Genomic DNA, 144,179 nt, shown 5'->3' with positions numbered 1-144,179 from the left:
TACCCACTTGCCTTTTGGACTGAATGTTCTTAAACCTGCCCCTCTTCTGAACTTCCTTTTTTCTGTTGAGGGCACCAGCATTCTATTAGTCTCTAAGGTTTCCTATAATGCCATTAACTTAGACTCTTCACAACACATATGCAACAAATCTATCACCAAATCTTGCCATTTCTACCTATGCCATATCTCTTACATTTGACCTCTTCTCTCCACTCAGCCACCATTCTAGTTCTGGTTCTTATTACCTCTTACCTGGATTATTGAAATGGACTACTGCTTAGTCTTTGTGCCTCAGATCTATCTTTACTTCAATCCATTCTACACATAGCTGCCAAAGTAATTCTCCTTCGAGGCAGATATGACAGTGCCGATCTCCTACTTAATAAATGCCCTATGGCCGACAGATAAAAGGCAAATTTCTCTGACTTCTCAGGCTGGCCACAACCTCAGCCAAACTGACCTTTTTGCCTTCTTCCTCATATCCCCACCTTCATCTCATCACTTATCTCATGCCTGGAAAGTACTCCTTCCTCACCTCCAAGCATCCAGAATCCTTCACTTTAGGATGCTATTCAAGTACTACCTTCTCCACAGTGCCTTTCCTGAGACCCTGAACTGCTACTACCCTTACTCACTTCCCATATTGTATTCAACTGCTTTTTATTTATTCTGCACCTTGAGAGTAGACACCGTTTGTATTTGTATCTCCAGAACCTACCATAGTTCCTAGCAAGCTCAAAAATGCTTGTTGATGGATTGCCTAAATGGTTTTGTAATCTTATCAATACAGGTATTCTTTCCAGTAAGGCAGATTGGAACTCATTCATGCCTTCTCTCTTTGTGTGACTCTTTTTCATATCCTTCCATGAATTCTCTACAGGGGATTCACCAAGTATTCTTATTCTGGGACTCTTCCTATGGGAATTTGTTATTATTATTATTATTATTTTGAGGCCCATTTCAACCTGTGACCTTCTCTTTGAAGGACATACAAAACCCTAATTGTTTTTCTCTCTGAATCCCATGCTTCTACTATATATCTGTTGGCCTTTTCTTATTTAGATGTTTGCCTAGGTTTCTGACCTATCTATCCTTTGCTCTCAATACATGGCTAGATCATCTTTTTCTGGTCTCTTTCTTTTTTTTTTTTTTTAAACCCTTGTACTTCGGGGTATTGTCTCATAGGTGGAAGATTGGCAAGGGTGGGCAATGGGGGTCAAGTGACTTGCCCAGGGTCACACAGCTGGGAAGTGGCTGAGACCGGGTTTGAACCTAGGACCTTCCGTCTCTAGGCCTGACTCTCACTCCACTGAGCTACCCAGCTGCCCTCTGGTCTATTTCTTTGATGAGCTCTCCTACATTACTTTAAACTTGGAGAATATATATTGAATTATACTTATTAGTAAAAGGGAGAGAAAGCAAGAGGCCTCTAATTAAAAGTCTCTAAGGTGCACCATGCCTCTTTCCCTCCAGGTTCCATACTCCATGGTCCCAGTCGTGTACCCATCTGGGCTATAAGTGGCTGCTTTTTAGAGATAGGCTAAATAAAGTCAGAGACCACTGAGAGGAGAGAGGAGTGCTGGTCCCAGAAGAGAAGCTAGATAGAAAGGGACCGAAAGAGAGAAAAATATCACCTGGTCAGTCTAACTACAGAAAGTCTCCAAACTGCATTGCATTTCTCCAGTTTTTGATTCCCATTTTAAGCATGGCAAGGGCCAGTGCAGTCAGCAACAAGCAATGTGGCCTAAATAAAGTCAGAGACTGCTCAGAGAGAGAGGGGAAAGCTCTGGTCTTGCAATAAAGAAAAAAAGAAGAGAGAGAGCCAAGCTGTTCCCGCTGGTTTTTTAAGGTCATCTCAAACCTCCTACTCCCAGTTTCTAATATTCTAGGGTTTCCTTCAGTCCCTGCCTTAGCAGACACATCACCTTGCAGAATTTCCACTGGTCAGGCACTTGATTGCCATGTGGCAATGGTCTTCTACCTTAACTTATAAGTGCGGGTAAGAGGCTATACTTTTATGTTAACTTCACACAATATGATTCTTTATTGGTCATATGAAGCACCCAATGTCTTCCCACTTGGATGACCTTCAATTTTATTATTTGGAGATGATATGCCATGATTTGCAATCACAGGCCAACAAACTAGAAGAATACTGGTATTCAAAAGATGGATTTTTGTTTTAGAAGAAAATTCCAGATTGTTTACAATACTGCACAATCTCTCAAATGCAGTCTAGTGCACTCTCTTGCATCCTTTAAATTACGGATCTAGTTCATTTCCATCTGTTGTATCTGCCCAATATATATATATATGTATTGATAGACCTTTGTGGGCTGTCTTTCCTAATTCCTATTATGGTTTATATAATATACTATTGTCCTGTTGGTTTTTCCAGAGTAAATTGTTATTCCAAACTCTTTTGAGTAATTATGAGTCTCATCTAGAAGCTTCTCTTTTCTTGGGCTTGATGCAATCAGTACAATGACTTTCATAAATAAGAGTTCCTTTACAGGAAATTTTTTCTTCAATTTGGACTCCACACTGGACATTTTTTGTGACTGGTAAAAAAAGGCAAAAAATCTTTGGACAAGAATACATTTTCCTGTTTTGTTTCAGATGATTTTAGAAACCAGAGGATTATTGAACAAAATTATCTCTATTGTGGTGTCTGACAAGGAATCTTGAATGATTTGGGCATAAATGAGAGACACCTTGTTGAAGGAGTGCATTCAAGGCTGCATTTTACTCTCCTTAATGAAATGCTGTTTTATGGTTAAAAAAAAACCCCAAAAAGAATTGTTTGTTCTCTATGCCATTAATCAATTTTGTGACTGTAAAAATCTTATGGGCTATAGAATAGTGTGAAAACAGTTTGTACCCATCTCATATTTTCTTCAAGTATTCTTTTACTATATAGATTATATAAAGATTTTATGATTAATCAAATGCATGTGTTCCTTCATCCCTGTCTCAGATGATGAAACAGCTTTACTATTTACTTACCAAAGCTAACCTCTCTACCTGTTTAGGTGATCCCATCCTATTTTCTCTCTTCCAACAAATTGTTTCCACTTTCATTCTTACTCTTTCACTTAATTTCAATCTCTCCCCCTCTACTAGCTCATTCCCTACTGCCTATAAAAAATGTTCATGTCTCCCCATCTTGAAAAATCTCTCACTTGGCTGTTCCATCACTTCAGACTATTATCCTGTTATCTTTTCTACGCTTTGAAGTTAAACTCTTCAAGTCTACAGTAGGTGCCTCCATTTCATCTTCTCTTACTCTCTTCTTAACCCTTGACAATCTGGCTTCTGGCCTCATCATTCCCCCTAAAATTGTCCTTTCCAAAGTTACCAAATCCATGGCCTTTTCTCAAGCTTCATTCTCTTTTACTACTTTGCAGCCTTAGACACTGTGGATCACTCTCCCTTTGATACTCTCTTCTCTACTCTCTCCTGGTTCTCCTTTTCTCTATATGACTACTTCTCCTCCAGATTAAAACTTCTAAGCATAGGTGTCCCTCAGGGGTCTGTCCTGGTCCCTCTTTTCTTCTCCTTCTGTACCAGTGGTTCCCAAACTTTTTTGGCCTACCGCCCCCTTTCCAGAAAAATATTACTTAGCACCCCCTGGAAATTATGAAACTATTTATTGAACTCAGAATAGAATGTAATACAAAAAAAGTATGGCCATCACGGCTCCCCTGGATCGCTGCAGCACCCACCAGGGGACGGTAGTGCCCATTTTGGGAATCACTGCTCTATACTGTTTACTTGGTGATCTCATTAGGTCCCATGGATTTAATTCCCAATCTCTAGGCTAATGATTCTCAAACCTACCTTCCCCATCCTCGCCAATCTCTCCACTGATCTCAAATCTCATATCTTCAACTACCTTTTAGACATCTTCAACTCTCTATGACCAAAACAAGACTCATTATGTTTACCCAGAACCCTTGCCCCCTCCCCCCTTCTTCCAGTACCTTCCTAAATAATGTAGAGGGCAGGACTATCCCCCCAGCCCCTCAAGTGACAACCGAAGAATTACCCCAGCTCTTCACTACCTCTTACCCCCCCATGTCTAAGCTGTTACCAAGGCCTCTAGATTTTACCTTTTAAGCATCTCTCAAGCCTGCCTTCTCTCCTGGTCATGCCCAGCCTCTTGCAATATTAGTATTGGTAGGTCTACTTGCCTTAAGCCTCTCCCTACTCCAATTCAGTTTCCATTCAGGCACAAAAGTGATTTTTCTAAAACCCAGATCCAACTATGCTGCCCCTTCTTCCCTCTAGTAAATGCCAGTGGCTCCTTATTGATTCCAGGAGCCAAATACAAAATGCTCTGTTTGACATTCAGAGCTCTTTCTAGTCTTCTTACTCCAACAGGTCCACTTCAATCCAGTGACACCAGACTCCTAGCTGTGTTAAGAACATGGCATTCCATCTCTTGGCTCCTGGTGATCTCTCTGGCTTGTACCTAGCTTGCTTTGTATATATTTGTGTGGTTTTCCCCATTAGATTGTGAGCTCCCTGAGGGCAAGGACTCTCTTTTGCCTCTTTTTGCATCCCTAACACAGCATGTGGAACATAGTACAAGCTTAATTAATATTTACTGATTGGTTGACCAGGCATAAAATACTCATCATCTATGAAGCAGTGAGGATACCCATACAGGAGTGATTTAATCCTTGATCTTAAGAACTTATATTCTTCTAGAGAGATATAATATGTCTTCAGAGAAGTAGATTACATTTACACATACAAAATAAATACATGGTAAGAGGCCTCTTTAAGGAGGTAACACAAGAGCTCAGTCTTGAAGGGCAGGAGGGGTTTTCAGTGGCAGAGAGAAGGAAGGAAAGCATGCCAAGAATGGGGGACAACCTGTGCCATACAGAAAGGCTGGAGATGCAATGTCTTGTACAGATAACAGCAAGGAGTCCAGTAGTGTAGAGTATGTGAAATGAAGTTAAAAAAAATTAGAAAATTATATTAAAATTAATGAAAATGACTAACATTTCTATAGTGCTTACTGTGTGCCAGACACTGCGCAAAGTGCTTATATGAGGATTATCTCATTTTATCCTCATAACAGTCAGCCTGGAAGTGGCAGGAGCAGGACCCAAACACAATCTATGCAAGGCACGAATCCAAGGAGCAGGAGAATGGAATTATCCTCTGTTGGAGAAGTCTCTACTGACTCTCATGCGGACCCAACCTGATCACTTAGAGGAGAAATCCTATGGAGTTGCTGGAGACTTGTTCTTCCTTCAAAAACTAGTGAATTAAGAGACAGGAATTAAGCCCATTGTTGTTCATAAAAGCCCTGAGCATCCTTATTCCAACTCCCAGTCTCTGGGATGAATCCTGGGTCCTGAAGAAAGGCCAAATATCCCCCTGGGGCTCTAGGTCTACCCAGGAGGAGCAGGGGCTCTAATACAACTGCCTGAACCCCTCCAAGGGTGCTTTTCCCCCTCCCAGGATTATCAGCTGAAAATCAGGAGCATTTACTAAAACTCTATAAAGTGATAAATGGTACATAACACCCCCTCCTTCCTCCTGTTCCCCAGATCTTAACCCATTCTCCCACAAGTACCCATAGTCGTGTACTATCAGGTAAATATTTAACAAGCAGCTCTGGAAAAAACCAAACTGTATGCACAACACATTTCACATTTATTCTGCAGTATTAATAGTTTCTCCATCATTTTCCTCAGTTTAGAAACTCAACAAAACATTCAAGGCATGGTTTGTAGCCCATTTCTAAAATTGAAAATTACACCACAGGCTCTCCAGAGTGCTCGGGGACATTGGGCTGTCCCCCTCCCCCTCCCCCACCTTTATTACACTCAACAGAAATTTGTGGAACGCTTAATGAACAGGATGGGGTTTGGGCATATTGGGCCTATCAAGGCTTCATTCTGGGTTTGGGGCTTGGTTTAGGCCAGAAGAGGGGGAAACAAAGAACACTGACCCTACAGGAAGTTCACAGGCCCCAAGATGACGTCATGGCAGGAACGCAGAAGACAAGGGGGAGAAACTCCTTTGGGAGAAGAGCACTGCAGAAGCTGTTGACTTAAAGCCTCACCTGCCAAGTCCTGGCAAGAAAACCACCTTGTAAATATTGGACCAGTTGCTGACCCATCTCTGCCTTAGGGAGGGGAGGAGGGGAAAAGCATTGAGAGAGCAGCACAGAGGCACACCTGCTGGGTGGACTGTACGTTTGGAAGACCTGAGTTCGAATCTGCCCACAGACACTTACTAGCTGTGTAACCCCGAGCAAGTCACTTACTCTCCGTCTGCTTCAGTTTCCCGATCTATAAAATGAGCTAGGGAAGGAGGTGGCAAACTGCTCCAGTATCTTTAGCAGAAAAGCCCAAATGGGGTCAGAGAGAGTCATGCCCGACTGAACGACACAACATCCACCCATATCCTGATTTATGTGTGCCCATACGCATGCATGTACAATACACGGTAAGCTTTAGCTTCCACGTTTGTAATGGGGGAAGGAAACGGATATTTGTCAAGAGCAGACACCCGGCTAAGCACTTTACAAATATCTCATTTGATCCTTACAACAACCCTGGGAGGTAGGTGCTGATACGATTCCCATTTTACAACTGAGGAAAATGAAGCCTACAGAGGTTAAATGACTTACCCAGGGTCGCCTCGCAAGCGTCTGAGGGCGGCTTGGAATTCAGGTTTACGTGCCCGCAACACCTAACTGCCTCAAAGATTGGACTGACTAGCAAGGACTCTTCAAGGATTTGCAAGCCACAGGCCTGCACAAACAGGCTGGGGGACGGGAACCGGGGGGCCTAGGAGGGCGTGCGCCCCACCCTACTGTGGACCTGCGCGTGCGCACCAATGTGTGCCTAGGGGTGGGGAGAGGGCGTGGCTGGAGGCGCTGCGGCCGGCGTGCGGAAGCACGTGCGTGGGCCGGGAAGAGGAGGAGCTAGGAGATTGGGGAGGGGTCGAGGGTAGAGTGGGCGGGACGGTAGGAGGGGAAAGGTAGGAGGTGAGAGGTGAATGGGAGGAGAGCGGAGTGGAGCCTGGGAGCTGCTTTTGGAGCCAAGCGAGTCTCTCTCATCCCTCCCTCGTCACCCGGAGCTGGGTCGAGGAGCCTACGGACTGGCGGGAGCGAACAGAGGCCAGGCCTTCACGCGGCTCCGCGAGGAGCCGCAGCTGCCGCAGGTAACGTCGCTCGCGCCGCCGCGCTCCGTCCTCTAGGCCGCGCGTGTCCTGGTTTCGCCTTCTGGGCTCTGCTGGTCCAGGTTCCCGACTCTGCAGCCGCGCGCCGCTAATCCTCGGCACCCCGGCCTTTTTGCTTTTCCCTCGCCCAGTTTCTGGGGCTCTCGGCCGTCGCTCCTGCACCTCCTTTTCTGAGGGGAGTCACCTGTGGCGCCGGCCCTTCGCCCCCGCTGCCACCTGCCTGTTCCTGGACCCGTTTCGCCGGCCGCTCTCGCCCGGTCTTGGCCCGACGGCCGGCGGAGAAGACAGCGGGGGCGCTCCTCAACTTCTCTCCAGTGACTGTCCCCCACTCTGCGCTTCCGGGACATTGAGGCGGGGGACGCGACTGCGTCTTGTCTCCGTGGGAGTCTTGGAGCAAAACTTATGCTGGTGCGTGAGTGTGCGCACGCGCGCGTTTGCCCCTGTGTCTCTCTCTCGCGCGCGCGCGCGCGCGCGTGTGTGTGTGTGTGTGTGTACGTATGTACCTGTTTTCTGCGCCCGTGTATGCGCCTATGATCGTATGTGTGTTGTGTGTGACAGGAAGCGCTTTGGGAGTCTGTTATCGGCAATCCTCTTTTCGGCCTTCCTACCCCCCAGCCCCCCATCCTGTTTTGGGTAGGGGTGCCAGAAGCTCTTAGCTAGCTGACTCTGCCAACTCTCGTGTTTTAGGCATTTGGTCTTTACCAACTAGTGTTTATTGTATTACTAGAACTCTTAATCCAGAAAGTTGTCTAAGTTAGTCAACAGGAATTTATGAAATCCCTTTGTGCCAGGCAAAGGAAGGAAAAGTACCGAGTGGAGGGCTCGGAGGTATTTTTTGTTAGGTCATTTTGATGGACTCCATGGACCAAAACTTCATCTCATCATATACCTGTTAAAAGCTGCTTACTATGTGCTAAGCTGGCACTGGAGATAGAAAGACTATTTTTGTTCCTGCCCTGAAGGAGTTCACTGGCAAATGGGGAAACTAAAGGCAAATGAATAGGTGCATATATGCATACACACACACACACACACACACACACACACACACACACACACACACACACAAAACTAAATTGGAGGTGATTTCAGAGAGAAAGAGTTCTTGCAGAAGGCAGAATTCTAGCTGGGACATGAAGGAATCAAGGAAGCAGCAAGGAAGAGAAAGAGCATTTCAGGCATGGGGATAGGCAGTGAAAATGCAGAAAGAGTGGGAGATGGAGGGAGTGTCTGGTTCAAGGAACTAGGCGGCCAACGTCATTGCCTCATGGAGAATGTGGAAGAGAGTCAAGAGTGAGAATACTGGAAAGGTTGGAAGGGGCTGGGTTATGAAAGGCTTTAGAAGCCACTTTTGGATTTTATATTTAATTCTTATTTAGGTGATGAAGGTTACACCATTTAGCTTTCATTGTTAATATAGAACTTGAATTCAAGTTAACCTTAAAAACTTAGACCATTTGAGCTAAGAATTTTGAAAAATGTGTAATTTTAGGTTGCCCTGGGTAATTCAGACATTTTTATTTACATTTACTTTTCCATAGCCAAGATCTTGTTTCATTAAATCTTTTTTCATGATTTTTTTCTTCACTGGAAACATGTTTTTGTAGCAGGGACTACAGTATTATGTGTATGTTTTAGGTTAATGTTAAAATAGAAAACTATATATTTTTAATCCTTTTAAGGTATAACCTTTCCTTAAATAATAGCTCATGTTTATGTAAGGATTTTAAAGTTTGCAAAGGACTTCCCATTTTACAGATGAGGAAATTTGAGGTTGATAGGTTAAACAACTTGCCCAGTCATGGAACTAATGATTATCTGAGGTGAAATTTGAACTTGTGTCTTCCTGATTCTTAGTGTCTTCCTGTTAATCCCTTTTCCTGTGCATAGAGCAGCTCATGTACATAGAGTAACATTTTTATGTATTATCCTGTTAATTACCTGGAGATTTCAAAGTACTTAACTTTTTTTTAACTTTAATTTTTTTTTAAACCCTTACCTTTCATCTTGGACTTAATACTAAGTATTGGTTCCAAGGCAGAAGAGTGTTAAAGCTTAGGGCCTAAGCCTTAGGCAATTGTGATAAAGTGACTTGCTCAGGGTCACACATTCAGGAAGTTTCAGGGACCAGATTTGGGCCCAGGACCTCCTGTCTCTAGGCCTGTCTTTCTATTTAGTGATAGCTGCCCCTCAAATATACTAATTTATGACTCATCCCTCCTTAAATAATTTTACCTATGTGAGGTAAAATAAGAAAGTAATCCTAGTTTATTGATTGGGAAAACTGAGGGATAGGGACTATTACTTGTCTGAGGATATAAAGTAAGTTGTAGAAATGGGAGTTAAACCAATCCCTAGTATACTTCAGGCATTAATAAGTGAGCATTTCTTAATGTTTAGTAAAAACCTAGAAAATCCAGGTAGTAATTCCTTGTGTATTCATATTACATTTTATATCATATAATTTAATAGTAAAATATACTTCAACAAGTATATTTATCACAGCAATTTGCAACAAGAAAATTTATTCTCAGGATGTCTGTCTTAAATTTATGTAGTATTTGATTGTTTTGCCATCTCTAGAAGATTCCTGCTTTAATGTTTCATTTGCTGATTGGCTTTGTCAATTTATTTTTTAATCCCTCGGTCATAGAGTTTGGAATTGGGAGTGATGTTAGAAATTATCTAGTCTAACTCTATTTCATATATAAAGAAACAGATCCACAAGGGCTAAGGAATTTTCTCAAGAATCCACAGATAGTGACAGAAGCAACATTTGAACCTAGGTCTTCTGACTCTAAAGTCCACTGTGTCTTTCTACTACATACACCTTGTTGCTTCAAGGCATTCTTTTCTCTTTGTATTTTTCTATTTTATCCTTTTTTTTATAGAAGACAAGAATTTAAGAGTAAAACAAAAATGATTAAATTCACACAATTTGCATATTTTTAGCACCTTAACTGTTTTATTGTCAAATTAGGTGGTAGTGGAAGAAACAAGTTGGTAGAATAGGAAAACAGTGAAAAAAAGATGAGTCAGAAGTGATGAAACTTGAAGAAGAAAAAGGCAAATAAAATATCTGGTCTGTCTATGCTGTAAGAATTTTTTTTTAATCCATGTATTTAGAAATTGTGGAAAAATATATTGCAGCTTGGTTTTATCTTCTCGCCTCTAAACTTTGACATTTGCCTGTGCTACTCATTGAGTTCTTGGACTTGTAATTTTTTCATGTTCAGTCTCACCAAATAGCCAGTAAGCTTCTTGAGGACAAGGATTATGTTTTATCATTCATTAAACAAGCATGTATTAAATGTCTACTATGTGCTATGTGTAGGTTCTGGGAATACTAATGAAAACCCAAACTAGTCCTCAAGGAGAATATATTCTGTCAAGAGACAGTTTATACATAAGCATATGCAGAATTACATACAAAATAATTACAAGGTAATTTTGGGAGGGCAGGACACTGCTGAGATGAGGGGATTAGAAAAGGCTTCATGAGCAGAATTTTAATGAAACATTGTATTTAAGATATGGAGATGAGGAAGGAGTGAATTCCAAATTTGAGGAATAGTGGCTTAAACGGTATGGAGAGTAAGTGCTATTTGAAGAATAACATAAAGGTCAATTTAGCCTTATTGTAGATTGTGGAAAGGTAGTAACACATAATAGTATTGGAAAGGTAGGTTTGGGCCAGGTTAAGGCAACTCTTTCGAAGTTTCATTGTATTGTATCCTACTCCTTGTAGTCATCAGATTAGGAATAATATCACTCAGCTGGATAGAACATTTCAGGCCTCCCCCCCTCCCCGCCCCACATCTGGCCTGCAGGCCGTAGTTTGCCCATCACTGGTTTAAGTGCTCCAGATGGATCAAGAAGAATGTGGACTCATGTAAAACCCAGTGGAATTGCTTGTTGGCTATGGAAGGGTGGTGGGAGGAGGGGAGGGAAAGAACATGAATCATGTAATCATGGGAAAGTTTTCTTAATTAACAAATTAAAAAATAAAAAAAATGTGGACTGAGAAAAGGACATCATATTTGGCAATTAAGAATGATTAGTAATTTTGGAGATAGAAGTTTCAGTTGGGTGGTGAGATAGGAAGCCAGGTTGCAAAGTTTTGAAAATTGAAATGAGAGGAGTAGGTGTGTGTGTGTGTGTGTGTGTGTGTGTGTGTGTGTGTGTTTGTGTGTGTGTTAATTATTTTAAACAAATGCTTATTTTTACAGAATCTGAGTTAGAAGGAACTTCAGAGGTCATTTAAAACACAATGCATAACTGAATGAGAATCTTCTTCAGAACAAGCCTTAGGAGAAGTCATTCAGACTGCTTTAAGACTTCTAGTGAAGGGGAACTTGCTGTTTCTCAAAAGGAAGCTGCCAATTCCACTTCTGAATAGTTCTAAATTTTAGATAGAACATATATTAAGAGTGTACCCTGTACCAGATATTACCTTTTTATAAAGCTAAAATCAGCCTCTCTGCAACTTCTACCCATTGTTTCCATTTCTGACCTGTAGAGCCATAATAGGTCTAATTCTTCTTCATTATGTGACAGCCTTCAGATACTTTAAGAAGGTGATTATGCCTTACCTAAGGTGATCTTTTTGCAGGCTAAGAATGCCTAGTTCCTTTAGCTCCTCTTTATTTAAAATGATCTCTAGTCCCCTAGTCATTCTTACTGCTTTTTTGGAACATACTTATGCTCCTGTCAGTGACCTTAAAATTTGGTACTTATAAGTGAACATAAAAGATAAGGTAAGTACAGGGAAACTTACCCATCCCTAAAGCACCTTCCCCTAAAAGCATTCATTTTAGTTTCTGACCTGCAACAGAGTGATATGATAATCCGTATCAATTTTCGTTCTCTTCTGCATCTTTTTAATCTTAAAACAGGCAACACTAATGTACAAAGAATAATAGCATGCCATAATAGATAATAGAATGAAGTAATGAAAAACTGCATAGGTGGACAGGATTAAGTTATTATGTTAACATAGATTTAAAGGTTTAAATAACATTTTGGGACAGTGAAGGAGAAGGTAAAAAAGAGATGTTGGTATTTCTGGAGTTGTTGAAGTGGGTGAAGAGAAATTTGTCAGCCTGGGATGAAGATAGTACTGGCATTGAGTATATCTTGAAAGGAGACTTGACTAGTATATGGGTCTCTGAAGCAAGTTTACCTGTTAGAACTAATGAGCTAGGGCACAAGAAAAGAGAAGATATATAGACTGGGGTGTAGTGAGATAGGAGTTTACATATGGTGACTTTAAAATTGATCCATAGGTTGATACTAGATCTTCCCCATCTTGTTTCTACTGGCAAGCACATATTTTTTGTGTTAAATAATAAAGGACATAAATCCTTTTTTCTAAGGACCTCATAGCACATTACAGACTAAAAGTAAAACTCAAAATCAATAGCCATACATAGGGGCAGGCCAAGTGAGGTCATTATTACCATCTTGATCACAACTCCCCTCAGACCCTGATAGAGACAGCCCAGGGCCTTGAACTCAAGAGCCTTGGCAATAGTAGGATCCTTGAACTCACTTAATTTGCTTCCATTCCAGCCATCATTGAAGGGAAAAATCTTTGTGGAGTAGGGGTTCATCTTCTGCATCCCTACAAGCAACAAATGACTATTAATTGCCACAAAGGGGCAGATAATCACATCACTCCCTATTCTTCTGGTTCTGCTTTCAGTCCAACTTGAATAACCATCATCCCAGGAGGTAGCTTTTGTGGAAAAGGGGCCAGTTATTCCCATTACCTGTCAACCAACTGCTCCCACAGGGGAGGCTGGCCAACCCAGCTACCATTTCCCCATAGGCCCTGGATGGCAACAAATCAGGACCCTAAACCCAAGAGCCTTGGAAATGGCAGTGCTTGAAGCTCCTTGTCTGAACCTGTCCTCTTAGGAAACAGCCCTGTAACCTCCTTGTTACAGCCTAACTCTTCTTATAAGGGCAACAACCACTAAAGTTCTTGACTCTGTTAAAGGGTTTAGCTTCGGAGATGAATATGATTTATTGGATGCTCTAAGGACCATAGGAACATTTTATCTATATCTAACTTGCAGATGAAACTTTCCATGTGTGTCATCTCCCACAGTTAGAATGTGAGTTTTTTGGGACCAGGGCTTGTCTTTCCTGTTTATATTTCAAGTGTTTAATTTTCACATAGGGATTATTTCACTACTGTGACTTGACAGTGGAGTTATCAGGAAAGGAATATACTAAAGCTTGTGCCAATTCAATGGATTTCTATTTTGTAGAATCTAGATTACCTAAATTAGAGTTTAATCTTACCATATATATGCTTTGGTTTGATTTCTTTTTCTCCAAGTCTGTGGGCTTGTGATTTTATAGGAGTAAAGAACTTCCATTGAAAATATTAACTACACACCAGCATTCCCTGAGCAACTTTGAGACAGTTGGCTGGGCAGTGACAGGATAAATTACTTGCCCTGAATCACACAGTAAGTTTGTGCTAGTGTTGGTACTTGATCACAAGTTTTCCTCACCTCTAGTGATAGTCCTCTATTATAACATGCTGCTTTTCAAAAATAACCTTAGATATTTAGTGATTAGAATTGTTAAGACTAATGTCCGAACTCTTGAAAATATTTTTTCCCTATACACAATGATTATTATGCCCTATCAGTTGAGTTGCTAGAGAAAACCTGAATTTTGGTTCTGTTTTTTTTTTACCTGTTTCTTGACATTTATCTTCAAAGATAAATGAAATCCTCTTGGAGGAGCATTTTGGAGCTCTTAGGAAATATATTTAAGTTCAGAATAGTATTTGTCATACTGTCATAAAAGGCTATGGCAAGTTAGTGACTTTTTTCTTTCTTTTGTTCATTTTATTCTATTCTTTAAAAAATTTATCATTTATTTTTTAGACATTTTTTTTCTTTTTAAATTTTGAATTTTCTCTATCCACTGAGAGGGCAAACAATATATCAGTTATACTTGCCAAACATTTCTATATTATTTATATTGTAAAAAATAAAGCAAGAAAATTATACTTTAATTTGCACTCAGAATACATCAGTTATCTCTCTGGAGGTAGATGGCTTTTTTTCATCATGAGTCCTTTGGAATTGTCTTGGATCACTATATATTGATCTGAGTAGCCAAGAATTTCATTATTGATCATCATGACAACACTGATGTTATTGTACATAATGATCCTCCAGTTCTCACTTCATTTTTCATCAATTCATATAGATCTTGCATGTTTCTTCTGAAACCATTCCTCTCATCACTTCTTTTTTTTTTTTTAAACCTTTACCTTCCATCTTAGAATCAATAATGTATATTGATTCTAAGGCAGAAGAATGGTAAGGGCTAGGTAATGGGGGTTAAGTGACTTGCCCAGAGTCACACAACTAGGAAGTGTCTGAGGCCAGATTTGAATCTAGGACCTCCCATCCCTAGGCCTGGCTCTCAATCCACTGAGCTACCCAGCTATTCCCTCCCTCATCACCTCTTATAGCACAATAATACTTCATCACAATCAGATGCCACAAGTTCAGTTTCCCATTTCAGTTCTTTTCCTGTAAACCCCACCCCCCACCTCCCCAATATCTCCTCTCCCCTTCCCCTCATATCTATGCTAAGTATGATAGATTTCTATATTCCAACTTAATGGGTATATATATTCTTCCTTCTTTGTACCAATTCTGATGAGAGTGAGGATGAAGCATTACTTGCTATCCCCATTTCCCCCTCTACTATAAAAGCTCTTTCTTGCACACCTCCTTTAAGTTAGAAAATTTTCCCTATTTTACCTTTCTCTCCCCAGTTCTCTTTCTTACCCTTGCATTCTTTTTTTGAGATAATCCCAACATAATCAACTCGCACCCATACTCTCTATCTAGGTATACTCTTTTTAACTTCCCTAATAATGATAAAGTTCTTAGAAATTATATGTATCATCTTCCCATTTAAGAATGTAAACAGTTTCACTTCATTGAGTCTCTTATGATTACTTTATCATGCCTACCCTTTTGTGCTTCTCTTGAGTCTTCTGTTTGAATGTCATATTTTTTATTCAGCTCTGGTTTTTTCATCCAGAATGCTTGGAAGTCCTCAGTTTCATTAAATATCCGTCCTGTATCTCCCCTTTACCCCAATGGTTACACTTGGCTGAGTAGGTGACTTTTGGTGGTCATCTTAGCTCCTTTGCCTTTTAGAATATCATATTTCAAGCTCCTTTAAACTGGAAGCTACTAAATCTTGGGTGATGTTGACTATAGCTCACAATATTTGAATTGTTTTTTTTCTGGCTACTTATGATATTTTATCCTTGGCTTGGGAGTTCTGGAATTTGGCTATAATATTCCAGGGAGTTTACATTTTGTATCTCTTTAAGGAAGCGATTGGTGGGATTCTTTCAATTTCTATTTTACCTTTTGGATTGGATTTAAGATATAAGGGAGTTTTTCTTGGTAATTTCTTGAAATATGATGTCTTGGCTCCTTTTTTAAAATAACACTTACTTTCTTTCTTAGGATTGATACTAAATATTGGTTCCAAGACAGAAGAGTGGTAAGGGGCAAAGTGAAGTTTAGTGACTTGCCTAGGGTTGCACAGCTAGGAAGTGTCTGAGGCCACATATGAACCCAGGACCTCTTGTTTCCAGGCCTGGATCTCTGTCCACTGAGCCACCTAGTTTCTCCCATAGTAGCTTTTTATGGTCAGTTCCTTTTTCTATAGTTTGCTCATTGTTCTTAACCTCTTTCTTGTCTTTCAACTTAATGTTAAAGTTGGGTTCTGCTCATCTGAGTGTCAGGAGGGAGACACTGTTTTCAGAGCTAATTATAGAAGTCTCCAAATTTTTGGCGCTTCCAAGGTGATACTATCTTAGGAGAAGTATAGTCACAACTCTTTTTTGTGCTCTGATCTTTAACTAGGAAGGGCCCCTATTCCCCTGCACCTGCAAGTACTAGTGCTTCTCTTGGCCCTGGAACTGTGACTAGGGCCCCTGCTCCCTTATGACTAGTCATAAATGCCCTTCTCCATTCTGGAACTACAACCCAGAACTGTTTATGGGCAACAGTTGTCGATAAGCACCAGTTGCACCCAGTGCCAACAAAAGATCCCCCCATATTCTCTTTTTAACTATATGTCAAATCCCCTTACTGTTGATAGGTTGAGAGCTCCCAAAGCTGTTACTCTTGTTATTGCAGCTGTCTCCAAGGCTTACTGCCTGTACTCTTGCCCCTCTCTAGGTCTGGGACCACCCTGGTTTTAAATAGACTTTTTGTGTGTATCTCCTTAATTGTCTCAGGCTAGAAAAATCACTCCTTCTGACCTTTTTTTTTTGTTGTCTGTGCTGCCAAAATCCGATTTTAGGCATTATTTAAAGTTGTTTGTAGGGAAATGTTGGTAGAGTTCATCTGGGTCCTGGCCTGTACTCCTGCCATCTTCCATGTTAATGACTCAAGGGTGCTATCTGGTACTAGGATATAAATTACATGGTGGAAACAACCAGAAATAATGATATCCTGAGTTCATCTTCTATTTGGCCAGTGAAAGGACATTATTGTGGTTTCAACAAAATAGTTGTAGTTAATGAGCACCAGGTAAATGTGTACCCAGTAGTCTTCCTATAGAGTGCTTATTTATTGTTTTTTAATTATTCAGACACTCCAAAGTAGAGAAGAGGAGCCAAAACAAAACATAGTATGTAGTTTTCTGTCTATAAGCATGTGTGGCAGTATGGTGTAGAACATGGACATTAAACATTAAGAAATGATTATTGAATTGAGTTGTCCCATTTGTGAGCTGTACTAAACAGTATGACAGGATCACTTATTGAAAGAAGAAATTTAGGGGTATTTAAATTTCTTTCCCTTTGCCCTGTTTTTTTTTTTTTTTTTTTAAATTAAAGACAGAAACACTTGCACTATATTCTCTTTGGTAAGTCTTCAGAAACTTGAATTCCTCCATTGTACTGCTTAAAGTTACTCTGGGAAAATCTTTTCATCTTTATGTTCAGTACCTTGTGCTTAAAATATAACTGCTTGTTTAAAATATTACTTATAATTGAAACTCTTTAAGGTAATAATGGAATAGTAGATATCCCTATAAACCAGTTTTTGGAATTCAGAAACTCTGAATTCTGTTAACTAGTAATATATGCCAGGGTCTTTGTGCTCTCTTGGTTTCTTAACAGTATTGACTCTTCTGCAGAGGAAATAGAATAGGGAATGTGAATAGGGAATGCTCATGGTTCTGGCTTCCCAGGAGGCAGAGTATAATAGGACATTCATCTGAAATTTGACTGGAGTTCTAGAGCTTGCTCTTCTGATTTTTATGACATTGGTTTTAATTCCTTTATTTTTGCAACTTCTTTAGAGGCTGACTTTTTTTTTTTTTAAGTTGTTTCCTGCATGGTTTGTCTCCTCAGTCACAGTCCAAAGACTCTGAGAAGGTTTAGGAATATGCAGGTGCAGACACAAGGCCCAGCTTGATATCCAACGTTGTGGAATGGGACTGTACCTCACATGGCAAGGCCCTAAGCTCCCTTTCGCCACTAGGACAGGAGCCTGAGGAGTGACCTCAGGATATCCTCGTTGGAAGAGGCTGACTTTTAAAGGTTACGGCTGGTTCCCTTTTTATAGTTGATGCTGCTTTTGGTCAAAAGGGGATAAAAAGTTAAGAGAGCTGTTTTGCTTTTTAATTTAGCTACTAGTTCATAGTATATAGGAAATATTGTCCAAGAAGGTGTAAGCCAGAGGTGTCAAATTCCAGGTGTTGTTGGCTGGCAAAACTCCTCAGTGCTGCCTTAAACAGATTGAGATGTAATTGGGAAATATATATACACACACATATATATATATTTTAAATTTTTATGTAGAATATTTTTCCATGGTTACATGATTCACAATCCCCTCTCCCCCACATTCTCCTTCTCCCTCCCAAAGCCAACAAGCAGTTCCACTGGGTTATACATTTATCATTGTTCAAAACCTATTTCCATGTTATTCATATTTGCAGTAGAATGATTCTTTAACATCAAAACCCTAATCACATCAATTGGGAAATATTTAACAAAATAAATAACAATAATGAAACATTGATAATTTTGTGTGTGTGTGTGTGTGTGTGTGTGTTTGTGTGTGTGTGTGTGTGTGTGTGTGTGTGTGTTTAAGTCAATATTTGGTCTTTAGTGATCCATTTCTAATTGAATTTGCTCCACTGGTGTAGGCTTTTGTTGTGCTCAGTTGGAATGGGTTAGAAAGTTGGACAGATTAACTGGAGAGCTTGTAGTACTTATGTCACTGACTACTTCAGATAATTACTATACAAGTAATTTTTATTTTGAGATTTTAGGGACTTAGGTCAGTCTAAGTCCTGCAAAATACATGGTTAAAATTGGTTTTCTAAAAAAAGTGACAAAAATAATGCTGATATGATTTCTTTAATGTAAAAATCTTAAAGTTTCTGAATTAAAATCTTTAAATGTTTTTAGCCCTCTGAACGTTCAGCTCAGACATATTTTGATGATCAGAAGTTTCTGTTTATGGTTGTGGCTTTGTTGTGTAAGTCAGGACTCAAAAAATGTGTTTTTCTCTTAATGCTGGGGCTTTGGCATCACATTTTTATTTTGGGCATTGAATCAAGGATAGATTTACTTCATAGTAAGGCCAGAAAAAATAAAGTCTAATATTGTTTATGATAGATATACTGAAGAAGTACAACTATATAAAATCAGATTGTATGCATTTAATGGATTCTGTTAGTATTTCTGAAAATATTTATTCCTTGAAAATCTTATTTGAGAATAATTACTTATATTAGTTTTTTAAACCAAGATGTTGAATTTATTTTTTATTTCATTAAGAAAATTAAATTTTGTTGTATTTTTCAGCTCTGAATTCTCTCCCTATCTCTGTCCTTTGAGAAAGGAAGAAGAAACAAAACCCATGACAGTATATATAGTCAAACAAAACAAATGCCTGCATTATTAGTTGCATTAAAAAATACAGCATGCCTGAATTTTCACTGAGTCCATCATCTTTCTCTCTGGAGGTGGATTGTATCAATCATGAGTTCTCTGGAGTTATAGTTAGACAATATGTTGATGAGAATTGTCTTTTGAAGTTGTCTTTATGATAGTATTGTTTAAAATTTCCTCCCAATTCATACATATTTCCCCAGATTTCTTCCCTTTATCACTTCTCACAGCACAATAGATTCATATGGAACCACTTGTTTAGTCATTCCCTAATTGATCAACACTCCCCTTAGTTTCCAATTCTTTGCCACCATAAAAGAACTGCTATCAATATTTTTTATATATATGGGTTTTCCCCTCTTTGGTCTCTTTGGGAAATAGATCTAGTAGCAATACTGCCAGGGTTAAAGATATACATAGTTTAGAAGCTTTTTTGGGTATAATTTCAAACTGCCTCCTTGAATGGCTATACTAGTGATGGCGAACCTTTTAGAGGGGTGGTTGATGTGAGAAATGTCCTCAGGAACATGTGTAGAGATGGAGGGGAGCAACACTGCACCAAGTCCCTCTGACTTTCTAGTAATGAACTCTGGCGAACTCTGTGCTGGGGTGATAGTGCGCATGCCCACAGAGAGGGCTCTGACACACATGCCATAGATTCACCACCATGGGATTATACCATTTCACAGCTTTACCAAGAGTATATTGAAGCCCCTTCAGCTTTTGTCATTTTTTTTTGGTCACCTTTGCCAGTCTGGTGGGTATAAACTGGTACAAAGTTGTTTCTAGTTATTAGTGATTTAGAACATTTTATAATCTTGATTTCTTCTGAAAACTGCCTGTTCATATCCTTTGATGATTTGTCAGTTGAGTCTTAATCTTAACATTTTTAATCAATTTTTTATATATTTTATAAACAAGACTGTTTATCAAAGAAACTAGTTGCACAGAACCTCCCCTTCTCTTCTAATTTTGTTGTGGTGTTTATTTTTGCAAAACCTTTTAAATTTCGTCATCCACTTTATCTTCTTTGCACTCTTTCTCGCTTGCTTGGTTATGAACTGCTTCCCTTGTCCATAGATCTAGTTGGTAATTTCTGTTATGTTCCACTCATTTTATGTATCTTTTGCATCATATTTGGAGTTCATTTTCCTATAAGTCTTGAGTTGTTGGTTTCAATCTGATATCTTTTGTACTGCTGCCCAATTTTCCTTACAATTTTTGTTGAAATGTGAATCCTTTTTCCTATATCTTGGATCTTTTGAGTTTCTCAAACAGTAGACTTACTATGCTTGTTTGTTTCTGTGCTTTGTGTACCTAATCTTTTTTACTGATCTGCTTCTCTATTTCTTACCCATTACGAAATTGTTTAGATGATTATGGCTGTGTGCTATTTTGAAGTACTATACTATCCCTTTTCTTTTCCACTTTAAAAAATTAATTCACTTGATATTTGCCCATATGAATTTTGCTACTATTTTTCTGACTCTATAAAGTAATTCTTATAAAGGCATGAGATGCTCCATTCGTCCATCTTAGTGTATTCTTCTTGTTCCTATTTATATGAAATAGTTTCTCCCCATTTCCCTTATTTCTGATTGACTGTATTCATTTCCCCTCCTTTTTCTTTCTTCTCTTACAAATCAATAAAACAGAATAAAATGACAAAAAAGTAATCCTTTAAAAGTGTGATTGGTATGGTACTGATTAAATAGATTAATTCACTTAATATTATCATCTTATTATATTGGCTTAGCCCTACCCATGAGCAATTAATTTTTTCTAATTAGTTAGATCTCTCTTTGTGTAAAAGTTTTTTTGTAATTATGTTCATAAAGTTAGTTAGTGGTGTATCTGTTTTATTGATTAAAAACCTAACTCCTAGTTTTATATTATCATTATTATAATCATAATTTAGTTACTCTCTAATTTGATTTTTAGGATTTCTATTCTAATGATCCAATGAAACTAAATAGTACTATTACTCAACACAGAAGTGATAGTATCAAATATGTACATTTAACAAAAATACTGCAGGCTCTTTGTCTTAATGGTTTTCCCTTCCAGCTTTGTATATCTCCTAGATCCTCTGCTTCTATGGATGGTTAGAGAAAAAAGAGTGATTGGGCCATTTACCACTTCATTTTATTAAACTTAACTTTAACTAGGCTTCCAAGGCTAGTCAGTAATCTTTTTTATTCACCTGGTAGGCCAGCAGGCATTCACTCCATAACTATTCAAAACTTTTTTCCATACTTGAATCTCAGTCTCACTCACCCCATACTTTCAGCAGATGACCTCATCTCTTCATTTATTAACAGTACTCTTGGGGGTTTCCTGCCTCTTAACCTCAAAATTTCTTTCATCCTTTACTCATTCAACAAATATTGGTTGAATATCCAACAGTGTAATACATTGTGGGGGAATATAAAGACAACACTGTTCTTTGTCCTTGTGGAACATAGTCGATGATGTAAGACATATACATAAATAACTTACATACAAGGTTGGTTGTGAAAGGGCAGGAGGGCTGTCAAAGGAAGAGATAGGATCATAAAATTCTAAGGAAGAATATGTAAAATCTTAAAAAGAAACTAATACACTTTGACTGGTGTAGTACTTAGGAAAATGAACATTATCCAAGTTTAGGAAGGAGCATGTTTATTCCCCAGAAATCATGGAGCAACAAGAAACGACAGGAGTGTTCAAAAGGTAAATAAAATTCTTGAATACGTTTGTCAAATCAGGTCTCTCAGCACAATTAAAGAACAGTGAGGGAGGCAGCTGGGTAGCTCAGTGGATTGAGAGCCAGGCCTAGAGACAGGAGGTCCTAGGTTCAAATCTGGCCTCAGATACTTTCCAGCTGTGTGACCCTGGGCAAGTCACTTGACCCCCATTGCCTACCCTTACCACTCTTCTGCCTTGGAGTCAATACACAGTATTGTGTCACAGATAGAAGGTAAGGGTTAAAAAAAAAAAAAAGAACAGTGAGGAAAATGGAATAGATGATGGAGAATCTAAAGTGATACAAGTATGACCTCAGACTTAAAGTTCAAAGAGAAAATAATAGATTTGGAACAAAAATAATTAAGTGATGGTAAGTTTGGCAGTGAAGAAAAAGCAACAATGTAAATGTAACACAAAAATTCTATATAAACTAGTCAGCTGAACTTGATGACAGTATGAAAAGAGATAACATAAAGATCACTGCATTCCCAGAATATGACACATCCAGAAAAACATCAAAACCTTAATAGAGGTAGTAGTAATGTAAGAAAATTTTTTAGAACTTCTAAGTGCAGAAAACAAAGCAGTGATTGAGAAAATTCACATATTGTTATCAGAACAAAAAACAATACCCCCCCAATCCAAAACACTTCAAACTCCAACACATAGAGGCAATTAAATTTAACAGTTTCAATAATGAATTTTAGAAGCAGCCATAAGACAAAACATAAATATGAAAGACAGTTAATAACTTAGACTTATTCTGCATTCATGAAAATTTGCAGAAGAGAATGGTATAGCAAATTCCCAAATAAAAAGGACAGTCTTTATTTAAAATTTTTTTTATTAGAAAATTATTTTTTAAAGTTTTTTTAAAAGAGAGAAAATATGGAAGACGAGAAAATCAAATACTGAAAAACTGGCCAACATATTGAAAAAACACCTGTTATTTGTAATGTTTGACATGGACCTTGTTCTCCAAACTTGTTCTTTATATTTTTTGCAACATTCAGTTTTGATTGTTTCATATTGTTTTATCGATGGACTTTGTTTTCAGTGTGTTGCAACTACAAAGAGTTCCACTATAAATATTTTGGTGTAATTTTCTTTTTGTCAATGGTCTTCTTGGTGTTTATGTGAAGCAGCGGTGTCTCTGGGTCAAAAGTGAACATTGAGTCAGTGTATTTGCATATTTCTAAATGACTTTCCAGAAAGGCAGTAATTAATTTACAGCTCCACCAAAGATACATTAATATGCTTGTCTTTAATACAAACTATCTAACACTGACTTCCTATCTTTGTCAGAAATTTTATTTCTGGATAGTAAACCAGACTAAATTTTGGAGTGTGCCTGAAAAATTAGTGGTTTTTCACTGTGAATTATTTTATTCCAATAAGGGCCAAAATAATCAACAAACATGTATTAGGAATACAGAGTCAGAAATGAAATTGTTTCTGCCTTCAAGGAGATTGCTCATATAGAATGTATCTGAAATAGGTAAATTTTTGTGGAGGATACTAGTGGGAGAGAGAAAGATGTGAAAGGCTTTATGTAGAAGGAGGTGCTTGAGCTGTGTTTCAAAAGGAATGTGAAATTCTTAGTGGTAGAGATGTGGTATGAATCCATTCCAAGAATAAGGAATGAAGGCCAGAGATAGTATTGATTAGCAATGCGGTGAATAAAGCTATGCTTTAGAGTATAAGGAGGGTAACATATAATAAACCTGGAAAAAATAATTGTAGAAACCAAGGCACAAAAAGTTAAATAACTTTTTCAAGACCACACAGAACACATCAATTGATGTTACAACTATGTTATTGTTTCTGAGTATTATATGAACCTGCAATGATATCTTATGTAGCATTCCCAAACTAAAGTGTATCTCAAAGATGAAGAATATAGTCGTGATAAGTTTAACAGTATCACCTAGAGGAAAGCCCAGCAATGCATATATTCATGTTGAAAACTTGGAAAACCTGGCCAAATATGCTGCTGTGTTTATCCCTTTTAGACTAGATTCCTAGGGCTCTTTGAGGTTAAATGTTTTCTGTAGTCCTGATTCTTCAAATAGAGAGAAGTCTCTTGTTTAATTGTGGAGCAAAGTAGTACTGGCAGATATTATAGAATATTTTTCTGTGTTACCCAAGGTGTTGGTTTAAAGTTTTTTTGAGAGAACTTTTTCAATTCTATGGGAAACATTTGGTGTGTGCAATAGAGACACTTAAAAGAAGAGATCAAGTTGCTGTATTATATTTAGGTTGAAGTATATATTGGAGAAACAAATCAAAGGAAACAATTCCTTAAAAAAAAGTCTAAAGTCTTGAGAGTATTGCTAAACAAAGGACATAGCTGTCATCTTTGAAGACCACTGACAATTGTTAAAGCAAATCAAACATGTTAAAAAAAAAAAAGAGCCTAGAAATTACATTTGAGGACCAGGGAATAAATAGCAAGGGCTAGGAGAGGAGCCATGGGGTTTTCTTGGCAAAGATACTGGAGTGGTTTGCCATTTCCTTCTCCAGAGCAAGGAAGGCTATGGCAAATCTGGATAGCATACTAAAAAGCAGAGACATCACCTTGCCAACACAAGCCCTTATAATCAAAAGTATGGTTTTTCCAGTAGTAATGTATGGCTGTGAAAGTTGTACTATAAGAAAGGCTGAGTACTGCACAACCAGTGCTTTCAAATTGTTCAGGAGAAGACTTGAGAGGACAAGGGCAGCAAGAAGATCAGATTATTTCAATCTTTAAAGAAATTAATTCATACTATGCACTTGAAAGTCAAATATTGAAGCAGGAGCTTTAAATACTATGGCCACATAAGAAGACAGGACTCATTGAAAAGGACTCTGATACTGAGAAAGATTGAAAGCCAAAAGGAGAAGGGGATGTCAGAGGATGAATTGATAGATGAATGTAAACTTGGACAGTCTCTGAGGAGATAGTGGATAGAAAGGCCTGTTAAGCTATAATAGATGAGTTCATGAAGAGTCATACATGACTGAATATCACCACCAACAAAGGAGTGAAGCCAACCTTGAATGATTTGAGAGAGAAAGAGAGGTGGGGGAGGGGGTTGTTTTTACATATTGTAATTGAGTGAATCTCAATCAAAATCAGATCTGAGAATTGGGACCTAATGATTTGTTTCACATATAATTGGCCTACTTTAATAAAGTCTGGTATACAATGTTGTTTCATTGTGGCATGGAGGTGATTCTCCAAGGATCTACTAATGTAATTCAATCTCTGAAAAAGATATATTCAAGTTGGAAACACAGTAAGTAATGTCCTAATTCAACATCTGTCATTTGAGGAACAGGCTAAAAAAATTCAAATGGTGAATTTTTTTTTGTGGGTGGTGCTGCAGTAACTTTTGAGTATGGAAGTGGAGTGTGTGGCATTCTGTCTGAGGAGTCACACATACCAGTGAAGTAATGGATAATTGAAGTACTGAAAAAGAAAATGGCCAAGTAGCTTCACTTTTCTATTTTCTGCTTTCCCCATCTGAAAAAGGGAAACACTTAACTGCATGGATTTTTAAACTATCATTTTCTAATGTCAAATAATCAAGGACAGAGAGGATTGTAAAGGAGGAAAATTTAGTCAACAACTCTCACCAGAAAGAATACGTAATAAATTATATTTGCAAAGTTAAAGTAGAAAATTTATACTTTTTAAAAGACAGCATCTCCCTATAGAGAACACATTTTTTCTTTCTTTTTTAAACCCTTACCGTTCATCTTAGAATCACTACTGTGAATTGTGTATTGGTTCTAAGGCAGAAGAGGGGTAAAGAGTAGGCAGTGGAGGTTAAGTAACCCAGGGTTACACAGCTAGAAGTGTCTGAGGCTAGATTTGAACCTAGGACCTTCCATCTCTAGGACTGGCTCTTAATCCAGTTGCCCCTCACATTTTTGTATATTCTTGACTGAATAGGTTTAGCACATTTCAAGAGGTAACAGCAACAAATAAAGCTTTAAGAGATCATTAAGATAACGCTCGAGACTTTGAAATTCTTTTGAGCTCATAAGTCTATAAAAGAACAACATTTTTTTTTTGTAAAGGACTTAATTTGCAGTACTTTAAAAAATTTTTTTTTAATTTTGAAGATTTTCCCATAGTGACATGTTTCATTTGCAGCACTATTGATGACTCCTTAACACACTATTTGTCTAGTAGCTGAATTTTTTTTTTATTGTTTTGTCTTTAAGAGATCAAAACCTACATGCTTTTTTTTCCCTCCTAAGTCAACGAGCATTTATTAAGTTCCTACTGTGTGCTAGGCACTGTTCGTGTACTGAGGATACAAAGAAAGGTTAAACAAAATGAAAAGCTGAAAGCCCTAAACACCAGAATTAAATATACAGTGGGGGCAGATAATACTCTTAAAAATTTTCTTTAAATTTTATTTTCAGTTCCAAATTCTCTCCTTTCTATCCCCTCCCTGACCCATTGAGAAGGCAAGAAATAACTTTATATATACAAAGCCATACAAAACCCATTCTATATTATCTGTATTCCAGGGGAAAACAAGAAAAATATGTTTCATTTTATACTCTTGAGTTAATTTCCTTCTTTGGAGGAGTTAACTTTGGATTTAACTGCCTTCTTTGGAAGGCATGATTTTTTTTTTTACATCACAATTCCTTTGGAGTTATGGTAGATTATCATATTGATGAGTTGGCAAGCAAGTCTTTCACAATTGGTTATCTTTATAATATTGCTATTATTATGTAGATTATTTTCTGGTTCATCTTATTTCTCTTTGTATCAGCTCATATACACCTTCCATGTTTTTTTTCTGAAACCATCCTCTTCATCATTTCTTGTAGCGCAATAGAAAATTCCATCAAATTCATATTTTATAACTTGTTCAGTCATTCCTCAATTGATGGGTTCCAATTCCTTGACACCTCAAAAAGAACTGCTATAAATTCTTAAATTATCTCAATTTTCTTGCATTGCTTTAATTTCTTTCTCCAATTTTTCCTCTTCTCCTTTATTCTTAAAATTTCTTTTTTTTCTTAAAAACAATCTTTTTAGGTCTTATAGGGGTTCTTGTTGGGCCTGTGTCTCATCTGTACTTTTCTTTTTCTTTGAGGCTTTGCTTGTAGATGTTTTCAAAACATAGTCTTCTCAGTTTGTGTCTTGAGTTTCCCTGCCATCATAATAGCTTTTTATTGCCAAGTTTTTGTTGTTGTTTGCTTATTTTTCCTTCCTATTTATTTTCTTTCTAAATCTTTCCTCTGGAACCATTATAGTTTTCTGTTGTTTAATTTCTTCTAAGTATTTGTGTAGGTCTTGAGGAAAATTCATTTTTTCTTTGAATTTTTGCTTAGAATTCTTGGGATTATTCTCTTTTTCTTTTGAGGATCACTAAATTTACAACAATAAAAAAAAATTCCTTATCTTCTGTCTGTGTATTGATTCACTTGCCCAGGATCACATAACTGTTTTTTGCCTTTCTTCTTATCCTCAGGACTTAGCACAGTTCCTGGCAAACATTTGATAATAGCTTGTTAACTGGCTGATTTTTCTGATAACAAAACTATTAAAACAGAGTGCAGCCACGAATAGAATCTGTGTCAACTTGGAAGGGCTAGTGACCAGACTTATGATCCTATCTTGCTGGTAAGGCTATGTTATCATAAATCATAATAAAATTAAATTATGACATGGATCATAGGATCATAGCTCTACCACTGGTAGGGACCTTAAAGGCTACAGGTAAAGAAACTAGGGGTGCAGAGGTTACATGATATAACAACTTAGTGTCTGAGGTAGGATCTGTAAGGGGGAAAATTATGAAACTGCCCATAAATTTAATGATTTTATTATTATTTTATTGATAAGATAGGGGAAGGGAAGGAAGATGAGAGAGAGAGAGATTATTTAGAGAAGTTATTATCCTAATCTAGCTTCCTTGCTGTTCTGCAGCAGCCATGTGGGCTCCCCAGTTCACCCCAAGATGGAAGTCCTTACTCCCCAAATCCACTCTTGCCTCGGTTTATCAAACTTTTTCTCTGCCCACTGATTTTCACATGTCATTCCTCAGGAGCCTTCTATGCCTTTTCTGACTGACTACAGGGGGCACCAAAGCTTCCACTTCATCCTTGTGTTCAATATCCCCTCAACAATTTCCTTCATACAGATCTGAACCCAGGTTTTTCTGATTCTAAGACAAAGATTGTTTTTATTTATTGTCTCCTTTTTTAAGTATTCATAAACCATGTGTTTAGAAATCTGTTGTAAAACTTTATCAGGAATTAATGTGAAATTTACAGTCTCTCTGTAGCCCCTAAATCATAGCAAAACAAAAGATTAGAAAGGTCATTTACCATACATAGACACATATATTACTTGCATGCAGATGCTGGTTTATCTCTCTTCCCTCTGTACATTACCAGTTTTGTGCAGGCAGATACTTAGAAACAAGTTGGGTTAAGTGGGTAGAGTTTGGAAAGTAGAGAATGGAAAGGCAGAGTCTGTGGTGCCATGTTGCCCTATCTACTAGAGGAAACAGTGCTCTAGGATTCAGAAGGCAAGCTACAGCAGGGTCTTAATTCACTCTCAGAGGTGCTGCTGCATCACTAGGAAGTTAATGTGTTATGGTGAACTTTCCCATAGCAAATTTTTCTTTTCTTTCTTTGTCCAGCAGTAGTCCCTGAAAAAGACAAAGTCCACTTTCTCTGTGAATGCCAGCTGGGATTGGGAACAATGTTTCTGAACTGGTAGTGTACAGAGCCAGCTACTGAAGGGAGATTACTACCTCAAGTACATTCTTCATTTGCATGTATACTTTAGTGTAATAACCCTAATTATTTCCTTTTTTGCATTGTAACTCCAGGGTACAGTGAGAGAAAGGTTTGGCAAGAAAGAGTACATATTTAGTCTGGTTTTTTTCTTGTTTCTGTCCCTAAACCCAATGGGTACATTGTTTATGCTGCCATCAGAGTATTCCTTTCAGGCCAGGAGCAAGAGGCCCTTTATTTAAAAAGGTTAGAAGCTATTTCTGTTCTAAAGACTGGTCTTGGGAAAGGGCAAAGAACTTGTTGGTGTAGGGCCTTTCCTGAAACTTCCATACTTGAGCAATCTTGGCCTTCTTATATTGCTCCCAAAGGGAGTGGTTGTTATAGAATGAGTAATCAAGAATTCACATGTACGACATGTCCACCTTGCCAGAACACAATGAATGTTCATTGGTCCTGGGTTATCTGTACTTACTCTGTTCTTATTTTCACCTTTGTATGCTTTGAGTCTCTAGCTCTTTGGAATCAATGACTAAAAAATGTTCTTTAATGCAGGAAAAGCTTGATGCTCCTATAATCACTGGATAAATTACCTAAATTTCTGCTTAGTAAATATATAGAACATAATGACTCAAGTTGCCTTCTCAATTTGTTCATTACTTTGACTGAGCACAAATATTTTGTTGCTGTTTGAGATGTGGTCAGTAATAAATAAAAGTTTTATTTTTAACTAAATGCTTCCTTTCCATAATAATTAGGTTTTGTTAAATTCTTCTATGGACGTTTTCTTAGAAAACTAAGGAGAAATAGTTCTGTGGTTTGAATACCAATAATTCAGTACAAAGTTTTTTAACCTGTTGGGAGGTGGGATGGGTGGAAATTTCCTGGTTGATTAGCATTTAATTTCATAGGAATTCTTTGTCATATTTATAGCAGCCATTTCAAACCTTGAAAATCTACTTTTATGTAGCCCTCTCCCCTCATATGACTTTATTTCTCCTCAGACACTGTAAACTTATTCTTCCCTACTTTGAATTACTTCTCCAACTCATCCTTCTCTTTCACTACCAGACTTTTTAGAGTTAGTAGTTTGTATGAATTGCTTCTGTTTCCTTCTCACTAACAATCTCTTGAAAATTGGCTTTTGCCTCTACTATTTCATTGAAACTGCTTTTTGAGATCATCATCCAACAAATTCTTTATTATCAATCCCATTTCAATAAAACAGTCTCTCTCCTCTACATGTAGGCTTTGTCTTCTGCTTAATATTTCCTTTATATATTTTCTTGATGATTTCATCTATTCTCATGACTGGTTGATTCTCACATTTAGTTTTTCCTATGTTGTCCCATTCAGTCAACAAATACTCTCAAGCTGGGTATTATTGGGTGTTGGGGCATGTGGGAAGAACTAATATTGGTAAAGTTGTCTCAGCAAATGGGTTTAACTTGTTTTAATGTAACAGATAGGCCTTAAACCCTTCAATGACTTAGGGGGATGCTTCCCTGGCGCCTATGGGAAAAGGGCGGGTGAGAACAATGTGTTCTAATAACCATGAAGGTGACCGAAATGAGGTACAGTAGAGTACTTGAATTTGGTCAGACATTTCTTCAAAATTACTTATGCTCTTTTAAGGGGATCTTTAGTGACACCTTTCTTCTTGACCTTTCTCTGTAGCTTTGGGCATCAGTCTGTTTCTTGGCTAATAATAATTATTATTAATTAACATCAATAATTAATAATAATAATATTATTTGTTCATTTTTCTCATACTCATCTGACTGCTTCTTCTAAGTTGCCTTTGCAGCATCATTATAACTCCATCCACCCAAGTGCAAGTTGCCCACCAAACCCTTATCTGAGATGCTTTAAATTTTCTCCTTTGGTTTAATTAGCACCCATGGTTTTAATTATACTTATATGAATGTCCCTTAGAATGATATCTTCAGTCCTAACCTCTTTCTTGTATTATAATCATACTTAACTGTTAAAAGGGCATTTCTACTTTTGATGGCCCATCAGCAATTTCAAATTAAAAACCTTATAAAGAATAAAACAGGGGGCAGCTGGGTAGCTCAGTGGATTGAGAGCCAGGCCTAGAGACGGGAGGTCCTAGGTTCAAATTCGGCCTCAGACACTTCCCAGCTGTGTGACCCTGGGCAAGTCACTTGACCCCCATTGCCCACCCTTATCACTCTTCCACCTAGGAGCCAATACACCGAAGTTAAGGATTAAAAAAAAAAAAAGAATAAAACATTTGTTACCTCTAGACCAGGGATTCTTAACCTGAGCGTCCATGAGCTTGTTTTAAAAAAATATATTTTAATAACTATTTAAATGCAACTCATTTTCCTTGCAATCCTGTGTATTTTATGTGTTTAAAAGTTTTATTCAAGGAAGGGTTCCATAGACTTTACCAGGCTGCCAAAGGAACCCATTTTCTGTTAAGGGATTTAGGATCCTTTTCCTTATCTCAGTTTGTAAGCTCAGTATCATTCTTTATTTTTCTTCTCTTCTCACTCTCCATATCCATTCATTTGCCAAGTCTTATATATCTTGCATATATTTCCTTCTCTTTACACATATGGCCCCTACCCAAATTTAGTTCCTGAACATCTGTTATCTGGACTAGTGTAATCTGATTGCTCTTACTGTTTTCACTGTCTTCTCTCTTCTACAAAGTTACCCAAATCTTCCTAAAGGCATGGGTTTAACTATGTCAGATCTTGCTTGCTTAAAAACATTATTGCTTCTATGATAAGATATAGATGTTTCAACATGGCATTTACAGTCCTATACAGGGTGACTCCTAATTATGTAGCTGGTCACATTTCACATGACTTCATGCTCTCTTTGTTTCAGCCAAAGGACTGCTAGTTGTTTGCTAAAGTCAGTTTTTTTGACTCCTGCTTTTGTGCATTTGTAGAACCTATCTATCCCCAGATTCCTGGGATTTAATTCTTCCTTATCTCTGCTTCCCAGAATTTATATCTGTGTTTAAGACTTCCCTCAAGACTTCCTCTCAGAATTCTTCCTTGATCTACTTCTCTTCCACTAGTTCATATTCTTTTCTTCATATTATCCTGGTTTTGTTTTGGTGTATATGTTGTATTACCCCACCTCTACCTTCACCCCCAAGTAGAGGCTGTAAACTCCTTTGTCAGACTTTGAATCTAGGCCAGGTATCTTGTTCATGTTGGACTGTGGTTCATTAGAAGGTATTTGAGCTAGAGAAAAATATTTATTTCCACCATTTCTTACTGATGGATGTACCAAGTTTGATGAAAAAAGCATTAATGTTGGCATCTAAAGACCTGGATTTAAGTTCTGTCTCTCACTCTTAATTGTGATTGTTAAGCAAATTTCTTAATTGTTTTGATCTGCAGTTTTCCCCATTTATAAAGTAGGATTAATTTTTGTACTATGTACTTCTTTGTTCATGAGTTGCACGTAGGATATCATAGAGGAAATGCATCATCAGAAAAGGAGATGGGCTAGTTTTTTTTGGTTTTGTTTTTTTGGCAAGAGCAGGGAATGATGTCAGATGAATAACCTGAATCCTTCAGTAGTACCTCTAAAATGTAGAAAGACCTAATGAAAGCAAAGCCTCTGATTTCTTTGAATAAACTGGGAAGGTGACTAAGAACTTTATAAGAACTATTAACTCTGGTATAGTAATTTGATTGATTAATCTTTCCAAATTCTTAGATACTAAATCAATAGACCAGTTTCAGTGGTATTATATAACTGCCAGCCTACTTAAAATTAGTCCTGATCTGTAGCCAGTCATTTTAGCTCTAGTCAGTTTGCTGACTATTCTGTGCTAATTGGGTTGTTTCTCTCTTCCTCTTTGTCCCATCTAGATTCCTTTTCTGCAGATGGTATTTAACATCAGTGCCAACCACAGTGTACCTGGCTAACCTGTTAAATTCCGTGATGGCAACAAGGTGACATGAGCTGAGGATGACCCTGACTGAAAGGCTTCGTGACAAAATATCTCGGGCATTTTATAGCCACGGGCTTTTTTGTGCATCCTACCCTATTCCTATCATTCTCTTCACTGGCTTTTGTATCTTAGCCTGTTGGTAAGTAAAAAATAAGGGTTTATTTAAAAGGAATAGAAAACAATTAAAAAAACCCTTGCTTTACTGCAGGGGTCGGCAACCTTTTTGGCCGTGAGAGCCATAAACGCCACATTTTTTAAAATGTAATTTCATGAGAGCTGTACAGTGCTCACAGTGTGGCTCCTGTAACAGTGCCTGAAAAAAAATTGACTTTATGGTTCCTGCAGAAAGAGCCATATCTGGCCCTCAAAAGAGCTAGATATGGTTTGAGAGCCATACGTTGCTGACCCCTGCTCTACTGTATGACATGGGCATTTGGAAATTGGATAATAGTGAGAAGACCAGTTTCAGAAAAATAAAATGGCTGCAAAACATTGTAGTGAAAAAAATAGACTTTTGAGGATGAAACAATATAAAGATTGGAAAATCTCACTTATGTATTTAAGACAATACCAAACAGTTGTCAGGTGTCCAATTTAGCCTATGAAATAGGTATCACCATCATCATCATCATCTTCACTCTGTAAAACATCTATCCCATAACATCCTCCCTCTTCCCCTCCTCCGTATTTCTGAAGTTTTTTACTTCTAGTGGACCAAGAAATTTTGACTTCATTAAGAGAATGACAAATTCTGATAAATATATTGTTATACTGAAGAATTAAATTCATGTTGGAATTCAGAGATTCCAGAATGATATGGAGCATTGCAGATGGTCTTGCATCATGCCATACATCAGTGATTCCCAAAGTGGGTGCCACTGCCCCCTGGTGGGTGCTGCAGTGATCCAGGGGAACAGTGATGGCCACAGGTGTATTTGGGGGCAGTGAATAATTGTAAGGGCGCAGTGATAGGGGGCACTAAGTAATATTTTTTCTGGAAAGGGGGTGGTAGGCCAAAAAAGTTTGGGAACCACTGCCATACATCATGAAAAGTTAAGAAATTTATCTGATAGTTGGAAACACCTATGCTTCATTAGTCTGGGAGCTTGCCCTGAGGTAAGCCCTGTTGTGTGCTGAAATCAAGGCTAGAGTTGGAAAAATTGTTTGTCAAAAATGTGCTTAGTATCCAATGTGATAAAAGTGATAAAAAAAATTAAAGAGTAGGGGAAGCTGGGTGGCTTGGCGGATTGAGAACCAGGACTATAGAGGAGAGGTCCTGGGTTCAAATCTGACTGCAGACACTTCTTAGCTGTGTGAACTTGGGCAAGTCACTTAACCCCTATTGCCTAACCCTTCTTGATCTTCTATCTTGGAACCAGTACATAAGATTGAATCTATGACAGAAATTAAGGGTTTAAAAAAAGTAGCATGTCAAAAATCTTGTGAATTCAGTACCTAATTGTATAAAGCAAATTATTATGGCATTATTAGGTTTTTAAAAGATGAAAGAAATGTTTATGTGTTATTACATTTTTGTAAATTGATCACTTGAATTATTTTGCTTTTTCCCATGTAATTTAGATACACATTACTTTCTCCTAGAAACATTATAGTGCAACCAAAGTGGCCTCATTTTTTCTTATCGATGATGATCTATCTTCATCTCTGTGCCTTTGCTGTCTCCTACATGGCAAGAACTAATCTTTAATTTTGCATCACCTTGATTTCCGAATACATTCTTCACTCTTCTCTACCCAGTGAGCCATTCCTTGTAATGAATAAAAAAGAAGAGGGGAGAGGGAAGCAGTATAAAAAAAACTAAGCAATGCATAAACTGAATCTGATAGTTATAAGGAATTAAAATTAAGGATTTGACTAAAATATATGAAAATTATAAATAATATGGTGGTCGCCGATTTAAAATATTATAGCTTAAGTCCAAATGACTTTCAATAGTTTTTTATTTGCAAAATAGGTGGAGAGAGTGAAAGTTGAGAAATACAAAAAGAAGGTAGAGAAGATATTTAGCCTATCACACTAAATATTGCTCTGGTGCTCGACTCAGCCCAGCATGACTTATTTACAACTTATCTCTCTCCAGAAGTCAGGAAAGGAAAGTTCCCTCCAAGAGGCAGTTCTAGTTGAAGATGACTCCTGAAGCCAACCTCTAACCCTAGAAATTCAGGGCTTTTATAGTGACTTCTTGTCCCTTCCCCTCTTTACAGGGGCTAATCACAGCTTTCAAATTGTCTAGCACTGCCCAGGGGGCAGTGTCTTGTGGGATCCACTTCTCATCCTTTGGAGGTATAAACTCTTATCAAAAGGATACACAATTTCCTGACTGATTGAATTGTTACTTAGCAAATGACTTGGGAACACTCTTACTTAGTGTCTGGGGAGGTATTAAGTAGGAGTACTTAAGTTAGTGTTAACCAAGTGTTAACTCAAAATAGACAAAGAGAATAAAGAATTCCCTTTCACACAGTGATGTGCCCCACCTCTGCATGTAGGGAAAAGAGTGTGTTTTTTCATCTGTAGAAGACTTCTAAAACCTTTTTGGGGATCTTAAGAATAATTAAAAAGAAAAGTCATTAAGAAACAATTTTCTCTATAATTTTGCAGAAACTATCATAGACTAATACCATAACATATTCCACAATAAATTTACAATGTATGTACATCCTGAATACTAATGATCACACCATAAAAAATTAAAGGGGAATGCCAGTACTATCAGTGAAAGCGCAGCATGAGGGGATTTCAATGATTATGGTGGCGGGATGGCTGGTAGCTGTATGTCGGGGCTTCACCACTGCCCTGAAGGGGCCCGGAAGCTTAGCGGGCTCTCTAGCTCCTGCCGCCAGCCCAGGGTTTACTTTCAGTTTGTTAAACAAAATTAGAACTAACATCAATCCCCTCCATCAATATAAATTAATTCATACTACTTTGTCAAGAAAAGGACTAGAAGAATTTTTTTGATGATCCAAAAAATTGGGGAGCAGAAACAGTCAAATCAGGTGCTGCATGGACCCATGAACAGTGAAGGTGCAAGAGTAATGAAGATTTGCATAAGCTTTGGTATGTCCTACTGAAAGAAAGAAACATGCTTCTCACATTAGAGCAGGAGGCCAAAAAACAGAGATTGCCAATGCCGAGTCCTGAGCGATTAGAAAAGGTGACAGAGTCCATAGATGCTTTAGATAAAGTTGTTCAGGAAAGAGATGATGCTTTGAGACTTCTTCAGACAGGTCAAGAAAAACCAAGACCAGGTGACTGGAGGAAAGACATTTTTGGACATATCATCTGGTACAAGTACAAGCAGTGGCCTATACCCTGGTATCTCAATAAAAGCTACAACAAAAAGAAGTACTACACAATGCCTTTTGTGGATCAGTTTGTCAGACTGAGGCTTGAAAAGTACTTACGTAGTGAAGCCAAGAAGAAAAGTTTAAAGAGAAGGAAAGAGAAGATACTTCAAAGAAAATTTCCACACATGTCTGCTGAAGCCCCAAACTGAAATCTAACCATGGATACATTGAACTCCTACTTTTCCTAGTTCTATTTCACCCTTTAAAATTAAACTTTTTCACTTAATTTAAGACTGGCTGTTAACTCCAAGTAAGTGGTTAATTTAAAAAATTATCTCGATCTTAAAAAAAAAATTTAAAGAGAAGATGATCTTATACCTTACACAGTTATGATTAAGCAATGTGTTTTTTAAAAACCCTTATCTTCCTTCTATCTTAGAATCAATAGTGAATATTGGTTCCAAGACAGAAGAGTGGTAAGGGGTAGGCAATTGAGGTTAAGTGACTACCCCAGGGTCATATTGCTAGGAAGTATCAGAGGCTGTATTTGAACTCAGGACCTCGTGTCTCCAGGTTTGGTTCTCAATCTACTGAGCTATCAAGATGACCCAAGTAGATATATTCTTAGTTAAACAAAGGATAGAGGCATTTATGAAGCAAAATAGACACCTTTAATTACATGAAACTGAAAAGCTTCCACACAGAATTAATGCATCTAGGATAAGAAGAAAGAAAGTATTCAAATGGGAATTTTTTTTTTGGTCATTTTTTTTGGATGTGGTTTTGATAGTATCCAAAATACATAGACAACTAACAAAAACATTTAAGACCAAAAGCTGCCCTCCTGTCCCCCATAAGTGAGCAAAGAATATGAATAAATTGTTCTAAAAAATGTTGGAAACTGCTAACATACATAAGAAAGAATGTTCCAAATCTCTAATAATAGAAATTTAAAAATCAGAACACTCCTCATACTCTGCAGATTGACATAGATAAAAAATTATGAGAATAATTAATGTTTTAGGAGTTGTAGCTAAGAACATTAATACATTGTTGGTGGAGCTTGAATTAATAAAGTCACTCTGGAAAATGGAAAATAAAGTAGGAAAAATGCCTATACTTTTTGACCCAGGCATATAGTCCAAGGAGGTTATTGATAAAAAGTGTAACATTTATAGCAACACTTTTTTTTAAACCCTTACCTTCCACCTTAAAATCAATACTTCCAAGGCAGAAGAGCAGTAAGGGCTAATGCAATGGGAGTTAAGTGACTTGCCCAGGATCACATAGCTAGGAAGTGTCCAAGGCCAGATTTGAATCTAGGACCTCCTGGCTCTAGCCTGGCTCTCAATCTACTGAGCCACTCAGCTGCTCCCAACACTTTTTATGGTATCAAAAACTGGAAATAGGGGGCAGCTGGGTAGCTCAGTGCATTGAGAACCAGGCCTACAGATGGGAGGTCCTAGGTTCAGATCTGGCCTCAGGCACTTCCCAGCTGTATGACCCTGGGCAAGTCACTTGACCCCCATTGCCTACCCTTACCATTCTTCTGCCTTGGAGCCAATACACAGTATTGACTCCAAGATGGAAGGTAAGGGTTTAAAAAAAAACCAAAAAAACAGGAAATAAAATGATGTCCATTGATTGGGGAATGGCTAAAATAAGTAATAGATATGAATGTAATTCCGTATTATTGTTGTAAGAAATGATGAATAGGAATTTCGAGAATTATAAAAAGACTTACTTGAACTTATGTAAAGTGAAAGTAAACAGAGCTAGGAGAATAGTACATAATGATTAAAATAATGGAAAAATAACTACAAAACAATTACAAGTTAATATTGCAAAATTATAATTCCAAAGTAGAAATGTTAAAAGGTGCCTTCTCCCACTCCTTTGCGAGGTCCATAGATAGTAGATTTCCAGACATTTTTTGAAATATTTATTGATTTTGCTATGCTTCTTTTTCATTTAAAAAAAGTCTTTGTTTTATGAAGATGGCTAAGAACAGGAAGAAAAAGAGATGTGAAGGAAATTTAGATGATATAAAAGATCAAAATACTTAAAAATATTTTTATTAATACATTTTTTATCAATAAAATATTTTACTTTATTACATAAAGTGACTTTTTGTAGGGAGGAGGGACACTTTTCAGTAATGGCAAATGTCTTTAACAACATGGTCAAAGAAGAGTGACTTCTAGTGTTATTCAGTTGCAACCAACTCTTTTCGATCTAATTTGGGGTTTTCTTGTGTGGAGATTAAAATTAATATTTTAAATACTAAAATTACTAATACTAAACATTATATTTATAAATATTTTATTAATAATAAACTAACAAAAGAGACTAAGAGGTACTAACCAGCTTGCTCCCAGGAACCAAAGAGAGAGAGGGAGGAGTTACAGCCAACTATAAAACAATAACGTGACCACTTAAACGTGAAGGCGCAGGAGAGATTAAAGGGAATTTTGGAAAAACTAAGGGGATGAAGTCCAAGGTTCAAAATCTCCATTTATACACAACCCCCTGTGATCCTTTGGGAGACCAGTCTCCCCAATGGATCACAAAAACATAATCAACATATAAATTGCAATAATTTGTGGATAAAAGGGGGAAAAAAGAACAAAATCAATGATTGCTACATTAACAAAAAGCCAATTTTGGGGCAGTCCCCTTTGGCATAAAAGTATACATTCAAAACAAATGTTTTCAACCCCCCCCCCCAAAGTTCAAATTCACACCCCAAAGTTCAATTCTGGATCTTCTTGATGCAGTGTGTAGCCTCTGCAGGCATCTTCATGGTGCCTTCTTCAAACAGGTTTATTGTTGGGATTCTGGGAGGTAGCAAGTTCCTTATCCTAAAATTACTCAAATTCAAAACAAAACTCGCAACAATAACAATGTCCCCCCTGAGGAAAATAATAACACAGGGATCACTCAGGGATACATGGCTGAGTTGTAAGGTCTATGAATCAATTGCAAAAGAAATCAAAAACATTTTTAAAAATCCACATAAAAGAGAAAAAGTAACTTGTGGATGAAATATAAAATATCAGTCTTATGTCTAAAAAAATCTTAAGTAAAGGAAAAATAAAACTATAACAGATCCTTGAATCAGGACCCAAATAAAGTGATTTAAGTAATTATGCACTTACCCAATCAATAGCCAGGACTACAGAAAGTTTGCCACACTTATAAAAGACAGAAAAAGGGACTAGATTATAGGAGCCAGAATGGTAGCCAGGATGAGGTGCTTGGATAGAATGTGGTTCAGAGGAAGTCCTGCGTCTTAACATATGTTAAACACTGCAACCTCGAACCCCAAACAAGTTCAAGTCCTCTTGCCTTGGCTCAAAATTACATAAATTCCACTGGGATTGGTTGGTCTCTTTGACCTTGTGCTTGATTTGCACTATGCAGGTTGGCCTTGTGCTTCTTTGGCACTGTGTAGTGGTTCTTTTAAATACTCTTCTGGAATCAGACAGAATCATTAAGCAAAGTCCCATAATTATTTAAACAAACAATGGCATTATTCTATAGTTTAAAGCCTTTTGGGTATGCATTAATATTAGAACAAATGTATTTTAAACTTATATTACTGTAAATTTTAAAAAGATTAATATTGATAATGTACTCAGGTACAAAAATGAGAGAAAAAAGAAACTCAAAACTGTATTGCACATACAAGAGGAAAAAAATGTTTTAAAAATCAAAAATATATAGCTTAGAATCAGTGAAAGGTTTCTCACCCAAAAAACGAGATCCAGTTTCCTTTTTAAACTCGGCCATGAACTACTGTGAATGCAAATTATTTTTATAGAATAACAGATTTATAAAAACAATAATATAGTAGATAATGTACATTCAAATAAAGTACCAAATTCCCAAAATTCACAATAGACCAGTTATTAACAGTAGCAAACAAACCCATTATTGTGTAGGATTCACATGAGTTTATAGATAGCCACTTGCTGTGTGATGTTTAAAAAAATCTATACTTGTCACAAATTCTACAGGTATAGCAAATCTTTCAACCTTGGCAATTACTGATGAAAACCTATTTGGGTCTAAAACATCACCAAGAATTTTAGATCCTTCTGGTGGAAAAGTAAATTAAACTAAAAAGTTAAAATACCATGCATGCAGGATCTCTTTTTGGCTTCCTGCTTTATATATATGAAAACCTATCTTCCATCCAGAAGGTATAAAGTCATTTTTAAAGACCTCTTATAAAATTACAATTTAAATTTTTAAGTCATTATATTCTCCAAGGTTGTATAAGCAGCATGTGACCTCAGTAGTTAAGATGACAAATCCAGGATACATAAGACTTACGGGCTTTTTACAACTTAAAAAAAAATTGAGATGTTTATGGGCTTTTTACAATATGTTGTTCAGTAAAACCACAGGTGAATGGTACAGATAAAGAATCACAACAGAATAGATTCCTGAGGAGGCTGAATGGGGTTTTGTTTATAGAGTAAATAAAAAGCAAGCAAAATTTCTAGAGGGAGAACAGTAGTGCATTTTGCATATGAGAGAGCAGGCCAAAAGATAGAGACAAAATCCCCAAAACTTCTACTTCAAATCTACTGATTTAGTCTCTCTGCTCTCAAAAGAAAAGGCAGAGGAGTCCCCTTCCTGGGGGAGTGGGGAGGGAAGAATCCTGAATTGCAAGTCTCTCTCATCCAGGAGTCCAGGATCAGTTTAAGACCGGCTTAAAAAATGGTAGTGCAGGCTGAAAAACTCACGTGGGGTGGGGCAAGGGATTGGGATCTCACCCTTCCACTGGAAAAAAGCAGTTTGGATTGGCAGTCTGCAGGCTGGGCAGATAGTGGTGAGGAACACTGGCTGGAGCAGATGGGTGTGAAAAGGCAGCAGCAGTGAAAGCAAGTGGCTGGCAGGCTGGTGGGTGGAGTCTGCAGTGGCTGAGATGGGGTGAAAGCAGGCAGGCTGGGTGGCAGGTGAAGAAAAAAAAAGCTGCAGGAGCATAGGGCAAGAGAGGGAAACCCAGCTGTCAGCTCTTAGGCAAACGTACTAACTATACTGAAAATCTATTTTTTAAAAAAAATTGAGGATTCTATCTCATTGTGGTTAGCCATAATGTGGAGATTAAAATTAACATGCAAAATGTTAAATATTATATTTTTAAATATTTTATTAATAATAAACTAGCAAAATAGACTAAGATACTAACCATCTTGTTCCCATGAACCAAAGAGAGAGAGGGAGGAGTTACAGTCAACTATAAAATAATAATGTGACCATGCAAATGTGGAGGCGCAGGAGAGATTTAAGGGAATTTTGGGAAAATTAAGGGACTTATAGGGGATGAAGTCCATGATTCAAAATCTCCATTTATACACTTGGTAAAGATATTGGAGTGGTTTGCCATTTCCTTCTCCAGTTCTCATTTACAGATGAGGAAACAAACAGGATTAAATGACTTGCTGAAAGTCACACAGCTAGGGATGTCTGAATTCAAATTTGAACTGAGGTCCTCCTGACTCCCCAGAGCACATACTCTATCCACTATACCACCTAGCTGCTTTTTGTAAATCTCCTTTCTCTTAAGTTAGTTGCTTCTTTGCTGTCTCCAGATGGTCTTTGCTTGCTGGCATTCTTATAAATTGCAGCTGTCAAATGACCCATGTCACTTATCTTGGAAGTTCATAAAAAAGCCCAAGTGCTTTAATGTCGAAGGATACGACAGTTAATTGTCTTTCAGAAATGACTTCTCCCTCTCTGGTCATGATAGGTTTCTGATTATTACTGAGAATATTTCCTTATCTTAGTCATTTGTGTAATTTTTAGTTAGGTTTTCTTTTAAGCTTATCTTTGGTTAATCTGTAAGAGGTATTGAATTTTTCTGCATATCCAGACACTGTACAGATTTATGTTGGAACTTTGTGTATTTGTTTGGATGATCAGTGTTTAAGCTTCAGAAATTTCGTGTTGTACAAGATAAGATTGATTTCACAACATTGTGTAATGTTATAAATTAATCCCAGTCCTCACTTCTGGAAAGTTTAACTTCTCTGCCAATGGAAATGATATCTATTCTTCAAAGATTAGCTTAAAATGTTACTTCTATTAAGCCTTCACTAATCTTTACCTTTTTTGCCCTCCAAAATGATCTTTACCATCTCCCAACTCAACACTATTTATACCATATTTCGTGGTACTTACTTTATACAATCTTATTTTACACATATAAATTATCTTCCCCACATATGATATGTTGCTTGAAGGAAAGAATTCTTTTGCATCTCTTAGAGGATTTGACAAGATCCTCCAAATTAAGTCAGCACATAGTCTGATATTTGGGAAAGTGGTTATAGGAGAGGATGAAGAAAGTGGAGTTGGAAAATATGGTGTGACATAAAGAGATAAGAGTATAGAACCTTACAGACAGTTCAGAAACCTTTGGGGGGTAAAAAGAATCCTACCATCATAAGGCGCTCCAGCTCAATTTTCAAAAATAACCTTCAAATTCTGAAAAAAATTAACTTAAATAAAAATTTTAACTCTTATCAGTTCTTCCTAGATAGATGTAACCAATGTAACATTTGTTACAATGGTAGGTGAAATAGCCTACAAATAGCTAGGAGACCCACTCTTGCTTAGTACTGTAAAAAGGAAAAAATTATGGTTGGATTAAATATTAAAGGTTTTGGTCACTAGGAATTGATTGCTCAATTCCAAAATGAAAAAAAACTCAAGTCAGAATGACTTTAATGGTGGTTTATTTACAATTAGGAAGGGAGAGTGAAAGTAAGAAAATCAGAGAGAGAATAGAGTAAGATATCTAACTTATCACACTAAGTAATTTGTTTGGGCCCCTGGCTCAACCCAGGCAGGGCTAATTAGTCCTCAGCCAGAGAAACCTCAGCCTTGAGCTGAGGGCTGAGGGCCTGGGGATGAATAAAGCAAAGGCTTCAGTCACAAAGCCTCTTTCCATAGGAAAGTCCTTTTAGGAAAAATCCAGGAAGAGTCAGTCCTTTTCCCTCACCACGTTGTAGTTCAAAAGGACTTACTATATTTGGCTTTCCTTCCCAAATCACATAGTGGATGGACTTAGACTGTCCCACTCTTTTCTACATGGCATTCCCACCTATGAGGCTTGGAACAAGATATCACTCATGCCTCTGTCCATGCCTGTCTATTCTGTCTCCTCCAAGCCTCACCTTGTTGCAGAGGTCTGCTTAGGTGCTGCTTTCTCCCCAAGACCTTTCCTGTCTTCTCAGCTCTTGGCTCCTCCCTCCCCTAATTGTCTTTTATCTCTTTAATATTATTTTGGAATGTGTAAATGTGTACATATAGACTCCCAGAAGGGTGTAGGTTTTATTTGTTTGTTTCCCCTAGCACTGTGTACTTTATAAGTGTTAACCTAACTAGTTTTATTGTAAAAATTAAATGAATGGAATATACACTTTGTTCTGGCTGCCACACTGGATGGCCAGTTGAATTGGCACATCATTGTGTATTCCTTAGGTACTAGAGATAAACAGTAAACTGGGCCTAGAATTAGGTAAGAACGGGTGATGCACCTGAGTTATAAGTGGAGAACTACATGATGTTTCCAGTGATCTATACATTTCATCTCTCTACAAGTCCATTTCTTTAGCACTGACAACTCAATGAAAATTTAGAAAAATTAGTCAACAAGTATTTATTAAATACTTCTTATACCAGGCTCTGCTAAATGTAGCCTTATTTGAACTGTACAACATCCCTGGAAAGTAGATAGTGCTTTTATTCTCATTTAAAGTTGAGTATAATGACTAAAATTCTTTGGAGACTCTATATTAATTTATAATTATTTATGAGAAAGAGACAGAGGAAGGGAGGGAGAGAGAGCTTGAGAGAGATCTTGAGATCATCAATCCATCTTAAATTTAAAAAAAAATGCTTCCAGAGGGAAAGTCCTAAGGAAAAGAGAGTGAATAACTGCTCCTCCCCTTTCTTATAAAGACAATGACCTCACTCCTCCTGTGTCTCTGGCCAGGCTTAACTTCAGTCCCAGTCCTTGAGTCCTGACATCCAGACATGGGACTTGCCACCAGCCCCTTCGGGAAATCAGTTCTCCAGGCACCTACACAGCACCTTAGTCATGTGACTCACTGGTATACTGACTTATGTCCATGCATGCCTATGAGGTTACATTTTATATTAATTTCACACATGAGGAAACTGGGAAAGACAGAAGTTAAATTGACTTGCCCTCAGGGTTACATAGTTAGTAAGTATCTGAGGCCATATTTTTAATTTAGGCCTTTCTGAATCTAGACCCACTATTCCATCTGCTGTGCCACCTAGTTATTTATTTAGGAAGAGACCTAGGATATGAAGAACTGTAACTGCCAAAGGACTTTATAGGAGACATTGAACTATGATTTAGTAAAAAGCTCTGGTTGTTGAGAGGAAGCTGAATTGGAGAGATGGAAGACTTGTAGGGAGACCAGTTAATCATGGAATAATAGCATCATCTCAGAAATTTAAATATAAGTTATATGATTATCAGAAATATAAGTTATAACTTGATTACTAAACCTTTTCTCCAGAGAGATCAAAGAAATTGGCAAAAGATCCATATATTAAAAAATATTTCTAAGCAGTTCTTTTTGTAGTGTCAAAGAACTGGAAACTAAAAGAATACCCATCAGTTGTGGAATAGCTAAACAAATTATGAGATATGAATGTATCATATATTACTTTGCTGTAAGAAATGATGAAAAGGATGGTTTCAGAGTAGGAAGACTTGTACTCTTTTCTTGGCCTTGTCTCTGACTTGGTAAATTCTGCTTGGAATCTTCAATTTGGGAAGGACCCTGGCCATCCTGCCTTTCTTTTCTGACTCTACCTGTATTTAACTGCCTGGGCTTCAAAACCATTCCCTTGTACTGGGTATCTTCCTCTTAAATCACCCTCTTCTTTTCAGCTCCTTTATAGGTTGATATCTTTTCCTGTGAGCATGTAAGCTGCTTAAGGTCAGAGATTATCTTTTTGCCTGTATTTATATCCCCAGTGCCTTGCACACCGAAAGCACTTTTTAAAAAAACTCTTACCTTCTGTCTTGGAACCAATACTATGTATAGTGACTTGCCTGGGGTCACACAGCTAGAAAGTGTCTGAGGTCAGATTTGAACCCAGGACTGTAAGGGGGAAAAGGGGGGTTTGGGGTTCAATATATTAAAAGGTGGTTGCCAGGGGAAATTTCCCCAATTTAGGAATAACCTCAAGTCAAAATTGACTTTATGGAAGTTTATTTACAATTGAGAAGAGAGTGAGGAAATAAGAATCTAACACAGTAGGTAAATTACTACTCTAGTTCATCCAGGTAGATCTAATTAACCCTCAGCCAAGAGTCAGAGGTCCAGAGGCCCGGAGTCTATTAAAAGAAGTCTTTTGTGCTTCTCCTACTTTGCGTATCCAATCACGATAGATGCTTCTTATAGGACTGCCTAGGGGGCAGTCAGTTGACTCTGATTCGTCACCCACTCTAGCACACGTGGGTTACGAATTGGAGGTGCTCTCACCTTTCGTGATTAAATCTAAAGATGGGCAGTTCAGATTTAATCTAATTATCACAATTCCCCCTGTGATCATTCGGGAGACTGGTCTCCCCAATTTATCATTTGACATAATCATCTTGTACCCCCTAAGTTCTAACTACAATAGTTAGAGATAAGAGGTAAGTAGAAGAGATAGAAAGAGCAAAACCAATGTTTTGCTAGACGAATTAACAAAAAAACCAATTGGGGGCAATCCTCTTTGGCATAAAAGTTTACAATTTAAAATAATTGTGTTCAATTCCCTCAAGTTCAATTAGTTGCACCCCAAATTCATTTTGGATCATCTTGATTCAGTGTAGATTTCTGCAGGCATCCTTTCTGGATCATCTTGATTCAGTGTAGGTTTCTACAGGCAAATAGTCCATTTTCTGGTTTTAAAGCGTTAGCAGACTTCTTTTCCTGAAAATTTTCTTAAACAAAATTTTAAAACTTGGATTTTTATAAAAATACCATCCCCCCTGAAGACGGTGTTTAAAAAAAGAAACACCCAGATCAGCTCAGAATACATCGTTGAGTTATGGCGTGTATGAGTCAATTACCAAAAGAAAAAATAAAAAACAAAAAAAAAATTAAATTTTGGGAGAAATAAAGATTCATAATAAGAATCAAAATCTATGTATGTAAAATTTTTAAGTAAACAAGAATAAATTCATAATAGGCCCTTGTATTAGGGTTCAATTAAAGTAAATTCTGTACTATAAATCTGTAGAACAAAATTCAGTAATATTGCACTTACCCATTGGCAGCCAAGACTACAGCAAGTTGCCATATCATAAGAGAAAAAAGGACTAGATTTTTATGTAAAAGGGAAATGTCATTCCCTGGTCTGATTTACCTTCATTCTCAGGGGTAGGGGAACCACAATGATGATGGCCAACCTTCACTACTCAAGAGTCCTACGTCTTAACATATGTTAAACATTGCAACTTTGAGTTTTTCACTAAGTTCAAGTCCTTTAGTATTGGCTTAAAAGTTCAACAGTCCTAGTTGGATTGGTATGGTCTTTTTTGACCTTGTGCTCCATGGCACTGTGCAGTTTCTCATCAATCCCAATGGATCTGGTTGGTCTCCATGACCTGGCGCTTCTTGCACTGTATGGTGGCTCTGTTGTTCCTTTCTTCTGGAATCAGACATAATCATTAATCATAGTCTTATAATATTTAACAATAAATGACAGGTTGCCATAGCCTAGGGCTTTGTGGATATGCATTAATATTAGAACAAATATGTTTTAAACATATTTCTGCAGAATCAAAAAGTAATTTTGATTATATGTACTTTAAGTACAAGAAATAAAAAAAAGGAAGAAATCAAATATTCTATTAGAAAAGTAAAAGGCAATAGCAAAATAAAATTCAGGAATTCATTGTGTTCCCAGAAATGATGTCTACTTTTCTATGGACTATTATATCCAATGCTTGTAATAGGATACAGTCAATCAGTTTCAATAGAAGATGCTCTCTTTACATGTGAGCAATGAATCCAAGAGTCCTTTTCTCCAATTTTAATAGCTGTTAGAGTAGTTAATGATATTTGAAATGGATCTTCCAGGAAGGCTGAATTGCTCCAGTATGCTGGAAATTCTTTATATACACCTTGTCTCCTGGGTTCAGGTCATGAAGTGAAAAATCTATGGGTCCTGCTTGTACTGCAGCTCTGGATTCATGTAGTTCATGCAGTTTGTGCTGCAATTCCTGTATATAGGAAGCAATAGAAGTATCTCCTCCTAATAGTGATGTATATGCAGGAGAAAAAGGCTTAGCCTGTATAGGGGGATATCCAAAAAGCATCTCATATGGTGAGATATTTAGATCTCCCCTGGGCCTGCTTCTAAGATAAAATAGAGCTAGAGAGGGAATTTCAGGCCATTTCAAATGTGTCTCAGTGCATAATTTGCCAATCATAGTTTTAAGTTTTCTGTTCATCCTTTCAACTTGGCCTGAGCTCTGGGGGTGATATGGTACATGGAACTTGGGAGTTATCCCCAAACAGGAATATATTTCAAATAAAACTGAATCAGTAAAGTGACTTCCCCTGTCCGAGTCAATTATGTGCAGGCAGGCCAAAACGAGGAATGATTTCTTTTAAAAGCACTTTGGTGACAAAAGCCGCTGTGGCTCGGGCAGTAGGAAATGCTTCTGGCCATCTAGTCAGTTGATCCACTATGACTAGACAAAATTTATATTGTCCAACCTTTGGCATTGTTATGTAATCAATTTGCAGGTGCTCAAAAGGTGTGTAAGCCAGAGGACGGCCACCAAACACCTTGCCACAAAAGGCATGGTGGTTATATGCTTGGCAGGTAGGGCAAGCTGCACACACTTTAGAAGCTATAGTGGTTATGCCAGGAGCTATCCATACCCTTTTAACAGAGTCCACGATGCCCTGGGTACCAAAATAACCATTTTTATGAATAGATTGGCAAATTTGATGATAAAAACTTCTAGGGAGCAGGGGTTTTCCTTCAGAGGACACCCATACTCCATTAATTTGTTTAGCCTTAAAGTTCTGCTTCCATTTTTTTCACTTCCTTCTCATTATAGGAAAGTGATAAATTTAAGTCATCAGTGGTTGTCAATGTTAAAATCAATTCAGGCCCTTCTATGGCTGTTAGCTTTGCAGCAGTATCTGCCCGGTCATTTCCCTTAGAGACAGGGTCAATGCAATGTATGGGCAAAGCAGTGAACTACAGCTAGGGCTTCTGGTAACTGGAGAACAGAAAGAACTTCATTAATAATTTTTGCATTAGCTATAGATTTTCCAGCTGAGGTTAAAAATCCTCTCTAAAGCCATAACATACCCACTGAATGACAAATTCCAAATGCTTTCTCTGATTGGCCAGAGAGATGATCCTATTTTTTTCACTGTCAGAAACTCATTTAATATATTTTAAACATCCTGCCAATTAGGGTCATAAGTTTGGAATATATTCTCTAATTTTTTCACAATTAAGATTGGTTCGTTCTCAAAAGTAGGCATATTTTCTTTGACTCTAGCTAAATCTTGAGGGTTGTAGGGTATATGGTGTCTTATAGACACCAAGTCCCCATTTTTATTGAAGGTGGGAACTTCCCTTAAAGGGAATAGGTTTTGGGCTGCATCATTTTGTGTTTTTGACTCTAGGTTCTCTGTTTGAGGGTTTGAGTCAGCAGCAGTAACTGGGGGAGGGTCCAGTGAAGTAGTGGGAGGAGCAGAGTCAGAGTGGGACAAAGATTCTGATGAGGAGGAGGTATGGAGAAATAAGTCTCTCTTATGCTGGAGTTTTCTCATTTTTCGTTTTCTTCTTTTTAAATGCTTTGCAAAGATTTTTATACAAGTCATCATTTGCTCCATATTCTCCATATTGTCCAATCTTAAGTTATAATTAAGCTGAGCTTGTGGTTCACTAGATTGTTCTATATTAGAAGGGGCATTTGTTTGGGTTGGACAGGAAGTCTGTTGTGCTTGGAGAGGCTGAGATGAATCTTTTACTTGCTTCTCTAGTATATCTAGGGTATTTCTCAAGTCTCTCCAGGAGAGGTAAAGATAAACAACTCCACTTACAAGTATTATAATCACACCCAAATATAGTGCAAGATATGTTCCTTGTAATACATTCTGTGGGATTATGAATCAGCAAAAAATCAACATTTGTCCAATCACAATAGATACTTTAGAGGTGTGTAAATAGAATTAGCTCTAGCCCATTCATAGTTAAAACTCTAGCCACCAGAGATAATGTCATCCCCACCTCCCTTAGTGGGGAGGGGAGATGAGTTACCCACACGTGACAATAAGTAACAAATCAGTTCAGAGGCTGCCATTTGTCCACTTGAATTAGAGGTGGACCCACAGGAAGTGACGAGAGACACTATCTCTTCAAGTATGTTGGCAACTTCCTGTTGGGGCAGTTCCCGCTTTGAACTTGGTGCTGAAGGATCTCGGCTGAGGCCTCAGGCAGCTTCCACTCTGAATTGTCACGTGGGTAAGTTAGGCTGACTTCCTTGGCCTACCTTTGCGTTTCCAGACTCTCTATCTTAAGTAGGCTTCTTGCCTCCCTAATTACTAAGGCCTTGCAGCTTGTAGCCTAGTTTAATTAGCCTTTCAATCCTCTCTCCATTTCCCTACTTTCTACCTTCCTAATTGTAAATAAACTACCTTTTAAACCCAATCCTGACTTGGGTCTATTTTAATTATGGAATCAATCTGAATTATTGATTCCTGGTGGCCACACTTTAAATATATATCTATATATATCTAAATTATCCAATTATTACAGAGGGCAGTCAGTTGACTCTGATTTGTTACCCACTCTAGCATGGGTTACGAATTGGAGGTGCTCTCACCTTTGGTGATTAAATCTAAAGATGGGCAGTGTAGATTTAATCTAATTATCACAGGACCTCCCATTTCTGGGCCTGACTCTCAGTCCACTGAGCCACCTACCTATCCCCAGAAAGCACTTAAATACTTTGTTTCCTTTCTTCCTCCAAACTATCTTTTCCAGCCTTATTTTACCATACTTTTCTTTAGTTATTCTATATAATTCAGCCAAAATGAATTTTTTTCTTACTATTTCATGCTTGTTTACCTATTTCTTTTTTACTATTTCTCACAAATAATATTCAATTTCCTATCCTTTTGCTTTTATTTAGATTGTCCCATGCCTGGATTCACTTCTTCATTTCTGATTCTAAGAATCTCTAGAATTTAATTTGCTTCAAATATCAGCTCAACTCTCACTTTCTATTGGAAGCCTTTCCTGATCCTCTTTCCCAATGCCTAATCTCTCCCTCCACTTTCCCCTAGCCAATTACCTTATATTGAGTTTATTTCATTTTTTTTTCCCTTACATATTATCTCTCCTAATAGCATGTAAGCCCTGAAGACAGGGCCTATTTTCTTTTTGTCTTTGTCTTCTGGGCCTTGCACAGTCTCTGGCACATAGTGGTCAAATAGTAAATATTTATTGGTTGATTCAATCATCTAGAGACTGCTGCTATCAAAAAATAGAGTGTAAGCTATTAGACAGAAGATAATTAGTATTTTCGTTAGGCCCACCATAGCCCACTATTTGGTTTGGTTCATGTCCTAGCCCTTACCACTTCCTAGATGTGAAACTTGTGAGAAATTATTTGTCTTCTTTCCACCACCTCATCTTTAAAGTGAGGATAATAATTGAACTGGCTATCTCTCAGGGGCATTGCAAAGGTCAGCTGAGATACTATATACAATTGCTTTTTATCATAAGTCATTTGTACAGTGCTTTAAGATTTGCAAAATACATTTCATCATAATCGTCTTATGTGGTTAGTACAACTGTTGTTATTCACACATTACAATCGGAGAAACTTCTGCTGTGATTGATCTAAGTGATTTACCCATGAGCATGCAGCTTATACGAGTCAGAAAAGATTTGAGCCTAGGTCTCCTGATTTCAAACCTAGTTCTCTCCCCATTCCATCACACTCTTTATTATTGTAGTTATCTTCAGTGTTGCTCCTGAGAGGAAAAATACACATTTTCTTTGTCTAAAAGGGCAAATGCTTTTTCTCCTTTTTTATCAAAAAGATCTGGTACTCAATTTAGTTGGGAAGAAAATTTTTTTTTGGCCTCTTTGCCTGTCTGGGCCAACTCATTGAAGATAAGATACAGCAGAGCTGATGTAGCTTTTTGTAGAATGCAAGTACAAAGATCTGATGAAAATATCTCATTCAATGATTGTATCTGACAGTGTATACAATATTGAAAATTGGTCTAGAGTACCCTCTCTTTTGACAGAACCATAGCAACTGGGGCATTTAGAGATGTGACTTGTTAATTTCATACTGTAGTTAGCATCTCCGTGCTCAAAGACAAAGGTTATGCCAAAGGCTGGGAGAGCCAGTTAAATTGGCCTTACCTGAGATGAATGAGCTTCATTCAATCATTCTTCCATTTTTCTAATCTCTTCTCTTCCTTAAGAGCAGTGACTGCCACCTTTGGGAAAGTCTGTTGAAATTTGCATGAATAAACTGACTGTCTTTACAGTTTCTAGTAAGCAGAAACTTTTGTTATATGCATTTGACAATCACATAGCATAAGTTGCTGTTATGGTACAGTAGGAAGTGTGCATATGCTTTATGGAATAATTGTGAGAATAATGCTGGCATAAGTGATGATTTTAGTAGGCCTTTTGTGATTATTTTAGTTTAAGTTATAAGGTTTTAAATTTAAGTAGATAACTACTTTAGCATAATTAATTATTATTAGCATAGGCCTCAGTTTTGGGCCTTAGCCTTAAAATTGTTATATCATGCACCCTCAGCAATATGGAACTTGTGATCTATTATATGTCACCAGGCTTGACCTTGGGTTCAAAGCCTGTGGTACCACCCAGCACACATCATCAAGCTTAGAAGATAGGGTTCAGGCTCCCCTGTTCCCCCCTTGTCTATCAAGTGACTTCTTCTACCAATGAGAAATGTTTCCTGATTATTTCAGCCAATCCACATCCCTCTAGTTTTATCAATGTCCGGAATTATTTTTAAACTGGTAGATAAGTTGTCTAATTCTTTGGGCATAAAAGAAGTCCTCTCACAAGTCTCTGGGTCTTTTGGACATGACCAGAAGTCTGGTTTTACTGTGAGACCTCTCACATAAACCTATTTCTTTTTGGCTTATTTGCATTCCTGCGGTTAGAAATTGTGCAACATAATGGAACTCTTTCTGTGCTCTTAGGTCCAGTCTTGACTCTTATACACATAAGACAGAATAACTATAATCAATGCATTTAATTTATTTTTCCATAGCCTATTCCTAAGCTAAGGAAAGTGGTTCTGAATTATTAACCAAAAGAAGTTTGAGTTTTAAAAAAACTTACTTGTATCATTCAGAATTGGAGGAAGATGGATTCAATTCCTTTATCATACCCATCCAGATGATAGAACCCTAGATTTGAACTACAACTGACCTTAGGCCTGTGCTGGCAAAGATATGGCATGCATGCCCCTGGGGGCATAGAGGGAGGCTCCTCAGTTCCACCTCTCCACAGACCCTGAAGACATTTTTCACATGCTCTGCCCCTCTGACCAGCAGCAGAATGAGAACAACTCCTCCTTCCACTGTATGAGGTAATGTGGGGGGCTCACAGGCAGCTTGAAGTTGCTGTTTGGGCATGTGCTCTTGAAAAGGTTGACCAGCCCTGATCTAGGACAACCTTTCTTACTCAGTAGATTGGATTGTAAATGAAGAATTTTGTTGCCCTTGAACCTTTTCTTGTTTAAACATTTCTAGTGACTTAAGCCAAACTCTATGTCTTAAACCCTCTGGTTATTCTGGGTACTTTTAATCTTCTAAATGTTCTTCTTAAATGTGATATCTAGAAGGTGCAGTGGGACTATGCTGAAGCAGGATGAGTAGTCCGTGAGGTGTAGTTGCTGGGGATACTAGGGCTTACCTACCAGTTAGTACATTATTTTGATGGAAAATTTTCTACAGAAAATTAAGGAAACTTTCTAAGGTACAAAAGAGGAGTTTTTCATATCTTCCTCCCCTAAGAAAGCCCTATTCTTTCTAGAAATGGGAGTATATTAACTCTTTTTTTTTTATATTAACTCTTGCTTTAAATAGATTCACTTGTTAGGTCTTTTCATATTTTTAGCATTCCAGTGAATATGCTTAAGCCCTTGGATAATTTTTCTTTCTTTGATTGTGGCTGCGTAACCTTAGGAATAAGCTGGTGCTGAAAACAGTTCTAAAAAATGTTCGTATTGTGGTTCATTGGTGAAATTTCTGAGGCAGTTGTATCAAGTTGTCTTTTATTACTTTATTTTACTATTTCTTTTTTTTTTAACATTAGATTTCTTCAGAGCCTCACCCCCTTACCTCCCCTTCCCCTTCCAGCTGAGGGACTACCATATATCTTTCCAGCTGCTTTAGCTTTGGACAGCGATTCCAGTAGTATTTTGTACTTTTGTACCAGCCTTTATTTTCCTAATTTACTGAAAAAGATCAGGCATGGTGTGATTAGTGACATCATCTAAGGTTTTACAATATATCAGTGGCAGGGCTGAACTTAGTTGCTGCCTTTGAATCTCATGTGTTGTCCCATCCCCACTACTGACCCCCTCAATCCCTGAAACTATCTGATAAAAAGGTAGGCTTTTTTCTTTCTCTTTTCTTTTTGTATAATATTTTCCATTTGCATGTAATAACAATTTCTAATATTTTGAAAAATAAAATGATGAGTTCCCAGCTCTTTTCCTCCCTCCACTCCCTCCTCCCTGAGATGTTAAACTTGTTGATCTAGGTCATGTATTCATGTAAAGCATATTTCTATATTGTCATATTGTAGAAGAAGACTCATAAAACAAAACAAAAAAAATACAAAGAAAATAAAAGTGAAAAATAGCATACTTTGATCTGTATTTAGGCTTTATCAATTCTTTCTCTGTTTTTTTTTTTTTTTTTAAAGAACCCTTACCTTCCATCTTGGAGTCAATACTGTGTATTGGCTCCAAGGCAGAAGAGTGGTAAGAGGGGTCAAGTGACTTGCCCAGGGTCACACAGCTGAGAAGTGTCTGAAGTCAGATTTGAACCTAGGCCCTCCCATCTCTAGGCCTGGTTCTCAATACACTGTCAATTCTTTCTCTGGAGGTGGATAGCATTTTTCATCATGAGTCCTTTGGAATTATCTTAGATCATTGTATTGCTGAAAATAGCTAAGCCATTCATAATTGATAATTATGCAGTATTGCTGTTATTGTGTACAATGTTCTCCTAGTTCTGCTCATTTCTCTTTGCATTGATTCATGTAGGTCTTTCCAGAATTAAAAAAAAATCCTGGGAGTGAAACCAAGATAGTGGCTTAGTAGCAGCTATCAATAATCAGATGAAAATGATTGGCCAATATGATAGTAAAGGAAAATAATAAATGTTGGGGGGAATGTGGCAAAATTTGGACATGAATGCATTGCTAGTGGAGTTGTGAAGTGATTCAACCATTCTGGAAGGCAATTTGGAATTGTGCCCAAAGGGCTATAAAAGAATGTATACCTTTTGATCCAGAAATACCACTACTAGGTCTGTGTCCCAAAGAGATTTAAAAAAAATGGGAAAGGACCTGTTTGTACAAAAATATTTATAGCTGCACTTTTTGTATAGTTTGAATGTCCATCAATTGGGGAATAACTCAACAAAATGTGGTATATGATGGTAATGGAATACTATTGTGCTGAAAGGAATGATGAGCAAGATGATTTCAGGAAGAGCTGGAAAGACCTATGTAAACTGATACAGAGTGAAACAAGCAGAACCAGGAGAACATTATACATAGTAACTGAAATATTGTGGGATGATCAAATGTGATTGACTTTGCTACTAACAGCAATATAATGATCCAAGACAATTCTGAGGGACTTCTGAAAAAGAGTGCTATCTACCTTCAATGAAAGAACTCTTGGGAGTATAAATGCAGATGAAAACATTTGATTTATCACTTGTTTATTTGGGTATATGATTTGGGGGGTTGGTTTTATAAGGTTATTTACTAAAAATGAATAATATGGAAATATGTTTTACTTGATAATACATGTATAACCTAGATTGAATTATTTGTCAACTCTGGGAGAGGGGAAGGAAGAAGGAATGGAGACAACATGTATCCTATGACTTTAGAAAATTTTCTGTGAAAATTCATTATTAAAATAAAGATAAAATATTTTTTAAAATCCCTAACTACCTGTGTTAAAATTGATACTAAGGTTCCAAGGCAGGAGAGCAATAAGAGTAAACAATTGGAGTTAAGTAACTTGTCCAAGGCCACATGTTTAGGAAGTGTTTGAAGTCAAATTTGAACCCAGGACTTCTTGTCTCCTGTCCTGGCTCTTTATATCTAATGAGCCACCTAGCTGCCTTCTAGGTTTTTCTGAAATTATTCTGACAGCAGAATAGTATTCCATTATAATCATATACCATAACTTTTTCAGCTATACCCCAATTGATGGACACCTCCTCAATTTCTATTTCTTTGCTACCACAAAAAGGGCTGCTTATAAGTATTTTTGTATAAGTAGGTCCTTTCCCCCTATTTTTAATCTGCTCAGGATATAGACCTAGTAGTAATATTGCTGAGTTAAAGGGTTTGCACATTTTTATAGCCTTTTGGACATAGTTCCAAATTGATCTCCAGAATGACTGGATCAGTTCACAACTCCATAAGTAGTGCATTATGTTCCAATTTTCTGACATCCTCTCTAACATTTATCATTTTTCCATTTCTGTCATATTAGCCAGTCTGATAGATGTGAGGGTAGGCCTTTTTCTGAGGTGTGTGATTGGTTGTTACACACAAGGATGGTACTGAATAGAGCCATATCTTCTTATTTCCCTTATGCTTTGTTATGCTTATTCATATGTCAAAGGGGTTTTGAGTGATTAATTATACTGTTCATCTAACTATCTAGTCATCCCAGCCTTTACATGGAAGAAAAATCCAAACCAATTTTGGAACTGTGCACTTTCCCTTGTTGACTTAGAGGGTGTGGGTTTTAATAAGTAATCTCAACTGGATGGCAGGTTTAAACCTGAACTAGGGTGACTCAGAAATATTCTTATAGATCTATCTATCTATCTATCTACAGACAGACAGACAGACAGACAGACACAGAGACAGGCTCTAGGACTACAGAATGGAATAGATACATCTGAGTCTACCCTGATAAAGCAAAGAAATTTTTTGACTAATCAGAGGACTCAAATCTTCAATGCTGAAATATATAGAGATTACTATAATCCTCCCTTAGAATTCTCATAAATTCCCTTTTTCTGTTAGCCATCAGTTATTGGTTGCCCTTCATCAAGCATTCGAGTAGATAATTTAAAAAATATTTCTTCTTTATAGAGGACACTGAGCTTTTAAGAGATAAAAAAGTATTGGTTCCAAGACCAATTTACCAAGGTAAAGATTTAAAAAAACAAAAACACAACAGAAATGAAGGATGAACAAAAAAAAAGTATCTTCTGGCATTGACTTTCATGAAGCCATAAATAAGAGAAGAAAGTTTTTATTTTTTTTATTATTTTTTTAAACCCTTAACTTCTGTGTATTGGCTCGTTGGTGGAAGAGTGGTATGGGTGGGCAATGGGGGTCAAGTGACTTGCCCAGGGTCACACAGCTGGGAAGTGTCTGAGGCCAGATTTGAACCTAGGACCTCCCGTCTCTAGGCCTGTTCCCTAAGACTTTTAAGGAGTTAAGAGGTTGCAGGTAGGTGGCCTGACACATGGCTCCCTAGGAAGTCTCAAGGATGAAGTCAGAAAGGCTAATGATCTAGTTCCAGAATTGATGTTCTGATTGATCTAGTTCCTTGGGATGTCTCAAAGGAGAGGCCATGAGTGGGTGGTTTGGATCCTAAGCTACTTGCTAATGTGTGAAGTGAGGGGAGAGGGAAGGACAGAATTCCCTTAAGTAATATGTCTAAGAAATCTTAAATAATACAGTCTTACTAAAGGAAATTTAAGGGAGGCGGCATGGTCTAGTAGTAAGAGAGTTGGCTCTAGAGCCAGTTAGAACCCAGGGTTCTAATCCCACTCTTCCACTGCCTGCCGTGTGGCCTTGAGCAAGCTGCTTGACCTCCCGGGTGCTCTTTACGGGCAGCTGAGTGGCTCAGTGGATTGAGAGCCAGGCCTAGAGACTGGAGGTCCTAGGTTCAAGTCCGGCCTCGGACACTTCCAGCTGTGTGACCTTGGGCAAGTCACTTGACCCCTACTGCCCACCCTTACCACTCCTGGGCTAAGGACTGTCCCTAGCCTGGATGAAAAAGGGAGGAGGGTTGGGCGTGGGGCTAGCAACCCCACCCTGTAAAAACTACATCTGCTAAAGAAACTGCAACCTAAAGTAGGGGCAGCTGGGCTAGCTCAGTGGATTGAGAGCCAGGCCTAGAGACGAAAGGTCCTAGGTTCAAGCCCGGGCTCAGACACTTCCCAGCTGGGTGACCCTGAGCGACTGTGTGTCCCATTGCCTACTGGTTGTGGCCCTATGCTCCTAGAATGGAGTCCCAGGATAAAAAAAAAAAAAAAAAAAAAAAAAACAACTAAAGGAAATTGAGCCATCTAAAAGAAACTTCCAAAGAAGTCAAAACTTTGTCCAGATGAATTTATAGGGACATTTTATCAGATTCTAAAAGAATATAAATAATATATGATTTTTAAAAATTGAGAAAGAAAGCACTCTACTAAACTCATTTTATGAGCCAGAGAGAGTCCTTATATCTAAATTAGGGAAGGATAAAACAAGAAAGAGAATTCTAAATCAGTATCACTAACATAGTGGACCAAAATTTTTTCAACAAATTTTGTTGAAAAAATTTCAACAAAATTTCAACCAAAATACTATAGCAAAATAGCCAGAAAATCATTCACTGTCTTCAAGTTGGATTTACCATGGTATGAGTTTGGCTTAAACATTAAGAAAACAATTTGCATAATCATTAAGAATAAAAGTACCCTAAACCATATTGTTATGCCAATTGGTACAGCAAAAGCCTTTGACAAAACATAACTCTCATTTATGCTTTTAAAAATGCACAAAACCCCCCACCAAAAAAATCACATACCCTACAGAATAGAGGTGTTGAAGGGTCTTTTGTTAGTATGATTAAGACTCCATCTAAAATTAAAACTAGTATTAAATACAAGTGGGAATACTAGTACTTTTCTCATTAAATTTGGGGAAATACTTCCTTTCTACTTATTTTATACTCATAGAATTTCTAGCAATAAGTTTAATATAAGAAAAATTAAAGGCAAAAAGACAAAGTGGAAACAGCTAGTCCTGACATATATGATAGTTCACTTAGAAAAAAAACTAAGCAATTAGTGTTTAAACTATTTGTAATAATTAAGAGATTTAGCAGAATAGTGAGGTTCAGACAGCTTTAAAAAAGTAAATTATTTCTTTATGTAAAGAAAATCCATAGGAACACTAATGGAAGAGCAAGACCCAGTCGGTCCATCTTAAACACATTCAAGGTCTACATAGATAAAATTATGAAACTTATTAAAAATAAAGAATAATTTAACCTAAAGGAGCTATTTAGTACTCACAATTAGGACGTACCAATATAGTAAAAATGACAGTACTGCTAAAAGTACATTACCAAAGGGATATTTTATGGAGCTAGAAAGAATAACAATTTGGAGAAACGAAAGATTTAAATACATAACGAAATCATGAAAAAGGTGAGAATGAAGAGGGAATAACACTTCTAGACTTTGAGCTTGTATTATGAGGCAATAATCATCAACATTTTTCGGTATTGATTTTTAAAAATATAAAAGTCTTATCTTTGAACCATTTTCTTTCCCATCTGATAAACTACTTATTGTAAAAATATTTTTTTAAAATGTCAAAATGTTAAGGAACACACTGACTGCAGAAACAAAATGAAATAGTTTAGGAATGGTGGAAGGAAAGTGGAAAGAAAGTTAAGGACTTGATAAGAATTTTGGAAAAGTTAATATGACAGCAACAACAAGGCAGCTCTAGTACTCCTTCCTAATTGACTTTCTTTCCCCTACTTCACAGCAGCTTTTTCTGTATCTTAAATTCCCTATAAGATCCACATACCTCTTTGTCAACTGAGCATTTCTCTCATACTTCACCAAAAAAATGAGGGGAGACATATTCTCATTATATTTGTTGTCATTTTCTTAACTAAACTTCTTATAAAAACTATCTTTAAGAAAACTTTTTTCTTAGGAGTCTCTACTTCTTATGTCTTCAAAACCCTCTTGACCTTATCATTCAGCTGAAACTGCACTGAAACTGCTCTCTCTCTTCATAGTTAATGAGGATTTTTAAAAATTAGCAAATCTAGTGGCCATATCTCAAGTCTTGTCTTTCCTAATCTTTTTGCAGCCTTGGTTTCCTCCAAAGTACTCTCTCCTCTCTTGATTTTGTGTGACACTCCCTTTTTCCTCTGGTTCTACTTCTTAACTGTTTGACAGCTCCCCATTTTATTTTTCTGAATCTTTGTATATGTCACATGCACTAATCTTAGGTTTCTCTCAAGGTTCTGTGCCCTGATCTCATCAGTTTCTGTGTGCATGATTCTCAGATCAAGCAAGTTACTCCATTTTCTCTTTTGAGTTCTTCTTTCATTTCCACTGGTCTGTGTTTAGACTATTTAAACTGGCAAAAACCCTTCCCTCTTCTTTATTTGCTTATTACTGTCCTGGGCACCACTAACCTGTCATTTAGTTTTGCAACCTCTGTGTTATCTATCCTCTTTCTCATTTTCACTCAACTCATACAAACTAACTCATTGTCTAATCTTGTTATTTCTATCTTCATTATACCTCTCATATAAACCCCTGGCTTCCTTTGGGTCCCTGATAAAATTCCACTTTCCCAAGCCCCTTTAATGCTAGTGCCTTCCTGCTAATTGTCTCCAATTTATCTCATATATATATATATCTCTTACTTGTACAGAGTAGTTTTTATGTTTGATCCTCATTAGACTGTGAGCTCCCAGAGGGCAGAGATTGGGATTTTTTTTTTCTTGGTGCATAGTTACTTTTTTTTTCTTCTTTAAACCCTTACCTTTCGTCTTGGAGTCAATATTGTGTTTTGGTTCCAAGGCAGAAGAGTAGTAAGGGTAGGCAATGGGGGTCAAGTGACTTGCCCAGGGTCACACAGCTGGGAAATGTCTGAGGCCAGATTTGAACCTAGGACCTCCCGTCTCTAAGCCTGGCTCTCAATCCACTGAGCTACCCACCTGGCCCCCGTAGTTACTTTTAAAATGCTAGTTGACTGAAAACTAATAAGACTGCTCTTGAAAATATTACATGAAAACTTTGATTTTTCTTGTTGAACACATTGCTAACAGTATGGTTGTTATTAGTGTCATCTCTGAGTGCAAAGGTAAGATAAAAATGAGATCACATAGGCATTGGCCTTTCCCTATTTCATTATTTCTGTATGTGTTTTAGTATTGAGCTTTCTTCTTTATCATTTTTCTCCATTTATCTGTTCCTAGACTGGATTCTATGAAGGCAGGGAGTGGTCTGTATGCTTTATCTTTATGCCCAAGTGTAAGGTTGTCTTCTCTGCACCCTGCAAGTGTAAATTGAATAATATTTTAACTGTGCAAATCTCTCCAGTAATTAGAGTATCATTATCTATTACTTAGGGATTTTCTCTTTATGAGTTCAAGTCGAAAATTGTGATTTTACTGGTTTAATGATAACTGGGGGCTGTGTTGAAATGTAAGTTTGTTGGTTTGAGGGGCACTACTATTCTGTTTATTTATGTAGACAGAATGTCCTGGGCTATGCACAGGAAAATTATAAAGGCCTTGGATGTTTCTGAAGTAAGAAGGGCAGATTGACAAGTAAGCAGGATTTTTTTTAGTAGGATCATGAGTGATTTATAGAGTTGTAAAATTTTTGTGGTTTCTTTTCTGTGTTTATGCTACCCTGGCTGGCCTCAGTTCCTTTTATGGAATTTCATTTATGTCCTTGTCCCTCAAGAAAACATAGCAATGAAAGTATAACAATTTGTTTTAAGCTGGTCTCCAGTCTGTTCTTGATTAGGTAGCAGGACAGGATTGCAAATTATAAATTTATCAACTGTCTAAGGTCTTAAATTCTTCTTCAAGCTGTACTGCTCACCAGCTTGGTCATGAACCAGTCAGCTTGACTTTTGAGCCTCTATCTCTAATTTCCTATAGAACAAAAGTTGGGCTAGATTTGTCCTTTTTTCCCCACTAAGGTCTCATTCCATTTCTAACATTCTATGATCCTATAATAAATAGAGATAAATATGGGGAAATAATGGAAATTTTTACATGATACCCTTTGGTACTGCCCTAAACTCTGCCACTTATCTTTTTATAATCACAAACATAATTTTTCCCATTAGGTTTCAGTTCCTACACATTGAATCTTAAGGTAATTTGAGAGTACCTTACTTCAGAGGTGTCAAAGGTGCTCCTGGGCAACATTTGCAATTGTTGTCTAAACGATATTAAAATGTAATTGGGAAATAGTTAATAAAATAAATAAAAATGCAATAGAAAATAGATAATATTAATATATGAGTTTCTAAGTCACTATGTGGACTGCAAAGATCCTTATATATGGCCACTATTTCTATTTGAGTTTGATATTACTGCCTTTTTGGGTTATAAATAGAATATAGTTATATTTTCTTTAAGAAAACCTCTTGCATACTTCTGAAGCTGGTCTTTTCGGGGATATGTGATATTGCTAAATATAGTTGTTTGGTGATATATCAGCCCCTTACAGCTCTAAAACTGAGTCTTTGATTTGTGTGTTCCTTAGTTGATAGTCTTTTTGAATTGTTGAGACCAAACAAATTTATCATCCTCATGCCAGTCTTTTGATGAGCAGCTTCTCTGAATTTAGATAAAGCATTTCCTAAGCACTTAATACCAGTTACTGTGGATACAAATCCAAGCAAAGAAGTCAGTCCCTGCTTTTAAGAAGCTGATATTCTAATGAGAAAAAAAAAAACTTATAAAAGGGAATTGGAAAGCAAGGGTGGTTTCTCACTGAGTGGCATTTTTGGAGCTAGTGGTTATGAAAGTAGATAGTGGCTTGCTCTTCAGATGACAAACAGTGCAATCTGTTATGCCAAGACTTGAAGATTTTCTAGTTAGATGGTAACTTGCCAGTGCCTATATTCTCCCAAGTTATTGGTACTTTCCTTCTAGATACTTTGTATTTAATTTTTATTACATATGTTGTTTGCTTGCGATAGAAAGTAAACTCCTTCAGGGCAGAGTATTTTTTTTTCTTTATATCTCCAGATTGTAGCACCTTGCCTGGCACTGTTCGGCATTTAATAATTGATGCTTGTTATGTTTTGTTGTATTTCACTAGCCCTTGATAGATTGGTGTCACCTCCATACCATGATAAGGCATTAGAAAAGGACTTGGAGATGATTATAGTATAATTAAATGCATATATAATTTTGTGGAAATTCATTTATCATATATGTTATATATGATATGTGTATATATAATACATAATTGTACAAGTTTCAAAGATAATTTAATTAGAACATTATGCTTTTGTGTTACCATCTCTTGGACTCATTATTGCAAGATGCTTCTTGAGAAAGTGCCCTGGCTCAAAGCTATGATATACCAATTTGTGGATTTGGTAACTTCTGGGACATTCAAGGTTGTACTAAGATTGCCAGTATATGTAGGTGTTTGAAGTGGAGAGTGTATCTTTCTTAGCGTATTCTTCCTGTTTTCCAAACATAATTTGTTAAATTTCTTCCCAAGGATATTTCTGGCTGGCAGGGTGAGGTTGCTAGCATTGTATATGTTGTCATTTAGCACCATCCTTGCATCCTTTTTTTTTAAATTTTATTTTTATTTATTTTTATTTTTTTAAACATTTGTTAATATTTATATTTTAGAAAAGTTAACATGGTTACATGTTTTATGTTCTTACTTTCCCCTTCACCCCCCGACCTCCCCCCCTCCCCTGGCCGATATGCATTTCCACTGGTTTTAACATGTGTCATTAATCAAGACTTATTTCCAAATTGTTGATAGTTGCATTGGTGTGGTAGTTTCGATCCCCAATTATGTCCTCATCAACTCATGTATTCAAGCAGTTGATTTTCTTCTGTGTTTCCTCTCCTGCAGTTCTTCCTCTGAATGTGGGTAGTGTTCTTTACCATAAGTCCCTCAGAATTGTCCTGGGTCATTGCATTGCTGCTAGTACAGAAGTCCATTACATTCTATTTTACCACAGTGTATCAGTCTCTGTGTACAATGTTCTTCTGGCTCTGTTCCTTTCGCTCTGTATCAATTCCTGGAGGTCTTTCCAGTTCACAAGGAATTCCTCCAGTTTATTATTCCTTTTAGCACAATAGTATTCCATCACCAGCATATACCACAATTTGTTCAGCCTTGGGTCTATTTTAATTATGGAATCAATCTGTATTGTTGATTCCTGGCAGCCACACTTTAAATATATATCTATAAAATACCCAAAATCTCCCTCTTACACATGAGACCCCAAAGCCACCCTCAGGCCCTTTAGCTGAGCTGACCAAACCTGGCTGGAACCAGGTTTGAAGAAGCTTTCCCTGTGACTTCAGTACTGTTCCCTTGGGCCCTGCCTGGCTTAGGTCAATAGGATAGAGTAGTTAAGTCCTTCCCTGCCCCCTGTGGTTTGCCCCTTAGGTTTCAAGTGTAGAATTCCCTATCCCATCCTTTATTTAGTTACCCTCAATTAAACTGTACAAACTTTTACCTTGCCTGCTGGTTCCATAGACCCTGGCCTAGGGTGAGCTGGGTGACCATTGGGCCAACTGCCATTCCTGTGTCAGTTAAAACAGTGAACCCTGGTCTCCCTATCCTGGTTGGTCCTGTCTCTCCTTCAACCCAGTGTGTACCCACAAACCATTTAGGTTATATTTTAATAATAATTAACATCCCTGGTGCCTCACCATTACAGGTGTGAATCAATTCTCTGCCCCAATGGATCTGATTGTTCTTCTCTAAGTTGATTTCAATGCACTTAAGTATTGAATATTTCCTCTCTCTAACCTCTTTAACCTTACAGTGTATTGTTATTTTTTCCTTTTGATCCCATGCACTTCTTTATGTAATATAAATTTATTCCTTTTTGTTTGTTTTCCTATTTTTCTTATTATTGTCTTCTTCCCCCCCCAGTTTTGTATATTATACCTACATATACATACATATATACATACATACATATATATTTATATATATCTTGACATTTCATCCTATACAGTTTGTCACTGTTCCCTCTATGTAAACTTCTTCTGGTTACCCTGTTGGTAATAATAATTTTTAATATTTGCCAATACCTTCTTTTCTTCTTGGGATATAAATTGATTGAACTTGTTGTGTCCCTTAAAGAAAAAATTTTTTTTTCTCCTCCCCCCCATTTTCTTAATTACCTTGTGTTGATTCTCCTGAGTTCTGGGTTTGGGCAGCAAACTCTCTGTTTAAGTCCGGTTTTTTATTGATGAATGTTTGGAAGTCCTCGATTTTATTGAATGACACATACTTTCCCCTGCAATAATATAGTTAGTCTTGCTGGATAGTTGATTCTTGGTTGTAGACCCAGTTCTCTTGCTTTCCAGAATATTGTGTTCCATGCCGTCTGGTCCTTCAATGTAGATGCAGCCAGATCCTGTGTTATCCTAACGGTGGTTCCCTGATATCTGAATGACTTCTTTTTAGCAGCTTGTAATATTTTTTCCTTGGTCTGGTAGTTTTTGAATTTGGCTATAATATTCCTGGAAGTTGTCAGTTGTGGATTAAATGTAGGAGGTGATTTGTGGATCCTGTCAATTTCCACTTTTCCCTCTTGTTCAAGAATTTCTGGGCAATTTTCTCTGATAATTTCTTGTAAAATGCTATCTAAACTTTTTCTTTTATCATGATGTTCTGGTAAACCAATAATTCTTAAGTTGTCTCTTCTAGCTTTGTTCTCCAGATCTTTGGTTGAATCAATGAGGTGTTTCATATTCTCCTCAAATTTTTCATTTTTTAAATTTTGTTTCATATATTCTTGCTGCCTTGTGAAGTCATTTGCTTCTAGTTGTTGAGTTCTGTTTTTTAAAGACTGAATTTCATCCCTGGCTTTTTGGTCATCCTTCTCTTTCTGGTCTGATTTTCTTTGTAGATCATCTTTTGCCTTCTTTGCTTCATTTTCAAGCTGGCCAATTCTGGCTTTTAAGACTTTATTTTCTTGTTTTAATTCATGTATTTCCTTTTTAAAATTGTCTTCAGCCTCTCTTGATTGCTTTTTGAGTTCCTGACGTTCTTGAGTTAATTAAGTTTTAAATTCTCCTTTGACCTCCAAAAAGCCTTTTGATTTTTGAAACTCAGTTTGATGTTAGGTCTGGAGTTCAAGGTGTCTGTACCCCAAGCCTATGTTGGGTCCTCCCTTCTTTTGCCTTGATGTCCCTTGCATCCTTTTAAATGCACAGCTTCATTTGTCCATTTACTTATTTAAAACATTTTTTTGTCCGTTTACTTATTTAAAAATTTTTTTAACTTATTTATTTTTGACATTTTTTTTTAAGTTTTGAGTTCTAAATTCTCTCCTTCTCACACTTCCCTTACCCCTGGGAAGAGTAACGATATATCACTTTGAAATGAAATCATACAAAACATATTTCTATGTTATCCATATTTAAAAAAAACTCAAGAAAAAGAAAGTGATAAAATTGTATTTAAATTTGCATTCAGAGCTAATTAGTTCTCTCTCTGGGAGTAAGTAACATTTTTTATCATGAATTCTTTGGAATTGTCTTGGTTCATTGAATTGATCAGAGTAGCCAAATCTTTTGGTTGATCACCATTACAGTATCACTCTTTTTTTTTTTTTTAAAACCCTTGTACTTCGGTGTATTGTCTCATAGGTGGAAGATTGGTAAGGGTGGGCAATGGGGGTCAAGTGACTTGCCCAGGGTCACACAGCTGGGAAGTGGCTGAGGCCGGGTTTGAACCTAGGACCTCCTGTCTCTAGGCCTGACTCTCACTCCACTGAGCTACCCAGCTGCACCCCTAGTATCACTCTTATTATGCATGATGATCTCCCATTCTTCTCATTTTACATTGCATCATTTATCTTAATCTTGCTATATTTTTTGAATCTCCATTTCTTTTTTTCTTTTTAAAATTTCATTTTGTTTTTCTTCAATTGCATATAAAAACAGTTTTTAACATTTTCCAAAGAATATTGAGTCTTGAATTCTCTCCCTCTCTTCTTCCCCTTGAAATGGTAAGCAATCTCATAAAGATTTTATGTGTGTGATCACATAACACATTTTCTCATATTTGTCCTTGTGGAAGGAAAAAAATTAAGAAAGTGGAAAAAAGTTTGCTTTGTTCTGGATTCAGACTCACTTTTTCTCTGGAAGTAGATGACATTTTTGATCATGAGTCCTTTGGGATAGTTTTAGATTATTTTATTGCTGAGAATAGCTGTTATTCACAGTTATTCATTGTAAAGTATTTCTCTCACTGTATGATGTTTTCCTGGTTCTGTTTATTTCGCTCTACTTTAGTTTGTCTAAGTCTTTCCAGATTTTTCTGAGTTCCTCCTGCCTGTTATTTCCTCCAACACAATAGTATTCCATTACAATCATATACTATAACTTATTCAACTATTCCCTAATTGATGGGTATCACCTCACTTTTAAATCTTTATCCTCTAAAAAGAGCTGCTTTAAATATTTTTGTACATAGAGGTACCCCCCCCTTTAAAAAAATCTCATTGGGATATAAATCTAGTTTATATCATATTTATATTATATTTATATTATACCATTGCTGGGTCAAAGGGTATACACTGTTTTAAAGCCTGTTGGGCATAGGTCCAAATTGTTCTCCTAATTGATTAAATCAATTCATAACTCCCCCAACAATGCATTCGTGCCCCAGCTTTGCACAGCCCCTCCAAGTTTTTTCATTTTCCTTTTCCAACATAATAGCTCACCTGAGGTGGGGAGTGGTACCTCAGAAGTGTTTTAATTTGCATTTCCCTAAATAATAATGATTTTTTTGCATGATTTAGAAATGCCCTTTTTGCATGATTAGAGAGAGCTTTAATTACTTTGTCTGAGAGCTTTCTGTTCATATGCTTTGACCATTTATCAGTTGGGGAATGACTTGTATTCTTATATATGCAGCTCATTTCTCTATATATTTGAGAAATGAGGCCTTTATTAGAGAGACTTGTAAAAACAAGTTTTGCACCATTATGATTACTATGCATTACTCTCCATCATATTTATCCCATTTAGGTTTTAACTGCCACCTCCCTCAATTTGCCCTCTTTTCTTTCAGCCCCCCCCCCCCAATTCTTTTATCCTCTTGCCCCTCCTACTATCCTGTAGGGTAAAATAGATTTCTATACTTAATTGACTGTGTATGTTCATCCCTCATTGAGCCAATTTTGATTAAAGTTCACATATTCCTTTCCCTGCCTCTTCCATCTTCCTTTCCACTCTAAAAGCTCTTTCATGCCTCTTTTATGTGAAATAATTTACTCCATTCTGTTTTCCCCTTCTCCTTCCTCCCAATTCATTCTTCTTTCTCATACTTTAATTTTTATATCATTCCATCATATTCAACTTACAGCCTTGTTCTCTGTCTATGTATACTCCTTCTTACTGTCCTATAATGATAAAGTTCCTTAGAGTTATATCTCCCTATGAAGGGATATACAGTTTAACTTTATAGGATGTCTTTTGATTTCTCTTTCCTGTTTATTTTTTTTGCTTCTCTTGAGTCTTCAGGCCTTCCATCCTTTAATGTAGAAGCTGCTAAATCTTGTGTTATCCTGATTGGCTCCATAATATTTGAATTATTTCTTTTTGGCTGCTTGCAATATTTTCTCTTTAACCTGAGAACTCTGGAATTTGGCTATAATATTCCTGGCAGTTATCCTTTTGTGATCTCTTCCAGGTGGTGATAATTGGTGGGTTCTTTCAATTTCTGTTTTGCCCTCTGGGTCCAGAATATCAGGACAGTTTTCCTTGATTATTTCTTGAAAGATGATGTCTAAGCTCTTTTTTTGTTTGTGACTTTCAGGTAATCCAATAATTCTTAGATTATCTCTCTTGGATTTGTTTCCCAGGTCAGTTGTTTTTCCAGTGAAATATTTCACAATTTCTTCTATTTTTTTTCCATTCTTTTGACTTTGATTGTTTCTTGATGTCTCATGGAGTCATTAACTTCCACTTGCTCAATTCTAATTTTTAACACATGATTTTCTTGAGTGAGCTTTTGTATGTCCTTTTCCATTTGGCGAATTCTATTTTGTAATGAGTTCTTTTCTTTAGTGAATTTGTGTACCTCTTTTTCCATATGATCAGTCTCACCTTTTAAGAAGTTCTTCTCTTCAGTGCATTAGTCTAAAATCCATTTCTCCCTCCTGGAGTTATACTCATTTTTGCTAGATAAATTTAAATTATTCTTGGCCATAAGCCTATATACCTTTGTCTTTTGGAATATCATATTCTTAGCTCTCTGCTCCTTTATAGTGGAGACTGCTTAAATGTAATTATTCCTGATTGAGGCTCCATGATACTTGAATTATTTCCTTCTGGCTATTAGCAGTATTTTCTTGGAATTGGAAGTTCTGGATCATGACTATGATATTCCTAAGAGTTTTCATTTTGGAGCTTCTCTTAGGAAGTGACAAGCAGATTCTTTCTACCAAAAAGATACCAAAATGTAAACCCCCAGACTTTAATGAAATAGAAAACTGCAAGCTTTAAATATAAGTAAATATATATAAATAGATCAGAGCTGTGTAGAAACTTTATAAAGTTTAAACAAAGAAATCAAGAAAAACCAAAGAAAAGAAAAAGAAAACTATGAGTGAACAATCACAACAAACTAAACAAGGATAAACTTTATATTCTAATAGGGGAGGTGATAGATATATCCACTTAGAACATTGTCATCATTAGGAAGCATACAATGAGTTTAATTAGCAGTGCCATGGAGTAGACCAGCTATGTCATTATCTTTAAAAGAAAAATACAAAGATAATACATCAAGGAAAGGCAAGGGAGGAAAAATCATCACATAATCAGGGTGTGCAAGTAAACATCTACTATACAAACAAGGAGAGGAAGGGAGTAGAGGTGACTCAAACTTCAACCTCACTCTTATATGAACTAGTTAAAGGAGGAAGAATACATACATACACATAACATGCAGAATTGGTACAGAAATACATTTCACTTGATAGGGAAATAGAAGGGAAAGGGGAGAAGAATAAGAGGCAGAGTAGATTAAGGGAAGGGTTAGACCTAAGTGTAGCAAACTCTTATTAAGGCTATACACAGATATTTATAGCTCTTTTTGATCTGCCATCCAATAGGAATCTGAGGGGTACCAATAAATCGGGGGAAGGTTGGACCAGTTATAGTCTATAAATGTAATATAATACTATAGTGGTATAAGAAATGACTAAGAGGAGGGTTTCAGAGAAACCTTGGAAGATTTTGTATGAATGAATGCAGAGTGAAGTGAGCAGGACCAGAACAATTTTATACCATGACAAATGTGGTAAATACAACTTTAAAATAGACATAGAAACTGATCAGCATTAATGACCAATCATGATTCTAGAGAACTAATTAATGAAAGAAGAATGCAAAGAAAAGAAGAAAATACTAAGAGGAGATTGGGGAGAGGAAGTATGGAGGAAATTATTTCTCATAATAATGGTGTGCAAATAAACATTAGTACAAACAAGGAGAAGGAGTTGAGGTGGTGAGTAGCTCATACTTCAACTTAACTCTCATTTGAATAGGTTAAAGGAAGGAAGAATGTGTGTGCGCACGCACACACACACACACACACACACACACATTCTGATAGAGAGGTAGCTTGCAGAATGAAACTTTGATGCCGGAGCACAGCACAGGACCAGTCCAGAAATTTGATTTGGTTGACTTCATGTTTGTAACAGGGGTTTTGTTTTTCTTTCATTCTAAACTGGGAATAGATTGATGGGATAATTGTAAGAACAAGCAGATTTTTGCTGATTGCAAAAAAAAAAAAAATCTGCAATTTTTCCAATCTATTAATCTCTATATAAGTAATAGGGAATCCTTAGAGTATCTAGAATGAGTTGGTTGATTTGTTGGTTAATGTACTTCTTGTATAAATTAATCTTGATAACTATCTTGATATGCTTTATCCTACTTTGTGGATGATGAGAATGTGTAAGACTGACTATTTTACCTGGGACTTAGATTGATTTAGAGAAACTGACTGTACTTAGGACCCAGAGTAACTTGAAGAAACTTTGAAAGTAGTAGCTTGACTGAAGTAACCACAGAAACTCTTAATCCTGGGATACTAGGCTAGACAGCCACTTGCTCATTCCATATAAACTCTCAGTCTCTGAGATGAGATAACCAAAGTCCTTGTGGCTTGTCTAGTCCCAGACTTGATATCTTTGGTCTTAGACTTCATATCTCTTGTCCCAGATTCTCTATCTCTGAGTTTATCGCTTGGCCTCCACTATGGGGCATCTGCCCCTAAGATTCATTGTTTTTTTGAAACCTTGAAACTGAGTCTCTTCATACTCTTATCTTGCTGTCTTAGGCTAAAAATATATACCACAGATGTCTTTGTTCCTCCTTTGGTCTCCCTCTGGATTAGCCCCTTCCAGCCCCTTTTCTACCTTGTTTCACTAAGAATTATAAAAATAGCTGCTGGCCAGTTATACTTTGTACCTTTTGGTATTAGGCCAATTTGCTCCTATGCACATTTATGTCCTTGCTTAATAAAGATTATCTTGATTTTAAAGGCATCGTATCTTTGGGTTATCTCCCTGTTCAGGGTAAGTGGAACAGAGGCCTTGGGAGAGATCTGTGTTTGTCATAGTGCCCTAGAGCAGAACTCTCTTTTGGGAGAAGAGAGATCTAAGTTCTATCAAATCCACACCTCCAGTTTACATCTCCAAACCATTGTATTTTCTTAGAAACATATCATTTCTGGGCTTTCTAATATCTTCATTGTAGAACAGCACATGCATTATGGAATAAACTTGGTATTTTCAGTAGAATTCAGACACTTGATAGAAAGGTCATGTGCCAGTTTTCTAATTTGAAAATGGGAAAGTTGTACTAAATGATGTCTAAAGTCTCTTTCAGTTTAAAATCTATAATCTAGTTTCATCTCAAAATATGTTTTCTTGAGGGCAAGTATTTTTCAGGCTTTGACCTGAGAAAATGAAGACATGTGAAGGCTTGCAAAGGTCTGGCCTAAAGCATGTGCTTTTTCAGTGGTTTTTATCCAGTCTTGATTGATGCTAGGATCTATACTATTTGTCTACCTCTTTTTAGGATAGAAACCTTGACTATTCCACTATTGAAAAGTTTATTATATGCAACACTTGATACTGCAATTTTGGAGTTAGGCTCCAAGTGACTACTACAAAAATAAACAAAAACTGGTCAAGAAAGTTTCTTGAGATTAGCATAAAACTATTTTAGTTAAATGAGAACTATCCATATAATTAGACTCTTTAAGGATGGAGCATTTTGGAACCCTCTTTTCCCAACCTTGTCCATTCCTTCCTGTCCTCCTAGAGTAATTGGAATGCTAATCATTTCAGAGACAACTTCTACTCCAAACGCAGGTGTAAGGATCTTTTAGCTTTTCTAGTGAGTCAGTAATTTAGGGCTAGTATTGGTTGGGAGTAATTAACCATCTATTACAGCCCATTTTGGATTTGCCTGTGGGCAGTATGAGTTGCAACAGACTGTAGGGGCAAAAGGACCCAGGGTTGGATATAAGTCTTAGATCTACCTGTAGTTATATGGGATTGAACCTTAGGTTCCTCTAAAATGAGGAAGTTGGACTTTAAGGTATCTTTCAACTCTAGATTCTAAGTCTGTGATTTTGATATTATTAAGGATTTTCTTCAGCTTTCCTGTAGAGGAATTTAATTGAAGGTAAAAGTAGCCTAATAAAAGACCTATTTTCTAAAAAACCTAACATTTTTGCCTATTTTTACATCCCAGCTATCCACTACTGAAGCTCCCCTTGCCTGGAACAGGACCTGTGGAATACACTACCCCTGTGAAGGAATACTCACCACCACTATCAGACCCAGATCACGAACAGAAGGATCGGAGTGAACAGCCAGACTGGGTAGGTCTCTGATTTGTAGAGGAAGAGATTGAGAGGATGGAGAATGGGAGAAAGTATTATTGGCTATCATATATTTGGTCTTTACTACTTCTCCCATCCAATGCAGATCAATAGCTGCTCTGTAATATTCTCTTACAGTTGCTTGAAGCATTAAGAGATGAAATAACTTGCCCCCAGATCACACAGCTTTTATGGTAGAAGCCAGGTTTTTATTCCCTAAATCAGTGATGGGCAAACTTTTTAGGGGGCCAAGGAAATGCTCATCTGTCAGTCTGTTTCTAAGGCAACTCTTTCAAAGTTTCATTGTATTGTATCCTACTCGTTGTATTTGTCAGATTAGGAATAATGTCGTGCAGCAGGATAAAATATTTCAGGGGGTCACATCTGGCCCATGGGCTGTAGTTTTTTTGCCCATCACTGTACTAGATCATATGTCTATTGATAGATAATATTTGATCTAATTCAGCCCCATATAGCAAAGGAATTGTCCTTTGCTGGAAGCCAGCCAGCAGTTTCCAGTTATCTTGAAAGGTATGATGGTTTAGCTGAGAGGGAGGAAAAAAAGAGAGTCATAGACACAGTGGGTTTTCTGGAAGCTGTTCTGTTCCACTTCCTGTAGAATCTTTATTTTATACCTTTCTCTCATAGTCACACAAATGCTGGGAAATTTTACATTTCAAATTCAAAACAAAGAAACAAAAATCAAGATTATACTTGGTTACATCAAATTTTGGCATGCAAAACGTATTTCTACTTATACCTAGTTTAAACAGTCCTCAAGGCTACCAAGACTTTGTTATCTAAGATTTATTTTTATAAAAGAACCTTCAACATATTTCAAAAGTGGAGTGTGAGAACCCCCAAATTCAGGGGGACAGGTCTAACATGGGAAAGTAGTAAAGCGTAAGAATGTTTTGGTTTCATAGGGTTAAATTCAGTGTGAGAAAGGATTGAGGCAGAAAGGTATTTTTGTTTTGCTGTGCTGTGGCTTTCAAGCTCTAAGAGAGATTGAAGTAGTTCCTATTATTTTACTGAGTGTGTGGTTATTAACTCATTAAATGCTGGTTGATTATTGAGTATACAAGGGAATTCTATAAGAAAGTTCTATAAATGGATTTTTATAAAGAATTTTATATCTATACTACAAAACTTGAGGCTATCCTAAAAATATAGATTATAATAATTTTAATAATAAAAAATGTTGGTCAGAAGGGAGTCACAAAAGGGGTCTGACTGGGTATCCATCCATCCTGTGGCCTGATTTTCAGACAATGGGGATCAATGTAAGACTTTGCTGTTTACATTGACTCAGTGGACCCTGATGGAGACCCTTATTTCTCTGAGGGGCTCCCGGTAGTCCTTGACATCCAACTACTTGAAGACTTCCAAGGAGGGAGAACTCACCACCTCTTAGCTTATTCCACTTTTGGATATTATAATTGTTAGGAAGTTTTTCCATTTTTTCATTAAGCCTAAATTAGCCTCTTGTTAACTTCTACTAATTTTACTCTCTGGGGCCAGACAGAGTGAATTTAATGCCATTTCCATGTGACAGTCTTTAAACTACCTGAAGAAAGCTCTTATATGATCAGGACACCATCCTGGTTGTCTTTCTTTGGATCCTCTCTGCCTTGTCAATGTCATTCTTAAACTTTGGTATTCAGAATTGGACACGATGAAAGATAACTTAAGAGAAGTTCTGATGAGGTAAGTGGAATATTGACCTCATTATTCCAGGAAGCTGTGCCTGTCAATGCGAATCAAAATGGCATTACTTTTTTGACAACTGTATTACATTACTGACTAAAATTGATCTTTACTAAAACTCCCAAAACTTCTACACATTAACTATTAACAATGTATCCTTCTACATCTTATACTTGTGAGGCTGATAATTTTTTATACCCAAATATAAGACTGTACTTTCATCTCTATTGAATTTATCTTAATAGAATCAGTGCAATGTTCTAGTCTGTCAAGACCTTTCTGGATTCTGTGATTTATAATACTTTGGTACCCTCGATTAAAAAAAATTAATGTGTAGTGTGCACATATACCCATTTTATACTGCCTTATATGATTATGAGACACAATTCAGTATGTAGCAACTTTGTAATTGCTTACCTACAGGATCTTGGACAAACCATGTAATAATTAATAGCTTCACTTTACTCATATATAAAATGAGAGAAAGGTTATATTAACGTGATTCTCTCTAAGACTCCTCCTAACTATAAAAAAGCAGCTAGGAGGTGTGGTGAATAGTGCTGGGCCTGGAGTCAGAAAGACTTGTCTCATGTGTGTGAATTCAAATTTGGCCTCAGATAGTTCTGAGTTATGTGATGCTGGGTAAGTCACTTGACACCGTTTGCCTTATTTTCCTCAGCTCTAATAAGGGGATGATAATAATTGTTCCTGCCTTGCAGATTTTGTTGTGAGGATCAAATGAGGTGATATTTACACACACACACACACACACACACACACACACACACACACACACACACCCTTCCCACCCCGTCCCCCGACCCTGAAAATGGAGTGGTTCATAAAGCACTGGACTCAGAATTAGGAAGACCTGAATTTAAATCCAGTCTTGGTCACTTACTAGCTGTATGACCCTGGGCAAGTCACTTAACCTTTGCCGCAGCTTTTTCAGCTTTAAAATGGGAATAATAGCACCTAACTTGTAAGATTATAGTGAGGAACAAATGAGATAATACTCATAAAGGGCCTGACTGATGGGTGCTTAATAAATGCTTGTTCCCTCCCCTCCCACCTTATCACTATGGTTGGCTAGATGTGTTGCATCCGTTCATCTTTATATTCTCAAAAATAACTGCTACTTTTATCTGAATCTTTTAGACCCTTCCCAGGTAATTTTAAAATACTTTGTATTTTGTAGTACTTTTTTCAAAGTACTTTCATACCTCTTGAGTTATTTTATAATTATAGTCTCATGAATTATGAAGAACAGGTATTCCTCATTTTATAGAAGGAAAAATTGAGGGAGTTTACATGACACACCCATGGTCATAAGAGTTAGTAGAAGAACTGGGACTAGAAACTCTTGACTGCCTAGCATTCTTCTTATCACACCCTACTGCTCCCTTGTAGTTGTCTTATCTCAGGTGATGACTGGAATAAACTGGAGAATGGACTTTTCTAGATGGTCGGGAGAGCTTGTTGTAAATTTTCAACTTAGGGATGCTCTGAAATTATGTATACCCGGATTGCCCATGTACTTTCTGCCTGCTGCTCAATTGAGAGGACATAATGCCTCTTTCATTTCATTTCTAACTTAATATCATATCATAAAGACCTTCATGGTGTAGTGGAGAGAAAGTTGGCCTCAGCCAGGATGATCTGGGTTCAAGTCTCCCTGGTACATACTGGCTGCATGATTCTGGGCAAGTTACATAATGTCCTATTGCTCCAAGAAACTCTATAAAACTTATATAGTGGCTATCTGCATTGTGTGAGTTTTCTGACCTGGAGTTCCTTGTACCAGTCTCTATCATAAAGGCCTCAGAAACTGTTGTAATTAATATCAGAAGCATAGTTTGTCCTTTCCACAGAAAAAAGGTGGTTGAAGGGCAAGGCAGGGCAAAAATAGAAGCCCAGAGAGACAAAGTTGCCAACATAGTGAATCGTTGAGTCAGTAATGAGGTAAGAGATTCCTCCCAGTTCCATTGTTTCACATTTGCTCTCTTATTGCCTTCATTTTAGGCAATTATATGATTTAGTAGAAAGATCATTGGATCTGGACTTAGGATTTGAGTTCAAATTCTACTTTAGATTCTTGTTAGCTCTGTGATCCTGGACAAGTCACCTTAAGCACCATCTGCACCAGTTTTCTCATCTGTAAAATGGGTTTAATAATAGCATCTACTTGCCAGGGTTGTTGTGAGGATAAAATGAGGTAATTGTAAAGCATTTTTAAGCTTTAAAGCACTATGTAAATGCTTGTTGTTGTAACTTCCATGGCCCATTAATTTTTACTAAATTATTTTATACTGTACTTGAAACATACTTGTTTAAAAAGCATAGGAATGTATCAATGTATTAATTAAGAATGTATTAATGGGAAATATGTGATTCCTCTGCCCATTATAGTCAAGAATAGTATGGCTTAATAATTTAGAAAACCAGTGGCTTTAGGCCCAATGATTTAGGCCCTCCCCTCCTCTTCCCTCCCCTCCCCTCCCCTCCCCTCCCCTTCTACTTCCACTTCTCCTTCTCCTTCCCCTTCCCCTTCCCCTTCCTCTACCCTTTCCCCTCCCTCTCCCCTCCCCTCCCATGATTAGTAAGGTCCTAGGTAAGGGTACTTAAGTTTTTGATTGATTAACTTAGAAGTCGCTGATTGATAGACAAAAGAGAGTTTGATTCACTCTTCACAGTGCTGATTGGGATAGGACCTTCCAGCCTCCTAGGAAACCATAAAGCTTATTTTCATGGGTTTACTAATACTTGGTAATATTGAATTCAGTTGGTTTTATATTTACTTATCTAATATGTTCTGTTCATGTGCTTTTCTATTTCCAATTATACCATGTATAAGTTTCTTTTTCCCTAAATAACTGTCTCATATCTTCCATAGTTCTTAAAACTTTCTCAAGTTTTGTTTAGATCTGTATAGCTCCTTAATATGCTGAGTTAATTTCTCTTTCCCTCTTTCTCCATTTTTTTTGTCAGTATGTGGGAGCTCCAGTGGCCTACATTCAGCAAATATTTGTGAAATCCACTGTTTCTCCTTGGCACAATAATTTGCTGACAGTGGATGTGTTCCGCTCACCTCTCTCCCGGGTGTTCCAGCTGGTAGAAGAAATCCGAAACCATGTGCTGAGAGACAGGTATTCTGAAACAGTAGAGATCTGGGACTTTTGCTAATGTTTCTTGCCCATGAATTCTGTGATTAAGCTTGAGTGTTCTCTCCAATTATGTAGTTAGGTAAGCCAATCAATTCAGTAAAAATGAAAAGAGCAATAATCTTACAGAATTGCTTGCCTGGTCATAGATTAAATTTTCCTTTGAATTCTCATAGTTGTTAATGGCACACAGTGTCAGCTGCATCTCTATCCCACATTTGCCCACTCTAACTCAGATGCAGAAGACTCTCAAGTGGTTTGTGTTTCTTTCTAGGGACACACAGTTTTAGGAATAATCCATAAGAAATCCTTGTAGAAGAGTGGTGTCAAATAAAAATGAACTAAAACTTAACATTACCCATGTTGTGTTTTTTTAAAAATCCTTATCTTCTGTCTTAGAACTGATAGAAGTATTGGTTCCAAGGCAGAAGGAAATTGAGGCTAAGTGACTTGCCCAGGGTCATAGAGGTAGGAAGTGTCTGAGGCTAGATTTGAATTTAGGACCTCCTGTCTCTAGACCTGACTCTATTCACTGTGTTACCTAGTTGCCCTTTGTATTATATTTTTATTTATTTTGCTAAACATTTCCCAGCTACGTTTTAATCTGATTCTTTTGCTCTGATACCTTGAATTTGACACCTCTGCTACATGGGACTATGAAGATTATATCCTCCTTTAAGTGTCTGTTGTGAGAATAAGTCAGTGAAACTACAGATAAGTATGTCCTAAGTAAGATACTATGTTACTGAAACCCCACCACAGATAACAGGAACCTCAGGAATCCATTCTATTTAGTATTTTTTTTCATAGACCAACTTTCTCTGCACCCAAGCCAAACAGTAGTTCTCTTAAGTGTACTTTTAGATTTCTTAATTACTCCTTTGACTTTTTACCATCTAGTTCTTAGCTATAAATTTCAGTTATCAAAACTGGCTAAGAACTCATTACAGCCCCCTACTGTACTGTTTCATTTCATTTGCTGTCAGAAATGAGTAATGTCTGAGACTCATAAACTCATTTAGATCCAGAAGACAAACAGCATTAGTTTTGTATGAAAGACATTTAGCTTTTTTTTTATTAAAAAAAAAATTTATTTTCCCAATTACATGTAATAACAACTTTCCACATAGATTTTTCTAAAATTATAAGACCCAAATTGTCTCTCTCCCTCCCTTCTCTATCCCCTCTAGAGATGGTAAGCAATTTGATCTGGATTATACATGAATTATCATGTAAAACATATTTCTGTCTTGGTCATTATTGTAAGAGTATACTCATATAAAACCAAAACTCCAAAATAAAACTTAAAGTAAACTAATGTGAATTATGTTTTGATATGCAAAAAGATATCATTTCTAACCTTAAATTTCTTACATTAACTTTAACTTTGAGTTTTTTTAAAACTTGATTTAATTAATTAATTTAGAATATTTTTCCATAGTTACATGATTCATGTTCTTTCCCTCCCCATTTAGCTTCTTAGTGATGTGTTATTTAATTCAAATGTGTTAGGTGGGACAAGACTCACTAATAAGAATATGCAGATTTTGAAAATATACAGAGTATGTTTAGAGCTTCTTGTCTTTAGTGATAGGATCATTGGTGTTAGAACTAGAAGGGACCTAGGAGCTCATCTACTCCAACTCCCTGTTTTTACAGATGAGAAAACAGGTTCAGAAAAGGGAAATGACTTGATAAAGGTCTGAAATAGTAAGCAGAACCAGGATTCATCAAATTAAAGCATTTTTATCTGGAAAGGACCTTACAGGTCGTTTAGTTTGACCTTATTTTACAGATAAAGAAACTAATGCCCAGGATGGAGTGTTCAGTTGCTCAAGATTACACAGAATAGTAGAGCCAAGAGTTGAACACAAGTTCTCTTAGTTCCAGTCCAATTCTCTTTCCACTCCATCATGTTGCCTTTGTCTCTTGAGTCCATTTTATCTATTTTTTGTCTTTATTTTCAATTTTTTGAACTTAACTTGCACCATGTTGTTAATTCTGTGTCAGTCTAGTTTAGAATGTAAGCAACTTGACCAACATATAGTCCCTACTTCCATTGTTGTATCTTACACAATATCTTATATGTGGCAGGCTTTTAATATTTATTCAGTTAGATTCCTTCTTCCCCCCAGAGTTACCCCTTTTCTCCTTACCCCATCAGAGAGGAAAGTAGGCCAGACAGTTGAGTTAGCAATAGCAAATATTGGACCATTGAAACATTGTTGGGCTTGAGCTTAAACTTGTTAGCTTCAATGTCTGGCTAAACAGTCTCTCATCCTCTCATCCTATCTAGTTAGGGATTTAAGACAGGTGTTTATTTTTTGTTCTTCTTAATTTCATGCTTTGCTTTTCAATTTTGTTTTTTGCCTTTCACTGTGGGTGTGCCTTAACAGCCCCTCAAGAAATATTCTAGTATACAATACTGCGGGAAATACTAACTACTATTTCAAAACCTTGTAACCGCTTTTCCCATTCCCTGGCTGTATTAGAATGGGAAGAGCATTATAATAAATTACTAGATTCTGCCATTTGGAACCCAGTTAAGATTTGATAGATGTATATCTCTGGTCCAGAGTGGTGAGGGACAATGGCTTGTTTTGTACTTTCTCCCTGGGTAGCTCTGGAACCAAGAGCCTCGAGGAAGTATGCCTGCAAGTGACTGATCTCCTGCCGGGCCTAAAGAAACTTAGGAATTTGCTTCCTGAGCATGGCTGCCTTCTCTTGTCACCTGGAAACTTCTGGCAAAATGATCAGGAGCGCTTCAGTGCTGACCCTGATATTATCAGAACTATCCATCAGCATGAACCAAAGACCCTACAGACTTCTGCAACTCTTAAAGGTACCCAAGGCCTTTATTTTGCCCTGATTTAATTCCCTTATTAGATGGCTTTTTGGGCCCCACATAGCTCGTTGCATGGGGCAGAAAAGAGCAACTCTGAACATCCACTTGCTATGTGTTTTATGTTTTCTGCCTTTTTTAGTGTAGATGCTGCTTCAAAGCAAGGAGTTCATACTTGCTCTATATCAGTTATAACACTGAATGATGGGCCTAGATGGTGATCATATCTTCTTCAGCTTCTTGGTGACTTGTTTACTTTTTTTTTTATGTCTATAGACTTATTGTTTGGAGTACCAGGAAAGTATAGTGGGGTGAACCTCTATACTAGGAAGAGAATGGTGTCTTATACCATTACCCTGGTCTTCCAGAATTACCATTCCAGGTAAGGCTGCCAGCATTTGGGATTAGTGGCCATCAGGGACTAGCAGGACTATTTTTTCAAGGAGGTAGCTGCCTGTATATGGTATTACGTCCTCCTCCTTTTCTGTCCCTGTGCCTAGAATTTTACCATTACACATGGTACAGATGAATTATTACTTTGCATTTAGAAGGCTTTTAGTCTTGAAATACCCCTTTATATTATACCAGGTGCTCTTGGGAAGGGTAACGCCTTCAGGTCTTATCTGTTAATAGTTCAGTAATGATTATTAGCCAAAGAATTAGTTATGAGCAAGTCTTAAGACATTGTATGGGGTTGAAGGAGAGAGGAAAAGGGGACCAGAAAGGGGAGGAGGGAGGCATCAAAACAAACTTGGCCCACTTCAGTTTTTAAGTGGGATCAGGATTCAAACTCAGTAGGTCTCATACCTAATACATAAAAGAGGCCCTCACTGCACCTCTCCTCCCAGAGGCTGCCTTTGGACAGAAGGGAACAACTATATCCTGTTCTTTCCTTCCATCTCTATGACTAGGTATCTGAATAGCCTTCGGGCCCGACTAAAGCTGTTGCACCCTAGCCCCAACTGTAGTCTTCGGGAGGAGAATCTGGTGCATGTGCATTTCAAGGAAGAAATTGGTATTGCTGAGCTCATTCCCCTCGTCACCACCTACATCATCCTCTTTGCCTACATTTACTTCTCTACAAGTAGGTCCAAGATGGGGTTAGGGGTTAACCTATTAATGTTAATTGGGAATATTTCTCAACTCACTTCTCAGGCCTGAGTGTTTTTATGGGCAGGGGTCTTGCTGTGCCCCAAATGGTGATAGAAAAAATTATGTATGCCCATCTTTGGGCATCCTCTATATAGGGAGGGGGCTGTTCTAGGGTTGTAGGGTCATTGACATTTCTGTCATTTTATGAGTTGATGCTGGTCCTGTGGGACAGTGATATCCCTCCTAGCACAGCATTCTGGGATTTGTGTAGGCAGAACTGCCTCTCTTCCTTAGTTCTGAGTTCATATATAAAAAGACTTACCCTTTCCAGTCACCTGATTGGTAAATTTATTTCACCTGTCCTCTTGGATGCTTTTTCTATGTTAAAGCAAAAACATCTTGCACTGGGAAAATCTTAGCTAATCAAATAAAAGGGAAACAGCATAGAGAGAACAAGAAAAAGATATAAAATTGTGTGTCTTCCCTTTTTTGAAAGAACTATTCTCTTCTTTTTTAGGGAAGATAGACATGGTGAAATCTAAGTGGGGATTGGCATTGGCAGCAGTGGTGACTGTCCTTAGCTCTCTGCTAATGTCTGTGGGACTGTGTACACTCTTTGGCTTGACACCAACCCTCAATGGCGGGTAAGTCCTATGGCCTAGGTTGACCAACTTGGTCAAAAATGGTGCTGTAAACACTAACATGTAAAATACTGGATTTTTTTCTCAAAGATAAAATTACCCATTTGAGATAGCTGTGTACTTTTATTCTTAATTTAAAAACCATTAAAAAATTCTAACCTCCAAATCTGATAATTCTTTTTGAGTAATTTTTTAAAGGAAACTTATAATGGTTATATTATATTAACTTTTTCCTCACTAATTTTTAACTTTTCTTTTATCAGTTCATCTTGAATCTTGGTGTGTAATTGAAAGCCCTTCCCATTGGTTTGTCCTGAAACTTTAGACTTACTTATTGTCAGAATATCCCAGGTCTCATCTTGCTTAAGTCAGTATTAATCTTTTCACAAAGTCACTGCTCTTCAGGCACAGCTCAGGAAACTTCTGAGTTTATTTTTCCTTTCAGTTTCCCCTCTTCTGAGCATGACTTCCTTGCTCTAAGTGTGACTGAAAAGAAAATTATAAAGATATAGCAACATACAGCAGAAGAGTGAGACCTAATGCATACATTTGACTAACCAGAAAGAATTTTCATTTTCATCTCATTATTCTTATCTCTTTGCGTTGGTTGGAGAGGCAATAGGTCCTTATGGAAAGAGTGCAAGGTTTGAATTCTGCCCTGGTAGATTTCATCTGTGAAAGCTTTAGTCTTTATGATATCTTCAGAGCTGTTGTGAAGACCAACTGAGATGATGCACAAAATGCTTGGCAAAATTTGTTTGTTTCTTTAAGTTCTGTAAATGTCAGAAACTCCTATTAGTAATGTACATTCAGTATATTCAGAATTTCTATTTAGGTGTTCTTTGATTTTTCATAAAATATAAGGGCTGGGGGCAGCCGGTTGACTCAGTGGATTGAGAGCCAGGCTCAGAGATGGGAGGTCTTGGGTTCAAATTTGGCCTCAGATACTTCTTAGCTGTGTGACCCTGGGCAAGTCACTTGACCCCCATTGCCTACCCCTTATCACTCTTCTGCCTTGGAACCAATATTCAGTATTGATTCTAAGATGGAAGATAAGGGTTTTAAAAAATAAAATAGAATATAAGGGCTCTCATTATTCAAATCTGTAGGGTTTTAGTTTCATTTTGGGCAGGACTTATGATTCCATTGGTCTAGGGAACATACATTAAGGAAACTCCCTCAACCAGTGCCAATCTAATCAAGTCAGCAAACAAAGCGCCTACCAGACCAATATGTGTCAGAAGGGTGGGCTTGAATTGAGGTCTTCTGACTCCACAGTTACTATGCCATACTTCCTCCTACGAGGTTGCTAAGGAAAGCAAAGAGTAAAATAAGGCCTTATTGATGCCAAGGGTGGGATAGAGAAGTGCTTTTTCTGGACCCATGAGAGAGTGAACTAGTGGCCTAAGTAGAAGGTTAGAAATCTAGACTGCATTTTATTAGACAGCATGAGATAGTAGATGATTGTTTTATATCTCAGTTTGGAGTGATAGGAATGTATTCAGTGTTATTCCCAGTAGATGTTCATTTTATTTCAAGGCAGTAGAGATCCACTCTTTGATTTGATATCTTTCTCTTTCCCCAGAGAGATTTTTCCCTACCTGGTGGTGGTAATTGGATTGGAGAATGTGTTGGTTCTTACAAAGTCAGTGGTATCTACTCCAGTGGACCTTGAAGTGAAGCTGCGAATTGCTCAAGGTAACAGTGTTGAGAAGGAAGGTGGAAGATGGTATTTTTGAATTTTGGGAAAAGAACCAATAACTTGATTATGAAATACCCAAATGGGGAAGGGAGAAGGAGGAGGTGGTAAAAAGGGCTGGCCTAACGTAGCCTGCATTTGGGAATCACTCTGCTCTTCTGGGAGAAGCACTGACCCACCATTCACTGCACCTCTGGCAGAACTGTTGACTGTTGTATAGGATAAAAAGCAGTGCTTCATGAGGGGCCATGGTGGGCAATTAGCTAGGCATTTAGCAAATCCTACCTTCATTTTCAGCAGAACAAGAAGCCAAATTTCATTCTAAAACTTGGAACTTCTCAGGGATGGCACCACTAAACTAGTGTCAGATTCCATCTCAGTGGCTTGGGACAATAGAGAAGCTACCTTTGCATTATTAGTAACACAGAAGTTCAGCCTTATTAAGTGTCTAGACTGTGCCAGGTGCTGGAGGCACAAAGTCAAAATGTGAACAGTTCCTGCCCTCAAGGAGCCTTCATTCAGTGGAGACTGTGGGAAAGGAGTGTGGGGCCTGGCTACACCCACTCAGGGAAGTAAATGTGATTTTTATGGAGTAGGGGACGGCACAAATAGTGGGAATCAGAATGGCTTAGTGTAGGAGATAACTCTTGAGCCAAGCGTTAAAAGAGGCTGGGGATTCTAAACTTTTATTTTAGGCATGGAGACAGGAAATGGAGTGTCATGGGTGAGAATCTCAAGTAGAACAGTTTAAGCTGGACCAGATAGAGCACAAATGGAGCCAGGTTGTAGAGAACTTATCAATACAAAAATAGAGGAGTTTGTATCGGGGCCCAGACACATTCAGGAGATGCTAGAGCTTTTTGAGCAATCAGACAACAAGCTTCCTCTGTGCCAGGCCCTGTGCTACGTGCTGAGTATGAGTTAAAAGCAGACCTGGCCCTCAACGAACTTACCTTCAAATGGGAGAAGCAGCATGTAATTAACCAAGAACACATGAGATAAATACAAGTCATCTCAGAAGAGAAGGATCTGTAGGCCTCCTGTAGAACGTAGCATGTGAGCCTGAGTCATGAGTGAAACCAGGGGGACAAAGAAGCAGAGGGGAGGGAATGAGGCATTCCACACCCATGCTTTAGAACAGTTTTGTGGAATAGGTCAGAGAGGGGAGAACCTTGAGAAATAGTCATTGCCCTGAATTTGCAGAACTTAGAGTACTCTGATTAAGTGTTGTGGCTGACCAGTAGTGAAGGATCGTGCCTTAAGTGTTGGAGAGATGGAGGTAGGCCCTCTACTCTACCCGAGCTCTGTAGGGCTTGGGGAGTTTTCCCATCTTTGTTTTACTCTTTATACTGTATTTGCTGTACCATCCTCATTTTGTCTTTCTACTGTTGGGCTGGATTAAAATGTGTTTGTCAGGAGTTCTCCTTGCTACCTCCAACCAGATTAGAGAGGAATCGTGTTTTTAGTGGTTTCTTTGAATGGTGACATTCCATCCTTCATTCTAGAAGAGATCCTATCCAGTGTCAAATCACACAGTTTTTCTTGACCATTTCTATTGGAGAACCATGCTATATGGAGGATAGGTCAGTGCCAGACATTTAGAATGGAACTAAGATGCAGAGCATTAACTGGCAGGAACCTCTCAAGAGCTTGTTTCCAAACTCAAAAAGAAAACATAGAGAGCACTCTCGGACTGTGCACTGTAATGACCAGTAGAGTCATAGCTACAACCCCAAGATTTATGGTTTAAGCTCTGGCAGCTTACTCTTGACTAAAGTTTTACAGTAGGAATTGGACGGTTTGGAAGCCTTTTCTTTTCTTTTCTTTTCTTTTCTTTTCTTTTCTTTTCTTTTCTTTTCTTTTCTTTTCTTTTCTTTTCTTCTCTTTTCTTCTCTTTTCTTCTCTTTTCTTCTCTTTTCTTTTCTTTTCTTTTCTTTTCTTTTCTTTTCTTTTCTTTTCTTTTCCCCATAACTTCTGTATATTGGCTCCTAGGTGGAAGAGTGGTAAGGGTGGGCAGTGGGGGTCAAGTGACTTGCCCAGGGTCACACAGCTGGGAAGTGTCTGAAGTTGGATTTGAACCTAGGACCTCCTGTTTCTAGGCCTGACTCTCAATCCACTGAGCTACCCAGCTGCCCCCTGGAAGCCTTTTCTAACAAATTTTCAACATCCCTTTTTGTACCATGGCCCCCTGCCCATTGTAGAAGGCATTCTTCTCTAAAGTCTCCCACCCTTCTGTACCCCTTCTCCCCCCCTCCCCCTAGAATTGTACTAAATGGATACCAATTCACTGGAGAAGTATGGAAACATCAAGAGTAATGGGAATGGGGCATGTAATGGGGATAATTTGAGGAAAGGTGTTTGGGATAAGGGAATTGAAAGGAAGTTGTCAGAGACTTGCTAAGTGAGTAATCTAGGTTACAGGTAGGCTGGGCTTAAGGAGATTCAGAATATAATAGGGCTGAAATCAGGAGTATAACACAGAAGGGAAACAGAGATCTTCAGGGAGAGGAGAAATTAAACTAAACAGACAAACAGCAGGCTTTTCAGACTGGGACTTAGGCTCAAACACTGGCAGAGAGAAATAGACTAGACTGAAATTAACAACAGGCTTAGTTAATTTCACAGGAAGAGACTTGTTTTGAAGTTACACCTTCCTCCAAGATGGATATCCGGCTTCCCTTCAAGCCCAGAGTATGTTGGTTCTTTCCCTCTTCTTCCCTCTCTTGATAACTAACAGACAAATTATACTAATAGGTCTATTGGAACACAAAAGGGTTTATTATCTTTAAAGAATGATTTATCAGGAAAGTGGATCAAAGGAAAGCCCTAACAGTTGTCTCAGGAACCTCAGGTGGGGGAAGGGAGGCAAAGATGGAGTCTGAGTAAGGACCAGCCTTTTACTCAGCTTACAAAATACTATTGATACTAAAGGGAATAAAAGATGACTGACTAGCTTCTTTATATCTAATACTGTCAAATAACAATTAACCCTACACAGATTTTGAACTCCTATCTAATCACTCTCCTTATTAACTCCACTGACATATAAGGTAAGGGAGGGAAGGTAGAAATAATATTAGGGAAGGAAGATATAAAGGGTTTATCCAAAATAATAATTTCTTAAGTAAATATATCAAAACTAGGCTAAATTTCAATACTATAGTTAGGTAAGGAAGCAGCTCGGCTGAATCAGACAACCTCCCTCCACGGGAGACCCTCATCAACTGTCTTTTCCTCAAGATTCCAAATCCTAACTGATTTAGAACTCAGCCAAAGCTAGAAAAAACTACATGACCCCCACTCTCTATATTACAGGCAGTGTTTGTGGCGAGGCTTACATTTATAGAGCTGTGAGATATGAAGCAAATCCTTTTAGCCTGAGCCTGTTTCCTCAGCTGTGAGTTGAGGATAGTACCTGCTTTAAATGTTTTTCTGGGTTGTTGCAAGAACCTAATGCTAGCTAAAGAAGTGCCAGAAATTAAGGGTGGAAACTGAGGTACAAACATAGTGATTTGACTGAGGCATAGTTACCTTGTCCCCCCAATCTATCCTATTTCACCACTTTGTATGTATTGTCTCTAGGCTTAAGCAATGAGAGTTGGTCTATCATGAAGAACATGGCAACAGAACTAGGCATCATCCTCATTGGATATTTCACCCTGGTTCCTGCTATTCAGGTAGGAACTTGTGTTTGCCCTGTCACCCTGACTTGTAGAAAGTAATACATTCTTCTGTCTTCACCACCCTCAGCATTGAGCCTTCTAGAAGAGTCCTGCTCTCTTTTCTATTCCTTACTCCATAGAAGGTAACTTTCAGAAGAGCTAGCTTGTGCAGGCTCATATTATCAAAACGTGCCTTGTTTGTAATTATGCCATTGAATTTTGAAGGCCAGGCAGCCCAAAGGCAAAGTGGCGCCCTGAAGCCTGTCCTATCCTAGCCTGCCTTCTGAACCCACGATGAGGAACAGAATTACCTCATTTCAAGGAAGGCTCCACTGAGAATTCTTTTTGTATCCCCAACACTTAGCAGAATGCCCAGCACATAGTAGGTGCTTAATAAATGTTTATTGTTTGAAGATCTGAACTAGGAGCTGGGGGTTAGAACAGATTTAGGGGAATTTGGGGGAAAGCTGTGAGGTTCAAAGTAACCTTGTGTAAGAGTCATCATGACCTATTTTCATGCATTGTTTTATCCTCAGGAATTTTGTCTCTTTGCTGTAGTGGGCCTTGTCTCTGACTTCTTCCTGCAGATGTTGTTCTTTACCACCGTTCTGTCTATTGACATTCGTCGAATGGAGGTAGGAGAGAAAATTAGTTTCTCTATCTCCCCCTGCCCCCCTTAATTTTCATGGTGAGGTCAGGGTTCATGTAACTTAGCCTGTTGACACTGGAAAATGTGTGTGGGTGGCTAATTGGATGTTGGTATTTGCTTAGGGTGGTAAGGATTAAGGGCTATCCCTCAAAAGGAGTAGGATCTGGAACTGAAGTCTCATCTTTACTTATAGCTAGCTGATCTAAATAAACGGCTGCCCCCAGAAGTCTGTCTGCACCCAGCAAAGCCTACAGGACGGGGCCACAGATATGAGCGGCAGTTGGCCATGCGACCCTCGACACCTCACACGATCACCTTACAGCCGTCATCCTTCAGAAATCTTCGTCTCCCCAAGAGGTTACGTGTCATCTATTTCTTGGCCCGGACCCGGCTGGCCCAGAGACTAATCATGGTATCCATGCCCAATCCTCTAGTTATTCTGTCCTATGTCTAAGATATAGAAGCCTCATCCCCAAAGTCCCTCTGATTTGCTGTGAGAGTCCTGTGTGTCCTCTGAAGGTCATCCTTTGAGAAGGGAAGGGCGGTACTGCTACTCCACGGTGCTATGGCCTCCGTGGAGTGATCGCCCCATTTAAGACTGGCTCCAAGGTCTAAGAAAGGATCAGAGGGAAGATTGGGGAGATAGCAACAACGGATTCATTGTTTCCTTATCCATTCTGGTCCAAGATGTCTCTTGCCTCTTCCTAGGAGGTCTCCTGGGTGCACTGGAAGGCACCAGAGTGCTTTCTGACTGCTTTGGGAAGCATGTGAAGCTATTAAATAGTGAAGGGGAGGAAAGGCTGGTTTGGTTAGCGATGTGAGGGAGAGTCCATCTTTGACTAAGTCTTACAACAGGCTTGATCTTGGGACTTGATTCCCAATGACAGTGGTCATTTTCCTGGATAGGAAGTAGACTGAAGGATTTCAGCCTTTTGCCCCTTAGCACTGGGCCAAGCACTAATTTCGGATCATTGTTGAGCATGAGGTGGGCACAGAGGGAGGATGTCGAGAGAACTGAAGGCTGGAGGAAATACTTAACATTAAGCCTTGTGAGCATCCCGTTGTAGCATAACTCAGGTCCTGGGTATTTTAGGTGACTTTTGGGGTTGGAGTGGGTGGTGATGGACACAGCAGAGGAGACTAAATGCATTTTTCTTTCAGTTTGGCATAGGGGGGGAAGGTGTTAGTAGTCATATGGCCCTAAAAGTGCAAGGTAGTTGTTTTTCCCACTCTGAACTTTCTGATCCAGTCAATCCACATCATCTGAGAGTTGACCCTTTCCCATCAGCCAGTCAGCAAAATCCACAAAATTAATGTGAATTTATCAATCCTATCTGTTTCTTCCAGGTTGGCACCGTGATTTGGATTGGCATACTGGTGTATACAGACCCCGCTGGGCTACGCACTTACTTAACAGCTCAGGTGACAGAGCAGAGCCCCTTAGGGGAGACAGGACTGCCCCCAATGCCTGTGCCAGGTGGGGTGCTGCCTGCAGGTGACCCCAAGAGTACTTTTTCCATCTTCCCACCGGATGCTCCCAAGCTAGCAGAGAATCAGACCCTGCCTTGGGAATCCCCTGAGGTTCAGGAGCCTCAGGACCATCTGGAGGGGGCTCCTCACAGCAGCCTGCTGGACATAGGCCCTGCCCCAGAGGTGACATGGGGACCAGAAGATGAAGAACTCTGGAGGAAATTATCCTTTCGCCATTGGCCATCCCTTTTCAGTTACTACAATATCACTTTGGCTAAGAGGTAAGTTTAGCAGAAGAGAAGAGCTAGCAGCAAGATTAGGAGATGGCCTAAGGCCTCCAGTCTTGAAATGTAATGGGTTTTAGCAGTTGTTTCTATTGTTATAGTAACACTATTGAAGAGTATTGTTAAGTCCCCCAAGAGAGGCACAGGGACTACAGGGACCCCCAAACGAGGGGCCAACTTCTTTACTAACTCTTCATAAGGCTTGGGTGTGAGGCATTGCCTCCTCCTGATGTCAGGGCAGTTCCCTGTTCTTGGTCAAGATTTGGGAGTCATGGAAGATTTTTCATCTTGCTGCCTCATCTTTCTACTCTACTTCTTCACAGGTACATCAGCCTCCTTCCTGTGATTCCTGTCACCCTCTACTTGAACCCTCAAGAGGTTCAGCACCAACAGGAGGCTCCACATTACTGGCCTCTTAAGCCCCCAAACTCTGGAACTGCCCAAGAGGAAGGCCAAAGAAAAGCATTTGAAAGTCCCAGTAGGGCCCAGGTCCATGGAGATGTCACTCTGTACAAGTAAGGGCCATTCTTGCCTTCTGTGCTGGGGTCTTAGAAGGGTTAGGGAAGTGTGTGAGAAGCTGGGGTGTGTGAGAAACAGTCTGGGGTGCAGTCTTCTCCCCTCTTTTGCAGAGTTTTGCCTTTAACCACTAGTTTTTGGTTCTGTTTCTACTTCGTTTGAGTTTTTAGGCTCATAGTTGGGATGTGGAACCTGTGTGACTCTCATGGGGTGGGCATTTGGGTTGAATGGAGTTGATCTCACTGAGCACCATCTACATGCCATTCCCACAGGGTAGCTGCTCTAGGTCTGGCTTCTGGTATCTTGTTGGTGCTTTTGCTCTTCTGCCTCTATCGGGTATTTTGCCCCAAGAACTATGGACAGCACGGATCCTCTCATGGCCGTCGGAAGCGTGGGGACCTCCCCTGTGATGACTACGGCTACTCCCCACCCGAGACTGAGATCATTCCTCTTGTCCTTCGGGGGCATCTCATGGTGAGGATTGAGAATGAACTGTGTCTCCTTTATATCAGTGCCAGGGGATAGCTATGCCTGCCCTTCGTAAGCTACATTCTCTTCACCCTTCAGGACATTGAATGCCTAGCAAGTGATGGGATGCTCCTGGTGAGCTGCTGCCTAGTAGGACAGATCCGGGTCTGGGATGCACAGACTGGAGACTGCCTTACGTTGATCCCCAAGCAAGGGTAGGATTCCTTCTCTTATCCCTCTTTCCTGGCCTCAAAGGCCAGATCTTTTCTTCACCACTGCTCAGCCTTTCCCATTGGCATGAAATCTTTTCTCTTCTAACCTCTTTTCCATCCCCAAACACATTCCTATCCTGACACCTTCCTTTCTCTGCTTATTAGACTTCGAAGGGACAGTGGTGGTGTGTTTGACTCCCAAGAGAGCTGGGAGCAGCTATCGGATGGGGGGAAAGGAAGCCCCGAGGAGCTTGGAGACACCTCCCAGTTGCGGCGCCTCCTGGGTCCCCCACAGCCTCCTCTCTTTGGTGACCAGCCTGACCTGACCTGCCTCATTGACACCAACTTTTCTGAGCAGCCCCAACTCCCACCTTTAGAGTCTTCTCAGCCTGAGCCAAGGCACCGCACTGGCTGTAGACGACCTGGCTATGATTTCAGCCGATTGGTGCAGCGGGTATACCAAGAGGAGGGGCTGAGCCCTGCCCCCTTACCAGCCCTAGGACCCCCTTCCCCAGTTCCTTCTTCATTCCATTGCCCTGAGGATGAAGCCTGCTCTCATCTCGAGAAGGGGTCACCCATCCCCACATGGACTCCCGACACAGAGAGCTCTGTCTGGAGCCTGGACCTGCAGGGGAACCTCATCGTGGCTGGGCGCAGCAATGGCAGGCTGGAGGTGGGGAGGCTAGAGGAGGCCAGAGGGTTTTGATGAGTGAGCCTTGAGGACAGAGGGGCCTGGCTTTGGCTTTTTTGATGCATTCCCAAGTGGGACTGCCTGGGGTGGGGACCAGAGATTTCCATCTCCTTTCACTGAAGAAGGAAAGCAGAGGATGGGGAGGAGCCAGAACGCTGGGTCCCCAGCCAGTAGCACTGGGTCGAGAGCCAAGGAGTATAGATATTTCAGTATTTAAGCAGGGCAAGTGCTGTTCTTTCTGGGGGGGTGGGAGGGGGGTGTACGGGGAGGCTTTAGTCTGTCCTTTTAGAGTAAGAAATCAGGTGGGGCTGCCCCCATTGACAGGGCCCTCACAGCCTCTGGGGGTTACAGGTGTGGGACGCCATCGAGGGCACCCTTCGCTGCAGCAATGACGAGGTCACCTCGGGCATCACTGCCCTTGTGTTCCTGAATAAGAGGTGAGGATGTGAGTTTCCTGCACTGGGTTGGCTCTTAGGCCACTGGGTCAAAGGTGCAGCAGATGGCAATTTGGGTCTTAACTCAGCAGAGAGTATCAGGATCTTTGAGAGGGAAAAGAAGAGTTTCTAGGGGAGAGTCATGTTGTAGATATTTGCCTTGCTGTTTTGACTGTTTTCTCAGCTGTAAAATGAGAGGGTTGGGTTCCTTGGTCCTATGATCCTAGAGGTGCCTGGGGGACAGGGTTGGGGTATACCTTCCCTAATTACATCTGTGAAGTTCCTCTGAGCCTTACACCCAGCTTAACATGAATAGCCCACCTTTCCCTCTTAAAGTCTATAGTAATGACTATTTTTATGTTCCAGGATTGTGACTGCCCGGCTCAGTGGGTCCCTTGATTTCTTCTCCTTAGAGACTCATACAGTCCTTAGCCATTTGCAGTTTCGAGGTAAAGAGGGGACAGGTGGGTCAAGAGCAAAGATTTTATGGAAAGTGAGACTGAATTATAAGAGCTAACTGAGGGGAATCTAGGAAAAGATGACATCTCCTTTCTATTTTGGTCTCTGCTCACTTGAAGCTGATTTTCCTCAGGGACTCCAGGCCGGGGCAGTGCCCCCTCATCCCCCGTGTACAGCAACAGTGATACCATAATATGCCACCTCACCCACACGGTGTCCTGTGCCCACCAGAAACCCATAACGGCCCTGAAGGCCGCTGCTGGTCGTGTGGTGACTGGGAGCCAGGACCACACTCTGAGAGTGAGTATCCTTTGGAAGCCCTCTTGGGGAGGGCAGGAAACAGGATCAGAGAGAATATAGACCCATTAACTATGGGAGCCACTGACTAACACGTCTGAATTGATCTCCAGAGGCCCTTTTCAGATGTGATTGAGAGTGTGAAAATGTGTGCCTATATGGGGCGTGGGGTCACGGCTCTGACGCTGCCTTATGTCTCAGGTGTATCGACTGGAGGACTCCTGCTGCCTCTTCACCCTGCAGGGCCATTCCGGGGCCATTACAGCTGTGTACATTGACCAGGTGAGACCCCAGGAAGCAGCTCTGACAGGTCCCAAGATGGAGTGGACCTTAGTCACACATATGCTTCCCTCCCTGGGTGAGGCTGCCTCCGGGAACCCCATGGAGGCCACACTGAACCTGTTTTCTGAAGTGTTTGGGAGTCTTCTCAGATCTTGATTTCAGTTCAGTAGAGAGGAGTTTCCCACTGAGCCAAGACCCTGCCGTAACCCAGGCTTTCTACCTCTGTTCTCTCAGACGATGGTGCTGGCCAGTGGGGGGCAGGATGGAGCCATCTGCCTTTGGGACGTTCTGACAGGTAGTCGGGTAAGCCATATGTTTGCACACCGTGGGGATGTCACCTCTCTCACCTGCACCACCTCCTGCATCATCAGCAGTGGCCTGGATGACCTCATTAGCATCTGGGACCGATCCACTAGCATCAAGCTCTACTCTATTCAGCAGGTGAGAAGAGAGAAAAGGAGGGAGGGGCCCGGGCTGTGCTCTTAGCTTGACCCTCTCCCCTTCAGAGAGCAAATGGGTGACCAAAAGAAGACCCGCGGGCGGCCCCAGCTTGGGTGGGACAGGAAAGTGGTTCCTCTCCACATCACGAACACTTGTCCCTCTGTACTCTCCTAGGACATGGGGTGTGGGTCCAGCCTGGGTGTCATCTCGGACAACTTGCTGGTCACCGGAGGCCAGGGCTGTGTCTCCTTCTGGGATCTAAACTATGGGGACCTGCTGCAAACCGTCTACTTGGGCAAAAGCAGCGAGGCGCAGCCCGCCCGCCAGATTCTTGTGCTGGACAATGCAGCCGTCGTCTGCAACTTTGGCAGTGAGCTAAGCCTGGTATATGTGCCCTCGGTGCTGGAGAAGCTGGACTGAACCGGAGTTCATGCTGGGCCCGAGCATCCTCTCCAGAGTCTCCATAGCAGCCCTGGACTGGAGGTGACCCAACTGTGGTGACCAGGCTTGGAGCAGGAGGGGAGTAGTCCACCTTACTGGTGGTCAGGGGAGGACAGCTGTTGGTAAGCTTCTATCCCACTAAGGGCACCGTGTGCCCTGCTAACTGGTGACCTGGCTAGGCAGAGGGGCCCTTCATTCTGCCTGTCATCTCCGGCTCTCCCTTTCCCCATTAGTGGGACCAAAGCTGTAGTACCAGAGGGTGAAGGAGAGAGAGGGTTGGCTGGGTTTGTCCTTGGGACTTTTCAGTGACTTCCCACCTTGCCAGTTCCCTCTTCTTAAATAAACTTTTTTTAAATCATGTAACATATAACCTCCATGAGCTACTACCTCTATCTATGCCCTATAAAGATACTCATAGTTTCTATTACTTCTTTTCCTTCCCTATTCCCATCTTGAAGGGAAAAAAAAAGTGGAGGCTGGCAATAGACCCACTACCTGGGCCAGGCCTAATTAGCAAAAGAACTGTTTGGTGTGGCATTCACACTGCCAAGGAGGCGGCTGCTTTGAATACAGTGTGGTTGGACTGGAGGAAGGAGAGGGAGAGAGAGAACCAGTGAGTGTTTGCACAATCGACCCATAGAGAACTCCCTGAACGTCACTGGTTCATGAAGCAGGTAGAAGGAAAGATACTCTGAGTGGTTAAAGTGCTTCAAAGATACTAACCCTCCCAGGCCTAGAAACTTGAAGTTCTGGGTTCAAATGTGACCTCAGACTCTTCCTAGCTGGATGGTGACCCCAGGCAGGTCACTTAACCCCAATACACAGTACTGATTCTAAGATGGAAGGTAAGGATTAAAAACAAGATACTAACATGTTTTGATCTCACCAAGGCAGACAAAAAGTAGAGGAAGTTGTGAAAGTGAGTGGGTGACCCTGGGCTAGACTCTGCTCGTTTATGTTAGGTGCCATCTGTAATCCCTCGAGGCTGGCAGTACAGTAGAGCTCCAGTATCTGGAACTACCTCGTTCTCCAGATGTAAATCACCGCCAGAGCCAAGGTCTAAGCCAAAGGGCTTATTGGGCAGCTATACCAGGGATGGGTTTTAGGACTGGACTGTTTCAAGGAAGATTATTCATCAAATTCTTCCCCCCGGTTACAGCAATGTGAGGAAAATGGAAGACTGTATTCTGTCAGTCCGGAGGTCCTTGTTGGGAAATACAAAAGAGTGACTTGAAGATACCTGAATTCTGTCCCCACAAATAATTTCCCAACAAGGAGCCTTCCTGCTGGGCACTGGGTGTGATGGGAGAGTGTCCGGGAGGTCCGGGGCACCTTCTGCTGCTTCCTTCACAAATACCTGTAGTCGTGAAGAGCCGAGGAGGAAAAGGGAAGCCTGAGCACTGTTGCATATAGGTTGGTTTTTATTTTAGTAGTAAAGAGCTGAAAAAAAAAATTCAGGTCCCGAGTAAGAGGAAAATGGCTACTCCGTTGGTGGCCTGCCCCACCCACCCCCAGAGTCAGGGCCAGTCAGTGAAGGGCACAAGGTGAGTGCCCAGGTCATGTCAGCGGTTTTCATGCAGGTGAGAAATGACCATCCTAGCCAGACGCGCTCTGACTCCCACTAGACCGGGGCTAAAGGCAACAAGAAGTGTTGGGGAGGCAGGGCTGTCCCCTCCAGACGAATGACTCTTCTCCCCAAGTTGTTCTCCACAACTGTCGAATCCTCCCTCTCTACCCTGGCTCCTTTGGGGTCTGGGGGAGGGGGAGGAAGTCTTTTCCTGTTCCACAAGAGGCAGCTCACGTTTTTGGGTTAGGGACTTGGGTTTAAAGGAAACATGTAGTGTAGGGAGTTAGAAGCCATTGGACGTCTGTGCCTCTGGTCAAATTCATGTCTTATTTAGGGTCCAGAGTGGGTCCAAGAGGCTGAGAGGGTCATCACTTGGGCCAGTGCCCCGCAGCCCTTGCCCATTGTGAGCCTGCAGGAAGCTCTGCTTGTTCATTCGTTGCTTCCCCCGCAGAGAGCTGTCCAGTGAGAAGGCCTCAGGAGTCAGGGAAGCCAGCAGCTCGAGAGAGGAAGTAGAAGGCCCAGGGTTGGGTGCTGCAGGTGCCTGGCTCTCCTCCTCAGGCTCTGGAATTTCTGGCAAGGGGGAGGAAGGAGGGGAAGGTGAAGGGGGACTGGTGAGCTCCAGGAGGTTGGGGGTGGTGGGACTAAGAGGCTCGGCGAGCCCAGGGCAGGCCACAGGTGGAGGCTCCTGCCCACCCCCTTGGGGCCGGATGCTGAGCTTGGCGATGGTGGCTTGAATGGAGCTAATGGGCATGTCCGCACCCAGCACCAGGTCTTGGGGGTCCTGTGGCAGATATGCCTGTGGAAGGAGAGAGGGAAGAGAATCAGAGCCTCCAAGTCTGGCCCTCAGCCCCACCCTCATTGGCTCAAGTCTCCCTCTTACCTTCTGGGCCACACTGGGGTTAGCGAGGGGTCTGCAGGCAGCAGGGGGTGCCATGCCGTGCCGCTGGAGCACCTGCTCTACGTGTCTCTGCACTGCTTCATGACAAAACCGGAGGTGCAGCTGGTGAGAAAACAGTGATGGCTCAGAGGACATTCAGGGCCGTAGCACCCCTCTGCACCACCTCCTGCCCTCTCCAGCCCCTACCTTCTCCTGTAACATGTGCTTCCGCTGCTGCCGCATCCGCCGAACTAGCTGTGTCAGGGCAGGGATGCCGTTGCCAGCTTCCACCTCTTGCACAGCAGCGTATAGCAGTGCAAAGGCCCCGGTGCGGCCTACCCCGGAACTGTGAGCAGGAAGAGGAAGGGGGTGGGTGGGTGAGGCCCCTCAGCAGTGCACCCAGCTCCCCCCCACCCCTTGCCCTAAGCCCCCCCAGCAGGACCCACCTGCAGTGCACCACAATGGGGGTGTGCAGAGGCCGCTGATGCAGGTAGTGAGTGTGCACCTCGTGGATGAAGCGAAGCAAGTTCTCAGGGCTGTCTGGGAGGCCCCTGCAAGAGCAGCAGAGGAACAAGTACAGGGGTCAGCGGTGTGCCGATGACCAGAGCGCTTTCTCAGTCCTTGGGCTCGTATCCCTCCACATCCGCCCTGGACCCGGCTCGTTCTCCTGCTGCCCCCCCCCCCCCATGGGTTAAACGCACAGCTCCGGCCACGTGGGGAAGTGCAGGTGTACAAGAGAGCGTTTGAGGCTTTGGTCTCTGAACTGCAGGCTCAGCACACGTTCCACGTGGGTGTCTGTTGTCCGGACGCTGCTCAACACCAGGCTCAGCGGGCCCTGGACCAGGGGTTGGCCCCTCTCCGTGGGGAAGTATTTTGCCACTTTCTGCTGCAGGGCAGAAGCACAGGCGGAGTGAGTGAGCTGAGGCCGGTGCAGAAAGGTCAGGGATTCCTGTCCTGGCATCTGTGAACTCGTTTTCAGAAGTATTTTGATTAAATCTATTTCAATAGTATTGGTTTCCCTTGTAATCTGTGTATTTCACGCCATTGGGGTGGGACGACACCAAAGGGACTTGAGGGTTTAGAAAAATCAGGTCCCAGACCCATAGACACCTGTGGCCTGGAGACCCAGGACAGGTAGAAAGAGCCCCCCCGAGGGGGGCTCGGATCCATTTCTGCTCCCTGCCCTAAGGGTCACGGGCACACCTGGGCTCCATCTCCCCCTCCTTGATCAGGGCACCCCCTTTCTCACCTTTTCCATCTCAGCCTCTGAAACCAGCATGACAATGACGGACACCTTCTGCTCGTGCACCATGAGCCAGAAGTCGGCCGCTGTGCCGGGCAGCGGCGCCTGGGTGGCTATCAGCGGAGGGCAGTACGACGAGAGCCCTTCTACCCGGCTGGCATTGATGTAATCGTCCTTGCCCGACCGGAGCACCACCCGATTGCTGTCGTAGGGCATGATGTCCTGGTGCCGGTTCTTGAGCGAGTAGCAGCGCGCGATGGCGATGGAGCGGCCCCGGGCGTCCCGCTCTTGGGCTTCCTGCAGCTCCCTCCAGACTCCGTCCAGAGCCCCCGCCCCGCCGCTCAGCAGCCCCCGGAAAGCCTCCAGCTCCTCCTGCAGCTGCTGCAGCCTGTGCGGCTGCTCGTAAGGGTCGCACTCGATCAGCCGCAGGGCTTGGGGCCGCTGGCCCTCGCTGGCATCCGCTTTGGTGGGCTGGAGCAGAGGCTGGCCCCCCCCGGGGGGCTGGGAGCCCCCATGCTGGCTCTCGGGGCTGGAGGAGAGCAGGTCGGCCGTGGAGGAGTTGCAGCGCTGGAATGGTGGGGGCTCTGCCTGGGGAGGGTGCGGTGTGGTGGGGCCGGGCCCCGGGGAAGGGGCTGGTGAAGGCACGGGGTGAGGGCTTGGAGAAGGCTGGCTAGAAGGTGGGGGGCCACGGAGGGGTAATGGGGCACCAGGAGGCAACTGACTGGGGAGTGGTGGGGCCTGGGGCCCCGGGGGCCTCGAAGCAGGGGCTGGGCAATAGGGGATGGCGGAGGTGCCCGGAGGGAGGGGTTGAACTCCGGGGAGTGGGGTGTGAGGTGGCTGCTGTGGCGGGGCCGGAGTGGGGAAAGGCAGGGCTCCCGAATGGGGGGGTAAAGGGTCCTGAGAAGGAAGCGGGTAAAGATGGGTACGCAGAGGGGGTGGGAGCTGCCCCAAGACAGCAGGCTGAGTGACAAAAGGAAAAGGCGGCTGCGGGGCAGTGGGTGCGGGGACCCTCGTCTGGGGAGGAAAGACAGGGGGGTGCTGGATTGGGGCGGGGGGGCGGGGCTGAGGCACAAAGGGCACTTGGGACGCATAGGGCTGGGGCCGGGGCTGCAACTCTCCGCGGGGAGCTGGGGGGAAAGGAAGCTGGCCAGAGGAAGGGGTGAAGGGTTGGCCGATCCCCACGGGGTATGGGTAAGGTACGGCCGGGAGTCCCTGCTGGGAGGTAGAGTAGCAGGGCCGGGCTGGGCCAGGGCTTGGGCCGGGCCCAGGCCGGGGAGCCGTATAGCTGGAGATGGGGGCCTGGATGCTGTCCACTGTGGTGGTGGCAGGACGAATTCCTGGAGCCAGTTCAGGGCTGATGAATCGAGGAGGGGGTGCTGTGGGGAGACCCCCACTGGACCCAGGAGGCCCTAGCACATAGTGGCTGCTCACTACCCCCCGCTGGGGAGAAGAGCCAGGAATGAGGCCCGGATCTGGGGCATAGGTGGGCGCCGGATAGAGGCGGGGCCCTGGGGCCAAGCCCGGCAGGGGCAATCCTGCAGGCTGGGGGGCTGAGGGTTGTAGCAGAGGTGGAGGCCCAGAGTAGGTACCTGGGGGGAAAGGGCCAGGACCTTGGCTGGGGATATAGTGGGCCCCAGGGACAGTAAAATGGCCAGGGGGGAAAGGCATGATGGCTCCAGCCCCCAAAAAGGCATCGCTGGGGAGGGTCCCGGGGGGAAAGGCTGTCAGGTGGCTGGCCAGCATGTCGGGAGGCAAGCTACGGAGCTCCTCGGGAAGATCCCCGGGATCTAGAGCTTCCCCCTCCTCCTTTCGGGGTAGTAACGGCTTTGGGGCTGTAGGCCTGGGTGGAGGTTTCTTTTTCAGTTCCCTAAAAAGTTAGTCCAGAGCCTTCATCAGTCCTGATTGCTCTTTCCTCACCCCATGCCCACCCCAAACCCATTTTGCCTTGAAGACTAGGGCAGCCCTCGGACCCAGGTTTACCTGTCAAGGAGCTGCTGGAAGGCAGCTTCTCGGGCCTGGCACACACCCTTGGCCCGCTCCAGCAGAGCTGCCACCTTGCTCTCCAGATCGGCATAAAAATCTTTTCCCTCCTGGGACTTTTTCATCAAATCCTCATAGGCCTCATAGGAGGCCACCAAGGTCTGCAGTGTGGAGTTCCACCTGGGGCAGGTACAAAGAAAAGCCATCCTATCTTGCATCGCGCCCCCTTGTATATCCCACCAAAACAGGGGGGTCCTTAAGGAGAACAGTGTGGCCCCCCACTCCCACCCCGGGGTGTGTGCGCTGGATGCAGAACTGACTTGTGCTCCAGCTCTGTGAGCACTCGACGAACCGCTGCATACTGCACGTTGGCGTCGGTCAGGGCCTTGAGGACGTTCTCCTGGGCAGCCAGGTTTTGGTCCAGGTACACACGCAGCTGGTCATACTTCTTGAGCTGTTCTTCAAAGAGTTTCTAAGGGAGGGAGAGGAGAAAGGAGTGAGGCCGGGAAAGCTCCAAGCAAGCCGGAGCTGCCCCCTCCTCCCTCCCCCCCCCCCCCCCCGCCTCCCAGCTTCTCCCTGAGTGACTCCAGGAGGCCACCTTCATCTCCGATCGATCTGTGGTGACAAGGGAAGTGGTGATGTCATCCTTCTGGATCAGCTCTCGGAGCTGGTGCTCTAAGGACAGCCGCTGGTCCCTCATCTCCTGCACTTTGGCCAGGATGCGTTTGAGGTTCTGCAGCACAGCCTTGTCATCTGCAAGCAGCACATTAGGGCGCCGTGGTCTCTGGGGGACAAGCCCGCCCCAGGCCCGCCCGCCCTGGGTCCTCCCTGCTTACCGGGGCTGAGGGCCGGGGAGGGCAGGGCGGCGCGCACTTGGTCCAGCGGCCCGCTCAGCAGCCGTAGGTTGCTGATGTGCAGGTTCATGGCCCGGTGCAGCTCGCTGTTGGTGAAGGAGGCCTTCTCATGCACCTCCATGTACTTGGCCCACTCTCGGCTCACCTCAGCCAGCCCCCCAGCTGGGACCGCCCCCGGCTGCCCAGACGCCTCCTGGACTTTCTGCTCCAGCAGCTCATCCTCTTCCAGCAGCCCCTTGATCTCCTTCAGGGAAGCCTCCACGTCCGTATAGACGCCTGACAGCACTGCGAAGGGGACCGAGACACAAGCTGTTGGCCCAAACCCTCTCCTCCTGTGGGCTCCCGCCCCGCGGCCCCAAGGCCTTCGTCTCGCTGGCCTGGATCAAGAGCCCTAGAGCTGGAATCACAAGCCTTTTAAGTTCCGACATCACCTTGCTGTGAATCGGAGGATTCACTTCAGCCCAGGCCTCCGTCTCCTCCTATGCAGAAGGAGAGGACGAGGGGGACGTGGCGGGATGGACTCGGTGCTCTCTGGATGACTGGGCTTAGCAGCCAGGAAAGTGACCCAGAATGCGTTTCCCCACCACGCTCACCCTGCATGGACTGAACAAGATTCTTCACCGTGTCGGGCCGGACGCTGAGAGCTGCGCACTTCTCCATGAGCACTGGGGGGATGTGGTTGTACATGTCCAGATTATCCACTGTCTCGGGGTCTAGCTGCAGGGAGTCCATGAACTGACTGTGCCAAGGAATAATGGGGAGAGGTCACTGCTGCAAGTCATCCCACAGACTACTACGGGCCCCCAACACTTCCCATCATGCAAGGGACCTAAGGAGGCATTCAATAGTCCACTTAGGCATAATAGCTGTGGCTCAGAGGTGCCAAACCATCTCTGACCCATGGTTTTACAAGGATAAATATTGGCCAAGAGCCAAGGCTCCTGGGATTAGAGATGGGTCTAAGGCCCTAGGGAAAGGGCTGGAGAACCTGGACCAGAATCTATCCTATTGGAACTTCTACACTGATCTCAAATTGATTAACCATGCTGGAGTCCCTGCTCTCCTACCAGACCATGATTTCTAGCCTGTCCCTATAACAGAGACATGTCTAGGGCTAGATATGTTTCAGATACTTGCTGAATGACTGGAAAGTAAAATAAATAATGGCATACAAGAAAATTTAGGCCAAGTTTTTCCTCTAACTTACTTTTTCCCAATTCATTTCAATTCAAACATATATTCAATCTAGTTGTGGAGGCCTCCTATGAGAAAGGAAGCCTGGGCAAACCTTCCATAGGCAATGGCAAAATATAAGGGCAGGGAAATTGTCCCTGAAAAGGCTGATTTTTTTTTTCTCCCCAAGGACTCGGCTGGAAGAACTACAGTTCCATTCTATTATGTCACATTCTTCCAAAAATGCTGGGCTGGCTAACTATCCTAAAGGTGGTTCAGTGGTGTCCCCAGTAGTCTGGAGACTTCATGGAAGGAGAAAGCAGATTTGGACCTTTTTCTCCCATTTTCCCCTTACTCCATTACTTACTCTAAGACCTCATTCTTGGCATCAATCTTAGCCATCATCTCACGAAGCAGCTTGGCCTTCTCCTCACTAGAGGGATGGAAAAGTAAGAGCCAATGAAGACAGTCTATGCTCCCATCACCCTCCCACTGCAAATCCACCGGGGCTTAACTCTGGAAGTAACTCCACCCCTCTGCAGGAGATAGTCATTCCCCAAACCACCTCAGTCTGAGCCCCTCCCCATTCTGCTCACCTGTACAATGAGGAGGCCTCATGAGCAGCCATGGGCACCAACTTGGCAAAAATGTCAGGGCCAGTGACAGCTGGATCAGTAGGATTCACAGGAAGGGGCTTCACCAAGGGGGCTCCTGGGACAGGGAAGAAAAATAGTTGGAAAGTCAAGAAGCCCTAGGGTAGAAAATGAGGCAAAGAGCAATTCTGTTGCTTAAGTAAAGTGATCATAGAACAAAAAACTCTCAGAGGGGAAAAGATCCGCAAAAGTATTTCTCTAGCTTCCTTATTATTAAGACCCTCTGTGATGGGGAACCCATTACTCATTGCACTTGTGTATAATTCATACTGTAAGGAATGTTTCCTTATGTAGAACCTAAACATCTTTGCGACTTCTCCCATTTGCACTTCTGAGATCAATCCAAACAAGTTTAGTAATAAGTCTTTTAATACCTGAAGATGATCCTCTGCCAACCCTAGCCCCAGTCTTCTTTCATATGTGATATCTCCAATGTCCACAACCCTTTCCTTCATAAGGCAGTGTTCTGAGTCCCTCTCCCCATTCTGGTCATCTTCCTCTACATGTGCCCTACATTAAGGCTCTTCTTAAAACTTGGCTCCCAGAACTCGATCTGGTCTGAACAAGCTGGAAGACACTAGAATGACCACTCCATTCTGCAACATTTTTGTTAATGCAGATGTAGGCATGGCACAGTTGTTCAAATCACCAGACCCTGGGCCTCTTGATGAAGCCCCAGAAGAAAATGTTTTTATTCCTTTCTTTTTTCCCTCCCTGTAAAGGGATAGATAGTGGGCACCCGATTTTGTCCCCACAAATGGTGTTATTAGACCTCTCCATCTACTGCATTCCAAACCTTTTACAGGCTGCAGGGTATCCAGGGCAGGGATAGCCTCATGGTAGATGAAATCATTGTCTTTCTTTGCTGAATTGAACCTGTGAACAGAGAGAAAAGGGGGATAAAGGGTAGTTTATATTCTGCCTCAGAAGCAGCACATGCCTCTCACACATATATCTAAGGATTGGCCACTATTTCCTTTTCACTCTTTCCTGTCACCATTCCCCCAAACCTACCCCAAGACTCATAATGTATAACCACCTGGGGATGCCAAATCTGGACCTGGCTCAGCTAGTATGAGTCCTAACTGCCACCTTCCTTCTCAGAGTTATATAAATACGTGCTTCTTTCATTCTCACATGTGGCAGTGACACTCCTATGTGGCTCAACCCTGACTTACTTTCCTCCAATGACATCCATGGTGAAGCGCAGAGCATCCTGTACAGTTTCGGGTTGTCCCTTTTGAGGAAGGGACAAAAGGGAGAAAGAAAAAAGAAAAGCTCTTCATTATTAGGCCAAATCTGGCCCCTATTATGATGCCCTCCTCATTCCCTTCTCCCCTTGCCCCAAAGCTCTATGTATTGTGGCAATTAATCAAGTTTATCTGAAAGTAGCAAAAGATCAAAAGTTCCAATGAGACTAGGGAGTAGTCTTGTCAGGGAAGGGAAAAACGGAAGGGTAGGGCCTAAAGCCCATATTACCTTTGCCAACTTGATGGCTTCATTAAGCTTGTCCAGGGCACTCTGGAAATAGACTACCTGTAAGGTAAGAGACAATTGGCCTCCTAGTAGCACAGTTGGGGAGGGAAGAATAGCATCCGCTTCCTCTTCCCTCAGCATCTTCTTTCTCCCACTCCATCCTATGTTGTATTACTCTAGAAAGTCCTCACCACCTCTTCTCAAGAGATAGCATCACACAACTATTCACAGGCAGCTTAAAGCCTCTGATCCCCAGGCCTATATAACCAGCTTAGACCCAGGCTAATACACTTTCCTAGGTTTTCCAGCTCTTAATGTCCAGCAGGATCCACTAGACCAAAATCATTCTCCACAGGTTGGTGGAAAAACTGCCCAGCTAGGAAGGCAGGTGAGCCAGTCCAGCATGGGCAAAGAATGGAAAACTCCAAACAAGTGCTCTCAGCAGGGGTACTGGAAGATATGAGAGACAATAGAGGGCTGGTCTACAGGGGAGCTTAACAAGTGACAGTGAGTCCAATCCAGCTGAGGCAAAGGAAACACACTGAAAAATATAAGATGATGAAGTTGGGAATGTGGAGGACCTTAAACACCAGGGATACCAACTGGAACTTCTACTACCCCAAGAATCCCAATGAGTGCCAAATGGAAACTGCCCTTTTCACCTGCAGAGCACTGAATGCTTTTTAAAGCACTTCCAAAAACAGAATGTTTATTTGGGCTTCACAGCAACCCTGTGAGGCATCTAGTGCAAGTATAGCTACTTTACTGATCAGAAACCAAGGCCAAGATCACACAGCAAATTAAAGGCAGAGCCAATCCTAGAAATTAGGTTTCTTGGCTCTGAGTCCTATGCTCTTGTCTCCTTGGGAGAAAAGAGAAGGGTATTAAAGCACCTTTTTCACAAATAAAGGAGAATCAGGGATAGGGGAAATAGGATAATAAAAATGAAGTCAATTAGCTACTATAAGCAGTACAAAGATCCAAGACAATTATGAGGGACTTACGACAAAGAGTTAATTAAGAGGATTGTAGTAAATTACCTACTGGGTTAGATTCTTATTTCCTTATTTCCTCTCTTTCTTCTTAATTGTAAATAAACTTCCATAAAAGTCAATTTTGACTTGAGATTATTCTTAATCCATTTCCAGAGCAAAAACTATTGGAGTCAGAATGCAGATGTGAAAGCAGATGATTTTTCACTTTAATTTATTTGTGTTTTTTATTTTGGAGTTTTGGTTTTATATGAGTATACTTTTACAACAATGACCAATAATGGAAGTATGATTTGCATAATCAAACATGCATAACTGAGATCAAATTGCTTATTTACTATCTGCTGAGGAGGAGGAAAAGGAGGAAGACAATTTGTATCTTTTAATTTCAAAAAGTATATGTTAAAAATCGTTATTACGTATAATTGGGAAAATCAATTATCTTTAAAAAGAAATGAAGTCAAATTGGGGAACAGGGAAAGGTGAAGGAAGAAGCTCCAAGGCTCAGTACAGGTTCATAGTATGTTTCTCCATGCTTGGGAAGTAAGATATTGAATCTCTCATCCTGGGGTGTTTTTGAGCCAGAGTTCATGACTCCAGCAGTGCCCAATCACACTTACCCTCTCTCCAAATTTCTGCTGCTCCTCAGCTTGCTTCCCCATGTGCAGCTGAAAGAGAGGGAATATGTGAGGTCAGTGGAGATGTGATGGTTGGGAGCTGATCTTACCTCCCACCCAAGAGAGGGGAAGGGAAGAGCTGCTGGCAGGGCTCGCTCACTACACACATGAGCCACAGCGGCAAAATAACAAGTCTTCATCTGTACTAGTTTCTTCCAGTCTTTCTGGACCTTGCCCAGTAGAGAGGCAGTCTCGGGATTTTCCAAAGCCCGGCAAGCCTCCTTGTAATAAACCACCACCTGGGAGAGAAAAGAAAGCTTGATTCGTTATCGGGAAGAAAAGGAGAGTATCCTTCCAGAAAGATTCAATCAATTCCACTAGCTCTCTGAGGCTTATGATGGCTGACATGATAACAATTTGTCCTCCCTGTGAGGTGTAACAAGGTGTAACATTTTTCTCCTACTGACCCTACAAGATGGGAAATGTATCACCTTGTTTCACGAAGAGGGGAACTAAATCTCTGTAAGGCCAAGCTCTTACGGCTGCTAAGTGGCATAGGGGATGTGAACCTGAGTTTCCTGGACTGACCTCCTCAAATGTAGTGTTCTTCCTATTGTACTCAGTCATTGACAGGCTGTTCCATTAACATCCTTCTTTTTTCTCCCAAAAGACAAGGGCATAGGATTAAGAGTCAAGAAACCTAAATTCTAGAATTGGCTCTGCCTTTAAATTTGCTGTGTGACATGTTAAAACCAGTGGAAATGTGCATCAGCTACGAGGGTGGGGTGTAGAGGGTGGATGGAGGGGAGAGTAAGAGCATGAATCATGTAACCATGGAAAATTTTTCTAAAAAAGTAAAAATTCAAAGCCGCATAAATAAATGAATGAATGAATAAATAGATAGATAGATAGATAGATAGATAGATAGATAGATAGACAGACAAATAAATAAATAAATAAATGATGGATGGATTTGCTGTGTGATCTTGGCCTTACTTTCACAATCTGCAAAGCGGCTATACTGATACTTGTACTGTCTGCCTCACAAGGCAGCTGTGAAGCCCAAAGTGGGGAAAGAACATAGAGTCAGAAAAATACTAGAGCAGCTTGCTGAAGAGTAACCCTTTGGTACTTGCCTGTGCACTGATGCGAGCCACCAGGAAGCTCTTGCGATTGTCCAGCATTGACTTCTCCAGAAGGCATTCCTGAGCCTGGCCCTTGATGGGGGAGGGACAGACACACTTCTTTAGAGCAGGCCCTCAAGTATATCCTATTCCTCTATTCCACTTCAGTCCACAAACCCTAAAAGATCTCATTACATGGCTGGTCACCTGAGCTCAGCTAGAGACTAGCTACTCCTCATAGCAACGTTAGAGTCTGTTAGGAAAATGGGGGGATTCTCTCTGGTCTCAAAGTTTTACTATTCCCTGGATTATTACAAGTTTCCTCTGATCTGCCTGCCTCTGGTCTCCAACCCTTTCTTCTATGCCACACCAACTTATGCTTCTCAAACCAATACTTTCGTGTCATTTCCCTACCCCAAAGCCTTTAGTGCCAATCCAAACTTAGCCTGACATTCTAGGCCCTGCCAATATGGCTGCACCCTACCTTTCCATCCAACTTCCCACCTTCTGTTCTTGATAGACCAATCTCTTTGCTGTCCTCCCAAAACACCATCAACATCTTTCCCTGCATTTGATCAGGCTTGTTCACATATGGAAAGCCCTCCCTATTGCCTTTCAAGTTTCATAAAATCTCCCCCAAAGCACAGCCAAAGACCAGAGACCTCAATTGCTCTCTGAACCCTTAACACTGTTTCAGTTTTCTGTATATGAGGTCCTCAGGGCAGAGATTAGCCCAGAGTGAAAAAAGAGAAGAGCCCTGGTCCCAGAGCATGGGGGATTAATTTCAGATAGTCACAGGAACCAACATCAGCAAGGGGCAATGCCTACCAGCATGAGGTTGATGTTGAGGTTTAGGATCTGGTGGCTCATGTCCACACTGTAAGAGTGAGGGAAGTGCTCCTGTAGGTAGGTGAAAGCACCTGCTGCACACTGGAAGTGGGTGCAAGAAACCTTCATGCCCTGAGGAGCAAAATCAATGAAGATCTGGTTCAAGGCAGGGAAAGTAAAAAGCCCCTGATCTGCAACTCTTCCCCAACCCCTGGCTCCGAAGATCCCAACTGCTTAGGATTCAGGGCAGCACTGGCAAGGCCTGATTCTCCTCACCTCCTCAGATACCCTCTTGTCCATGGCACCCAACATGGAATGAAGAGCCCCTTTAGAAAACAGAGAAGAAAGAAATTAGTACCCTTTCAGGATACCCGTAGAAGGAATTTTCTGGCTTAGATCACTAAATCCATCCAACTTTCTTTTTCAGGGAACTAGGGTTATTGTTATTCCATTTGCACTCACAGGAAAATTGAGGTCTACCAAGGAAGATATGGGTTAGATCCTAGTTGGGGAAGGCAGCACTTTGAGCTTTCTGAAAAGAGTCAGTGTTTTTCCTGGGCAGGGGTTGTTATGTAAGGCAGGCAAGGAGACAAGAAGGTCCAGAAGTTAAGGGAACAAACCCAGCTTCCCAAGATAATCTTAAGGCTATTTGGAGCTCCAAGAGTTTTTCCCTGCCCAGGAATGAAGTGGAGAGAGGGCAGCTCACCTAGGTTGTAGAGGATGCAGGCCTGCTCATACTTGATGTCTTCATGGGTCACTGACTTCCCAGAAAAGATCTCTGTCCTATAAACATACCAGTCTCATGTTATTAGGGAAAGAAATCTCAAGACCATAAAGCCAGGGCCCCCTAATATTCTGAGCAAAAGAAATACCCAGGAATGTCTCATAACTGGGAAATGGATGAACAAACTGTGGTATATGATGATGGAATATTATTATGCAATAAGAAATGATTAACAGGATGATTTCAGGAAGAACTGGAAAGACCAATGTGAACTGATACAGAGTAAAATAAGAACCAGGAGAACATTATAGAACTGAACTGTTATGGGCCTAAAATACTGTGGAACAATCAAATGTAAAAGACTTTGCTACTAACAGCAATACAATGATCCAGAACAATTTTGAGGGACTTAGTACAAAGAATGCTATCCACCTCTAGAGAAAGAACTGTTGGAGTATAAATGCAGATGAAAACATATGATTTATCACTTGTTTATTTGGGTATATGAATTGGTTTTATAAGATTATTCACTTATAAAAATGAATAATATGGAAATATGTTTTGAGTGATAATACATGTAAAACCCAGACTGAATTGCTTGTCAACTCTGGGAGGGGGTGAGGGTTCAAGAAGAGAGGGAGACAATATGAATCATAACTTTGGAAAACTTTTATGTAAATTTGTTATTGAGATAAAAGATAAAAGTTTAAAAAATACCCAGGGTAAAAATGAAAAAGAAGATTACTTCCATTTTAAAGGAAAAGGAACAGATAGCAGGGAAAGGCTTATTGGGTTACGCCAAAGCCAGATGTCATCCCTTTTACACCAGGGTCCTTCCTTACTTTGAGTTGGTTTAATGGGGAAACCAGAGATAAGGACTTTGATCCCTGGGCTTGGAAAAGAAGAGATAACAGAGCAAATTGCCCCATTAACTCCCAGATTCACCATACCCATCTCCTTATCTCATTATCCTTACCATGTGATGGGGACAGCTGCCTCATTCTCTAAACCCATAGGGATCCGGCTCTGCAGGTAATGGAGCTGGCCCAGATACTTCCGCAGGATACTACAGCCTTCAAAGTCCCGAGGAACTCTGATTGCATTCTGGGGAAGCAAGGAGCAGGGAGAGAGAGAGAGAGAGAGAGAGAGAGAGAGAGAGAGAGAGAGAGAGAGAGAGAAAGAAACTGTCAATGACCTAGCTTTTAATTTTGCTACTGACACAACCTCTGGTGAACTTGGGCAAGTCTTTTTAGGCTTCAGGTTCCTCCTCTCTATAATGAAGAGGTTGAACTAGAAGAGGTTTCTTCCAGTCATAAATCTATGATCTTAGGATCTTAGGAATGTTGACAAGAAAGCAGAAAGTACAAATACAGTCAAGACTGCAACTATGTCCCCCAAGTTCAATAGTACATTTCCCCCTAGAAATAACAGTGGCTCCTTTCTCAGTATTTTTCCTACTGCCCTGTGAAAAACAGTATTTGATGTCTTCATGGATCATTCTGAGATGAAGTGACTTGTTCCATGACTCATAAGAATTGGGACCAAATTACTCTCTTCTGTTTATGACCAGATAGTCCCCCCAAACCTCAAGACCCTTGCAGAAGGTATGCTCACAGACAGTGTTAAAAGTGATTATAAGTCACAGATCTGGAGTGGCATGGATCTCAAGTTACCCAGTCCAATCATTTCATTGCACTGAGACCCAGAAAAGTTAAGCCACTAGTCCGAGGTTCTACAAGGTAAGCAAGAAGACAATGCTAATAATGAAACAAAATAGTAATATTAAAGCAGTATTTCTCTTGAATACTGATGTTTGAAGGCATGGAAATATTCCATCTTCTTTGAGATTCCCCTCTTTGTTTTTGGAGACAGACTCTCTAGACCAAGCTCTCTTGCCCATTACCTTTTCCAACAGTTAAAAACTGACCTGAAACTCTGCTAACAGATTGCCTCTCTTTTTAGAAAGAGGATCAGAATTCACAAAATGATGGACTCACAGACATATTTTTTTCACATGGACAATGCAGGACTTAGTTTTGTATGTCTGTGCATATTTGGCATAGGATTTTTTTGGTTTTAAATAAATGGGGAGAAAACTGGGAAGAGAAAATGGAATTCTGTTACTAAAAAAATTAATTTATTTTTTAAAATTAATACCTGAGATTCTACCAAGGTAGGGAGATCTTGCTTTCGCATGTGGGCAAGGAAAGGCTTGGATTATATTATGCTATTCTCGCTGTGGCCTTAAACTGCAGCCTCCTCCCAAATTCCATTATACCACTAAAACTAAGAATATAACCTTCCATTGAAGAAATTCTTCCACTCTCGTAAAGGAGAGCATATATAAAGAAAGAATCTCAACCTGTTTGGAGAATTAGTAGAAGACAGATTTGGATTAAAATCCTGGCTAACTTATGTGAGACTGTGCAAATCACTTCTCAGGAAAGTATGGCTAATACTTGTCTTCTTAAATTATAGGCTTGTATAAAGATCAAATTAAAATGTGTGAGTGCTTGAAGTATAAAGCTCAAGAGTTTTTTTTATCATAGTTAAGAGGGGGTTGAACACTCTCAGTTAACTCATGTTACAAATCAATTTATGAAATTAATTCAACAAAAAATCCAAATAATTTCTTTCCTTTGACTTGTCTTAGATGACCAGCAAACATTCATCACTGTTTAGAAATAGAAGAAAAGGGGGCAGCTGGGTAGCTCAGTGGATTGAGAGCCAGGCCTAGATATGGGAAGTCCTAGGTTCAAATATGGCCTCAGACATTTCCCAGCTTTGTGACCCTGGACAAGTCACTTAATCCCCATTGCCTAGCTCTTACCATTCTTCTGCCTTGGAACCAATATACAGTATTGATTCTAAGGCAGAAGGTAAGGGCCAAAAAACAACCAAATAAACAAATAAAGAAATGAATAAAGAAATAGAAGGAAAATAGACAAGTCTGAAAGGTATCTTCCCTACCTCATTCTTCCTCCAGGTTTTTGGCTTCCAGTTCCCCATTCTTTTTCAACTCTAACCCATCATCCTCACCAGAAAATTCAAGGTCAGACACAGTTTCCATAGAGGCTTTGTCTGAAGCAGATCCCTCTCAGAAAATTGTAAAATAGGTATGCAGATTCCACTCTCGCCCTCTAAAAGGAGCCTAGTAATAGTGACTCTGAAGTAAGGATCCTTTTCTCCAGGGCTTTATGTAGGTGTTCTTGAAGGTTATAAACACCTGAGCAGAGAATTCATTTAGCTGTCATAGTCTGTGTATGGTACTTCCTCTTTGGATTCTCCATATTTTTCAAAGGGAATAGCAAAGAAAATTCAAGCTTGCATGAAGTCCCGACAATAGGTAAGAGCCACTCCCCCTTATCTGAATCAGAGAATAAGGCTTGGGACTATCTTTCTTCCCTGCCCTTCCTTCCTTTTCTGTTACACTGATCACATGACACTCTTTGGGGATGCTGATGCCCCTACCTGTCTAAGCAGTTCCAGCTTCTTCAGCTCCTCATTGTAGGTCTCTGGGTTCTCACCATAATTCTTTAGGACGAACTAAAGAGAAAAGGCACGAGTGAGTGAAGTCTTACCAGAGAACTTAAGACTGCCCACTAAACTCTCTCTCTGCCCAAGTTCCTACTTAGCACACTCAAGCACACTACCACCATCACCTCCTGCCAGCACTTGGCTTAAGGGTTCAGCTTTGATTCACTCCCAACCTCTCAACCCTTGGAACATCTGGAAAAGACCATCATTTACTCCAGTACTAGAGTACAAAAAAGCATTATCTGTTCAATAGGGTGATTGAAAATAACAAGTTATAAACTTGAAAATAGTTGACCACCAGGAAAGGTCTGCATCCCACTGCTTTGCTATAATAAACAAACCTATGTTTCCACATAATATTCCATAATCCCATGTTCCCAGACATTTCAAAAGATTAGTCCAAGATAAGGTACTAAGGTAATTCTGAGAACCTGGAAATAGGTAGGAATCCCCATGAAGTAAACAAGAAGGAAAGCAATCCTTTTACTGTCTGTAGTAAAATTAAAAAGGTTGGTTAATAATGCTTTGGTTCACTGGGAATACTATTGCATCAGCTAAACTTTCCTGAGATAGAGGGGCCTCACACAGTAAAGTCTAGTTCAATTTATGTTCATTTCATGGCATATATTAAAATGAGGTATGTACTTAGGCAGGGAAAGGAGCAGGGCAGATGGCAAGGCCAAGAAGATCTTGGGGAGGCTTTGCAAGGTAGATGGTCAGTTCCCTACCAAGAAGATAGCTGCTTTGAGGATTAGTTGGGCTCTAGGATATATCCAACAAAGGTAGATATTTAAGGATCAGCATTTGGGGGAGGCTGGCTCCCCCAGGTCCAGGTGCTCAAGATGGTGTGACAGCATTGGCATGTTAAGACGAATGAGAGACAGTCTGAATTTCAGCCAGGAAGGCTGTTCTACTCTGACTTGAATAAGGCTTATTTTTATACACTTTGAGATCACACATAATGTTGGCATGGAAATTCATTTTCAACACACATCTTTTCTTGGAGACAATGTATTAAGTCATACTTTTCATTCTCCAGTAACTTTCCATATTTTTCAAGGTGTGTATGACATATCTCTTGGGGTACACTGGTGGGAAAGCACAGGCTTTTTCATGGGAGACAATTTCTCCATTTATCATTCATTGTTCTTTTATGTTAATGTACTGTACCAAATCAGGGATCATGGAGGGGTGAAACTTGGAGACTGTTCTGGCCTGTTTTTGCAGGTACCTGTGTATGGGAGATCTAAGTTAGGGTTTTTAAATCTTTAACATTAACTCACTATTTGCTGGTTTGTTGTGAAGTGAATTCTAGGGGAATTTCTGTATTACTGCATGTAAAAGGGGGAATTTCCCAAGAGTCTGTAGGGGGCCTGTGAGGGTTCTAGTAACAGCCTTTACTGTTCTTCTGATTTTCCCTGGGGCTGAGTAGGGATATTGATCAAAATAATTCCAATAATAAGGAGTGTTAATAAGAGAAGAGTCACACAGGGGTATCTGAGTGAGGGGTTTCCATCCTTCCTGAGGCTGCCATGCACTTCCTCAAGGCCCCCCCTGTGACCATGTCAGACAGGGTGGGTTTTGATGGCCCCCAGCAAGCATTCAGTTGTCAGTGACTATCCAGTGACTGATTTCCATCAGTCTTCCATTCAAACTTGCCTTTGGATAATTAGGGCTGAATGGAAAAGGGATAAGTCTGTGATTTCCTTCAGTGGCAACAGATGTTGTTTCTCTTCCTGCTGCCCATCATTGGGAAGAGATGGGCAGAAGGGGAAAAGAGATGGGAAGAAATTCCAGGCATGACTCTATGGGACCAGTACTGGTTTCCATGTCTTTGGTCCAAAAGGTCACCTGCAATAAGATGACAAGTATGTATGTGAACAAAGCTTGAAAATTAAGTCTCTGCTAGAAAAACAACTCAAACTCCACACTAGTGGTCTCTTCAAATATTATAGTGACATATATGTGAGGAAAATAAAAGTAGAACCCTAAAAATGATTTCTCTATGTTCAAGGCAAAATCCTACCCATCCTTTGAGACACAGCTCAGATGCTAACTCACCCAGGAAGCTTTCCTCAACGCCTTCCAAATCTTTTCTTTCTTGGACTTTGCAGAGTACTTTATTTGCACTTCTTCTATGTACTCCTATCCTCCTCTATAATCAATGAGCACTAGAGCATGGACTCCATCAGACCAGGGAACATGAGGCAAGTGTTGCATCTCCCCAACATCTGCCAATTCAAGTATTCATTGGCCTGGAAGAAGAGGCTGGTCAGATTACTCTCAGGGGGGATGTTTCAATTTCATGATTCAACCCTGAAGCAAGAGCTATATTTCATAGGTCTCATCTATTTTTTACAATTGTCAACCTTATTGCTAAAGGATACATAAAGAGTATAAGTATGGGATGGGAGGTTGTTGTAGGTTTCTAGAGCCCCAGGGATATGAACCTAATTGGGGTGGGGGAGACTCAGAATAAGAGAAATAGGATGATTCTTTTAGTATCCTGTGTATCTGAATTAGTCCCCCAGCTCTATTTCTCCAAAATCAGGGGCAATATGGGAAAGAAAGTAGAGGGTTGATAATATGAAAGCACAAAGTACAAAGTGTCTACTACACACACAACACTGAGATATGTTCTTGGGGAAATAAGAAAGTTCAGATAAGTTATATTTTCTGTCTTTATGGAGCTCAGGATGGGCTATGATACAAACATATATATGTGTATGTATATATATATATATGTATTTCCTCCTCTTCCCTATATATATGTGTGTGTGTATACATTTACATGTACATATACTAAAATACATGTATAAATAATACAAAAGGGAACAAATATATATGTACAAAAAATACTATTCAAAGTTTGAAAGATGATATTCAATTAGAGACCACTAGGGGGTACTATGGTGCACAGAGGGGCTGTGTTTAGAGTTAGGAAGACCTAAAATCAAATCTAGCCTCAGATACTACCTATGTAACCCTGGGTAAGTCATTTAGCCTATCATAGTTATCATCATCATTATCACAATCATCACCATCTAAGGCAGTGATAGGCAAACTATTCCTGCGGGCCAGATCCAGGCCATAGTTTGCCCATCACTGCCTTAAGCAATTCCCTAATCACTAAGCCCCCACATCCAGATGTGTGATTAGGGAATTGCTTAAGGCAGTGATGGGCAAACTACCGCCTAGATCTGGCCTGTGGGGAAAAGTTTGTCCATCACTCATCTAGGCGGAAGGAGTTGGATGGATAGGAATCAGGAGAAACATTCTGGGTTTTGAAAAATGAGTAAGATTTGCTAAAAAGAAATGAGGAGGATATATATCTCTTCTTTCTTTCTTTGTATCTTCTATTACTACTATCCCCCTACAGATCTTCCTTTTAGATATTAGAGATGGATGGTATGTAGATCTTAGGGATAGTATGAATGAAGGAGGGATCAGGTGCCCAAGGCCTAAGCCAGTTGCAGTTGGTGAAGGAGGAACACCCACTCCTCTCACAATAGCTAGTGATATAATCTATCCCTCTTCTCTCTCTGACAGGCTTGGTTGGTTAAGCCTGTCAGTTGCTTCCTTCTAACAGTTGCCCAGGCTGAGACCCCTTGAGAGGTAGATGGTTAACCTCACTAGGCCCAACCTGAGGTTGGATCAGTTAATAGGCTATAGATTGGTTTTGGAAACGTTGGTATCTGACTGTGTTGATTCTCCCCTTCCAAGGGCTGTGACAGAATAACCACTCAGGAAGGTATTTGTTGTTAAATCACTGTATTAACTATTAATGGGGAAAGGATAACAAGGTAATAGGTTTGAGGATCTGGGAACCCTATTGCTATTGTTTGGCTACTAAGCTGATCATTGATCAGGACTGGAAATTGCTAGGCTGGTAGAGGCTTGACTAACTAACTCTGACCTGACCTGGCCACAGCCAAGTCAGAGAATAGGGAAGGTTATTGATGTAGAATATTGATTGATGATCTGTATATTCTCTCAGCTCTACTAGCAATAATATTGATGGATCACTAGCTTTCTCTCTCAGTCCAGCACAGGTTACAGGTTCAGGTTCAGGCCTACCCTCTTCTTCTTTCACCACCCTTCACCTCCCTCTGTTCCAGTTCTTGCTCCAAGAGAAGTTTGCTCAAGTCTCAGTTCTGAGTTCTGAGACCTCAACTGTAGTTCCTAGGGGGCATTTATACAGTGGGGCCAACTGATTTTTGCCCCTGGCTCACAGCACCTGGGAACATTCCGAATCTCTCAACTGCCATCCCTGTCAGTCAAGGTGGCATCCATCTTATCCCAGATAATGATTTTTAATAGATTTCAACAGGCAAAGATAAAAAGAGAGGGAGGATATTCCATGCTAGGGACTGATGGGAACAAAAGTAAAGAAACAGGAAATATTTGCTGGATGGCCAGAAGCCTAGTCTGAATGGAAAATTCAGATCTGATGAGAAACAGAGATAAGGCTGAAAAGGCATGGCATATGATATATGATAGAGAATCAGACTTGGAGTGAGGAACATGTGAGTTCTAGCCCTACTTCTGACACATAATGGCTGAGATATAGGTCACTTCACCTGTCAGTGGCTGAAGTAACTCTGTGATAAATGAAATTAAATCTGCCTGGCCCATCCTTAATCTAATCACCAAAGGTGAGAATATTCCCTACTTAGTTCACAAGTTGGGAAGTCTGTGACCCACGTGTGCCAAGAGTGGGTGACAAATCAGAATTGACTGACCACTCCCTGGGCAGTCCTAAGAAAAACATCTGTTGTGATTGGACATGTAAACTAAGAGGAAGGCACAGGAAGTGTCGCCAAAAAAATCCCCTTTAAAAGAGAATGACGACTTGCAGTTCAGTGAGTTCAGCTCTCTTTGGCCTGGAACTGGACCTGAAGGAGCGCTGGCTGGGACCTTGAACTTGGTGAGACTATTCTTAAATCTTTCCCTTATAATTACACGTGGTAAGTGAAGAAGGCTGACTTCTTAGCCTCCCTGGAGGTACCAGCCTCCTAGAGGCTCCCTTGATTGGGAGAAGCCCTCGTGGCTAAACCCCTTGTTAATTGACTTTTAGGCTCTCCAGCTGAGACCTCTGGAGCCCTGCCAGAGTAAAGCCAGGGACTGAGTACATAATCTAGTCCTTTAAGCTAGATCCCTTACTCTATCCTCTTCTCATCTCTCTACTTCCAATGTCTCTTATATTTTGTAAATAAATTACAAAAATCATTTTAGAATTGATATTATTTCAATTCTCGGTGACCACACCTTTAAATATTAAAATCCAACCAGAAACCTCTTTTCCCCTTTTACAACTCTAAGACTGTAAGTTATAGAAGCATTACTGATTTACACTGAAAAAGGAAGTTTCCTCATGGGGAGTTGCCTAGATCAATGAAATCACAGATTCTAACTAAAAGACTGGAAATGTAAATACTATATGCAAGGCATCAAGAATTTTTAAAATATCTGACATAGTCCTTGCTCTCAGGGAGCATCAATTCTAATAAGGAGAAGTAAACACGCACACAAATAACTTTGACACAAAACAGAATATGATGCCAACAGAAAAGAGATTCCCAAAGTGGTATTCAATTCAATGAACATTTATGACTCTAAATTCCAATCAGCCTACTGGGTTATCTCCATCTGGATTGTCCTGCCAGCACCTCACATTCAGGATGTCCTAAACCAAACTTAACTTTCTTTCATATTTACTCCTCTTCATTATTAATGACATCCACCTTACATCTAGTCACTCCCATCTTATAACACAACACAGATACACAGACACACACTTCGACAAGCATTTATTAAAACATTTATGTGCCAGGCCCTCTGCTAAACACTGGGGATACAAAGAAATACATAAAAACAAATTTCTAAAAGTTCCTTCTTTCAGTCTAATACATATACATTAAATGTTTGCTGAATTATAATGCTGATATGCTATAAGAAATTTGAAGAAAGATTATCTTCAGTTGGGATATGGGGTGAAAGATCAAAGAAGAAAACTTCACATAGGCTTTAAAAGGGCTAAATGAAAATGAAGACTAGTGGGAAGTAGAACACATTAATGGTAAAAATACAACTCATCTTTATATACTGTTACTCACATTGATCCTATGACAGAAGTAGAAGTATCAACACCCCCATTATATATACTCAAGGAATCTAAACCTCAGAATGGCTCCACAAACATAAGTATCAGGAATGAAATTCAGATGGATGTCCTGGACTTTTAAAGTTCTGTATTCTTATTCTTTCCAATATACTATGCTGCTTCGATAGGCCATGGGAGTTAATGAGGTAAGGAGAAAAGCCTCCAAAGAGAATTAACATTATCAGATGTGAGTATAAGATTAATTTGGCAGCAGTTTGAAGAATGAATGGGAGTGGAAATAGGGAAGGAAGATGGGCATGGAAGAAATTAAAGGCAGGAAGACCTTTAAAGTTAAATCCCTGTTGCAAATCCTAGTGGAAGCAATGAAGTACTAGTGAATGAGTGGATCTGACAAAATGAGGAAGAGTCAAAGATAACTACAGTTTCAAGAACCTATAATTATGTGGCAGTAAATAAAAGGAAGAGATTTGGGAGGGATAACAGTTTAGGATAATTGAGTTTGTGGTACTGGTAGAGAACATTTAGACATTTAGTTGGCCAATATGGAACTTGGGAAAGAAGATCAGGTGATTTGGAAACTATTCACATAAAGCCTCATAAAGGTAAAGCTCTGGGAATGAATTAGATTGCCAAAGGAAAAATGAAAAGAACTGAGGACAAAAGCTTGGAAGATGACTATGCTAAGTGTGAGAAATCCCCTACCCCCTTATATGAGGATTAGATTTTAATGACCATCCTTAGTTAATCATAATTATATTTCTAGGATAGTTAAATAATGTTAGCATAAGTAAATGTTAGCATAAGTAAAATAAGGAGTATTATGATACTCCTTAAAATTTTAGTAGTGTTTTTATAATTTTATAATTGTTTTAAGAGGTTTTAAGTTTTAAGGTTTGATTCAAATGTTAATCATTTTTAGCATAAGCCTCAGTATTTAGTGAAATCATGGTTACTCAGCATTTAGGGACTATGGTCTTGAACTTGTGACCTAGCCTTTTCAGCAATTATATAAATTGTCTTTTCTCTGGGATTGAGGCTCAGAACCTCTCCTTCTCCCTGGTGCTTACATCATCAGTCTTAGAGAGTAGGGTTTAGGACCCTCCACTCCCCGTTGTTCATCAAGTGACTTCTTCTACCAATGTGAAGTATTTCCTGATTGCTTCAACCAATCTGTATCTCTCTATTTTTATCATTGTCCTGAATTATTTTTAAACTGGTATATAAATTGTCTAATTATTTGGGTATAAAGGAGGCCCACTCAAAAGGCTTTGGGTCTTTTGAACAGAAGTCTGGCTTTATTGTGGGACCGGTCATCTCTCAATAAACCTAATACTTTTTAGCTTAGAGACTTTGTTTCTCTCATTTATGTTCCCGCGGTTAGAAATTTCACCACAGAGACTGAGAAAAGGAAACTGAGGACTGGTTCATTAAGACTGGAGAAAAAGCATAGGTTCCATTCCCTACCCTGCTGGAGGAAATACCATGCTCCTGCTCCATTCCTTTTTTTTTTTTAAACCCTTACCTTCCATCTTGGAGTCACTACTGTGTATTGGCTTCAAGGCAAAAGAGTGGTGAGGGCTAAGCAATGGGGGTCAAGTGACTTGCCCAGGGTCACCCAGCTAGGAAGTGTCTGAGGCCAGATTTGAAACTAGGACCTCCCATCTTTAGTCCTGGCTCTCAATCCACTGAGCCACCCAGCTGACCCAGCTGTTGCTCCATTCCTAACACTCTAATTCCTCTTACTCTCAGTCCTTTGCTAGAGAGAAACAGCCATTTATGCTGCTTGATTAGGCAGGGAGTCACCACCTAAAACCCTTTCTGTAAGATATAGGAGCACTGGACTTCTCCATCTGCCCTAACATTTTCCTGCCAATATAAACTCCAAGATGCCTGGGTGCTGACATCTGCTCTGCCAATCCATGCTAAGGACCCTTGGGCCTTGTCATTCAAGTTCAAGTGAAGTCAACAAGTACCTGCTAATTGCCTATCATGCCAGAAATGCTAGAGCTAACCCCTTGGAACCAATAGGCCCTCTCTTCTATCTTGCAACTAAACCCTCCAATGTACATTCTTTTCCTCCTTTAGAAGGAAAGTTCCTGAAAGCAAAACTTGTCTTGCTTTTTCTATTTTCTATTCTACCCCAGAACTTGGTACACAGAAGCAATATATATTGAGGATGCTAGGTGGTGCAACAGTGCAGAGCACTAGACCTGGAGCTCTAAAGCTTAAATCAAGCCTCAGACACCGGATAGCTATGTGACCAAGGTAAAGTCCAATAAACTCTGCCTCTGTTTTCTCAACTGCAAAATGGAGATCATAATGTCTTCCTCACAGAGTTAGGGTAAGGGGCAAATCAGATAATTTGAAAGTAGTGTCTGGCATATCAAAGGTATTTATTCCCTTCCCTTCACTTAATACTTTTTTTAAAAATTCATTCATTCAAGGCAGATCATAGGATTACAGAAGCCAAAGAAGGAGAGTCTATCACAAAGATTAATGTTGACTCTACTGTATCAAATACTGCAGAAAGGTTGGCAAGGATGAGAACTGAACAAAGACCATAAAATTTAATAATATAAAGGTCATTCATGCCCTTGGAAAGTGATGTTTCAAGAAAGTAACAAGGACTGAAGTTAATTTGTAAAGGACTGAGGAGTAGTTTTTATTTTTTTTTTTTTAACCCTTACCTTCTGACAGCATTAATCTTAAGACAGAAGGGCAGTAAGGGCTGGGCAATCAGAGTTAAGTGACTTGCTCAGGGTCATATGGCTGGGAAGTGTCTGAGGCCAAATTTGAACACAGGTCATCCTGAGCCCCACACTCTACCTCTCCTCTAAGTTTTGCAATACAACCAGTTATTATCATATCATTGTTCCTAGAAAGACAAGAGAACAAATGATTAACCTATATGGATCAACTCATCAACACAATGGCTCCCTTAATATTTCCTTCTCTGGCCACTAGTTGTATTTTCGGGAATATGAAAGCTGCCAATTTTTTAAAATATCCTGTCCTTTATAGTACCTTAAGAATCAATGTCCACTGAATACCAAGATAAAGTCAAAAAGGGTACATGATTTAGGCATAAAGAATGTATTTGGGAGAGAAAGAAAAACACCAGCCCTAGCACCTTGCTCTAATACAATGCCTTTGGAAGTATACCAGGGAAGTATAAGGTATATGGTGTGTTCAAGGAGGACCAATATCTCTGATATGAGAGCTATCAAGACCTATTCTGGGCCACTTATCCACTGCTGATATCCACCTGTCACCCAACTCTCACCTATAGTCCCAAAAGCTATAGCATTCGCAATAGCTATGCCCTGGTAAAACCAAATTGAGGGTAACTGACAGGGCTTAAATTGGTTGGTGAGTTATAGTGGTGTGAAGGCTTTCCTCTCAAAATTGGTGGATGTGAGCAATTTATTTTAATATATCACGAGAATGGCGGGAACAGGCATTGTGGAGTGCTTAGAGCTTGGTCAGGCACTGAAAATGCCAAAGTTATTCACTACATCCCAAGCCATCATAAGTCATCTTGACTTCTGTCCTGACACACTGGTCTTGGATGTGACTACAGTAGAGACAGTGACACTGACAACTTCAAGCATCTCTGCCTCATTTAAGTTCAATTAATGTGAGAGTCTAAAGTCATCATTCATACCGCTTTACAATTTTTTTTTACTATCCAATAATTTTCTTTTATCATTTTACCATTTTTACCTATTTTGAAGTCCTGTTGTGATTGGTGTGATAATTAGATTAAGTCTACACTGCCCAACTTTAGATTTAATCACCAAAGGTGAGAACATCTCTAATTCTGGGAGGTCCATAACCCATGTGTGCTAGAGTGGGTGACAGATCAGAATCAACTGACTGTCCCCTAGACAGTACCATGAGAATCCTCTATTGTGAATGGACATGCAAATTAGGAGGGAGGCACAGGAAGTGACACATAAGTGACCCCTTTAAAAAGAGGGAGTTGAGTGAGTAAGAGGTCTTCTGGTGAAGAGGGCTGCTAATGAAGGAGCTCTTCTGGTTCATAGAGGAGTGTTGGAATACTGAGACCCTGGTGAGACTGCTTTAAATATCTTCTTTGAATTGTCACTTGGGTAAGTTAGGCTGACTCTCTTTCTCTTCCCTTGGCATTTCTGGAGGCTCTACCCTCAGGGAGGCCTCTCTTGCCTCTCTAATTGTAAAAGGCCTTTGTTGTGGCTAGAAGCCTTGTTTAATTAACCTCTTTGCCCCTCTGCTGGGGCCTCTAAATTCTTACCTGGTCCAGGACTCTGGTCTGGGCCAGAGTTTCTCTCAATTTCCCTACCTTCAACCTTCCAAATTGTAAATAAATCCCCATAAAAGTCAATTTTGACTTGAGATTATTCTTAATTGAGGATTGGTAATAGTTCAATCCTCCGGCGACCATCTTTTAATATACTGAATGCATAAAACCCCCTTTTTCCCCTTACATTGGCAAGTGATGAAGCAGCAGGTGCAAATACCCTGGGAACTACAGTCACAACCTTGCACAAAGGTGGTCCAAAGCATAGGGTCATCTTCTCACTGGAAGCAGCAGTGAGATTCAACAGCCCCCTGGATATCTGAGCAGTCTTTTTTAAGGACCACCCTTCTTACCTATTGGCATGAGGATGGGGACAGAAAAGGTACCCTAAAAACTCTACTTCACATAATCCTGGCTTGCTTACTGAGGCAGGCAGGGATCTTACCTTGTAGTCAAAACACAAAAAAAGTACAAAAACTTCTGCAAAGATGATTCCACTCACCATTGGTACACTGAATATTGCACTAGCTTATGGAAAACATGAAATCTAATAGTCTCAAAAAATAAACAACTCTTGTTGCAAAAGAACTCAGCAGGAATTGCATCCAAATAGCAACCCTAAGTGAATTAAGGCTGGCAAATGAAAGCCAACTTATTGAAGTCAGAGCCAGATACATGTTCTTCCCAAGTGGTTGCTGTGATGAACAAGCTGGTGTAGGTTTTGCAATCAAATTGAATCTAGGCAACAAACTAGTATGCCTCCCCAAAGAGTGAATGACAGGCTCATGACAATTCCATGGACACTTGAAGGAAAATCTCATACCACCATTATTTGTACATATGCTCAAACCATGAAGAATTCTGATGAAGTCAAAGACAATTTTATGAAGATCTGAAGATCTTCATCATCAATGTGCTGAAAGAGGACAAGCTTATAAGTTTGGGTGACTTTAACATTAGCGTAGGCACTGACTACCAGACATGGCAGGGAGTCTTTGGAAGGAATAGTTGAAAAAGCACCAGCAATGGTCATTTCCTACTAAAGATCTGTGTGCCTCACAACCTTCTCATCACTAACACTGTCTTGCATTTACCTAAATACAATAAAACTTCATGTATGCATACTAAAAACAGCCATTGACTTTTAATGACTATGTTATGGGAGAAGAAATAGTGATATGTAGTATAAAGTACTGGACTTATCCTCTCCAAGTTAAATAATTCACATTCAACAAAACCAAGGCAAGACGACTACTAGGACCTAACAGATTGGAGCATTTCTCCATGTATAAACAATTTATTGTTGGCTTGGAGAGAAAGCTGAGCCAACAAATAGTCTGGCAACAGTGGAGCACAAAAGAATTGGGTACCTGTGAGAGATTTGGTGTACAGCATTGCATCTGGGCTAGAATACTCACAAATATCTAATTGGTTTGATGGAAACAAAGAGGAAATTCAGAGGCTACTAAATGAAAAAAAAAAAATCTAGAATCCCACAGGGTATGCCAGCAGGGTAGTTCATCCTTCTCCTTCTATGAAGTTTAGTTTTAACTCTGTCAAAACTAGAGTGTATTAGGAAAACCATTCACATAATTGACCATATCAACAACCAAACCAACAGAAATCACATGATTATCTCAACAGATGCAGAAAAAGCCTTTGACAAACTACAACCTTCATTCCTATTGAAGACACAAAGTATAGGAATAGATGGGCCTTTCATAAAAATAATAAACAGTATGTATTTAAAACCATCAGCAAGTATCATCTGCAATGAGGATAAGTTAGAAGTCTTCCCAATAAGATCAGGAGTGAAGCAAGGATGCCCATTATCACCTCTATTATTTAACATGGTACTAGAAACATTAGCAGTAGCAATTAAAGAAAAAGAAATTGAAGGGATTATAGTAGGCAATGAGGAGATGAAACTATCATTCTTTGCAGATGATATGATGGCCTATTTAAAGAATCCTAAAGAATCAACTAAAAAGCTAGTGGAAATAATTAACAACTTCAGCAAAGTTGCAGGACACACACAAAAAACCCAACCATAAATCATCAGCATTTCCAATGCAACTCAGCAGCAAGAGTTAGAAAGAGAAATTCCATTTAAAATCACCCTAGACCAGTGATGGGCAAACTTTTTAAAGAGGGGGGCCAAAGGAAAGGAAATGCTCATCTGTCACTGTTTCTAAGGCAACTCTTTGGAAGTTTCATTGTATTGTACCCTACTCATTGTATTCGTCAGATTAGGAATAATGTCACGCTGTGGGGTAGAACATTTCAGGGGGCTGCATCTGGCCCATGGGCCATAGTTTGCCCATCACTGCCCTAGACAATATAAAATATTTAGGAATCTATTTGTCAAGACAAACAGGAATTATATGGACACAAATACAAAATACTTTCCACACAATTAAAACTAGATCTAAATAATCAGAAAAACATTAATTGCTCATGGGTAGGATGAGCTAGGCAATACTACCCAAATTAATTTGCTTACTCAGTCATACCTATCGAACTAGCAAGAAACTTTTTTATTGAATTAGGAAAAAATTAAAACAAAGTTCATTTGGAAGAACAAAAGATCAAGAATATCAAGGGAACTAATGAAAAAAAAATGTGAAGGATGGGGGCCTACCAGTACCAGATATTAAATTATACTATAAAGCAGTGGTCATCAAGACAGTATGGTACTGGCTAAGAGACAGAAGGGAGGATCAACGGAATAGACTTGGGATAAATGACTTCAGCAAGATAGTGTACAATAAATCCAAAGAGTCCAGCTTTTGAGACAAGAACACACTATTTGACAAAAACTGCTGGGAAAATTGGAAAATATGGAAGAGATTAGGTTTAGATCAACATCTCACACCGTACACCATGATAAATTCAGAATGGGTGAATGACTTGAATATAAAGAAGAAAAGTATAAGTAAATTAGGTGAGCACAGAATAGTATACTTGTCAGATCTCTGGGAAAGGAAAGAATTTAAGACCAAGCAAGAGAGAGAATATTACAAAATGTAAAATGAATAATTTTGATTACTTTAAATTAAAAAGGTTGTGTACAAACAAAACCAATGTAACCAAAATTAGAAGGGAAGCAACAAATTGGGGGAAAAAATCTTTATAACAAAATCCTCTGACAAAGGTCTAATTTCTGAAATTTACAAGAAGCTAAGTCAATTGTACAAAAAAATCAAGTCATTCCCCAAATGATAAATGGGCAAGGGACATGAATAGGCAGTTAGCAGATAAAGAAATCAAAACTATCAATAAGCACATGAAAAAGTGTTCTAACTCTCTAATAATTAGAGAAATGCAAATCAAAACAACACTGAGGTACCACCTCACACCTAGCAGATTAGCCAATATGACAGGAAAGGAAAGTAATAAATGTTGGAGGGGATGTGGCAAAATTGGGACACTAATGCATTGCTGGTAGAGTTGTGAATTGATCCAACCATTCTGGAAGGCAATCTGGAATTATACCCAAAGGGCTTTAAAAAACTGGCTACCCTTTGATCCAAGTCATACCACTGCTGGGTTTGTACCCCAAAGAGATGAGAAAAATACTTACACAAAAATATTCATAGTCATGTTCTTTGTGGTGGCAAAAAATGAAAAATGAGGGGGTGTCCACTGATTGGGGAATGGTTGAACAAACTGTGGTATCTGATGGTGATGTAATATTATTATTGTGCTGAAAGGAATAATCAACTGGAGGAATTCCATGTGAACTGGAACTACCTCCAGGAAGTGATGCAGAGTGAAAGAGCAGGGACTGATACACTGTGGCACAGTGGAATGTAATGGACTTCTCTACTAGCAGCAATGCAATGATCCAGGACATTTCTGAGAGACATGAGAAAGAATGCTATCCACATCCAGAGAAAGAACCGTGGAAGTAGAAACACAGAAGAAAAACAACTGCTTGATCACATAGTTTGATAGGGATATGATTTGGGATGTTGACTTTAAACGATCCCTCTATTGCAAATATTAATAATATGGAAATAGGTTTCAAACAATGATACACGTAAAACCCAGTAATTGCTCACTGGCTCCAGGAGGGAGGAGGAAAGGGAAAGAATATGAATTATGTAACCATGAAAGAATATTCTAAATTAATTAAATGAAAAATGAAAAAACAACAACAACAAAAAAACCTAAAGTGTAAACAAAGCTTAGAGAGATGCAGGATTCTCAGCTCTGTAAGAAGGCAGACCAAACTCAGTTTTATGTTGATAGTAACAATCCAAGCCGCTTGTATAATGCCCTATGAGCTATTTATAAGCCAAAGATCTATAATTCTATATTATAGACCTATAATAAGTACCTCAGCTACTCAGTGCAGATGGAGTCCCACTTGATAAGGTGATAGGGACATGACCCTGGAGAGAAGGGCTTAACACTTCCATAGTGTTACCAATTGAATATCATCAATCAACACAAACTACTGATCACATCTCTCTCCAGAGCTGAACTTTCAACTGAAGAGGTTTTGAATGCCATTAGACTCCCCTAGTGTGGCAAAAACTTCATGCTGATTCCATTCGTCCCAACAAAGATTTACAAGGAAAAGGAAATAGGTTGTCCTGTGACAATCATTTTTGGGGGTGGGGGGTGGTTATCTCTTAATTACTGCTGGCAAAAGTTTTACCAAGAGCCCTCCTTAATCAGCTGATCCTTTACCTGGAAGATGGACATCTAAGAGCCAGTGTGGCTTCAGAAAGGGCCAAGGAGCGGTCAGTATAGTGTTTGGTGCCCAATAACTCCAGAAGAAATGTCAGGAACAGAGCCAAGGTTTGTACACAACACTTGCAGACCAAGGCCTTTGATACTGTCAAGTTGTGAGAGTTGTGGAAAATCATGGCAAAATCTGGCTGCCCAGAGAAGTTCATCAGTATTATAAACTAGTTTCATTATGGCATGCTTGCACAGGTCCTAGATAATGGACTATTCCTAGTCATCAATTGAGCAAAGCAGGGTTTGTAAGCTTGTTCCCATACTTTTTTAGCCTAATTTTTTCAGTAATGTTGTCAGACACCTTTGATCAGGATGTAAATTGCATCAAGGTCAGCTACTGCACTAATGGTAAATTATTCAAATTGAAAAGGCTACAAGCCAAGACTAAAGTGGAGGGAGAGTTGGTGCTTGACTTTTTGTTTCCAGATAATTATGTATGAAATACAGCCTTTGAGGCTAAGATTAAAGAGTATGGATCCGTTTCTCTGCTGCTTAAGTTAATTTTAGCCTGACAATCAACACTTAAGAAAACAGAAGTTCTCCACCAGCCAGCATGAAATCATTCATACATGGAACTACTGGTTACAGCAAACAGAGAAATTTTGAGAGCTGTGCCAATTTCTTTGGCAGCATACTTTCCAGGGACTGCTCAGTGTTTGTGAGACTCTGACGAAATAAATAGGCAAGGGGGCAGCTGGGTAGCTCAGTGGATTGAGAGCCAGGTCTAGAGACAGGAGGCCCTAGGTTCAAATCTAGCCTCAGACACTTTCTAGCTGTGTGACCCTGGGCAAGTCACTTGCTTAGTCCTTACCGCTCTTCTGCCTTGGAACCAATAAACAATATTGATTCTAAGACAGAAGGTAAGGGTTTAAAAAAAAGAAAGAAAGAAATGGGAGAGAAGAAAAGGCTGCCCACCAAACTGAAGTTCTACAGTCATTGTGCTGACCTCACTGGTGTATGCCAGTGAAACCTGGAGGGTCAACCAACACAATGCTAGCAAACTGAATCTTTTTCCATTTAAATTGTCTCAGGAAGATTCTGAAGATGACCTGGCTAGATAAGGTACCAAATACTGAAGTCCTTTCTTGATCTGAACTTGAGTTTAAACATTTAAACGCTAATGCAAAAAAACACAACTCTGATGGGCTGGCTATGGTGTTGGAATACCATATGTATATTTGCTTATTATGACTATTACAGACACAAGGAAAAAGATCACATGCAAGTCAAAAGAAATGACACAGGGAAACTCTAAAGGTCTCTAAAGAACTTTGGTAGATTTGTATAAAGTTATGAAGAGCAAAATGAATATAATCAAGAAAACATTATATATAAACAGAAATACTGTTTGAAGGATACTTTGTGTATGTCTACCTCCAGAGAAAATGATAAAGAGAAACAAGAAAGACATAGTTTTCTATATATACATATATCTTTTTCTCAAATGATACCTTCTCTAGTGTGGAGATAGAAGGAAGGGGGATACCTGGGAACTTTAATGTAACAAACAAATAAAAAAAGAACAAAGAATTTTTTGGTAAGACATGGGAGACGACAGCACAGGGTTCTCCTGCCTGGTGTGCCCACATAAAAGAAGGCACTGTGGACTATGAACAAAGCAGAATTTGCAGTAGCTCAAAAGAAACATGAGATGGGCAAATTTAGAGGCATCTCCATGCTAAATGTTTATGCCTGATCTCTGGTAGAGCCTTCCAAGTTTGTGTTGGTCTGATCAACCATAGTAGGACACAGTGTACTTCAACATTGTGATATCACTTTGGTCCTCTTCAAGTAGAAAGGACAACAATGACCAAGGAAGCATGGAATAGTTTACCTATTCTGTGATATCTCTGGACCTATGAATAAGGGAAGATTGATGATCAAACAAGATAGAGAACATTATAGGATGTAAAATAATTTTGATTAAAGTAAATTAAAAAGGTTTTGCATAAACAAAATCACTGTCGCAAAGATTAGAAAGGAAACAAAAACTGGGAAAAATTTATATCATGTTTCTCTGATAGAGACCTCATATCTCATATAAATATGTGTGTATATATATAGTTGAGTCAAATTTACATGAACATCAGTCATTCCCTAATTAACAAATGGTCAAAGGATATGAACAGGCAATTCTCAGATGAAGATACCAAAGCTATCTAGTCATATGAAAAAAATGCCCTAATTCATTACTGATTAGATAAATGCAAACAACTCCAAAGTACCACCCCATGGGCAAGTCACTTGACCCCCATTGCCCACCCTTACCAATCTTCCACCTATGAGACAATGCACCGAAGTACAAGGGTTTAAAAAAAAAAAAAAGTACCACCCCACACCTATCAGATTGGCCAATATGACAGTAAAGGAAAATGACAAGTATTGGAGGGAATGTGGGGAAATTGGGACACTAATGCACTGTTGACTGAGTTGTGAACTGATCCAATAATCTTGGACTGTTAAGGGCTATAAAATTGTAAACCCTTTTACCTAGTAATACCATCACTAGGTCTGTACTCCAAAGAGATGAAATAAATAGGAAATACTTATAAGCATACATGTAGTTACATATAGCATCTCTTTTTGTGGTGTCAAAGAAATGGGAATTGAGAGGATGCCCATTACTTGTGGAATGGCTGAACAAGTTGTGATATATGATTGATATGGAATACCATTGTGCTTTAAGGAATGAAGCAAGATGAGTTCAGAAAAATATGGGAAGACCTATAAGAACTGATGCAGAATGAAGTGAGCAGAACTAGGAGATCACTGGATACAGTAACAATATTATAATGATGATAACTGTGCAAGCCTTAAGTTCCTCTGTCAATACGATGATCCAAAATAATTCTTAAGGACTCACAATGAAATCCACCTCCAGAGAGAACTGATGAACTCTGAGTACAAACTGAAGTTTAATTTTTTTCACTTTATCTTTCTTGCTTTTTTTGGTGATATGGCTAATAAAGAAATATGCTTTAATGATTTCACATGTACATCATATTGCTTGCCTTCTAAATGATGGGGGAAGTGATGGAGGGAGGGATTTTAGGACAGAAAGTTTTTTTAATGTTACAAATATATGATAATTAAAAATGTTTTTTTTCTTTTAAAAGAAGAGTTCAAATCCAACCTCAGACATTTCCTGGTTGTGTGATTCTGGGCAAGTCATTCAACCTGTCTGTTTCTGTTTCTTCAATTGTTATATAGGGTAATAATATCATCTACTTCCCAGGGTTGTTGTTAGGATCAAAGCATATATTTGTTTAGGACAGTGCCTAGTGTAAGTACTTAATAAATGCTTATTGTTATCCCCTTCTCTACCCCTTTCAGGAAAGATGACTGCTAAAGTCTCTTCCAACTCTGTGATTTGGGGATTTCTGAAGTCGAGAGCTATATTTTTAATTTTTTTTTCCCCTAACAGTACCTAAATACAGAAAACATGGAAAAAATCTTTGAATTGAATTTTAACACTTTCTAAGGGAAAATGAGCTGATAATTCCAATTTGGAATATAAAGAAACATATTTTTCTACTGCATCCACATATCAGATAAGAAAAAGGGACTCCCCTAGCACCAAGCTACTAGAGGTAGTTTTAGTGTCCACGTAGGCAAGGAGAAGAATGAGGACCAAAAAAAGGGCTCCTGAGTTTGTACAGGTGAGGTAGAGGAAGAAATCACTAAAACTCACATAGTGTTTTAACAATTAGGAAGGGCTCATAATAACCCTGGAGTATAGATAGTACAAATATAATTATATTTTATAGATAAGGAAACTGAGGCTCAAAGTAAAAAATGTGACTTGTCTCAGGTTAATGTAAATGTCAGAGAGAAGATGAGAATTCAAGTCTTTTGACTCTAAATTCAGTGTTCTTTCCATTAAACATGCTATCATATTATTATGGGCAAACCAGGGGAGTTAACTAAAATATTATTTGTGGGCTCAGTGGGGTGTGAGGGAGACAGGAATGACAGAAGGCAGGACCAAACAAGGTAGGGAGACTGAGTTTAACTGCTAAGGAGATGTCTGTTAACAGAAGTGGCAGTATGAATAACAATATGAAGAAAAGATCACAGACTAGAGGAAGAGATATAGGATAGCGAGAAGAAGGAAATATGGGGAAATCAAGGTTACAGTGTGAGGTATAATATGGTAGAAGTTTTCCTTTGTTAATAAATGGCTCCTTAGGTATGAAGTTTAAAGGGAAGGAGGGGAATCCTGAAAGTTTTTGCAACTGGCTAGACTGGTTCTTCATATATAAGATAGTAGAGAAGTTGGGCAAGTTGAATTTGGGAAATGCTAATCTATACAATATTGTTTATTTTGAATAATTTTTTTATAAATATCACATTTCAAATTCTACAACAAGCAGTACCTTTTCTATCTCCACAGAGAGGAAAACAAAAACATAAATCAGGGATATAGGAATCCTAAAATATAGAACTTTTTCTTCCACTTGTTTGATATGTACCTTCTTCATCTCTTAGAGGAGGAATCTTAGTTTCCATTTTTAAAAAAGCACCACTTAGGTGGTACTTCCCACACACTGTAGCCCTCTCTTCTCAAGATTATTTTGTATATGTTTTATATTTACTCATTTGTGCACATATTGTATCCTTCCCAGTACAATGGGAACTCAGTGAAGGCAAAGACCTTCTTTTTTGACTAAACCAATATCCAATACATCTTGCATCTAGTAGGTATGTAATGCTTGCTGAATTTATTTGAAGCAAAAAGAAAAAGCGCAGTCTGAAAAGATAGCCTTTGCTTTTTATAAAGCCTCATACATTATCAATTTAAACTTATTCTCTATCAAGGCTCAGTCTCCATCCATGAAGTCTGAAAAATCACAATTCACTTGTACACTAGAAAATGCCAAAAGTTTAGAGGCAAGGTTTATCTGAAGTTGGTAGTGTTCCATTCTGTTAACTCTGCAGGCCTCTGTCAATGTGACTGGATTCTAGATATCTATGATCATTCTCTCTTACACACCTCACCAGAACTGACTTGTAGCTTCATTAATTTCTCTCAATATTCTCCCTACTAAACCTTGCCACACTCCCCTCTGACAACCTTTTAAAGTAAGTACAAAGAGGGCAGCTGGGTGGCTCAGTGCATTGAGAGCCAAGCCTAGAGACAGGCAGTCCTAGGTTCAAATCTGGCCTCAGACAATTCATGGCTGTGTGACTCTGGTCAAGTCACTTAACCCCTGGAAGGTAAGGGTCTAAAAAAATAATAAAATTAAATAAAAAAAAAATAAAGTGAGTACAAAGCAGGGAGCCAATGCAGGTCAATCTTGTGGCTTCTTCACCCAAAACAACCTCTCCATATTAGTTCTTTAGAAGCTTCTTAGGTCTTCACTGCTCCTGAGCACCCTTTGAAAGTGACAAAAACCTAAATTCACTACACATTATATCACTTAACTTCTATAAAATGTGGAAGGTACCTCTCTTCCTACAACAACTAATCTGCCTTTCTTTGGCATATTGTAGCAAACTTAAATTACGAGATTTAGAAATGGGATTTTTCTGATAGTAGTTCGCTCAATATTTATTATTAACAACTAACACTTAAATAGAGCTTTAAGGTTTGAAAAATACTTTAGATACATTACTTCATTTGATATAATAGCTTTGTGAGATAAGCCCTTAGAGGTATTATATCTCCATTTTACACAAAAGGAAATTGAGGGTAAGAGTTGTGATTTGTCCAAGATTACAAAGGCAGTAAATAAAGCTAGGATTCAAATCCAGGTCCCTTGGCTCCAAATTCAGGGCTTTTTATATTATATCATGCTATATCACATTCGAAATAAATCAAGTGCGAAAGACTTAATAGCTCTCTGATCAATACAATGAAACACTAAAATTGCAAGATTCATGATGAAAAAGGTTCTCCCCCTCCAGAGAGAGAACCAATGGACTCAAGAGTATCCAGACCGAAACATTATTTAAAAAAAAAATCTTTTTTCCCAGAACATAGCCACATGAAAATGTTTTGCATAATTTCATATGTATAACGTATTTGTTGCCATCTCAATGGGAGAGTGAAAGAGTAGAGGGAGAGAGAATTTGAAACTGAAAATAAAATATATTTTTTAAAGTGATAAATGTTTCAAAAGGTACTGAGTAAGACTTGTTTCTCTTTGATTCAATTTGTGAAGGAAGCAGGTAGAGGAATCTTCATGAAACAAACACTTCCACCTAGAGTACCTAGATCCCCTGAACAGGTGTGAAGTAGCAGGGCTAGGAAGATCGGCAGACAACAATCTGAATGAAATACAACCAAGTATCCCTTTCCTCCACTAAAGTCCTATTCCAACACCTCATTGTGTTAAAGTCAACCTGAGATTTACAAACTTGTACAATTAGAAACAAGCTCTGGCATGTCCACCTAGGAGAAAAATGTGAATCCAGTGTGTCCTGTACGTCCCTACAATATAAGTTTAAAAAGGCATCTTGCTAGAAGGTTGGTGATGAATTTTTTGACCAAAGCAACTAAAAAAACCCATCTTTTTTGGAGAGGTTGCAATCTGTGGAGGAAGTATTCACACCAATGAAACCATAGATTTTTGATATGTTCCTTTAATATGTCATAAATATTTATGTCACTTGAGGATTAGTTAGGATTTCTCTAGCCTGGAGAAGAGTAGGAAAGACATAATAGTTATGTAGCACCTAAAGGGTTTGTTCTGCTTGGCCCCACAAAGTGGAAACAGGAGCAATGGGTAGGAGCTGCAGAGGCAAATTTAGGCTTGACATAAGGAAAAAATTCCTAATAATGAGCACTCTGTAAAAATGGAATGAGCTGTCTTGGGGAATAGTGAGCACTGCCCTATCCCCAGCTGTAGAGGAAAAAAAAAAAAGCACTAGAAAGACCAAGGCAGTTTGTCATTATTAAGGAATGAATACTAAGCAACTAACTAGTTCTCAAAAAAAAACAAAAAAAAAAACCACTGAACCCATTCCTTGCTCCCTTACATCCTATTCATGGCAATCCATCTCACTCTAGATAGAACATCACTGCCAGCCCATTCCCCACAGAAGGAGGAAGTAGCTGCCATAAAGGAGAGAATACTACATATAGGAGAAAAGGCCTGGATTGGCTGGCCCTGCTACCTACCACCTGACAGACCCTAAACAAGAGGCATTTCACCACTGCTTCCTCACTCATTTGGTGGAGATTACATATTATCTAAAACACACTTGCAATCTCTGGGAAGATGTGAGAAGTGTCAGCCATTTAGCTACTCTGGAGAATTAGGGAAACTTTTAGTCCAAGGTTGAGATTTAGGACTTTCTGTAGATTAAATTGTTACCTTACTTCCAATCTCGCTCTTTCATCCTGTATTGTATGGTATATATTCCTGTATGTATCCTTTCTCTGATTTCTTTTTGCTATGATTTGTATAAATGGGTTTCTTTGCTTTCAAAAATAAAAACACGCTTACTTTGGACACCTTACAGTATTACATTAGGAAAAGCTATTTGTTTTCTATTAAAAAAAAAAAAAAAAAAAAAAAAAAGGTTAGACTAGGGAGCTACTGGGTGGCTCAGTAGATTGAGAGCCAGGCCCAGAGACAGGAGGTCCTAGGTTCAAATCTGACCTCAAACACTTCCTAGCTGTGTGACCCTGGGTAAGTCACTTAACCTTCACTGCCTAGCCCTTAAGGTTCTTCTGCATTAGAACCAATACACAGTATTGATTCTAAGAAGGAAGGTAAGGGTTTAAAAAAAAAGTCAGACTGAACGATTTCTAAGGTCCCCTTTAGCTCTCATTACTAAAAGTAGTGTGGTATAACAGAAAGAACACTGGATTTGGAAAGGCCTACATTGAAATTATAGCTTTGTTAGGCTCCCTGTGAAAAATGGGGGAAAAGTTTACCTGTCTGGGCTCAGTCTCAGCTGTAAAATGAAAGAGTCAGACTAAGTCAGGAGTTCTTAATCCTTGGAACATTATTTTAAAATTATTCTGATAACCGTATTTCAATACAATTGGTTTTAGGTCTTGGACTTGGAAAAGACATAAGTTTAAGTCCTTCCAAATTCTCTCTCCCTCTACTCTTTTCCCCTCCCATTAAGAAGGCAATAAATACAATACGCATACACATGAAGTCATGCAAAACATTTCCATATGTGCTATATTCTGGAAACTTTTTTTTTTTAAATGATGCTTCAGACTATATACTCTGGGTCCATCAGTTTTCTGTCTGGAAAGGGAGAACATCTGCATCATGAATCCTTTGGAATTTTAGTGGATCATTATATTGGTTAGTGTTACTAAGTCTTTCAAAGTTGATTTATTATTTCTAATGAGATGCAGCATGATGTAAAATTCAAATCCTGGCTGAGACCTGTGGCCTCACTTTTATCTTTGTAAAAATGGGATCAACAGCACCTACCTCTCACAGGATTGCTGTGAGGATCAAATGAGATAAACCAAGTAAAGTGCTTTTCAAAACTTAAAAGTTTTCGTTAACTATTAGCTTTTATTAATAAACATAAATAGTTAAGAACACTTTTTAAGTTTTTCAGGGAAGGAGGTTCTAAAATCTCTGTTTGGATAGAGCAAGAGAAAGTCCTAAAAGGAGTCAGTGGGGACCTGTGGGAAGAGACACCACCAGACACTGGGAGAAGAAAGTGTGATTCCTACTAGGAAAGTGGACAGGAAGGATATGGCGTTTATTTAATTAAATGGGGGAAAGTTCAAAGGGCTTTTTGAGAAACCTTATAGATGACAGAGTAATAGAATCGGAGACTTAACGCTCCAAAGTTTATCCTTTACAGCGCTACAGAGGCTCCCAAATATCAATTGACACTTATGCAACATACCCAGGTAGGGCAAGGGTTCAAAACCCAGACCCCAGACCCAAAAGCAAGGTCCTTTCCGCTGCACCCTGCTGACGGCAGGATTTCGAAATGGAAGGACGCTACCCAGCTATTTCGACTTTCTGAGCCTTGGTTTACCCAACTGTAAAAGGGGCGGATCGGCCTCGGGGATCTTCAAGAGCTCTCTCTTCGCTCTGGGTCTGCGAAGAGGAGACTGGCGCGGCCACAGGCAAGAGCCTCGAGAGGCCTGGCTGCCCGAGAGAGGGCCCGACCCGGGTAGGGGGCTGCGAGCGGGACCGCCTGTGGCCACCAAAGCGGGCCTTCCTAGCCGTAGCGACCCGCGGACCGGGAAGGGGGAGGGGAGGGGGCGCGGCTTCGGCCTCTCACCTTCCTCACAGCCGGCTGGAAGTTGAACTCGCCGGCCTCCTTCAGGTCCAGCCAGATCATGGGCATTCGAGGTACAGCCTCCATGGCGGGTCCAAATTAGGGCCCACTCCCCTCAAAGACGGGGGTGGGGGTGGGGGTGGGGGGAGAAACCAGTCACTGACCTGGGAAACCCACCAGCCCACCTCAGCCTCGAGCTGAACCTAGCCAAGCTCAGACAAGCCGAAGCCAGCTGCACCACTCCCCACCCCTCCACGCCACGCCGGAAGTCATGAGGAAAAAGAGAGGAAAGAGCGTTCGATTGCCTGCTGGGAGATGTAGTCCTCGTTGGCTTCCGCCAATGCCTCCGCAGAACGTATGCTCACGCTAGGCTTGACCAATCCCTGGAGCTCCGCCCCTTTGTGCCGGGTTTGACAAATTTGCTAGGATAGAAGAGAAATCGCAGAAGCGTCCAATCTGAGAGTAAGAAGGCATATCTCCTCAAGTCCAACGCAATGCAAGAAAAAGACGTCCCTCTGATCATATGCCAAACAAACGGTCATCCATCACCATCTTTCTGAACAGCCTATTCCATTTGGGGACATTTTACTCGTCCGGAAGTTTTCCCTTATGATCAAGCCTCTGTAACTTCCACCCATTACTTCCAGTTCTGTCTTCTGGAGCTGAACAGAATAAATCTAATTCCTCTCTCACAGGACAACCCTTGAAATGCCTGCATAGCTACCAAGGCCCATCTTTCCATCCCTCCTTCTCTCTGACTGCTGACTTCTCTGGCTTCCTTTAAATCTCAATTAAAATCTCACCTCCAAGAGGAAGCCTTTCCCAACCCTCGCCTCCCCCTTGACATAAATACAGAACAGAACAGTACGAGACTATTATAACTGATTAATAATATAAAAGAAGTTAAATGCTTGACAATATAGATTTTGCAATTTGTGCCCATCAAGGGCTAATAATACAGGTTTTGCAATCAATGCCTAACTAGTACTAACTGGTGAAAAATACAAGACTTCAAAGCATGGGTGTGCGGCCAATAGAGTGATGTCTTCTTTGTCTTGATTAAAGACTTGTTCTTTCTAGCTAATTTGGTGCTTCTGTGTTTTTCAAGGTTGGCAAAACTGAGGCTAAAGAAGACAAGTGAGTGTTGGACTAAGCTAAGATCATACAGCTAGTAAATGGCAAAGCCAAGAGTCACACCATGTTCTGAGAGCAAGTTCCAGGCTTTTTTCCCCTCTGTGGCTCACTTGTCTAGCTCCCTTTACAGCTTACAAAATACTTTCCTCTCAACAATGCAGTGAAGTAGCTAAGACAAATATCATCTCCATTTTACAGATGAAGAGCCTGAGGCTCAGAGAGATTGAACCAACTTGCTCAAAGCCACTTAAGCAATTTAATGGCAAAGCCAAGCCTGGAACCCTGATGATTACTCTCTGGCACCATCTAAACCAGGGGTCAGCAACCTTTTTGGCCGAGAGAGCCATAAATGCCACATTTTTTAAAATGTAATTTCGTGAGAGCCATACAGTGCTCACAGTGTGCACTCCTGTAACAGTGCCTGAAAAAAATTGACTTTATGGCTCCTGCAGAAAGAACCATATCTGGCCCTCAAAAGAGCGATGTTGCTGACCCCTGATCTAAACCCTGAGAGGCAGGAAACTGAAACAGTGCTGGTTGCCCTTCATTTCCCTGTATGATTTAATGAGAAACAGAAGGGGAAATTCAGGACTCATATCTCTTTTATTGTGAGATTTTCTTATTGGAGAAGATACTTTACTTTGCTAAACTGCACTGGCTCCCTATCATCTCCAGGATTAAATATAAACTCTTCTGTTTGGCTTTCCAAATCCTTCATAGAGCTGGTACACGTCAAGAAAGAAGTGTTCCCTGAATTGTGCTTTTGAAGGATACTAGGGATTCTACGAAGTGGTAGTACTAAGGAGGTGCATTTAAGTGTAATATGATTTGACTCCGGCTCCATTAACTGAGGGACAGCCCTGTGACATTTACTCCCCCAATGGGGTTCTCCCAATATTTTAATGGATTTAAGGAGTCTCTTTTCTCTACTATTGGTTTGAACCCCCACTGATTGCATGCTCCCAATTTTAGGGGCCTGGTGACTAATATTCCAGTTCATTCCCTAAGTGCCATGCCCCCTCCCCATCTCATTCTCTGGTCCCCCCTTTACCCCAGACAGGGGAGGGAAGAAATACTCCTATTGGATTGCTGGGTGGAAGAGCAGATAAAGTGAAAAAATATCCTCATTGCAGGTGAAGAGGGGGAGGGGAGCGGCCTGAGAGCTGTGCTCCCCTCCAGCTCTGCTGCCTGTGAGCTTCCCACCTTACCCCTATGCATTCCCATTGTGCTGCTGGGCAGAGGGGCAGGGGATGTGAAAAAAATGTCAGCAGGCATGCTGGAGAGGAGGAATGGAGCAGCTCCACCTGAGTACCTCTGCCTTTCTAGTAAGGAACTGGGGGAGCAGCTCGCATGCCCAGAGAGTTTTCTGCATGCCATCTTTGTCACTCATGCCATAGGTTCGCCATCACTGCTCTATCTGATTCTTAGAACAGTTCATGCTTTTCCTTAACATTTTATCTGAGACATTATTTCTTCTCAAATTGATTTTTTTTTTAAACCCTTGTACTTCGGTGTATTGTCTCATAGGTGGAAGAGTGGTAAGGGTGGGCAATGGGGGTCAAGTGACTTGCCCAGGGTCACACAGCTGGGAAGTGGCTGAGGCCGGGTTTGAACCTAGGACCTCCTGTCTCTAGGCCTGACTCTCACTCCACTGAGCTACCCAGCTGCCCCCTCAAATTGATTTTTAAGAAATCAGTTTTCTGTCTATAAATGTTCTGCTCCTTCAGCTACCAAACTTTTACCAGCAAACATTTGCAGTTTTCACCAAATTAAAAAAATCAGGATAGGAGGTATATGTGTAAATAGCATATATAAAACAATAAAATGTTAAGTATTTTACATAAGATTGCTATAAAATATTTTCCCATTCAATATAATTAACACATACATCATACAGACAAAAGCAAATGCTCTTATTCATAACAATTATTATATGTACATTTATATCAGCAATGATGAACATTTTTATTCATGACTGTATACACACACAATTATATAGCATAAAGGAAACCAAATGTATAACTTACATTAACAATCTTACATATGCAAACACAGTGATAATTCATGTTACATATATATGCAGTATATGAAGAGCATTACATAAAAGCATATCCATCAACATTTTTTAAACGACAAAAGAATATTTTTCAATAACATCAATCGATGGTATAGCACATAGAGAAAAATTTAGTTACATCAAATAACATATCAAATATTTACTATTCGTGTTTTGTGTTTGTCTACATGAGTAATTATTTCTCTGGTTTTACCTGGTACATCAAGGGAAAGAGGGAAGAGAACAAGCATTAAGAGCCTACTATGTACCACACACTTTACAAATTTGATCCTCACAACAATCCTGGAAGGTAGATGCTATTATGATACCCATGTTACAATTGAGTAAATTGAGGCAGATGGGTTAAGTGACTTGCCCAGGATCAAACAGCTAGTAAGTGTCTGAAGTTGGATTTGAATTCAATTCTTTCTGAGTCCAGGCCCACAACTTTATTCACTGCACCTCAATATAATATGAGGGTAATTCTAAGATCAAGGATGGTTCACATATTGTTCTTGCTCTATGTCCGTGGTATTAGAACTGGGGTTGCTTTGGGATTCAAGCTCCCTCATAATTTGAACTGGTATTCCACTTTGACTAAGATACATGTGTTGGAACACCCTGAACTCCTGGTAGAGTACCAACATACAGTTATGTCATTGTCACTTAAAATGGGGATTCTCTCACTTCTAGACACATTTTTAGTTTGTTCTCAAAAGCACTATTTGAAGAAAGTTCCCTCAGTAGATTTGGAAAACTCTGTATTTAATGGTCTTTGAGGTTTTGTTTCAACGTAGCAACTCCTTCTATTGTGTCAAGTGGATTGCTGGTTACATGAATATTTGGGGTTATGTAACTTTGTATATCTCACATTAAAAAATATCGACTGATTATTAAGTAGCTATAATTTCTGAACAAGGTTTTCCTTGTAAAGGAAACTTTTTATTCCTTGGAAACAAACAGACCTCCTTCTGCTATTTGTTTCTTGGCACTATTTCTATGAACATTAGCTAGAACATAACTAGAACAAACCAAAAGACAATTCATTCTTCTAGTGCACTTAACAAGCTTATTGCTTGGAAATTCTTAATTACAACAGAAAAGGGGCCTGTCCCCCCCAAATCGGATCTTAAAAACAAAACAAAACAAAACAAAACCTCACTTTCTGTCCTGGTAACAGCTAGAGGACAGAAAGACTTGGGCTGGGAAAACAGGGTTAAGTGATTTGACCAGGGTCACATAGCTAGGACATAGCTCTGGCCTTCATTGGTAGTGGGAGTTTGGGGGTTTCTCTGTACCAATTAAGTCATATGTCTACTTCCTATCCATTTTGCTAAAGCCAGATTTTCTTTCTTTCTTTTTAAAAAATTTATTTAGAATATTTTTCCATGGTTACATGATTCATGATCCCCCCCCCCCCCCTTCTCTCCTCTCTCCCAGTGCTGACAAGCAATTCCACTGGGTTATATCATTATATCATTGATCAAATTTCCATTGTTATTCATATTTGCAATAGAGTGATCTTTTAACATCAAAACCCCAATCGCATACCCACTGAACCACATGACCAATCATGTTTTTCTTCTGCATTTCTGTTCCCACAATTCTTTCCCTTAAAGCCAGATTTTCTAGTAATATTTAAAATAATATTAATAATAATGGGCATCCTTGTTTTACTTCTGATCTTATTGGGAAAGTTTCTAGCATTTTTACATTGCAAAGAATGCTATTTCTTGGTTTTAGATTAGGGATTTTTTTTTTTTTATTTTTAAAACCTTAACTTCTGTGTATTGACTTATAGGTGGAAGAGTGGTAAGGGTAGGCAATGGGGGTCAAGTGACTTGCCCAGGGTCACATAGATTAGGGATTTTAATCATATTAAGAAATACTCTTTCATTCCTATGCTTTTTAGTGTTTTTAAAAAAATATAAATGAGTGTTGTGTTTTTAACAAAGCCTTTTTGCAGTGTTTATTGATATAATCATGTGGTCTTTTTTGTTATACATATGATTTTTTTTCATAGTAATTGTTTTCCAAATGTTGAACTATTATTGCCTTACCTGTCTGCTTCAGCCTAGTTTCTTTGCAAGGAAGGCTAACTCCCTAAAGACTTTCAGAATTGTAATATTTTCCCAGGTCAGGAAAAGATGGAATTATTATATAGTGAGATTTGTAGAAGGTAAACTTATACTAGATTAGGAAGTTTTTTAATTACTATTAAGCTGAGGTCAAATGGAGAATGGTGGCAGCAGCAATCAGTAAAAATAGCTACATAATAGCCATGGAAGACTTTTAAGTATTTAAGTGGCTCTGACCTTTCCTCCCTTGGTCATAGATCTACTTATTAGGATATTATTTTAAATAGTTATTTAAATAGGGTATGCCTATGTTATAGGTAGATGATCAGATTAGCAATGAAGTTAAGATAAGAAGCAGGCAGCCAAAAGCAAAACCCTTGGCTGGATCATGGACATTCCAATATGGAATGCAGGGAGAGGTTTGAGTGGAGAGAGTGAACTAAGAGAGTAAACTTAAACTTGGCTGTGCTGGAAGAAGGAGTGTGGAGCTGTTATCCAGCCAGGTGAGCCTCTACAAGCTGTGGATTTTGGGGATTGTGAAGAAGATAGGAGAGACCATCTAGCAAGATTGCCTAAGTTGAGTGAAGGTTACAAATCTGCAGTTGTTGGACAACTAGCAGATAACCTTTACTCCCTAGTGCTTACTGGGTTATTGGCTGAGCAAGGATTTGTTTCCTGTGTCCTGAATTCATCAAAGGATCAGCTTGGACCAGTGTTGTGAGAATCCCAATCTTCCAACCCTCTCCAGCCTCACCCAGGGTTGTCTGCCTGTCTGTATTTAATATAGCAGGGAAGCCAGGTGAATTCTTAACATTCCATTGACAGTTGGCACTCCCTGATAGTTAGAAAAGATCTCACCCTCTTTCCTTACCTTAATACATTAAACTTGTTTTCATACACTTCTTGTTGTTCCTCCTCTAGACCAATAGAACCCACATTAAGTTATTTTGTTATCTCTGGCCAGTTTTGGTGGGCAGTTAAACTGCCAACTGTCAGTTACCCAGCTCAGTGTATTTCTCTGTCACTACCCATTCCCCAAATTACCTGTGTGGTTTATTTAGTGTATCTATTCAGTCCTTTCCCTTGTCATGTGTTGGTGTGTACCTTATTGTGTTTATTCCCTGTCTGGCACCAGTCTGACCCAATTGCCTATTTCACTTGGTCATAGATCTACCTATTAGGATATTACTTTAAATAGTTATTTAAATAGGATATGCCTACCTCATGTTGCTGACAGAACATTGGTTAATTTACTTCTTGCTCTGTAGAGATTCTCTCCATTTAGGACAATCCATTTATTTTATTATCACAAATATGTGGTCTGTGTTGTTCTGTTGAGCATTTTTCTTCTCTTCTAAATTTACTAGTTTTAATTTTATGATTTTTTTCTAGATAAAAGTAAGTTAAACATGTATTATGAATTAGAATCTTTACTATAGAGATCATGGATAAGAGGGAAAGCCAGTGGATAGTTAACTATACATATTTTAATTGGCTGAGAGACCTCTTTTATAGCCTGATGATCTTTAGATAGCCTGGGAACTGATGGTATTTATGAATTTTATTAATAATTTGTATTTTAAACCTTCCTATTTTACAGAAATAAGAAGCAACAGGGAACTGAGATCCTTGTCATAGGCTTTGAACTTCATGAGCTAATCCTCTTATGAATTAATCTTATTTATCACTCAGCAGATTGGTCATTCTGTACAAGGGATACTTTGTTTTCTCCCCTTCCTACAAAAGAGATGGGAAAGGGAGTAGAGGTGAAGACTTCAAGGGAAGCTTATGCTGTGAACCCCACTGAGTGGTGTTGGAGAGAATCATTTTTAGTCAGGGGAGTGGGAGAAGGTCCTGCTCAGTCAAACTGTCAGTGTATATGGGTTATTCCTGATTATAATGAACAATCTTTTGATATTATTAAATTATTTTGACCAATATTTAATATTTTAAAAAATCAATGGATGTTGGCAATTTTTTTTCTTTTTTCTTTTATCCTGCACCCCCTTCTTACTTTGGAAATCAGAATTATATTTATCTCAAAGAAAGAGTTTCTTTTTTTGTTGTTTTTTACATACTTGATCAATTCAATTTGCAAATCTGTCTGGATCTGGAGGGGCTTTTTTCTTTTTAAACTATGAGAGTTTGTTTATGACTTGCTTAATTTTGCTTTCTGAGATTAGGCTATATAGATTATTTCCCATTTTGTTCTTTTTGGTAGTTTATATATATAAACTACCAATATATATATATATAGTCATCTAAATTCATCCAAATCTTTATTCATTCATTCATTCAAAATCATTCATTTAAATCTTCAGTTTTATTGCTTTAAAATCAATTGCAGAAAATGTCTACTTTTTTCTTTCCTTCCCTCCTCCCTCCCTTTATTCTTCTCTCCCCATCTTCTTTCTTTCTTTTCCTTAAATGTTAAAAGTTAAATGACTTCCCCAGGATTGCATAGTTAGGAAATGTTTAAATTCAAACCCAGGTCTTCCTGACTGCAAGACTGGTGGCACTCTACCCACTGTGTCACCTAGCTAACCCATACAGTAAATTTCTACAATTTTGTTTATTTCCCTAGCTAGGTAATAGCTAGGTAATACAGCAGATTGAGGGCCCTGAACCTGGAGTTCAAAAGATTTGAGTTGAAGTCTGACCTCAAACAGACTCCTTAATAATTGTGTGATATATTGTTTAACTTCTTATCTGCCTCAATTTCCTCAACTATAAAATTATAAGAATAATGGCACACACCTTCCAAGGTTGTTGTGAGGATTAAATGAGAAAATATTTGTAGTTTTTAGCATCGTACTTGACATTGTAGTAATTTAATAAATATTTATTTCTTTCCTTTCTTTTACTTTGAACTCCATTTTATCTCTTTAAAAATAATATTTTATTTTTCCCCCTATTGCATGTAAAAACAATTTTCTAATATTCATTTTTTAAAAGTTTTAATTCTTTCTTTTTTAAAAATTAAGTTTATTTAATTAATTAATTTTGAATATTCTTCCATGGTTATATGATTGATGTTCTTTCCTTCCCCTCCTCCTCCTCCCCTCCCATAGCCAATAAGCAATTCCACTGGGTTTTACATGTGTCACTGATCAAGAGCTATTTCCATATTATTATTTGCAATAGAGTGATTGTTTAGAGTCTGTATCCTCTATCATATTCCCACTGAACCATGTGATCAAGCAGTCGTTTTTGTTCTGTGTTTTTACTTCCACAGTTCTTTCTCTGAATGTGGAGAGCTTTCTTTCTCATAAATCCCTCAGAATTGTC

The 144,179-nt window shown here is 39.8% G+C and overlaps 2 protein-coding genes, 1 non-coding gene and 1 pseudogene across 3 annotated transcripts; 2 read left to right on the top strand and 2 right to left on the bottom strand.

Moving 5' to 3' along the window:
• Positions 1–17,599: 17,599 nt before the first annotated feature.
• LOC123232772 lies at positions 17,600–17,799 on the bottom strand. The gene has a single exon (XR_006505279.1). It is a non-coding gene; the product is annotated as a small nucleolar RNA SNORA73 family (small nucleolar RNA).
• A 14,783-nt stretch (positions 17,800–32,582) lies between these two features.
• LOC123253413 (SREBF chaperone) lies at positions 32,583–93,973 on the top strand. Its single transcript, XM_044682640.1, has 22 exons — positions 32,583–32,745; positions 72,033–72,162; positions 76,858–77,015; positions 79,652–79,872; positions 80,149–80,254; positions 80,784–80,956; positions 81,482–81,608; positions 83,191–83,303; positions 86,887–86,981; positions 87,503–87,601; positions 87,809–88,027; positions 88,963–89,366; positions 89,693–89,884; positions 90,158–90,359; positions 90,453–90,568; positions 90,731–91,238; positions 91,608–91,693; positions 92,057–92,139; positions 92,283–92,449; positions 92,648–92,728; positions 92,963–93,169; positions 93,344–93,973. Exons 1-22 carry the CDS (start codon positions 32,624–32,626, stop codon positions 93,587–93,589), a joined length of 3,855 nt encoding a protein of 1,284 aa, XP_044538575.1. The 5' UTR covers positions 32,583–32,623; the 3' UTR covers positions 93,590–93,973.
• LOC123253520 lies at positions 35,376–36,250 on the top strand (annotated as a pseudogene).
• A 1,040-nt stretch (positions 93,974–95,013) lies between the features above and the next one.
• Positions 95,014–135,710, bottom strand: PTPN23 (protein tyrosine phosphatase non-receptor type 23). The gene is made up of 25 exons (XM_044682541.1): positions 135,627–135,710; positions 111,190–111,264; positions 108,695–108,822; positions 107,701–107,777; positions 107,271–107,320; positions 106,995–107,126; positions 106,179–106,259; positions 105,210–105,341; positions 105,046–105,093; positions 103,437–103,493; positions 103,136–103,194; positions 102,754–102,833; positions 101,901–102,015; positions 101,672–101,737; positions 100,725–100,870; positions 100,114–100,416; positions 99,876–100,030; positions 99,598–99,749; positions 99,278–99,457; positions 97,304–99,164; positions 96,756–96,940; positions 96,501–96,605; positions 96,262–96,400; positions 96,058–96,177; positions 95,014–95,973 (listed from the first exon to the last, which is right to left on the bottom strand). Exons 1-25 carry the CDS (start codon positions 135,708–135,710, stop codon positions 95,497–95,499), a joined length of 5,007 nt encoding a protein of 1,668 aa, XP_044538476.1. The 3' UTR covers positions 95,014–95,496.
• Between the last annotated feature and the right edge of the window lie 8,469 nt (positions 135,711–144,179).

This window comes from Gracilinanus agilis, chromosome 1 (genome assembly GCF_016433145.1).
Source record: "Gracilinanus agilis isolate LMUSP501 chromosome 1, AgileGrace, whole genome shotgun sequence".
Lineage (NCBI taxonomy): Eukaryota > Metazoa > Chordata > Mammalia > Didelphimorphia > Didelphidae > Gracilinanus > Gracilinanus agilis.
The sequence above is the reverse complement of the archived record's forward strand: the minus strand, read 5'-3'. Positions and strand labels throughout refer to the sequence as shown.

What these genes read in the sequence shown, in the direction of transcription:
- PTPN23 (XM_044682541.1), bottom strand. Translation starts at nt 135,710, where the DNA reads ATGGAGGCTGTACCTCGAATGCCCATGATCTGGCTGGACCTGAAGGAG. An exon ending in ATTTTGCCGCTGTGGCTCAT is followed by an intron (nt 105,094 to 105,209) that starts GTGTGTAGTGAG and finishes CCTCTCTTTCAG; the next exon opens with CTGCACATGGGGAAGCAAGC. An exon ending in CTCACAGAGCTGGAGCACAA is followed by an intron (nt 99,458 to 99,597) that starts GTCAGTTCTGCA and finishes TACCTGCCCCAG; the next exon opens with GTGGAACTCCACACTGCAGA.
- LOC123253413 (XM_044682640.1), top strand. Translation starts at nt 32,624, where the DNA reads ATGACCCTGACTGAAAGGCTTCGTGACAAAATATCTCGGGCATTTTAT. An exon ending in CCCTGGTTCCTGCTATTCAG is followed by an intron (nt 86,982 to 87,502) that starts GTAGGAACTTGT and finishes TTTTATCCTCAG; the next exon opens with GAATTTTGTCTCTTTGCTGT. An exon ending in TAGCCATTTGCAGTTTCGAG is followed by an intron (nt 92,140 to 92,282) that starts GTAAAGAGGGGA and finishes GATTTTCCTCAG; the next exon opens with GGACTCCAGGCCGGGGCAGT.